Below are 142,052 nucleotides of genomic sequence, written 5' to 3'. Positions count from 1 at the left end.
CAAATGTGTGTTCTTGCACAATTTTTTTCCCCATCACTGAAGTCAGCTCTTATTGCTACACACTCTGGATTTCAATAAACTGGAGCTTTCCAGTGGAAAACACCATTACTGTGGCACTTCTTGAGCAAATATTGGCTCAAACTGCTCAGGTTATTATTGCAAAGTGTACTTCTATCCCAAGCAGGTAACTCTGACCTGGTGCAAAGTAGTATCTCACTGCTTGACCTGACCTAGGCTGTCCACCTGGGGCCAAGACAGTCAAGAGACCCTTGCAGATCCATGTCCTGATGTTCTGGTGATACACCATGGAAGAAGGTGGAGTGACCAGGGTTTCAGACACCTGGGGATGTGTATTACCTCCACCAATCCTCTGGATGGATTATTCTCAACACTTAGATCACTTTAATTTTTTTGATAAGGTATGGACTTATTTGGCATAAAGGGAGCTCATACTGCCACTGTGCCACAAGAAGCATGTCAGATGCTTTGAATTGCCCAGCAACTGGGGAACCACACCATTATAGCCAAAGAACCCAATTTTTTTTAATTTGTGAACCACCTCTGAGAAAACTCTTGCCTTTTTGTAATGCCAATATTTGAAATTAAACCCTTCAATTACTTAGCATTCCAAGGCACTAAGGGGAAAAACACAAAGTTTGGGAGTTGAGAAAACTGTCTATGTGGGGTCAGAAACAGCAGGAGGAAGCCCATCTGAGGAGCAGAGCTCTGGGGATGGTTTTGCCTTGCACCGTGTGCACAAGAATTTAATCCACGATGTAGACACAAACTACCACTTGGGAGATCATCCACTGATGAGCAGTTACGTGAGTTTGTATACCCAAGCTGAAATTTTTCAGAAGTTCCTAATGGCTATGCACTATTTAATATTTAACACATGTTCTTCCTTTCCTTGCAGGTTAGTTGCATTTGGGCTGATGGCACAAGCTGCCTGCTCCCGGTCTAATGCCTGGCTGAATGGTGGACAGGGAGCAGAGTCATGAAGGCCAGCAGCTTGGAGACAGATAAGCCAGCTGACTTTGCCTGCCCTGCAGCTTGGCAGACAGAGAAGAACCAGGGCTTGGTGGAGTTCCTCTTTAGATGCCACATTCCCACAAGGACAGTCTCTTCTCTTCAGCTTGGTGCTTTTTACAGGTGGAAACTGCATGATGGAATGGTGTAATGGAGACGACCCTCTTATCCCATCTGGGAATCCCATTCCCTAGTAGCAGGGCACGGTTGTTCCTCAGCACTTCCAGTCTCATCACCAAGCACCCCCAGACAAGTATCCCCATGTCTTCCCTCCACAGAGGAACCAGGGAGCAGGTTTCTAGACTGAGGGACCACAATGACAGAGAGCCATTGTTCTTTGCTCACGGTGACTCCCACTGCTCCAATCCCCCCAGTTTTGCCTCTGCCTTTCTGGCTCCAGCTCATTTACAGCCTTCAGCAGAGTCAAGATCTTCCTCAAAGCCTTTCCCAAGTTCTCCTCATGACAGCATTTGAGTGCCACAGGTATTAATGAATTATTCATCAGCACTTCCCCTGTTGAATCCGATGGCTTTATTATCTTCACACCTGATGAACTGAGGGATAGAAAAGAGCCAAATTCATTCAAAATTGTCATTAATTTGGGATGCTAGATTTGCAAAGATCTTGAAGTCTGATTTTTCAGGGTTTATATGGGATTTCATATGTTTGAAGCATGAATCCATCTGTTTATAATAAGGAACAGCACAAATCAGGCTCATTATTCAGGAAAGGAGAAATGAGTTGCTCTCTATGAATGTCTTACCTTGTGCCACCTTTCCCTGACAGCAAGGAGTGGAGTGACAGAGGAAGAAAGAAAGCCAGTCTCTTGGGGTGGGCAGCATGAGATCATTCTCCTGCATTTTGCATTTCTCTCATTTAGTCCTTCCTAATATTCACCATGAGCAGTAGCTAGGGCAGCACTGGAGGGGGAAACTCCTCCAGCCTCAACCTTATGTGCATCCCAGGGAATACTCCTCTAGAAAATGGGGAAGTGAGGAAACAGCTTTCAGCAGTAGGATGTGCTGTAGGATGCTTTGTGAACTGAAAACTTTACCATGATACAACCGAGTAACAGCTGCACCAGAAAAATCACCCTCCAGAAGTGCTGTCAAATTGGGCTGCAGGAGCTACAGGAAGGCAGAGCAAGCTCAGCAAACAGAGGTGCTTCTGAGGACAGAGCAGTCCAGATACAGCCAGTCTCTACAGAAAATAGATGGGCCATGGAGTTTGCAAAGATTCATGGCTTTCCACTGGGGCAGTTCTAGTTAGGTTGAGTGGAATTTTACAAACATTGATTCCTGTCTCCAACATGTAGTCTTGCACTTCCCAACCACCCATCTGTCAGAATTTGGCTCAGTGTGGTCAGAGCAGTGGTGTTTGTTTTTTCCCTAATCTTCTCTTCAGAAATGAATGACCCAATTTAGATGAAACATTAAAACAGCCCAAGGCATATTTTCAGCTTTGGAAACCCCAGCTTGCAGAGTTAACATATGGATCAACTTTGGAGCAGGCACAGAGGAATCAAGGTTTTGAAACTAGTGGTTCTAGTGCAGCAATGAGTCTGGATGTAAAGAAAAGACACCAGAGCCAGGCTAGTGAATCAAGCCACAGGATTTCTAGCCCATCTTTTTGTTTTGAGTGCCATCGTGCTGCTTTTGGAAATCACAGCGATGACACAAGACCTGTACTGCACCAGAAGCCTTCACTGGCAGACTGAGGAGATCCCTAAACACTATTCCCTTCCTCCCTCCCTCTCCCAAGGCCAAAGAAAGCTCCAGCTCTCTTGTGCTTCAGCCATGGACTAATTTTTATCTCTTTTCTCTGAAGAGGACTTCAACATGTAAGAGAGACTTTACCATACAGATTCTCCCACTCATCCCTATCTTCAAATTTCATCCCTTACTCCTTATAGAAACCCTTTAATCTGAGTCAGAAAGCAAGCCTTTATCAGAAAGCACCTACTTTCACCAGGCCCACCAGCAGAACTGTGAGGCCCCAGAAAGGCAGCAGCAGCATCATCATCATCATCATCATCATCATCATCATCATCATCATCAGCCCTGGCTCTACCAATCTTAACACTTTAAGCACATTCTGAGGGTCCACACCAAGCTATTTCTTGTTGTAGAGCAGCAAATGTGTGACCAAACCTGTGACTCAGTGATAAACTGGACAACTGGGTGTCAGCTTCAAGGAGGGAAAACTGAGTCTTGCCACCTGCTTCATTGTTTGGGAGGAGGAAAGAGATCTAATCCTGCTGACAAGATTTCTCCATGCTCCTGGAATTATTTCCCTTGGTTTGGAGATTCTCCATCCCACACATTTTTCTTCCACTTCAAACTCCACCAAGACTCACTCCATTTGAATTAATTTTAAAGGCACTTTTTAAAGCCTCTCACAAAGGATTCATAATGTGTTCTAACAGGAACCATTGGAAAAAAAAAAAATAATCCCCTCCTTTATTATCCCAGCTGGAAAATGCTGTTTCAGTGCTCTATAAAACAGTTGTGTATCATGCCCAGAGGGTCTTAGCTGCAATTTAAAGCCCAGGGTGGGTGAAATGTCAGCTACAGTTCAGCCAAGATGGGATCCCTTAGGCTTTGAAATGTGGTCTGCGGCTCCCTTAATGTCACCCTGTCCTCCTAATGGGCATGAAAAGGACACATGGGGCACCAAATGATGAGAAATTAACATCAGAAACTGTGTTCACTCTTCCTCAGTCTGGAATGTCATTACTCCTAAAACATTACAAACTGGCAGACAAGAGAGATATGGGGGCCAGCTCAGTTGGTAGAAGCATGAAAGGACATGGGGAGGACACATATCATTGCCCCATGTATGCTAGAGGCTAATTTCTTAGCAAATCTCATAGATTTTTACAGGTACCAGCTGTTTAAACCAAAAGGATGATGACTGGGATCAATGCCCCTCCCACTCTTCTATTCATAGACCTCAGCCACTCTTCTTCCCAAATAGGATTGTTCCAGAGAAACAATGTGGAGAACACAAAGCACATTGAGGAGAGGTAACTTGCCTGTACCAGCCAAGAGGCAGGCAAGAAAAGCCAGGAGGGATGAGAGCTAAGCTCCTGTCCTCAGCACTAGACTGTGGCCAAATGAGAGCCCAGGTGCTTACTCCCTTGAGTCCAGCTGTGACATTTCTCTGCCTGACACCTTGCCCAGTGCATTGCCTTGGATGTGTGCCTGGCTAATGAGATGACAGGAGACAGACATGAGGAATGTACCTCACATGGCTAATCCTCTACCTTTCAAGTGAACAAAAAGCTCTGTCAACAGCCCTCAAACAAAAAGAAAAAATAAAAGGATGGTTTATATTTAGCTGATGCTGTGGAACCTGCAGGCTGCATGCTAATTAGCTGGGGAAAGTAATGAGCTCAGCCTGAGGCATGGGGAAGAAGAGAAGGTCTAAATACAAACATTTTATCCTAAGTGTTGGGATGGCAGAAAATTATTTCTTCTGGGTTGTTTGTTTGTTTCCTTGTTTTTATGAGAAAAAATAATAAGGGACTTCAATGGATAGTGACAGCCTGGTAAATGTCTGGTCTCCAAAGAGCTGTTCCATTTAACAATTACTGTTCCTGTTCGGGATTGCTGTTGGATACCTAGTTGAGTGGACAGCAGCAAGGCCATGAATTGGTGCTGCTGACTGTGATCATGTGGCACAGGCACAAGGGCAGGCACAAAGCTTCTTAATCCTTTCATTTAGATCACAGCTGTGTGTCACCTCCAGGCAGGAGGAAATCCAGTTTAGCGTCTGGTGTCAACCACAGCAGAAAAGTCATAGTCAGTGCTGTGATAACAATAGATACCATTTCCCATGTTCTTTCCAAGGATTCCTAAGGAAGTGTATACTGGGTAAGGATGATTCTCTGCTTTCATTGGGCTTTTACTATGGATAGAAAAGACACTCCTCCTGAAATGCTGTAGCATTGTGGCACATTCTCCAAGCAACTCTCTCACCTTAGGGAGCTCTGCACCTGAGCAGAAAGCCCACTTATCAGGGAAAAGCAGAGCAGAGCTTTTCCTGGAGTCAGTAGAAGCAGCAAAGAAAATGCCTTTCTGCCCAAGAGCATTTCTATTCCCCCTAACTCAAATACTAATTCAAATAGGTTTGGTCAAGTTAAGGCAGGTCTCTGGTTTGCTGGTTGAGGCTGGTCTGACGGGTCTTTTTGAGTTTGATCTGGTTTGGCCATAGCTTAGATTTTTTGGATTTCACATGGCTTGGTTTAGTTTGATTTGTTTCAGCAGTTCTCAGCAACTCATGATCAAAGGGTTTTTTGCCAGGTTGGCAGGTTCTGCCACATGAAATCCAAAAAACCACAAAATCAAAAAGAAGCTATATTCCAAGCAGACTTAAAATTGTAAGAAGGAAAAACAAAAACCCTTAGGATAAATACAGATCATTGCAACCAGCCAAACTAACAACAGGCACAGCGGCAGCCTTGGAAAACTCAAGCTGATCTGCTAGGAATGACAATAAGATCAGCTACTGCTTTAATCAACAGATTGAACACAGTAGGGGGCCTCTACCAATTTGCTTTAGGCTGACAGCTTCCAGAGACTTTTCCTCAGGGTGCAGTGAAGCCTAACCCCTTTGTTGCCTGGCAGAGGACTATGGACACACCATGAGGGTGCCAATGTAGGATTGTCCACAGCTCAGGGGGAGAAACCCCTTGTGGCAAAGGCTGGGGTGAGACCATGGAGAGCAACACAAAGTGTTGAAAAACCCAGCCTGGTTTGGCCATACAGTGGGCCACATCAGAGTGCAGCAGGGAAGATCACCATGGATCTGTGATCTACCACACACTCAAGTCTTATATCACCAGTCACCCTCTTCAGGATCCTGCCTTATCCCAGGTCTCAACCATTTGGGGTTTTCTTCTGCACCTTTTTCTCACCTGCCACGGAAGCAGGAAGGAGTCTCTCTTCTGGACATTAAGGAGGAAATAAATGGTACAATAATAATGATAATAAAACCAAATGTGCCAAAAAAAGGATACAGTGTGGGGATGCTTAAATGCACCCGTTTAAGGACTCAGCTCTAAAGTTTGTGATGCTGCCTTTTGCACTGTGTGAATGTAGGCCACTCATCTACACACAAGCTTAGGAACTCCTTGGATTGCAGTGACCTTGCTGTCTGTGAGGCAACAGTCCCAACTCAATTTGAGATGTTCTGGCACTTCGTACACTGGACCAAGGCAAAGGGAATTGCAGTCTAATGAGATGCCGGTCCCAACTGGAATGCTGCTCAAGGAGGGAGCGGGCAAAGGAAGCTCTGACAGTAAAAGGCAGACAAATTAATAGGAAGAACAGAAAAGCAAAGTGACAGACCTGTTGCCTCCCCAGACAACAAGGGGGCAAGGAATGGAAATGAGGAATGGAAGGGATGATGAGATCAAGGTTAATGTAGACAGGATGCTGCACTGAACAGATAGCACAGTTAAAACCAGGTGAGCAGCTGGTGCTCTCTAGAAATCTCCATAACTGCTGAAACAAGAGACATTGTGGTGCTGGAGAGGCCACCAGGAACCCCCGGGGAATGGGTTAGAAAACAAGAGCTTCTGTGTGTGGGAAAGTGCAGCCCTGTCACTGGGTACTCTGGGTCACACCCCTGTGGGGCTGGTCATTTTCCCAGACACACAATCTCAGCTGGATGCTCTGCCACAGCTCAGGAGATCTCCACAGGAGACAGTGCTGGGTGAAGGGGCCAGAGGAGAGTGGCCAGTGAGTCCAGCATGCAAGTTCCCTGATTCCATCCAGATGGATGCAGCAGGAGAGGGACTGGGAGCAGGGGCATTGTTCAGGACCTGGGATGATTGTCAGGACAGAGTGTGCAGAGATCACACCACCTGCATAAAGAACAGAGGTCTGGACAGAGAGACCTGCGTGTAGCAAGGGAAAACCATGACTGGGATGAGGATCACACTCACTGAGCACAGCATCCACTCCCTGTTGCCAGCTCTGGCTCCCACACTTCCAAACTCTTCTTCCCCCAGGATCCTGGACCAGCAGGGTTCAGAGGAGCATTTTACACCTTGCAGACCTTGTCTGCAACAATGACTGACTGTGCAGAGCTGTATCCAAGCCACGACTCCCCCTGCAACATTTCTCCTTCCCTCCACACCATCCCTTCCATTTTGCATTTGCTGCCTGGCTCCTTTCCTGCACAAATCATTTTCTTGAGCAAACACAATTTACAGGGATGGCAAGCAGGGGCTATAGAAGGGAAGGCTATTAATGCTCTCTCTGTGTAAAGTGGACTCATTATGGGCTCTCTCCACAGCTGGTCAATATTGCTTCCCCAGAGGCTGAGGGACATTTCATTATTCTTCACATTACTTTGTTCGTCTCCTCCACTTTTGGGGGGTACTTATTGAACACTTTGTATAAGCAGCTTTGGAGCAGAACAGTGCACATGAAGCATGAATGGAAAATACTCTTGACTAACATGGAGTAAGCAAGTGGGGTCTCCCAACATTGTCCCCACCCTGGGGAGCAGCTGCCACAGTCTGCTGCAGGTCGCATCACCATCCTTTTCCCACACTGCTGGAGAAACCAGGCTCTTCCTCCTGCTCTGCCCCAACGCTGAATGTGGAGACGGAGGTGGCGGTGAGGACAGGGCAGCAGAGTCTGTTTCTGGCTTCAGTTCCAAGCCACAGGAAAAGTTTTCTGTCTTCATCACAGACACACCACAAGCCCCAAGATGGGGCTGAACACAAACTCACAGAGCACCTTCTATTCAGATTACAATAAAAAAGTGTTAAACTGCTGCTCGCCATGATTATTTTCCAATTACATTTCAGTTTAGCTCAATTACTTTCCCATTACTGTTCAGTGAATCTTCTTAATTTTTTCTTTTAACTGGCTGCCCCATGTTTTTTCCCTGCTGAGGCCAGCTCTGCTGTCTGATCCCCTGACAGAGCAGCAGACACCAGGTCTCAAGCACCCCATGCATCTTCAGCTTGGCCCTTGATCCTGGGGGGCTGCAATACCACACAGGCTGCCTCTCTGGGGTGGGACCTTCCTTTATTCACCCTTACTTAGGCTCTGGGAGCTTTTTCTTTCCCCCACTCCCGATCCCCCACTCTCCTTTCTCTGGTACTGGATCCAAGGCCCCTGGTGCAGAACTGCCACCTGTCTGGGAGGCTCACAAGACCCAAGGGCTCAGAGCAGCTCTTCCCTTTGCAAGGAAACAACAGAGCTCAGTGGGCATTTTAATCCCTCTTTCTTTTTGTTCAGTAATCCTCATCTCTCCCTCTCCCTGCCTTTGCACAGGCCTGGGAGGCATAGGGATCTTTCTGTTTTGGATACATCCCTATTTAGGAGGTTAATTACAAAAACTGTAATTCTATGGCCCTCCTAATGTTCAATGGAACAAAGGTTAATTGATGTGATTACAGCTCATAAGCTGAACTGCAGTCCTTAGTGGGATGGATGAGTTCAGGCATATGGGCTGCAATTATTCCTCCCTCTTGGCTCATTGGGGTTCTGCTAAACCCATAGTAGGGACCTAATGATACTTAATGGCATGAAGATAAAGCAGTGAATAGTCACATAACTTTCTGAAGTTGAGTGGTCTTAGAGCTGAACTGACTACCACAGGGTGTTTTTTGAGGAATGAACACAGAAGTGCAATAATGACCCTATTGAGTAACACCAGACACCCATCTCACGTGAAAGCCTGCCTCCAAATAGCAGCAGGTGAGGGCAGGGCAAGCATGCCACAGGATTTGCCCAGATTACTCTCCCAACCACCTTTGGTTTCCAGATATACTAAGTCACATGTGTCATTCCTGTCTTTAATAGTCCTGGATTTTTCATCACAGAGTTGTCCACTCACGTTTGGGATGCTCTAGATGCCTGCTGCCAGGCATTTCACAGCTCATCGATGCCCCTGCCTGTTCCTTCCTACCCCAGCCCAGTCCTGTTGCTGGGACAGACAATTGCTCTTTGTTCTCCTTCTCCGTGGTACTCACAATTCCACTCTGCCTCACCAGACTCTTCTAGGCAGGGGCGTCCTAGCCCAGTCAATAATTTTTCACACCCAGGTCACTTGCCACCTTTGGTCATCTTTGCTGCTCTGAGCTGTTTTTAGCTCTGTTACATAAAAGGCATTTGAGTTGGAGAAGCCAGAGCTGTATACCCTACTCAGCACGTGGCAGTAGCATAATGACATTCTCTGCTTTGCTTTATTTTCCTTCCTGTGGCTGGGCTAGCAGGAGCTTCCTCCACCTCTGAACCATCTTATTGAGCTGCCACACAACAGACTCAAAAGTGTGATACCGATGTTGCAGCAGAAACATGACCTGCGGTGCAAGATTTGGATGAAGAGCTTAAAGAAACGTAACAGACCCTCTTAGCACTCAGATTCAAAAAGAAACTCCTACACACAGGTCTTCCAAACCAATTGTGTCCTCACAAACAGCTCTTTCGTTGCAGTCACTTCTCCGTAACAGCCACAAAGCAGGAGAATTAGGGCAAAAGATACCTGACTGGTGGCGAGTTACACCCAGATATAATTCTTACAATGTGTGCAAAGCACACAAACCGATAGCTTTTTCTTGTCCCTTTTCTCTCTGCTATAAAATCCTCTCTGGGCAGAGACTGATCGCAGGAGGGACTCTAAACCTAAAAGGAATAAATATGCAAGGAATAAGAAAGTCTGAGAAACTGCACTTTCTCTCACGGTGAGCACATTTCAGCATTACAATTGCCATCATTCTGGATATACAAATACTGAAACCCCACACAGTATTTCCATGGATTGCTGGAAAGACCATTTCCTCCAACCATGCAGTAGGATTTCAAATATGTTCTCTGAATTTCAATGATGACCATGCAGATGAACAAAATAATGCACATTTTTGATGGCACATTTGGCGAGAATGACATATTAAATTTACAAGAATAAATTCAATTAGTAGAACCATTCATTCTCCAGCATTTAACTTATTTACACTGAATAAACACATCAGACAAGCCACTCTCTAGAGATTGTGTGCAAATGTCTGGCAATGGGAATGTACTCCTTGGTGCGTTTGAGTATAATGGAAGGAAATTAATATATTTTTTAAAAATAATAATTATTTTGCATTTATATCAAATGTTGCATTCAATGATCTCAAAGCACTTAACAGATGGGGAGTGATACAATGCTGCCTTTTTGGAATCTTGAGGATTTGCTTACACAAGATTACATCTATAGCATCCCAGTATTTTACTAGCTGCAGTGCACAAGCTCTGAACACAGATTTCCAGCCATCCTGCAGGCACTCTCTCTCTGCCCAAGCAAAGGCACTCTGTGATCACAGATGCCACAGAAAGAGCAAGCAGTCCCGCACACAGCCCGGCACACACTGGCTCTTCACTAGGGCAGAGCTCTGTGCAAGGGAACTGCTCAGATGGTGCCGGGGAAACAACCAGGCTTCACTGTTAGAGAAAGAACAGTAATACTAAGAAGATCCTGCCAAGCAGTCCTAACAGACGTTGTCCCTAAATCCGGACACCATTTTAACCTCAAAGGGCTTTAGCAGAGAGAGGCAAAATGTCCGATCCAATCTTATTTTCCATTCTTATACACAGACCACTTTTTGTCACTGTCAACAATGACCAACAGGCAAGAGAGCTTCACTGCCAGCCCCTGATAGTCAACAAGGCGATGTGTTGTTGTCGGGACAATGCAGTCATTCTCACCTGTTTCCTAACAGCCTAAAAGAGCCAGGAGCTTGCCAGCCTCTGCTGTCACCTCTAGATTTCTCTTAGGTCTCTCGTCATGTTACACACCTTCCTCTCACCTCTTGGGGAGAACTAGCCTCCTCCAGAGAAGGAGAAACTCCAGCAGATACTCATGCGTCACATAATGGGGTTGAAGGGAGGGGGTTGTGATGCAGCTGGGGCTCTCTGAGCCTCTGTCTTCATTAGGGAATGCAGATGGGAATGCTTGAACTCTTCACAAATGGCTGTCACAGCGTGGCTGAGTGATGCCTGGCGAGGGGGGTCACTCTAACTTGGCAGTGGAGAAGAGCTGTATTATACAGACCAGCTCTTCCCTTCCCGCCCTCCACCACAGGCCTCCGCTTTTCTTCCAACTAATGGCTCCTTCAGCAAGTCCCTTCAATAGGCTGCTTGAAAGGCACAGCTCCGCTGCAGAGGTAGGATGAGATCAAACAGAAAGGAGAGACAGGAAGGAGGATAAGGAAGGCGGGTAGAGATCAGGAAGGAAAGATGGAAGTATGAGAAAGCAGGATGCAGAAGACAGTGAGGGGGAGACAGGAGTGATGGAAGGTTCATTTTCAAGCTGTTAATAGCATGGCCTCGAGCATACCTTCCTAAGTGTGCCCAGAGACACTGGACTCTTCAGGCATAAGCAGAGAGGAAAGCAGAGAAGTGGGGCAGATGAGCAAACTGTAGTCCCAACAGCTGGACAAAGGATGCCTCCCAAAGAAATTCTGATCTTGATCTTGTAAGCGAGATGCTGACCACTCAGTGCTCTGGTTTCCCAAATGAGGACTCCCTTCACTCCTCCCCACCCCAGAAAGCTGTTTCTGCCCTCCCAGCCCTCCAGCAGGAAAGGTGCCATGGGGACTCCACTCCTTTAGGTGCCAGCAGTGTTTGGTGGGGAGGACAGCCAAAGCAGAGCAAATTCATGTTTTTTTCTGTTCTCTGTCTGCAGGTTCATTTGCTCTATCGAGCCTTGGCCATGGTTTAGCAGAGATGCCCAGGGTCACTTTATCTTGCCTGTTTGTTTGGGCAGCCATTCAAGCAGCTAGCAGCAGAAACAACAGGAATTTCTCTTTTGTGCATGAGGGCAAAATTAAATGAGATTTGAACTCGCTGCTGGATCTGCACCAAATGAGCCCCCCGGGGCATAAGCTGTCAGGCAGTGAGGAGGGGCTGCCAGCACAGTGGGAACTTTCCCTGCCAGAGCAGCACAAGCAGCACAGCCAGAACACCCCCACTCCTTTAGATCAGAAGCTGCCAGAACACTGCTTGCACTGCCTGTCATAGAACAGACTGATGGTCTCTGTCCTGCTGCCACCTCCACGAGTGTTGAGAATGAGAGGCATGGGCCGTGCACCTCTGCATGCCTAGGGATACATCTCCAGCCCATTCCAAGGGAACTTGAGTGTCCTCCAAAAAACTCACTGGAATCAGGCCCCTCTCATGACTTCTGCTTTGAGCAAGCTTCAGGACTACGAGGGTCTCCTTGGTTAGCTCCAGGAGGAATGTTCAGCATTGTTCAGCCACAGAGTTTGTCTTGTAAAGATGCTGGTAGTGGCTTCCAGGAGTCCAAGGCTCCCTCCTCTTGGCTGACTGCCCTGGGAAATCCAGGCCCTGGCTGTCCCAGCAAACAACTGATCCCTTACTATGCTGTGCCTTAAAACCTGATGTGAATGAGAGGTACTAGAAATGGATCTGATCTACAGATGTGACTGATGCTCCAGCAGGGTATTCCTGCTCTCTGTGTGTGCTCAAGACTTGCTTTTCTTGGCCCACTATTTTCCCCTGCTACTGCCCCTCCTATCCACAAACGCTTCAGCCAGGCCTGCCTAATACAAGCATGATGATAATGAAAGCTATTCCCATTCTTTAAAGCACTACTTGCACACAGATTTCCTGTTTGAACCATCTCCAGCAGGTGCCACAACTTGCAGCTCCTGCCCTTTTCCAGCCAGACTTGGTCTAGCAGGCAGTTGAGCCTTTCCTCCTGCCTGCTCTTCTGGCTCCAGCTAAGGAGCAGCATGCCAAGACTAACACCCACAATGCCAGGCTACCCATGTGCAGGCGAGGAGGAAAGGCAGGAGAAGCCCTCTACAAGTAGGACTGTTCCCCTAATGTTGTAGCTGGAGCACTTGTGGACATGGGTTTAGCAGTGGACCTGCAAGTGCTGTGCTAATGGTTGGACTTGGTGATCTTAAAGATCATTTCCAAACTAAATGATTCTCTGGTAGTCTGGACAGGCTGCATCAGCTTCTGCTGAAGACACGTGATCCTTAATCCCAGCCTCGTCACAGTCTCACAGCTGTGAGGTTGCTCTGTGGAGCAGCTGGCTGGGAACATCCTCCTCCAGCCTTTCATGCTGGCTGCTGGCAGAGGGGCCTGAGATCTCAATCTCTACGAGTGCTCACACAGGAATCAAAGACTGACCAAGTTGCCAGGTTTGGCTGGAAAAGGAGCGCGGTCTGCCAGCATTATTGCCTGGAGAATCAGTCCCTCGCTTCCCAGGCCCAGAGAAGGAAGGTATGAGCAACACCTGGCTGAGACCTCCCTTACCCATCTCCCCACCTCACAGCACAGTGTCACGACAGTGAGGCAAGCTAAATAGACCAGGGTTTTTCTTTCAGGCACATGCCACATTTCCAGGGCAGGAAGGCTGCAAGCCTCTTAGAAAGGGCTACAGATACATCCTAATGCAAAGCCGCCTAGCTCACCCTCCCTGGGCCCTGAGGATCCCATCCTATTTCCAGGGGCATCTGTGAAGTTTTTTTCGAGAAAGCAGCACTTCGGAGAAGGAGAGAGGCAGAGAGAACTCGTTAGGGGGAAAAAATCAAAGCGGTGTGTATGCTAATGGAGGGATGAGGTGAGGAAAGACGGCATTCCAGAGTGGCAGGAAGGTCCCCTCCCTCCTCCTCCCTCGGGGGTTCATTACAGGCTGGTATTTCCGAAAAGGCACAGCCATCCGATCCGATGTCACCCCGCATATCAACAAATCCCTTCCCACGGGATCCTAGTTAATTTGCTTCCCATCTATTGATCCCTGTGGCAAGTCACCATTAGCGGCAGCTCCGCCTGCCTCTTCCTCCTCGCTCCGCTCCGCGCTGCGGAGGAAAGGGAGCGCCGGGCTCATTACTGGAGAGAGACATTTAGAGGCGACTGGAGATGAAAGGTGCCAAATTGCTCCCTGGGCCCACTCCCCAACAGAAACACCCTCTTTATTTGTAAGGCCGGAAGCATTCCCCTGGTTAGCGAATGCTTTCAGGGTCCCTCTCCCCTGCACTCAGCATATTGATTAGCCTTTGTTCGCTGCTTTATGAACCCGTTCGGTAATGGGCTGGGAGCTTGTAAACTGCATTGGATTTCCTTTTACATCTGCCTGAACGAAGGAACCGCTGAGTCTTTACAAGGGGGAGAGCTACAACCCTGCTGCCGCTGGCAGCACACTTCACTGATGGCTGAGAGTGGGGTCACCCCTTCCCTACATCACATCCCTATCCCGCTCCACCTTAGCTCCTCTTGGTCAGGGAATGCTCTGCTGAGGGAAAATAGGTGATGGACCAAGGAGATTTGGGTGGATCCTGCCCTTGGTGCCTTATCCCACAGCATGGTCTGTCCCAAGCTGCACCAGCCAGGGCTGTGGAGGGGACCAGGGAACACCACGACTTCCTCTCCAGGCAGAGGTGACACCTTTCTGCTTTCCCTGTCTGGTCTTGCTCTCATGACTGCCCATCACTGTTAGCTCTGTGGTGGCTCCCACAGAGCTGTGGGGTGTTCCTCCACCTCTTGCTGACTTGTCTCCATGGCTCTGTGAAGTACCAGCAGCATCTCCACCCTCTGCTCCATCCCTGATACTAGCAGGAAGGAGAAGGCACCAGTCCCCAGTGGGGGGCAGATGGACAAGTTACTTAAGGCAGGCAATTTTCTAAGTAGCCAACAGAAGCAAAGCAGATACTACACAAGTCTAGTGGAAAGTCCCTCCAGTGCCACACACGATGCTACCATAGGCATGGCAGAAAAAGTTTACAGTGCCTTACCACAGGCCATGGCAGATCAGACCCTGGCAGTCGATCCTTTTGCTGCCACTTACGAAAAATGTGATTATTTCCCCACTCTCCAAGCCACTCCCAAGATTTTGCGTGCTAACAGGATTTAGTGAAATGGCAGATGGCTGGCATTCCCCCCAGGAGGAAAAGAGGCTGAGTTGCCTGATATGTATTGCATGTTCAGTTCTATTTGCTCAGCTGTAGATCTGCCTGTCCTGGACTGTACCGGGCCATCCATCCTCTATCAGACACAGCCAGGACACTATTGCTTACGCCTAAAAATTTGATAAAACTGGCTCCAAGCATTATGGTTCAAGATACTCCTTCCATTTTTTATACCCTCCAGACTCAGACTGCAAAACCTCCACTTCCTTTCCTCACCACAGTTTGATTCATGAAGCTGTAAGGTTTCTTTTCAATGTCACTGAAGTGGGTGTTTTAGGGTCATTTTGATTGCAGATTTTCTGATTTGGAAGTGTTGGAGTGTACCTCACAGAGTTCACAGGAGCCTCTGGCACAAGGGAACCTCCCTAGGCCACAGATACATCTCCGTTGTTTGAGCCAAGAGTCATTCTTTCAGGAGAAAGTCAGTGGAAAGCCATTAGAGCCGCTTGAGCTGGCTATTGCAGAGAAACAATTGCTTGTACGGAGCTAATGTATTGCTTTTTCTTGCAACGCTCTGATGCATTGCTATTGCTTGCAGTTCACTAGGAATTTCCAGGGAGCCACAAGCCTAAACTAACATTGCAGATGTGTTTTCGAGGTACACTCTCCTGCTACCTGCATCCCCTTTTCAGAAGGCAGGGATGTAAAAGTAATAGGTTTGATGCAGAGTTCTTGGCACAGTGAAGCAATAATACAACCAGGACTCTCTGGCCTCCACATTGCTAGGAAAGTGGAAATCTGATTTGTACCATTTAAAGTGAAAAATGTTCAGGATTTATAGTACTTTGGGATGTGTCTTGGGTCTCTTGTCTGTGAGACCAGGGAAATATTCCAGGGTGTGGAAGACATGGGAACAGCATCTCTGTTAGCCAGCACAGCCCCACCTCCTTATCTGGAGTCTTTTCTAGTGCAAAGGGCCCCACTTTGGCTGAATTCTGTTTGATCCAAGTATTCACTGGAAATCTTCTGCCTCCCAGGCAGAGACCTTCACCCTCATACATTTTACTCAAATGCTACAGGACACGGCACATGGCAAAGGGCAGAAATCCGACCTGAAGGGACAGGAATATCCACATTCTTTTCCCCACCAGTTGCCATGTACCCAGCACGCACCAAAAGCAGAGCCATTTTATCTGAACATTTCTTCCCAGTTTGCATCCACCTTCATTACTATGGCAAGACACAATTCCAAAGGAGTTTCACAGAACAGAGCCCGTTCTCTGCCTCTTCTGTCTTAAAAATCCTGCTGTGGAAGTAAATGGAGTTGATCTTTTCTCCAAGGTTGCATCTACTTGCTGTTCTCACTGAAGAAGGAAGCTTGCACTATCCTCTGGACCATGTGTACACACTGAGGCAATGCTCACACTCTCAGCTAAGTCCTTGGTTGGCTCTGGGACAGGAAACTGTCCTGGAGAATCCAGAAGCCACAGGTAGCACTGGGGATCTAGTAAAAGGTGTTTCTAGTCTGCCATGAGGTTACCCTTTGGATCAGTACTGACTTGTGCATCAGCTTTAGGGAGAGAGAATGTTTTCCTGAAGTTATAGCACTGATAGCTGACAATCATCCAGGTTTCCCTGGTGTTTGCTGGAAAAAGGGATTCAGTGTCCTCATCAAGGTACAAGTGAGGTGTTGACTTCATAGAATCCTGTGGATTGTCACAAAAGCTGCATGTTTGCAGGAACCCCCCCTCAAATCAATGTCTGACTATTCATACATGGGAAACGGGGTATAACTCACATCACCACTAGAGCAAACACAAGCCAATGCAGAAATCATTCTGTAGCTAAGACAGAAGACTAACAAGAAGTGTTTTACCAGATGACATAGCTGTTCTGGGATTACAGATGGTGCTCAAATGCCATTAATATTCCCAACTCACCCTGAAACCCAAAGAGAAAATCTGATGAAGAAGAAGCTTTGATGATCAGCAGAAAACAAAATTTTGTGGGGGCTTTCTACTAGATCAGCAATGTCCAAAGGGATGTCATGAAGACTGATTCTTCAGAGACAGAAATACAGAGCTGGAGACCTCATGTGAGGATTTTTCATCTTCCCATCTGTAAACATAATGGAGTAGAGAGCTGGAATGCCAATTAATTTAAGGTTGGGATAGAAATTGCCATTCGTGTGTAGCAGAACTAGAGAGAACTCATCCAGGTACCTGTACCAAGAAGTCAGAGAATGGACTTGTATCTCTCTTCAATGAAGTTGCCTCTGTTTTTCTATCTTTCAAAATTTCCAAAAGTCATAGCAACAGCTGACACCTAAATTTTCCTTTTCAGAGCACATGACACAAGGAAGAGGTATGTTTGTGCATACAATCCATGGATAACCCAAAGCTCAAAAGGTACTGAAACACTCCTTAGAGGGGTTTTAGCTGGAAGCCAATTGAGCATTTTTATGCAAGGTTTTATCTCCTGAGACTTTAAAAAACTTCCTGCATTCCCTCAAGAGTAACTCCTGCCCTAGAAGCTGCAGCAAGGTCTCTTGTATAAACCACACCAAAGAAACACTGTAATTTGTCAGTGACTTCCTTTCTGTCTGTAGCCTGTCCTGCTGCAGCACTCCAATCCATCCACTCACACATCTAGTCACATTCAGGCAGCAAAAAGATTAGACAAGTTCAGGGGACCTTCATAGCTGACTGTCTGAGGGAACAAGTTTGTTCTTTATATCCATTTATTTTTCTTCACAAACATGAGGCACAGAGGCACTTCTGGCCACTGCCCTTTCTGCAGCAGCAGCTGACAGCAGCACGTTTCGCCTGAAGCCTGTGACTTTGTCCTTCGTAAGAATGCTTCGGAGTCATCACCATGGGCAAGGCAAAGATCAAAAACAGGTAGGGTGGGGAGGGAGTTACTAGCTCAGCTGCTGTAAACAGTGAAAAGGGGAGAGGAGAGAAATACCTTTTCTTCACTGGAAGTGACCCCATTCCCAGCAGTCCCATCTCAGAAGGCTCTGGCAGCCTGCTAAAGTGCTTTGAGCCTGGCTGTCACTCTGCCCACAACATCACCTTCAAGGGGAAGAGGCTTAGCTCAGGACTCTGCTGTAGTGTCTGGGGAGACAAATCACATGTCCCTGGTCAGACTCGAGCCAAAATTCGGAGTTGCTGGTCCTGAAGTGAAAAGCAGGCAGTACAGAGACTGCCCTTGCATTGCCTTGGAAATGTCACACAAACACTGCCAGCCTCTTGTGGGACTGCTTTCAACCTGGCACGACCTGTGAGTGATGGAAACACAGCAGAACATGGATCCAGAAAGATCTGAGGAGATAAGGGATAGCAGTGGAATAGATGAATAGGATAAAATTAGGGCAGGAATTGGACTGGGGTAACACAGAGGTATCCTGAGTGCTATAAAACGCCAAAAAAAGGGAGACAGCCACATAAAATGTAGTGGCAGTGTAAAAATCAAAGTCTGTCACTAACAGTTCTGATCTTTTTTAATCTATTGATTAAACCAGTGATCCTTTGTAGCTCTAAATGCTACTAATCTGTTCTTCTGGGAATATACTTGGAGATGGGAAGGAGAAAGTTGTACCCTTAGGAATGCTTTTCAAGGTTTTAGTGTTTTTATCATGTTGAAATAGGCTTTTGAGCTTTCTCATATAGGAAAAAAAAAAAAAAAAGAAAAAAATCACAGGAAAGGCAACACTCCACTAATAGTTGAAGAATCAGAGTGCATGAAGGGGAATAGCGCACCCCAAGTTTAGTTAGTACTCAGCTGCCAGGTTCGGGCACTCTGACTGAGCCCTCACTGTCTCTCCCTGTGGAGCGGTCCCACATGGTAAAAAGTAATGAGGAGAGACCCCAAGTCACATAACACACATACAGAGACAGAGAGACAGCCTGGTGAGACAGACTTAAATTATTGCTGCAACTTTAAGGTATCATGCTTTATTGTAGGTAGAACTGCCATTTGTAGGAAGCAGCTGTTATTTCCCATATTACAGCAGCACTTCAGAGCCTGCACTGGAGCGGTGCCTCCCCTCGCTGTGGCACCTTGCTCTTTCTACAGGCCGTACATGGAGTGAGGCTCGGGCAGCAGAGCACCAGAGTCAGGCTGAATTGCTAATCTCACCCAGACAGACAAGATGTAACATCTGCAACAGCAGAGATACCCCCAGAATGATGAGAAGGAAAGAGACTGGAGTCAGTCGGGAATGGAACTGGAACTACTTTCCTCAGAACTGTCTCCATCCAGACATTGGGATCATCCCTGTGGATGTCAGTGTTGCTAGACACCTCCCAATGGCAAACACGCATGTGCATATGTTGTCCAGCATGAGCAGTTCATATTTGTCTCCTTCTTATTCCCTCTGAATCATCCCCCATACGAAAAAAGGATTTTTCTCTCTCTCCCTCCTCTTGTTCTAGTCAAGAATCACCCCAGCTCTCTCCCTCCTTCCCTCATGTTTGGGCCAATTTAGAGTGTTAATTAGTGATTAATTAGCAGCACAAATCCCATTTGAAGCCCGAGACCCCCTGTGATGAATTCCCATGAGGGACCCGACAAATCTTATGTTAATATCTTCCTTTTCTTCATCATGCAATTACTTCTCACTTCATTTGTCTGCAAAGATTGAGCCCACACTCTCAGCTCGGGTGCTGGCATGTGCAGTTCAACTTTATCAATTAATTATTGAATGGCTTAGTTCATGCTGTTAGACTACTTAAAAAGAAAAAAGGAAAAGAAAAATTGAATATCTCCTTAATTATTAAATTTCAACATGTTGGGCATTAGAGCTCTTAGAGGGAATGCTGACACCAACCTTTCCCCTTCTAACACTTTCCACCAGCACTGCTGCAGCTGATGTTTTAATCACAGTGGCCATGCAGAGACCACGATGAGTCCAGTCCCAATCCAAAGACTGATGAAGCCAAGGAAAATATTTTCAGAAGGACTTGAGTCCTTCCGTTGTGCTTTTACACATCAGTGCTTTGGGGATTTACAACCTTTCTGATAAGAAACATTAGGAGCCTAACCAGGGCAGTTGAGACCAAAGATCTTCCTCCATTCAGGGTGTTCCACAGAGGTTCAGGGCACGAGAAACTTATTATCTTTGCCTTTCCTAATAGCATGGTTTGTTGAACTGTAGACATGCTGTTTAGGCTTTTTTTTGTTGATCAAAGTGGTAAGTCCCAGTCTTAGTCTTAATTGTCCATATCCAAAGGGAAACTAAATCTTTCTTCCCTGCTAAGTTGCAAACATGCAGAATTCAATGCCAAACAGACCCCCATTCCTGAACCAGAGACCCCAGGTCCTAGTACCTCTCCCTTGGGTACTTCTGTTCCGAGAGGTGAGCTTTTGGCTTGAAAATTTCTGAGCTTAAAAAGAACAAGGGTTTGAAACAGATGTTTCGCTTTTGCCTGTCAGCTCTGCTCAGCATCCCACTGGGAGCTGTGGGCAGAGGACTGACTCACTCTGCATGAGCATCAAACAGCTGACCCATCTCTCCATGCTCTCCAGCTGACTGCCAGGATGACTGGTAGCTTTAAGTGACGGGATGCCCCAGGAGACTCAGCAATACTACCCTATCCTATAATCTCTTTTCCTGGCTTCCTCCCAGGTCAGCAAAGGAGAAAGCTCTCCTGACAACAAGAGCAGCCTATGTGCCTACTACTGAGCTCACTCTCTGGTTTCACCCCTTCTCTCTGGAAGCCTCAGCAGTAGGAGGAATCTCAGGATTCATGATCACTGCGGTCTTGCATGTCCACCTCCTTTTAGCAAAAGTGATGACCACACGACAGCCTCAAGAGTGGGGCAGCTGCTCACACCTCCTGCTGGCATTTGCTCAGTCTCAGCCCAGCTAGTGGGATTACCATGCTGCATCCATTTTTTATGGGGATTCAGACCATACAAGCTGTTAGGAAGCCTGCCTGGCCCAGCTAAACTCCAGTGAAGGCAGCACTTAAGTTCAGAAGAAGGGACTAACGTCAGGGAAGGACTGTGGGGATACCTCCAGCCTGGTCCTGGCTGGAGGTATCTCCTCAGCCATGCAAACCCCTGCAGTGCAGCCAGCAGCAGAGCCCGGGGGATCCAGCAGCACAGAACTGCAGCCAGCCCTGCACTGCACTTCAGGGTGCCAAAAACAGCTACATCGTTTGAGAACAGAGAGTGAGAAAAGCAGCAGGACTGTGTCTGGAAGGAAAGGTGTAAAAAGGAGCAAAGGCAGCCGAAGCTTCAGAAAAGCCTCCTTCCCTCCCCCCAGTAATGGATTAAAGACTCCAGAGCTGTCTGTCTGCCTGGGAGCAAGGAGCATCTGGTGCATAGGCGCCAGAGACTGCAGGGTCTGTAGTAGCTTCGGCTGCTGTAACTGGGGCTGGCCGAGCTTTTCCTTTCACTGGCTGGAGTCTGGAGCAATAAAAATGCCCCTCTGTTCCCTCCAGCTGACTTGCAAACCACAGCCCAGCACATCAGAGAGAAGTGAGCAATTAAAGAGACAAAGTGGTGAAAAATACATAACAAAAGCCCTACAAATGGGTACTAGGAGCCTGGAGAACAAAGGCAGCGCATGTTAATGACGAACATGATTTGGTTAATTTTTAATAGTCCATAACAGAAGCGATGGATTGGAGAAGCAAGTGGGTGTCAGAGAGGAAACTCTTCCTTTCTTTGCAACACCCTATCCATCGGAGATGACAACTTGCCCCCTCTGTTCCCTCCATGGACTGTCTTCATATCTCTGACCCAAGAGGCTTTCAAGAAATGCACTGCAGGTGAGTTTTTAAGTTTCACAAATGAGCTGCCTGCACCCAGAAATGTAGCCCAAGAGCTCTGAGAAAATCTCAGAGAGAAACCTCGTGATGCTTCAGGAGACTTAAAGACTGCTTGCCAAGGATGAAGTCCTCTGTGCCACGAAGCTTGCATGGGCCCATTGCCCCGCTGTCTCACTGCAGGAGAGGCACCATATGTGCATATGCTGAGATACAGGAGCTAGGGATGTGCATGTTGTCTCCTGGTTGGTCAAGTACATGCCTATCCCTGAGTTTGCATCAGCTCTTCCTTGGTATCCACCAGCACATTACCTGCCATGCATATCCTAAAGTAGCACAGCCCCTTGTTCCCAACTCCTACTTTTCACAGACATCAACAGAATCCCTGCAACATGCTGGTCTGGGAAAGGAGGGACAGAGTGACCCTAAATACATCCAGTGCTTTGCACAAGTCCACAGCTTCTCTCTGTACTTCTCTTCATTCTTTTACCCTTCCCCACTCTGTCACTGCTGTCTTCTCTGTAACAGTTAATGATGCTCCTAACCCTGATTCATAACTTGCAAAACCATTTTTTTGCAATCTAAATCCCCTACATGAAAATTCCAGACAAGCTGAAGCAAACTGAGCTCAGAAATTTTGGGCTGAGTCCCTCAACCCTCTGCTGGGGAGAGGGTGGTAGGGGAGTGTTCTCTAGTGCTGAGCAACATGACCAAGTCTGCCTCTCCATACACACAGTTCACTCTGCTCTACACCACTGCTGAGAGTCCAACACACCCATATCCTCCCTAGCAATACCCTACCCATCATCCCAGCCTCTGCTGCCATATAGGAGAGCAGGGACATGGCAAAATGTGGTTGGGGATGGGCAGCTGGACTGGAAGCATGGACCAGGAGTTGTTTATGGTAGTGGGAGAGTCTCATGCTGAGGAGCCACGAAACTTGGGATCGTCACTGACTCACTCAGGTCAAGCAGGAGTCTAGCATGGTCATCACAGCCAGTTCCTAGGAGAGAGAGTCCCAGAGAGAGCCCATCCCCCTGGCATGAGATCCATGATGGCGTGAACCAGTCACAGGCCACTCACACAGCCTTTTGTGCACCCACAAGAGCTGGGGAAACCCAGAGGAGCTTCAACACGTGTTGATGCACCCACCACACTTGTCCCAGCTCTCACCAGGTACCTAAGATTCCAGCAGCACAAGGTGCATAAAGCAGTGTGGTCATCTCACCTCCACAAAAGGAAAAACTGCTGCTGCAGGTCCCAACTGAGGGGACTGCTTTGGGGACAGGACAGGGACTGGACACATCTTCCCAGAAGCTGCAGCCTGGTGAGATGCTGGGGAAAAGACTGTCAAAAACTAATTTAAAAATGTAGCGCTCTGCTTGATTTGGTGTCTGAACATGTCACTTAACAGCAATTTAGTCATTCCCACCTGCCTTTCGCTGAGGCACTGACACTTTTTTAATAAAAATACGTAGAGGAGCTTCAGGCACTTTATTAAGTGCACAGCAAGGGTGCTGGTACCCATGTCTCTGCCCACGATGCTCCCTGTTAGTGTAATGAGAGCTTTCAGGAGCACAGAAGCCAGCAGAGCCCCTTCCCTGGCTCCAGCTGAACACTCACAACCTGATTTCCCAGAGCACATGCTTGGCCTCCTCTAGAAATCACATCTTCAGCTGGTGCCCAGGGGCGGGCCCTGCCTAGGCAGAAGGCATTCAGCAAACCTGATCTGCCACCAAGCTTATATAATTATTAGACTTTCTAATTGCTTTTCTGGTTTGTTGTTTTGGGGTTTTTTTTTTGTTGTTGTTGTTGGTTTTTTTTTTTGGGTCCCCAAGCCATGTTGCAATGCAGAAGCTGCTGCTTCCATGGTTACAGTCCCAGCCAGCCAATATCCAGCTCCCAGCTACATCCTCCAGAGTGGGCTGAGCCTTGGGAGCCTGTGTGCCATGCTGACCTCTTCCCAGGGGATAGGGCAGCCTGCCCATTGAACCACTTTCCATTGACAACTTCTCTTGCCACCTCTGCATCAGCTCTCTGTATCTGCAGACTTCTGGCTTTGAAACACATCTCTGCTGCACCGAAGCACTGAGCACATCCCACTCCAAGGTGAGCCCCACACCCGAGGAAAGCAGCAGTGGGACTGCTGGCAGCCAGAACAAGCAGGTCTGGCTGATGCTGGGGCTGTCCATCAGGAGACAAACTGCAGCTGACATGCTGTGGATGGCCACTGGTAGGCTGGAGCTGAACAGGCACCTTCCAGGGTTCATTTTGTAGGCTGCTTATCTCTTGCATGTGCATCTCTCTCTTTACTCTTTCTAAGAGGAAAAGCCAGCTAGTGGCTAATGAGGTGTCACTGCACATCAGCTGATGTGATTAAAAGGCTTTTTCTTGATGGGGAAAAATTACTACTCCTTCTCTGTAGTCACCTAGTAGCATGACACAAGCTTTTAGCTGGCTTTTCTGGGGTTCAGGCTCATACTGAATACAAGTAGTGTTCTCCATGTGAAGTCATTCCATTGACAGCCCAAAGCATATCTTGAGTTGGGGCTGCATAATCATCTCCATGCATCTCAACCATCAGTCTGCATAATCATCCTGCATGCATCTCTTCCAACTGCCCTAAAGAGATCTAAACTCAATCCCCTAACCAGACTGGGAGATGTCAATTATCCTGCAAAACCTGACCTGATCCCAAACCAGGAATCTCAAGGAAAGCCCTCTTTCCCCCTCGGTTTCCCAGGCCCATATCTACACAAGCATCCCAGCTAAGTCTGCAACCAACCTCTGGATGCTCTTTGCACTCTTGCAGCTTTGCCCATCCTTTAGCAAATCCCTGCCCTGGTCCTGCATGCCCAATTGTGCCCCACCACCCCAAGGCTGCTAGCTGTAAGGTGCCTGGGACATTTCCCTTGCCCAGGTCAGCACAGGTAAGGGGTTAAACTCAGGACAAGCAGACTGATGTCCCCCTCAGCTGACTCCCACTGCCAGCCGCACCCCTGGGCTCTGGGAGACACCTTTGCTCTGTATGCCAAAGGAGTGGGCAGCTGCCTGAGCCTCCCCTTTTGCAGGGATGGGGAGTAACTATGGTAACTGTCTCCGGCTGCATCCCAGCTCCATGTTTGCCTCTCGTCAATAGTGCTTGTGTTTGTCTTTGATGCTCCATTTGCAGCTTACTCCTTCTTTCTCATGACCAAAGGCAAAAAGTGAGGTCTTGTAACAGCTCCCAGCCTCCTTTCCCAGAGACAGTGTTAACCACAGACAAGCAGATCTCCACAGGTAAAGCATTACCTCACTCAACACCTTCCCTGCTCATCACCTGAGCACCTGAGAGTTCCTTTGGGTCCACAGCAGAGATGGTCAATCACCAAAGCACAAAATTAGTGTTTAAAGCCTGGCAGGAGCCTGGAGGTGCCAGCAGACATCAGCAAATGCCACATGAGAGGCGTGCTGCAAGGGCAGGTGGGGTGGCACTGCTGGCTTGTGCACACACACCAGCCTGGGTCGTTTCCAGGACTACCCAGTAAAGCAATATAATGCCATCCTTAATGCCTGCATAACTTAATCCCTCAGATGTAGAACAGGATGTCTGAGTTTCCTCCTGCATGTTCATCAAAACCTTTGGGGCACAGACACTGCTTGGTCCTGCAGTGCCTGGCACCAGAATTTATGCTCCAGTGTCAGCTGTGACTGCTAAGGTAAAAATTTTCAAAAGCATTTTAATGACTTAGATGTGGAAATCAGATTTGCGTGACACTTCTGAGAATGGATCTTGAGTTCTTGACACTTTTGAAATGTTCCCCACAATAATTTTAGAATGTCTTAACTACCAATTAGTGCTTGATTAACAATGGTAAATAGAAGCCTTGTGTTCTGCTATCTCCCTTGCTGTTTCAGCTGTTAATGACAACTACACCAGGAGCTGCCAGGGGAAACATTTAATATGTGAAGCCATGATTTATTTTCCTTCTGTGCTTTTAAAAAAAGAGGATGACATTTTTTTTCCCTTCTTTGTCTCTGCTTTTTTTCTCCCCTTTGCTTTGTCATGCCAAGCAGCACATCTGACACCAGCTGAAAACATCTGGAATGGTTCTGATAGGAGCAAAGCCAGCTGCCTTTTCATATTTCTCTGGGACTGGGAGATATATATCAGATGTGAGTGTCTCTCCTCACTAATAATATGTTATCTGAATAAATAACTGGCGGTGGCTTAGACCTGGCTGAAGTGTTTGCTCTCTGCCTCTTTTGCAGAATTTGATTTACAATGTCTTCTCTTGCTTCACACTGATTCTTATTTTACTTTAGGGTTTTTTTATTCAATCCTTTCTTTTCTTGTCCTCCTCTCCCTCCCTCCCCTCCTCTCCTTAGGCATTCAATCACAGCTGCCTGCAAGGGGGGATTGCAACCCAGCTTTTCACCTGCTTGCACTGCAAATGGAGGAAATTTGAGAAGCAACCGTATAAATATTTTCTACCTAGTCCCTGCCCAGATCCATCCTGAGGATCAGGGCTTGTCTGGGAGTCATGGTTTGGACCTGAGCCTGCCAGCACAGGGGATGTAGGTTGAGGTCCGGCCGTGCCCAGGCTTGGAGAGATGACCATGGGCATCAGGGCATTAGCACTGCACTCCTTCTGGGAATTGCTTTCCTGTGCCCCCCACATCAAGGGTGCTCCTGCCTATGACAGGAACCCTCTTTGGCGCCCCAGGGCCCCCCAGACACTCAATGTTAATCCCCAAAGGAGTCACTGTCATGCCCACAGCACCCGAAGCACACCTCCCTGTGGGCAGAGCAGAGCTACCCAGCACACAACAAGCAGGAGGCTGGGCTACACAAGCACAGAGAGTCCCAAACGCATTCCCACATGTCCCCAGCCCAGGAAGGTTTCCCATCCCAGCTCCCTTCCTTCTCCCATCAGAGCTATTCAGTCACCTCTGCCTGGACAACCCTGCCAACCTCAAATCATCCCTTCTTCCCACGACCAAAGTAATGCTGTTGTCTCCAGCTGTCAGGAGCAGAGGGCTGTGGTGAATACTTCCTCTCAAGGCATCCAGGGGCTCTGCAAAACTACAGAGGGACCTGACTCCAGCAGGCCATTCCTGGCTGGGCACCTTGGGATGCCAAGGGCATTTCTGGCAGCAGGAGTGATTTCAGGCAAAGAGGAAAGCAAGTTATGTGACAGTGATGAAATGTGAAACCAGCTGCTTTTAAGGCCTTTCATCCATCATCCTTGTGAGTCTATGACAGTGACAAGAGGAAGGGTGGGATGAGAGGAGAACTGAGAAGGAAGCATAGTGAAGGGAGTTGGCTCTGAAGACTTAGATTAAAAATAAACATGTCTCTGCACCTCCATCCACTCCTGTCCGTACAAACAACCCCCTGAGAGTGACACTTCCAGTGTCAGGTCTCTGCAAGGGTCAGTGACAGCAGGGAATGGAGTCTAACACACTGTCCCTTCTACCCCACAGGTCTCCTCCCCTCCTAAGTCACTGCCTGCCCTCACACAGGTGTTCCAAGATCTCCATACAGAATCTCTTCCACTGCAGATACCTCTCCAGACCTTAACCCCAAGGGAGTGGCCCACACCCCAGCAAAACAAATCCCACCACAACGTATCTTAGGAAATAGAGTCCCTTGAGAGCATAGGCTGGGAGCTCTGAGGACCATGGAAGCTCAGGCTGTTCCTCATCACCACCAGAATCTCTGGAAGGAGTGGCTAGATGTACAAGTGGCATCATACTGGGAAAAGAGCTTGTTCCTCTTGCAATGTGTATCTTCACAGAGAAGGGGCATTTGCCTCCAGGACCACTACATTTTTTGTTTGTTGATGGGAAATGTGGGTAGAATCAGATTCTGCTTTTTACTGCAGAGGAGAAAGTGTCTCCCAGCCTAAAAATGCAGCTACTCCCAGCTTCTCCCAGTTCAGATCGGGAGTCCGCTGTGGACAAAAACATCTTCTCCTGAGGATCAGAGCACCAAGGACATCCCACTGCCTAGAGAAAACTACCCTTGGAAGCACCCTGGAGCAGGCAAGGGTGGTGGGACAGACAGCAGTGGGTATGGGTCACTGGCTGAGATCCTATTTGTTGCCCCTTAAAAAGCTTTTGCTGGATTAACAGGGGACTTGAGTGTGGAAATGTATTTCATCATCTGCCAGAAGACAGTGAAAAGCAAAGCAAGAGGCATGTTCCACCTCAGTGAAAGGCTTCAGATGAAAAGCAAACATGGAGTTGTCATGAGACTGCTTGTTTGCATTATTTTGGGCTCAGATATTTGCAAATACAACATGTTCTAAACTGATCATTCTCTATTTTTTCAGACAAATGTGTTAATTTTGCATTCATCTCTGGGAAGTGAGAGGGGGCTGAGAAGGAAGAGCAGCTGAGAGAAGGGACTCTGCTTGCCTGGAAAAGGGTGTCTGGATGCCTGTGACCTTGGGGGATTTACAAGTGACTAATCACCACCATGCCCTCCCCAGAGCCTGCCCCACAGGCACCTCTGAACTCCTCATGGACACTGATGAATTCAGTCCCACAGCCCCCTGGAAATGGGTTACCCTCCCTGTGCTGCTCAAAGGGATGGAGACAATGGAGGAAATCACTTTTCTGAGGACATGCAGTCCATCTGCAGCAGAGCATGCAAAATCTCACTCTGCCCCAGCTCACCTCCCCATGCCCACCAAGCAGGGCCCACCTTCACCACCTCATGGGCTCCAGCAGGCTGTGTCCATGCCAACCAGGGGCAGGCTTCAAGGATAAGGTACAACCAGGGACTTTGGGCTGGCATGCAGAGTTCAACCCTGAGCTACCATGATGGCATGGACATACCCAGAAGTCCAGCCTGTGCTTGAAATGTTCCTCTGTTGAGTGAACCTCCAAATCCACAGCTCCATTGCACCCACTGTTCCATATCCACCTAGCACTGCAAGATTAAAAACAAATGCTTAGCATCCACTTTGTCCTCTCTTAAAGCAGCTGAACCTGGCTATGGGGATCGACACTGGAGGTCTGCATCATGGCATCCTAGGACCTTCAGCCAGAGGATGTACCCACCAACCCCCTCCTAAACAACACAGGTCTCCACAAAAGTTTTGCAACCTTTGCTGCTTTTGCCTGTCTTGCACTTTCCATGTCAGGCAGAAAAGCAGGGACCATGATAAATGCTGTGTTCTGTCCATCTGTAAGCACACCTAAAGCCACCCAATCACTTCAGGAAAAAAATTATAAAGACCCTTGAAGAGGATAAGGCTGAAATGAGGCAGACAATACTGTAACAGCTTATTTTTTAGAGGACATTCACCAGGGAAGCAGTGTCTCAGGGATGTGCTAGAGACCTGATTAGTGCCAAGGACACCAGTGAAGATGCAGCGATTGAAAATCAGTGTGGCAGGAGCAGGAGGACATTTTAGGGGTGGTCTTGAGGAGGAGAAAGAGACAACTGTCAGGGTCACTGTTACCCACTGAAAGATTCTGCTTTGCTTTGACCAAACCAAGCCATGCACAGCTGCAAAAACCAATAAATTACTTCAACTTAGGGGAAGAAAATTGAGAAGTTCAAAGGATCCAATTCAACATTTTCTGATTTAGCTGGTTTAGCTTCTTGAAATAGCCATTTATTTTTACAGATTTCTAATAGCCCATTAGACCTTTTTTTTTAATATCCCTAAGCAGAACATTTGCTTTCAAACTGAGTAATTTACTCAACACAAGATGATTTTTCTGCTTTTCATTTCAGCAGGAAACAGAAAAATAATTAATTTCCCAATGACCCCCAGTTGTGGGCTTGTTTTGTTGGTTTGTTTGGGGTTTTTTTTTTTGTTTTTTTTTTTTTTTTGTTTTGTTTTGTTTTTTTTTTTTAATGCTGCTGTTCCTGTAGCAAGCAAAAGCAGTGCTTATTTGCACAGCTATGGTCAAATGTTACATCCCTGAAAAATCTCAGTAGACCAGGTTGAGAGCCAGAGACTGCACAGCTGCTGGTGGAAGTGGCACACTCTCCCAAGAAACACAGAAGCCCAGGCTGCTCATTGTCAGCTAATTGCGTGACAAACGACAGCAGGCTTTTATTTGCAATTTTGCAATAGAGTGAGTTTTGCAGTGAGGAAAATGCCATCCCCCCCTACAAGAACATCTGTATGGTATCCCACAGGATTCCAGAATCCAGTCAGGGGCCAGGGCAGAGCAGGACGAACATATACTAAAACTTGCTCCTAATCCCTTTCCTTTCCACACAGTTTCAACACAGAGACTTGCTGAACAGAGGCTGTTTTGTCATGCTTAGTAATTAGCTGTGGGCTTTCCTCTTTTGGATTTAGTGGAAACTTTATCATAACCTCTTTCAGCAGAGTCAGGCAGAGTAATTATCTCTTTTGGGAAGAGATTCTTCTTTTTGCTTTTTTCAAGCCCAGCTCCCACTAGCTTTATTTGATGATGCTTGCTCTTGAATTGGAGGATAGAGGGAACAAGCCAAAATCCGGTGGCACTGCTATTCCTCCAGAGGTTTTAGGGAAAACTGTGACCTGATTCCCAGACCCGCAAAGCTTCTTCTGGGACACCTGGCTGTGGTGAGGATGGTCTTACCTGCAAGAGAGAAAGGTGGAGTCTGGGAGACCAAAACTTAGGTAGGGAACTCTGCCAGCAAGTCTGGACACTGGGAAGGAAGTAATGTCTTCCTTGACTGAGTTTTGTGTAAGAGTGACAAGAGGCAAAAATGTATAGTTTTAGAAACAGGCTCTGTTGGGAGATCCAGAGAGGACTGTTATGAGAAGAGCTAAAAAATGTTGCCACCACTAAGTCAAAAGGTAAGAATTTGGGGTGGAGACCTCTGAAGTCATCTAGTCCTGCCTTCTGTAAGTATCTTCAGGACACATATCCCACAGACTCTCCAGGTACCTCTTTCAGTGCTGGGACCACTCTCACAGAGAAGATTTTTTTTCCCTTTATATCTGCTCAAAATTTTCCTGGGAGTTATTTTTATCCCTCATCCTTTGCTGTGTATCTCTGAGAACAACTTGGCATCATATTTGCAACGGCTCTTTACATAGCGGAAGATAGCAAAGAGCTCCAAATCTCCACTCTCCTCACATGCCAGGTGCTCCAGCCCCAAATAGGTCCCTCCTCTCGGCTCGTTCCACTTTGTTGGTATTTCTTCCCAGGGAACCCCAAACTGGACCTGGTACTCCAGATGCTCTCTCCAAGTGCCAGACAGAAGGGACAGATGACAGCATGCTCTCCTTGGGCTTGCAAATACCATCTTCACACTTCCAGGAGCTTTCCATCATGATTATTGCAGGTAGCAATAATCTAATAAGTTGCGAGCCAGCTTTGTCTGCCTGTGTTCTGAGCTTGGCACCAGCCAGCTCTGACCCAGAAGCTGTGTAGACGGTTTATCAAGGCATGACACTTAAATTCCTAAGCCATGCTGAAGAGACAGGCAGGGCAGGTGCAGCTCAGCATCTTGCTAGCAGGGGTTAACAGGAGGGGAGGGCTGACTCACTGTAACCTAGAGGGGAGAACTGAAAGCCTGTGCTCACCTCCATCTGTAAGAAACAGCACAGACACCTCTGTCCTGTGGATGTGCAGCGGGATAAAGATTTTATTCCATCTGACATGAGCCTTTCACTCACTCAGTGGTGGAGATCAAAACATAATGCAAGAGTGGAGTTTCCGACAGGGAAAGTGGATATTTTAATGAATCATTTGAGATGCAGAGCCATGAATATCCAGACACTCTTGAAGATGTTTTAATAAATAACAATGAAGATAACCATTTAAACATTGTGAGCAGGAAATGCATTATTGAACATGCATAACACAGTACAAACTTAGAGTCCTTTCAGGGCCTTCAAAAATCAGCCAGGCAAAATTCAGATGAATGGAAGCAGACAGGCACATTTTTGCTTTAACGTCTGTCTGTGGCTTCCAGAAAACAAGTGCTGTAACTTTGACCTGCACCAACTTTATATATTCGTGCACGTGCTTGCTCATTTCACCCTTCTGCAGGAACTACTTGCCCCTCAGATGGGCAGAGACACAGGAGATGGGCACATGCAGCAGTTCTGTGTCTGTAAGATGGACATCAGCCCAGCTCACCCATCAGCCAGAAGGAAAGGGTGTCAGGACCAAGGAGGAGCACAGGTTGGGAGCTGCCTCTGGGTCCAGCCTCTTTTGGGCCCATATAAACTTTGGCATCTTAACATCCTCTGGTGAGAAATTCCTCATCTTCGAAGGCCCACAGATCTTCACTGCATTGGGTCCACTTGGGGAAAAACAGACTATTTTCACATTTCTTTTGACTCTACCATTCTCTGGGCCTCAGATGGATGATAAAGATCACAGGGACTCATTCTTGAGGTGTTTTCAAAGGGAAGGAAGGGTTGATACCAAAAATGCAGGTGTGTGGGGAGGTTACCATACATCTGCAGGGCAGGCTGACTTTGAAGAATGCCGCTTTGATTGCATGGTCTGCTAGGGTAGGGGTGGGTGCAGTGCATGATGTTCAAAAGAGCCACGGCCAAAAAAGAGAGTTCTGCTGTCCTAACAGCCAGTGCAGCATTTAGAGGAAGAATTCAACTTTTACAAAAAGTGCCAAGGGAGCTGTAATACTATGCAACAGCGATGGCAAATTAGAGCATGATCCTTAGCTTAAAGTCTCAGTCTCAACATCCAAAGATCACTGCAAAGTGTAGAGCAAGAGGATTAGAATTTTGCAGTAACTCCAAGGAAGGGGAAATCCTGAAAGTGGCTTATGGTCTCACTTTTTATCTTTGGGGTGTTTTTTTAATGACTATAAAACACGACCAAAGTGATTTAACTCAACACCTGTCATCAGCCAAAAGCTCAAAACCTTAAAGAAACTGAGCCGGCCACACCATCCCTGAAGATTCTCTTGTTTGTATCTGCTATTACAGAAAAGCCACCTTACCTTACAGCTTTCTGTAGCATTGTGCAGGATTGTAAAATGCTGCTACCTTCTCAAAGCATCTCCTTCAGAAGCTGCTCACAGCAGGGCACAGGAACAACCATTTCAAGTCCATGCACACACACATACCTCAGTGAAGGAAAGACAGGAAGAGCCTCCTGTATGATATTTTCCAGCAAGGTTTATTTCAGCATGCCAAAGAGATCATGGGCAGAAAGCAGAGGACCATGTGCTGCTCAGGGGTTAAGTAAGGGGTCAGTGTCCAACGATCTGAGTGCACAGGGACAGTACAAAGGGCAAGGCAAGCTATAGAGGGCTATGAGGGATGAACAGCTGGGGAGGGCAGGGTTAAGTGACCAAGGAAGGAAGCAATCCAAGATAGATTGGCAGTAGTTTTGCAAGGCACCTTGAAGGAAGTATTCTCTTTCAGCCTAGGCAGGGAACTCTATGGTAAATCTTCCCAGGGCAAAGCCTGGATGTTTCCCTGAGGGGATTTATAGGATTTCCACAACCTCCTGCTTTTAATCACATCATGCTGTTCCCTCCCTAGAGTAGGTGGAGGCAAGAGGGGTGTGTTGCCAAGAAGAAGGAAGAGCAATGGACACTGAAGTTTGGAGGTAAGACAAGTGAGCTTGGGCACCAGCTGTTTGCAGGCCCAGGGGAAAGAAGTGAGGTGGAAAGCCTGTACACTGCTGGGCAGGACCACAGAGGTGGTGTTAAACTCACTGCTGAACTCAGGGTGACAATTTCCTCATGGATAAATGCCTCTGATGTCACAGTTTTGTATCAACACAGCTCTGGTCTGACTACATCTGTCAGCACTAGGTCTCCAAGAGTGGGATCACTAGATGGACAGGAATTTAGGATCAGTTCCTAAATGTTCGCTGTCCTGTTTAATAATGGCAGAGGTGCTGGGGGTTGTAGCCCAGAGAAGCTGGTGACCATTAGGCTTCTCCAGCAAAAGGCACAGTGTGCACAAGGTATAGTATCTGCTTTCCTCGCAAGTTCTATCTGAGGTCTTAGTGTTACCATTCCAGCTTTCATAATGCGTCCATAGGGATTGTGGAACACTTCCTGTGACTCAGCTGGATGCTTTCTTCCTTTACTACAGATAAAGCCTTGTACTCCAGTGGCTGGAGCTAGATGGCTTCCGATCACTTTTCTTCACAGCAGACAATGAGGCCAGACTTCCAAAAATAGAGGTACAAGGTGAAATACCAGGAGCATATCATCCCTCTGAGCTGGAATTCTAGTGGGTGATGAGAGAACCACAAACTGACTTTGCTCTGAACAAACTTTTCCCAGTCCTCTGGACCTCAACTTCCAGGCAAGACTCTGCTGCATTTCTCTGTACTTCTGAGGGCTCACAGCTAAAGGCTCTGCTGTGGACACATCAAGCATGAAACAACTCAACTCCCAACAGATTTCAGATGCTGAGATGCCACAAGATGCTCCGATTCAAAGCACCATGTCTGAGTCACTCGTAACACTGATTCTTTTGAAACAATTTCTCCTTTGCTGAAAGGTTCAGAGCTGCCTGTTTTCAAATTCCACTTGGTGCTCAAACCAGCCTCAGGATCCCTGGTTTCTCATCAGAGTTGCTTGGCCGCACTGAATGCTCCCCTCAGAGGTAAGCGGATTCCCACAGGGGCTGCCCTTGTATTTTAAGCCTAGCCGTGCCCTAGCCTTGCTCTTCACTGAACAGCTGAGGAAGTTTTTATTTAAACTTGGTTTCTACTGCCAGAGGCCCTGCTGTCTGGCTTGACAGAGAATATTCCTCAAGTACCTACTGAAGCAGCAATCTCCAGCATGCTCCCAAAGACTTTAACTTTGCCAATTCTTTTTAGAAGGGGCATGATTTTCCTCTCACTTACACCTGCTTCACAGCAGGGTAACTGCATTAAAAAGACTCCTCTTTTACACCTGCGGAAGGAAAAGAAGAATCAAGGCCATCCTCCACAGGAAGAATGCACATAAAATACTTGCCGCATGGTGTGCTGGAAAAAAAAACAATCCCCCAGCTGCTTCCACCATCTCAGCACAGAAACTCTACTCTCCAATGTTGTTTTTAATAAAAACCTTATAAAAAGGAAACTGCCTTTCCAAGCCATCCCGCACTGACTCAGGAGAACCATTGGGTTGGATCATGACAGTATAAACTGGTTTATTGCCAGAACAAGCAACAGATGCCAGCGGTGTGACACAGAGCGAGGATTTGGCAGTTTGTTCAAACACTCTGACAGCAGCAGGCACTTTAGACTCTGAAAGATAAGAAATTGGCCAGCAAAATGCATTGATGGAGTATGTGGACTGTGCAGTCTGCCCTGCCACCTCCCTGAAATAATGCAGGACTCAGTCCCATGGGAGTGTGCATCTTTTCAGGCTAGCAGGACCACTGCATCCCATACAGCAAATAACTTAGTTTCTGCAAGGAACCTTTGCTTAAAAAGACAGCATCTGTTGTATATTTGTCTGGAAGTTTTCAGAGCTGGAAAATGGTTTATCACCATACTTACAGGTGCAGAGTCTTTTCCAAGACTTGTCTTTTGCAGGTAGCTGATGGCATGATACTGTAATGATTGTTCCTACAGAAACACTACTCAAAGAGGGAGATGCTACTATCAAACAGTGTAATGTGGCATTTCTCTATTAGTGAGAGATGAATGGATGGATTGGTGTAACTGTAGAAGAAGGAAGGTTGGAATGAAAAATAGGTAGGTCAGTAAGCCAGGAGAGAGAGAGAGAGGCATTCATTCCACCATTTTTCTTCTGCCTATTTGCCATGCTGGCTGGCCAGCAACACCTTGGCAGGATCTGTCATCTTCTCACAGCCAGGAACTCACTGACAGGGCCAGGGACAGTGCCACCAGTTCATTAGCTCTTTCTGGTTTGAACCCACGCTTTCTTGCAAGCAGAGACCCTGGCAGGGTTCATAGTTCATGCTTCAAATTCTCCTTGAGAAGCTGAATCCTCTCTGCTTGGGTTAGCCTATAGCTCCTGCAATGCAACAAGGGGAGCCTCCACAAGTTTACAGAGTCTCATAGGAGGCAGAAGGGCTGGGGTGCATCTAGCTGGGGAGCTAGATCATTAGAGGGGAACAAAGACTGCAGGTTCTTAAACTACTGCTCAAAGGGACAATGAAGCTGGGTGGAAAAATGCAATGTCCTACTGGACAAAGCTGTACAGCATGTCCAGGTGCTTGTCTCTTGACAATAAAAGTGGAACCTTAGTTCAAAAGCTTCTCTGCTCTCCTCAAACCTCCCCAGTTTCTACACTCACCTCCACCTAGTGATGTAAGCAATCACTGAAATGTTAGAAGCCCCTGCAGATACTGGATCCAGGTCTTGCTCAGTCCTATGTTCTGCTACTGTCGGCAGACGCTGTTCAGCCCTGTAGCACATCTGCACAATGTTTCCAAGAGAAGCCAGCCTCTTCCTGTGGCTGGGAGCAGTACCTGAAGCTAGACTAGTCTGAATCCAAGCCCACACCCCTCTCCTTGGTACCAGACAATCACTTTCCAAGGCTTTCTGCCCTTCCTAAAAAAATATTCTAGCAGCTCTCTGCAGCAAGCCTCTCACAAGGCCCCTTTCACATCACCTCAAACAGCTCCTCTTCAGAGTAGGGACTGCATTTTTCCCCAGTGTTGCAAGATGCAGAGCAGAAGCAGCCAGGACAACCCTGCCCAGCATACGCAGGTGCTGCCCCATCTCTACCGTGGCCACCCTTGGCACACATGAGAAACCTTCATCCTCTTGCAAGCAGGTTCCTGATCTGTTTCCCAGGCCTTGCTGCAGGGTGAATGGCATAGTCTGGCACAACAGCAATGACAGGCAATTACTGGCTTAAAAAATTACCCCCCAGGTGAGTGGGTTGCCCAGCTGCTGTCAGGCTGATTTCAGGTTAGGCTGGAAATTGTCAGCCAGCTGACAGAGCCCCTGGTTAGTCTCTGCTGCCTGGGAAAGATGTGCCAGTGCTCCCCACGCTGTGCTCCACTCAACTTCTGTTCCCAAACCTGGCATTTGGAGAAGGTTTGGGAGGAAATCAGAAGGGAAATGCATGACACCTTGTCAGCTACACTGGGGAGAGTTATTGGGCAGGGAGAAAAACCTCCCTTCTGACAGCAGCCAGGGCCAGATGGTGATGGGATAGTGCTGGAGAGCCGGAAAGCAGAATAGCCAAGGGCTGGAAGAAAGGAAGAAGGGAGCTACTGCTGTAAGGGGGCAAGGGCAGAAATGGCACAGTGTGATGTAGCCACAGGCAAGGAGAGGGAAGGGGAGACAAACAGCATGGGCAAGGCTGCAGCAGCCACACAGCCAGAGCCCCCTGGCAGCCAGACCCAGGGAAATGGGGACAGAGACATGTTGGCACAAAGCCCCACGGCAGCTCTAAAATGTAGGTGGCAGGGGTGTTGTCAAACACCATGTGAGAGAAAGCACCAGAAGTGCTTTATGAGGCACAAGAGACATTGTGGGAAGGGACTGAAACCACAGATGTGGACAAACGACCCTTGCAGAGCAGAGCTGCCCAGGAGGAAGGTTTGGAGGGCCATGGTGGATTCTGGGGCACCAAGGAATTTTGGGATGGCGATGCTGAGGGCTAGAGCCACAGGCAGGATACATGTCCCACGACATGGAGAGGTGCACCAAGCCTGTTTATCCCCAGTGTTTAGGGTGCCACAGCAGCTGTGGAAGGAGACCATACAAGGACAGGACCATTCTGGCAGCATTGCCCACCGAGTCTGGCCACTGCCCCAGCCCCAGAAGTAGCCACATACTGCATTTGCTGTGCAAGGGTTTCCATTTCAGACACTGTGATTCAACTTTTCTCTCCAGATAAAGTTATTAAGGTAAATTCGATCAAAATGACACATGGATTACAGTGTGTGTTGCAGACTCTAATTCTGTTTACTGTTCTGGGGGAATGGGCAATTATTACAAAAGCCGGGACAGAGTGTTTTTAATAACATTTCTTGTTAAGATTTAATTACAGGAAATTGTATTTTCTTAATCACTGAAAACTCAACTGCCTGGGAAATCTTTTTATATAATTTTGTTTGCAGTTTATTAAATCCTTAGGTTATTCCTTTTCTGAGGCTTTTAGTCACTTACTAAGTGCTTTTTAACATGTAGGAGCAGATTGCTCAGGAGCACAAAGAAACTGAAAGGAGCAGACTCTGGGAGGCAGGGCTGGCCTTTGACAAAGCAGATTTCCACTTACGATTTAGAGGTTCTGTGGTATTCTTTAGTATTTTTTTTAATTTTATATATATATATATATATATATATATATATATATATACTACCACTTTTGGCTGCCAAGATCTGCCTTCCCTGCAGCCTGACTGATGCTGGCACCAGCTGCTCCCCACATCCCTCACTCCCTGGTACACCTCTCTGAAGCAAGGGTATTCTGGGGGACTATCTAAACTGAGGGCAAACTTCTAAAACATGTCAAAGCAGGAAAATGAATGACTGAAGAGAGTGAATGGAGAACCTGAGACACAGGAAAGAGGAAACAAGGGGTGAATGATCAACTGTCTTGAGCACCAGTGCTTCCTGAGCCAAGCTGTCATATTACAGACTGGCCAGGGAGCAGGGTAGGATCACTGTTCCCTGTCCCTGAAGAGTGAAATAGCACCAGAGCATTGTTCCCAAAGAGGAGGTGCCAGATCTTGGTAGCCAGGTCAAAGTACCAGGCTTGGCAGGGCTGCTGAGAACCTGTTCCCCTTCTGGGTGCCAGCACAGGGAGGTGAAGGTGACAACAGGCAATGACCCCAGCTCTAGAGTAGCTAGCTGTGTCACTGTTTCAGTGCTGCGGCTCTTGGTAGAAAGAACTGCCTATCTGAAAGGAGCCAAGCAACTGCTTTGAATAACCAGGGCAGCAGTTCTCCAGGCCAAGAGTTCCCAATGCCCAGGCTCCCAGTGCCCTAGGGTCTGGTTCCAGCCCTTCAAGGAGTACAGAGAAGAGCAAGGCAGCTGAAAGCAGTGAAGGGGCCTATTGTGCTGATCAAAGGTTAGGCTAGCTCCTGATGGCATGCAAAGCAGCCTCTCTTTGTGTGCAGGGCTAATGCTGAAAGGACAGGAGACACCGGGAGAGATGAGCTACTGCTACTCCTGCTAGTGCTGCTGCTACTGCTGCTTGGTGAACAGGGCAAGGATGCTTTCCACCCAGCCACAGCCCTTCAGAAAGCAGCTCGGTCCCATCAGCTCACTGCCTTATCTCTCTCCTGATGCACATGCCAGTGAGAACAGGCTTATCTCGGCATCATACTTTGTCTGGGGCAAGGTATTCAAGCCCCATGAGTGGCATAGCCAGACTGGGATCCTATCTGCTCACCAGGTGCCAGTCAGACAGAGAGCCTACAGGAGTAAGGGAGCTGCAATACCAGAAACTCAGAACAGTTTTGGTCTCACCCTGTCCCCCTTCAAGCTCTGCCTGCAGAGTAAGGACCTCTTGAACAGCCTGTGCCTTGACCCTGGTATTTCATGGCAGCAGATATATCTGATGAGGTCTCTCTTTCCTTGCCAAAGACGAAGCTGAAGGGTGACATCTGAGTCCAGAAAACTGAAAATCCTAAAAGGGATGGGCAATCTACAGCTTGCAAGCTGGATGCAGTCTAAGCTGACCCTTAGATTTGCCAGGATCTAGGGTAAGCCAAGCAGCTTTCAGTGCATCTGCCAAAGGCAGAGATATTTGCTGTCCCTTCTGCTTCCAGAAATAGGGGGAGCATCAGAGGCAAGGGGCTGGTCTGAAGCCAAAAAGAAATGGTGGTTCTTCATGCAGTGCTTTCTTAGGCTGTGGGACTCCTTGCCACAGGATGTTAGGGATGCTCAACATGGATACAAATGGCAGTGGACCAAAGTCAAGGAAGACAAACCTATCAGTGGCTTAATCAAGCAGCTCTGATCAGAGAATCTCTGAATTCAGTTCTCTGGGATCTGAGGGAGTATTTTGGAGAGGCTGCACTGCACACTTGCCTCTTTCTCACACTTATCCCAAGCACATATGACCAGCTGGTGAGATGCCAAGCTGGACAGCCATTTATATGGGTCCTGCACACCTGCACGGCATGTGAACCCATACATATGTAGGGCATGAACACGCTGTTGTGCCTCCTTCCCAGCAGCCATCAGTTCTGCTCTGTTGGTTGCTCCTGCATTCAGTCTCCACAGGAGTCAAACATCCTCACAAGCCTGGGGCAGGCAGAACAAACAAATGCTCCAGGATTTGAGTTGAGCCAGAAGTGTGTTCTGGTTTTGGCTGGGATAGAGATAGTTTTCTTCCTAGTAGCTGGTACAGTGCTGTGCTTTGGATTTGGGATGAGAATAATGTTGATAACACATTGATGTTTTAGATGTTGCTAAGCAGTGTTTACACAGGGTAATGGGCTTTTCAGCTTCTCACCTCACCCCACCAGTAAGGAGATTGGAGGGCACAAGAAGCTGGGAGAGGACACAGCCAGGACAGCAGATCCCCACTGTCCAAAGGATGTTCTATACCTTATGATATCATGTTCAGGATATAAATTAGGAGGAAAACTGGCCAGGGGCCACTGCACAGGTACTGTCTGGATATCAGTCAAGGGGAGGTAAGCAATTGCATTGTGCATCACTTATTTTGTATATTCTAATTATTTTTCCCTTCTTTCCCTGTCCTATTCAACAGCCTGTACTTCAATGCATGAACTTGTCCAATTCTCTTCCCATCCTGCTGAGGGTCTGGGAGTGAGTAAGCAACTGTGTGGTGCTTAGTTGCCAGCTAAGGTCAAACTACAAAAAGTGGCAAGTTTAACAAACCAGCCAGGTTGTGCTCTAGGCAGCCCAGTCTGACAGCCCCATGGTCTCTGCTGTACCCTTCACAACATCCATGACTTACACCATGAGCAGGGAGCAGGGGACTGAGAGAAGGGGAGGTAGAGGGATGCATTTCTTCCATGCCCTGATTGCTGCAGGTGGTACTGCCCACTCCGTGGGCTTTGTAACTATTTGCACTCCCTTCAACATATTGATACTTTCTCTCCAGCAGCCAGGGTTGCCTGTTTTGACCTGCAGGGGTAAGAAAGGATAAGCAGGGCTATCCCCTGCATCCCAGCCTTTACCACATACTTCATTCACTGCTAAGACCTTTGGCTACTACCATTATAGGACAGAGCCATAGCTTTATAACAGCATCCCCATTGCAATTGCCTGATTATTCTGAGTACCACTGGCCTCTGTTCTGGGTTCACAGCTCTGTCCCTACTCCAGGAAAATGACAAGTGACAAGTGACTTGTCAGCTTCCCCAAAACACATATCTTTTATTTCAGGACATAAACATTGAAAAGAAACAACACCTGCAAACAAACATGCCAAAATCTCATGACAAGCCATGTACTGCAGATCAGCCCCAGCGGAACCTGACATGAATATCTCAGTTCTCTGTTCCAGCTCTATGTGTTTCTTCAGTCAGGGCTGTTTCTTTAAACCCATTATCATGATTCTGTGTCTGCTTTTTTAAACCGAAGTAATTTCTCCCATGAGAAATTTCTCCTGTGTTTGCAAATTAGAGACTTGCATTAATAAAACAAGGGTGGACTTACTTGGGAGTGGCATAGAAAAAGGATGCAGAGCTCCACAGCCTCCATTACCCTCCACATTGCTTGCTGCAGGTGGTAGGAGGGGAGGAGAGCTGTGCAGCAGCCTATCTCCTTCTCTAGCTTCAAGCCTGCTGTCCCACTTCCTCCCCTCTTCCCCCAACCCATTGCATCCATCCCATGGGGCTGAGGAGCCCCAGGACATGTGGCAGTGAGGGTAGTGAGTATTTCCAGTCACTCTGTGTGTGCCTGGAACAGATCACATCTCAGGGTAATCATCTTTGAAGGCTCCTTGCTTCTAAGGTCTTGCATCTGTCACAAAGGAGTATTTCCCATCTGCTGGGATTTACTCCAGGTCCCTGGGACACAGCTGATTCCTGCCTACCCATCTTCAGTCAAGAGTAGTCACATCAATCTCTAGAGTGGCTTCAGCTAATATCCCCAGGGCAGCAGGGAGCACATGGGCTTGCACATCAAGAGTTTCAACTGGTAACTCTGCCCATGACATTGCAGAGGCCATGGCAGTCTGAAGTTACACCAGCGATTCCCCCTGCTCCAAGACCTGGTGTTTTGGAGCTAGGGGGTTCTTGTAACCCAAGAGGGTGGGTTCATGCAATGCAGAGAAAGGCCAGGCTCAGAACTGTGGGATGCTCTGGGACACATACTGGGAAATGTGATACCTGCAAACCTTTTGACACCCCAGGACGGAAGGATGACATTAGGAACAGCCATGTTTCCAGACCAGGCCCTACCCACCACTGTATGGCCTGAGGAACCCAGTGGCACAGGCAATGCAATGCAGATCAGCAATGATTTTCAGTAAACTCCACCAGGTTTAGCCACAGGGGCCTTTCAGCACCCATCCCAGTCCATACTAGCTAGCTGGTCCCTCAAGGCTCACTGTCAGTCATCTGAGAACAGCCCCCATACCCTCATCCTCATTTTCTGGAGCCCAGGGAGGAAAGAGAAGGCCCCTCTGAAAGGGCAGCTCCCTCCAGACACTCCGGACTTGTAGGTATCCCTCTGTGGAAAGCTTTGCTGGGAGACTGTAGGCATGCAGCAACATCTACAGAAATTCCGGGTGTACTGCAGGCTCTGGGAGAAGCAGAGCCAGCAGCAACAGGGAGCCAAACCGGCACTCATTAAATATACATCAGCTTTCCACATCACCACCTTCCCATAGCAGACAGAAATGTGAGAGACACATCTCAAGCACTGAGCAGTAATTAGAAAAGGCGAAGCTTGGATTTGTTTCCATATTTTGCGTATCAAAGCTCTGAAGCAAGGGAGGCTTTGGTGCAATGAGTCTTGAAATATTCTCTACAGTCTCCTGAATCCTAAGAAGCAGTAGCTCAGCCTGCTTCCCTAAAAAAGAGAAGCTGATTGGCTCAGCGTGACCAGTCCTTGGCACTGGTTGGTGCTGCACTCTTCCAAGGGAAACAGAAAGAAATCTGAAGGTATCACATATCCCTGAGGAGGTTTCTCCCACTCCAATCAGCCTATATTACATGCTGTGAGAAAAGCAGTTAAGAGATTTGTGAGAGTTGTGAACCCTTAAGGCTCTCTGATCCACGTGTTTTTTCTCATGGTACTGCTGGTAGTTCAGGCTTAAAACACCTGCAGTGCTTGTGGGAGTTACCAAGCTTGGGACATCCCTTGTAGCAATATGGGCTCCATTTATCTAGCATGTAATAGCAGCCTGTTGCCCATGCCAAGGCAGTCTCCCAGCCGAGGCTGGAGTTTACAGTGTAGACAGGGGACAAGCCAGGAGTAGCTTTGGGCTACAGCTCAGTGAGGCACAGACAAATTCTGGACTCAGTCCACTGAAGCATGATTTGCCTGCAAATGAGAAGCTCAGGCACTGCTCCTGTGTTGCTCTAGTGAGCACCAGTGAGCCTCAGGGTACATGGGTGAACTTTTGTTCTTCGTTTAAGCCCCTTCTGAGATAAGCTAGGAGATGCAGCAGCATCATGGGTTGTTGCCACAGTCTTTCTCACCTGGAAAGCTTTTGTGTGCTCCTATGCAGCAGCCAAGGATTCAGACAGCTTCCAGAGAAATGCTGAGTACATGGCCCTGTTGTGCACCCATCTTCTGAGGAGCACCCCAACAGAGTGATACCCCCCTCACCTCCACACTGGGTGCCATGCTGCCTCCACAGGCTTCTTGGAACAGGTCTGTACAAGTTACAGCCCACTGAAGAGGAATCTACAGATTGCTGGAGGGCTGTGCTGGGTGACCTTCTACCTGTCACTGTCACTTGTTTGCATTAGGGTAGCACTTTGAACAAGTCAGTCAGCAACACAGGCAGGAGTGAGCTGTGCAAATTGGAAAGAGTGCGGGGGAAATAAGAGGTAAATAAAGTATTTGCTAGTGGACCCATTATCCTGAATTTTTCTGACTGGGCTGGCACAACAAATGTGGCTGTCAGACTTTGCTCAGGGAACAAAAATTAGCCCAGGAACAAAAGATTTCAGAAGCTCCAGCTTTTTCCAGAAAGCAAACACTGCCAGGCTCTTGAGTTGCTTCCTCTACATTCTTGTGGTGCACAGGAAAGAACGGTAGCTCTCAGCCCCCTCTGCTTCAATCCCAGCTTTGAAAGGGTTCCCAGAGCAAGGCAAGGCTGGGAAAAGCTCTGAGCATTGGCTGCAAAGAGGACTCCATCTTGCAGCATCTCTCAGCAATGTGAGCCTGGCCAGGTGGGACTTTGACCACTGTAAAAAATGCCATTAGTGTCAGGAGCAATGCAAGCCAGATCCTTTCTCATTTTTCAGTTCCTGTGTGTTCCCAGCAGCACTAGAAAGCTGAACCAAAACCCATCTTCTCAGACTCTCTAAGCCTACCTCACCAGCTGACCAGAACATGTACCGCAGCTGGGAAAGCCTGAATGCACACAGCATATTCACAGGAAGGAGAATATCTCTGAGTAATAGTTATGAGTGCTATGGCATCATTACTCCGGGCTGCAGCAGCTTTTGTGGTTGTGTTTCTGTTCAGCTGTGGAGATGCACTGTGACATTACTGTTATCTATGATGAAGGAAGCAGAGAGGCACAGATCCCCAGCATGTCACACATTATGGTCTTGCAGCACAAATATCTTTCTGCTGTTCTTTTACAGCTGAAACTGTCAGTAAAATACACAACATACATTCCAACAGAAAAAAAAGAAGAAATTATCCTTCTCCACTGACAGATCCATCAGTGTTGTGTTATTCCCTATGACTTGCAGTTAAGTCTATGCCACAGCTCCTCCATTAGCCCAAAATAAGATGTTATCACTGACCAGCACCTGAGTGCAGGGCTGGGCACTAGGACACACTCACCACATGCTTGCCTGGATGAAGGCACCTGAATTTCATCTCCCTTCTTTCTGTGTTTAGAAATTTACAGCAATATTCAGTGGGCTGGCCTATAGTTCATGGCAGAGGCAGGGGTGGGTATGTGCAGACCTGTCTGGAATGAGCTTTTCTTGAGAAAACCCTGTCTCCCTAATGCTGTCAGTACTGAGTACTGCAGGCCTGGTGCTCTGGAGGCCCTGCACTGCAAGGCAAACACCAAGGTTCATGTCAGTCATGTGCAGAGGCACAGCAAGCAGAGGGAGGCATATCAGAGACCGTAGCTGGGAGTCAGCTCACAGAGATGTCCCTGACCCTCCTCTCCCCCAGCTTCTGTCACCTGTAAGTGGCACACACCTACAAGCCTTCACCTCTCTTCCTGCCACCCTCGCCCCCTGGCAGGCTAGTGACAACTCCAGCAGGGCAGAGGTGGACACAGAGCCACCCATGAAGGGTGTGAGTCACCATGACCGAGCAGGAAAATTCAAAGTGGGAATGCAAACATTTCCTGATCCAATGTGCAGAATGAGGGCCTTGAGCTCACTGTTCATGCCCTTAAAACTGCTACATTTCTTAGCAGGTGTCCCAGAAATGTGAAACTGCTGAATGGAGTAATTTTCCCAGAGTGCACTGTTGAATATATTTGGAATATTATTGTAAAAGATGACCCTCCAATAACAGGAAATACTGCACAAATCTCTTGCGGAGAGCAGGAAGCATCAGGGAGGCAGCCCAGGCCAATTATAGTGACATATTTGACTTTCCAAAACCCAGGCTTACAACAACCTAGAAAAGCACAGAAGATTGTATTTTAAGTCTGTGATAACTGTACTTTTTCCCAATTTAGGATGCCAACAAGAAGAAGTGAACTTTCAGCAAGGGCTTATAAATTATAATCTTGAAAGTGAAAGAACATATAACACTGGCCTGCTGATACCAAGGGACCCTCTCTGAAGCTTCAGGTTTGGCAAAATATCCTAAAAGGTGGATTTGCCCTTTCTGGCAGTTAAGAAACACAGGCTTGCACTTGCAGTATCTGAGCCAAATCCCTTATTCCCTCTGGCAATCAAATGACCATACTCTCCTTACATGTTGATAAAATCCTTCTTGGATTCCACTGGAGCTTTTTCTCCCCATTACACCAGCTGAGAAACCATTCCAGAACCTCACTGCTTTCTGATGCCCACAAAGCCTTTATTCAGCCCACTCTTATTTGTAAGCAGCCCTTCTGAGAGCAGTAGTCATTCCCACTCTTTGCAGGGAATGCCTTGTTTGAAAGGACTGCCATTTGCCTTTCTTCAGGCTGTATCATTTTCACACAGACTTAGGGAAAAGTTGTTTGGAAGAGTGGCTCTGGTCTGTGTCTAGACAGCTTCTAAACATCTGCAAGAATAGAGACTCCACCACATCTCTGGAAATCTGTGCCACTTCTTGGTCACTCTCACAGCAGAAAAGTGTCTCCTGCAGTTCAAGAACCTCCTGTGTTCCAGCTTGACCCAACTGTCTCTTGTCCTGTCGCCGAGCATCACTGAAAAGAGCCTGGCTCTGCTTTCTTTGCACCTTCCTTTCAGGTACATATGAGAAATAAGTCTTCATTTTTGCCAGCCAATATGATGCAGTAGCACTCCCAGGATCTCTGTCTTCAGGACTCTTTCAAGGACATAGACCCACAGCCAATAGCTGAGCTTTTCAAATGCAGTTCCTCAGACTTTCTGATACTGCAATTAGTAGTAGCAGACTGTAAACTTCTCTAGACTTGAAAGTAATCTGATTTCTTCTGCATGATATTCTGATCCTCCTCTGCCCTGCTGGTTCTCTTATCTTTCCATAAGTATCAAATTCTACCAGAGGACACCACTGTTTCTGTTCCTGAAAACATTAGACCAGTCCTTAGATTCATCCCTAAGAAACACCTCTAGACCCTTAAGCCTGGTCAGTAGACTCTTGTGAAAAACGCTCTGCTGTCATCTCCTCTTGAGCTAGTATTTTACCTTAATTGTCAGCTCTACTGATTTCCAAATACTTCAGTTCCACTGGTTTCTCAGTGGCATCCTATCAAAACTGTATTTGAAGCATAAATAGATCTTTCACATCTCTTTTGTCTAGAAAAACAGCAGTCTTCTCAAAGAAAGTTATCAGACTGCTCTGTCATGATCTGCCAAGGGCAAAACTCGTGTTTCATTGTATGACCTTTTCCATTTACCTCTGCTAATTTGCCCATGCTTCACAAGTGGCTCAAAAGCTTTAAATATTGCTGAGGTCAGACGTGGCCAAGTTCATGCCCAGAGAACACTTATTACCCTTATTAACTAGAGATACTACCTTTGCAAATCTCTAATCAGGTGTTTTTCACAGCTTGAAGGATGTATCAAAGCTCCAGATGCCAGATGCTTGTCATTTGCATGCAAGTCTTTCAGAGTTTGGAAATGTAAATTACTCAAACTGACCACATCCAGAATTTGAAGTCTGCTTCCACCCTGATGTGATCACTGACTGCCTGGTACCTAATGCTCTCTCTCAGCTGTTCATCTAAAGAGGGAGAATAAGCTGATGGTGTAATACAGCTGCTTCAAGCTGAAAAGCAAATTTAGAAGGGCCAGAGTGTGAATGAGATGGCAGCAGCCCCCCAGTGGCTTATGCCCAGAGGGTGCAAGATGCTCAGAGCCTCTTCCAGGTCGCACCAGGGCTGCTTTCCCTACAGGCATCACCTACAGGTTTGGTCTAGGGCTTTTGGGAACTCCAGCACAGAAAGAGATGTTTTATTTTATTCCCTGCATTAAGAAGGTTGTGCAGCTGGCAGATGGGTAACTGTTGTGGTGAAAGGTTGTGCTAGAAATAAAGTAGGTTAGGAGTAGTAGATCAAATTAAGAGAAAAACATGCTAGTAGCTTGGCTGAGGAACAAATGAGGACAGCATGTAGCATCGACAGTTAAAATTAAACACACTGTCCTCATTTGTCCCTTAGCTACCCAGGCAAGTTTCTTACATGTTGCTGCCAGATTATTTTCTATGCACACACAGAAAGCAAGTCCATAAAGTATCTGTGCAATAATCCATCTCTCCAGAAGCTGTGTCATCTTTATATGTCCTCGAGACACTGACTCTCTGTAGGGATTAGGTGGGGATTAGGTGGATGGGTATAAAAGGGGTATCTGGCACTTTGCTGAGAATATCAGAACATGACTTTATTTCACAGCTTTCCACCCCCCCTCTGAACTAGAAATCCTGTTGAGAAAAGAAACAGATTCTGATGCTTGTTCAGTGCCTGAAAAAATGTGTGTTTCTACTGGCATTGATAAGGACTCTCTTTTTTAAGTTTAAGACCTCGCTAATGTGCATTTTCTTAAATCTTTTCCACTCCACATCCAAACCAATTTGACATAATGCAGCAGTATGAAGATGTTCAGATACCATTGTCTGAGTAGATACCCTGAGATTCTCTGAATGCCTTCTGTCATTATATCAATGCCTATGACCACTCATTTTCCAATCTCAAAATCAATCTGAACCCAGCATAAGACTTCAAGTTAACACGTTTCCCACACAGTTGAGCCATTCACTACTCTAGCATAATGACTCTGTGGACTTCTAGCCTCCCTCAGCTGCTCTTCAGGGGGTTCTGTGTCCCATGAGAACACACTGGATGCCACAAGGTGTCTCAAACAGCTCAAGCATCCATCCATATTTCAGCAACCAAATCTTACCTTTGCCTATGCAGCCTACAGAGGCGCATGGCTCACTGTGAGGCACTTTCCTCCAGACTGTGCTGGCTGCCTTTACTCCATTTATTCTGGCTGAAAGGGGATTGCTGAGCCCCTGCTTGGCACTGAACGGTTGGTGTCTTCTCCATCCCACTGATAATCATTAGACAATCCAAGGCGGATCAGCAGGTTGCCTCCTGTGGAACACAGCAGATGATACCACTAAACCATGTTTTCCCCATCACCAGACAGCACTGGACACAGATGTTTGACAGTGCTGATGATCATGGTGTGATTTAGATGTCCTGTTAGTCACCACAGCTTATCTTGTGCCAGCAAGACTGAGTTTATGCTTAGATGTCATCTCAGACACATACACTCAGGTCTCAGACACATATACTGAAGTCCCTAGGAGTGACATTACCAGGAAAGGCTAGGAGAAAAATCAGCCAGAGGTCACCTGAGTCACTGTCTATAAACCACCATCGTATCTGCAATTTCTGACAGCACTTTACAGAAATGGAGAAGGCTGTTGAAAGGCAGATGCATACACACACAAGATCAGTATATTAAAAGGCAAAAGACCCATTTGACAGATAGTGAGCATGAGAAAATGAAAAGCAAATGGGATGCTAAAATATTTTATGCTACATACTCATCACAGAGAAAGGGAGTTGTGTTTTTAATGAGCAAAGATGTATCATTTCACTTACTGAGCCTTCCAACTGATGATAAAAAGACTTGCTTTAGAGCAGCAGGATTAAACAAGGTGCAGATATGAGTTATAAATTGCTATGTACCAAATGTGAACAGATTGCCCTTAAATGTCATTCTTATGTAAATAAATCAATGCTAGTTGAACAGTTCAGCACGGGAGGAGGTGAAAGAAAAAGCAGTGTACCTGCCTCCCCTTATGCCTCATAAAGGATCCAGCTTTACTAAGAGATCTGCTCCAGGCTTTATTCACCTGTGAGGTTATTCACAAGGCCTCAGCATGTGTACCATCCATTTGTAGTGCTGAGGGAAGCTGGACAACAACAGACTCTGCAAAACCTTGATGTAGCCTACGCAAATTTTCTTTAGCCTCCTGCACCTTGGAGGTACCATGGACCACCTCAAGCCCCCAGGAGGAAAGACTTCTGTCTTACCCCACAGGCATTCACAGCACAGCCTTTGCCCTGGCTTAGAACCTAAGCAAGCCCTCCAGCACTTCACATGAGTCAGGCACCAAACCCTGAAGCCTTCAAATCATGAAGGCATTTTCTTCTGTTGGGCACTTCACCACAACTCTTGAGAACTCAGCACTACTGAAGGAAGCAATAAACAAGACAGCAGCAGCCTGAAGACCCAGAAAGTGATGAAAGCAGATTATCCTCTCTTTGCTTCCATTCTCTGAAATGCAGGTCCTGCCTTGGCACCAGCACCCAGCAGTTCTGCTGATGTGGGGAGCTGACATGAGGAAATGCTAGCTCCAAAAGGTTGCAGGGAACCACTGAAGTGACAGCAGAAACTCAGCCTTGAAGAAATGAGATTTGCAACAAGGCAGTTTCCCCCCACAGCCTCTGTGCCCTCTTTGAGGATGTAAAGAGGAGTAAGGAGTGCACACTGGCCACCTGGGGCCTTACGTCTGCTGGGTACTGTACCATCACTGAGGGGCCACAAATGTCAGTCCATGGATCAAAATGGCTGGGAAATCTCTGTTCAAGGCACTGCCAGGAGCAGGAAGCTTACCAGGAGTCAGCTGTAAAAGACTGAGATTGCTAAAGCAAGAAAAGACACTGCAGGGAAAGAAGGTGATCTCTCCTCAGCATCCCTCACAGCACACATTTGGAGGACAGGAGAGTAAGAGGATGAGGCTGGTCCAAGATCACTCTTCTTGAGCAAAATGGAAAAGAGATTGCAAAGGACTGAGAGACCCAGAGAGAGGAGGTGTCAGAACAACCTAATGTGTCCAGAGATCAGGAAGGCACAGAGCCTCAATGCTTTATCCAGGTCTTTAAATGCTTACACTGTTTCATTAAAATAAGCTACTGTACTGAAGGAGGATTAGAGGGCAGTAAAAGCATACCTATCTTTAAAATTGGCAATTGTGATGATCCTGGGAATTACAGACCAATGAGCCTTACTCTGAACTAGGCAAATTAGCTGAAAAGATAATTAAAGCTCAAAGAATAAAACATCTAGATGACAGTGGTGATATAACAGGAAAAAACCAACACTGCTTCAGCAAAAGTATTCATGCCTCACACAACTTCTAGAATGCTTTGTGCATGTCAGCAAAACAGCAGATAAAGGAAAAGTGAAGTGGTTTATTTGGACTGTCAAAAAACCTCCATCTACACTCTTCAAGCTGACTGGCACTATTTGAAAGTGAAGCAGTCAAAAGCAAGATGTAAGCAGCTATTGAAGACCAAAAACAGGTTCAAAGAACTGTTAAAACACAATCAGTGGTCAATCTTGTGAGTGATTTCACAGGTAGCAGCAGCTGTATGGGCAATAGAATTAACAAATGGCCACAGCTCAAGGAGTCTTCAGCATTCTCCTCCTCCCTTTGTGTAGCTCTATTACAAAAGCACCTCTGCCACCTCTTCAAGATCACACAAAAGTGTCTGTGTTCACCTGTCCTGGAGGAAACCATGGAAAGCCAGTCGAGCCTGTGTTATCAGTCTGCCTTTCTTGCATAAATCTTATACTACTCAAAGGACAGGAAAAGGGGGAGTCTCAGATCCTCCCTTCCTGGTGGCATACCATTTCCTGAGCCTCTCAGCTTGTCTCATCCCCCTATAGATTTTCAAACCACACAATTACAGAAAGAGAAGTTGGAAGTCGCATTTGCTAAGCATTTTTAAAGCCCAGATAAAAGGAAACTCAACAACAACAAAGTACAGCAACATGACTTTGAAGCCAACTCATTTTTGAGCTGCCTCTTGCCTTGTGATGTGTTAGGGGGACCACAGCTGGGATGATGCAGGACTCTCAATGACGGACACAAGTGGAGCATAGCAAGCAATACTGACAAGAAAAACCTTTCCTTGCCAGATGTGACACCCCAAAGGGTGTCCACAAGGCAAATGCCCTCTTGCCTGTGTGTTGTCAAGGTCAATACAGCATTTGGGTTCATAAAGAATGAGATACAAAGAACAAAAAGCCTGATAGACTTAGACTAGCTCCGTTGGTGGAGCCTGGTACTAAAAACACCAAGGTTGTTGGTTCAATCTCCATATGGGCTGTTCACTTAAGAGTTGAACTTGATGACCCTCGTGGAACTTGGGATTAGTTTCAACTCAGAAGATTCTGTGATTCTGCTATGCCTGCTCTGCCATTGTGTCCCCCAAGTGTAGCCTAATTTGACTCTGGGATTGAAGCATGGGACACACAAGGGTGAGTCCCATCTTCTGGCTTTGTCTGACAGCTCTGCAAAACGACACAGTAGGAAACAGAGAGCAGAGAGCGTAGCAAAAACGATTAGAAGACAGTAGAGCCCTCTGATGGGGAGAGATGGGGAAATTGACGTGGTGTAATATAGAAAGAAGATGAATGCAAGGGATGGGGAAGATAGGTATAAAATAACCCCTGGACAGGCAGAAGTAAATTATTCCCTCATATAGACTGCCCAGTAATACCAGAACAGAGGACATGCAATTAGAATGAAAGGCAATGAATTTTGAACTGATAAAAAGAAAAACTATTTTTAGACAATGAATACTTAAACTACAAAGTTCACTGCCATGTGATTTTACTGAGGACAGAGGCTTAGCAGCATTCAGAAGAGAAAAAGCCATTGATGTGAATAATGAAAATATTCACTGTTACACTTGACAGAATAAAATCTCTCTGGAAAGGATTTTAACTCCTCCAGGCCCAGTGAGAACCTCTGTTGCTTAATTAGAAGGGGACAGGGGATATGTCTCATTTTAAATTGCAGATGTCCACCATAGTGGCTACCACCTTCTCTACAACTCTCAATGCTAGGAAGAGAGAGAGGACAGAAACCAGTCAGAGGGACACCAGAGATGCTCTCGTATAATTCTAGCAATCTGGTAGAAGGGATTTTAATTGCTTTTCATTTCCATCCCTGCATTGTTCAGCCATCTGCCTGTTCCCAAGGCCAAAGAAGCAGCTTAATATCTCTCTGTAAGAAAGGAGAATTCAACCTGCTTTCTGCATTCTGCCAGATGAGGCTATTGCTTTAGCTCTTGCAAATCTGACCAAAGCATCCCTCCTTGGCAGAAGAGTTGGCTGGTTTTCACCTAATCGTCTTGACATCAGCCATAACTTCAGTATTTTCATAGAAAAGCCAAAGTTATAAAATAATTACGCTTACCTGAAGCTGGAGAGTAAATACTTAGGTGCTAGTGTTTCTTTAAGGGATTTACAGAGGCGACTGGCCTTGTCTCAGTGCCACTTTGCATTTAGTATTTACCCTCACTCAGAAGATCTCAGCTTCACTTACTGCTGGCCACTGAGATCAGCATTGATGGTTCCCCATGAGGCATGTTGCATTATCCCTTCTTTCCAGAAGAAGCAAGTGTGGCAGAGGAATGTGGTTTGCCATCTGTCCCAAGGAGAAAACTTGTAACCAATCTTTTAGGCTTTCATTCTGTGGCCACCTTCCCCTGCCTATGGATGATCATGTTAACTCTTCTCTGTGGACTATCTTCATCCCAAGAATGCAAAAGATTTCATTAAGATTGCCTCAGCAGCCCAACACACCAATGAAGTAGGTGGGTGAAAACCGTCTCCATTTGGACCTGAAAAATTAACATGTGAATTAAGCAGCCTGTGTAAGCACAAAACGCAAATGCTTAAAACATCCCTGCAGGGCCTATGAGGAACAATTAGTGCTCCGTGAGTAGCTAAGAGCATTGCAATACATCAACCAGGCAACTCTCCAGCTGCCTGCTTCCCCTTGCTAGGCCTGTTCAGAGCATGTTGCCAGAGTGAGCCACTGTGCAGAACACAGCTGGGGAAACTCTGCTCTGCTGTGCCTGCAATGAATTAGCTCAGCTCTGCAGGTACAGGCACAGATAAGACATGGCAAGCCCACGTCCAGCTTCTTCTTCTCTCCCTGGAGAAGGCCTGGGGAATGACCTACTGCCACCAGCCTTTGTGTTCAGCCAGGTGGCTCCTATTGGGATTTGGGCTTGATCATCCCAAGCACACCACTGGGAGCTGAACGCATTTCCCTTTTGGGTCAAGGACTCTAAGAGACATCTTGAAACTGGCTCAGCCCCACCAAAGCCCATCTAGCCACCAGGAACCTATCCATTTTTCTCCTGAATGTAAGTATAGTTTAAACATACACAACACCGCATGGGAAGGATTTCCACTGCTTAGCTACATGATGTGTGAAGAACATGTGGTTCCTCTTTTGAACCTCCTAGTTGTCAGCACAGCTTGATGAACTCCTGGATCTTGCATTGGACAAGAGATAAATAAAAAGCTGGTGAGAGGAGAGGCCGTGTTTCAGGCAGTGTTTCCTGCCCTCAAGGGAGGATTGCAGAGGCTGAAGTGGATGCACAAGTCCTAAAAGAAGGCTGGGTGACCTTCTCTCCCCCTATCAGAAAGCCAAGGTGCCTAATCCAGGGCTCTGTGGGTCCAGGTGAGGTACCAGTCAACTTGTCCTTGCAGGTCCAGGTTAGTGGCAGATACTTGCTCATTCTCATGCACCACGCACAACCACACTTCAGTAGCCCTTGCCCCGAGGTATTTTTGAGGGATACACCAAGTCTCATCCCACAGCCACCCCCGGGAATAAATCAAATCTATGTGATACTAGAGGGAAAAATGGGTAAGAATTGAGAGTGGAATGCACAGCAAATAGTAAACAACTATTTGTGATGGAGTGCTCCTAAAATACTGGAAGCGATGCTGAACTTAGCATCAAAGAACAGTACAGTCTATACCAGGCATGAGGAATAGTCTGGCACCTGTGGGGGTTGTGATAAACCCAGGAAACTATTAATCTGTCTAAAGAAAAAGGAAGAAAGAGATAAAAAAGTTCTTCCTGTGGAGGATAAAATGGATTTTTATTACCCATGAAGCAAGGTATCAGGACTGTTTTTGTGAATTACTTTAGGTGATTATATACATGGCTAAGTAGGATGAAGTCAGAAGATGGTTGATCGTCTTCTGGGAAGACATGAATTAAAGGGATTTTAGAAAAAGAATAAAGAACTCCAGATACGGCTCTAATGGATCAGAGGATACAGCGGCCATGCTGTTGCTACGTTAGGGTAAGAGCTGCCTGGGGGAGGCTTTTCAGCAGCAATTAACCCATAGTCAGTCAACCTTTCCAAAACGGTAGCAAAGGCATGGTGTCAGTGAGCTGCTTACAGATTGCGCCTGTCAGACCTTGAAATGCCTCTTCTTCGCCTTCTTTGTAGCCCCCCCACAAAGGCAGCCAGCTGAAACCTCCAGAAAGCCTGTGACTTGTCTGCAGAGATGCTGAGAAAGAACACTGTCTGCTTCTCTCCCTCTGCCTTGCCTTGCAATTGATTTGGCAGTTCTTAAGGTCCCACATCCCAAAGGCTGTTGGATTCTTCAGTGGCCACAGCCAGGCAAGAGACAGCTCGTGGTTTCTGATACCTATACTTTACACTCTAGGATGTGAAATAAGCTTGCCAAACTCATTTCACACAGTAGCTGCCATGCATTCACCAGGCCTTAATAACAATAATTGACAAATATTTTTCTAAGTAGAAAATACACTCTTCCAAGAAAATCTCTTCTCACTTGAATAAAGTAGAGGACAACTAGCCTTTTCCCCAGATGAAAGGTCACCTTTACTGAACTTAGATAAGACTGCAAAAAAGTAAAATAAATAACTTCCCATCTTCCTCCTGTGTTCAAAATCCCACTGCCCTTCATAGCAGGGTTGATGCTATGTCTTGAGCACACCTGAGCAGAATCCCTGGAGAACAGGTTCTGCAGAAGCAGTGCTCATTAAAAGCGCAGGAGGGAAACACCAAGCCTGTCACTGCAGAGGCAAGAAAACCAAGAATAAAATGCTGGGAATATTTCTGCAGGAGACAAAAATCATCCCAGCTGGCAGTGAGGAACAGAGCTTAGTGGAGAGGAGTGGGGGAGTGGACTTCAATGGTTAATGTGTGTGACTGTTTCCACAGCTGGACACAATACAAGGGACCAGCATGAAGTTCTATAGCCTGTTTTATGCAGCCAGGATGAGCTACTGGCTTGCCAGGCCTAAAAATTACTGGCTGTGCCTGTAAAGCTCTGAAAGACCAGTCTCCAGTGTGGCCACAAAAGTCATTGCTTATGACCTATCCACACATCCCTCTCACACTCAAGCTGAAGCACAGGCAGAGTCAAACTCAAGCACACCCAACCCCACCTAAAGAGCAATGCCTGGTCACCTGGAGAGTAAAGTCCTTCTCCCAGAACTCTTCCAAGGCAAAACACTCCTCTTGGTGTCTTTGCTGGGTAGAACAAGGGAAATTTGACTGCTGCTTGTCTCCTGTTGAATGTGCTGCGTTTTGGCCATGTTGGCAAGCCATGATCTTCTGATGTGAAAAGCTTGCACAAACAAACTCTGGAAAGGCATCAGTCACCCAGTGACAGAGGTATCTTCTCTTTCTCACTCCTCTTTTCTTCTTTGACCCTCAGCAGAGAAGCTTCCGAAACATTCTTGTAAGCGTTCAGTTCAGCCTGTCTTTCAACAGACAAGACAGTTTTACTCATTTCTGCTTCCATCTTTCTGCCAGAGCAGGGAAGACAGCTACTGCAGTTCAAGCTGAGAGGCAGATGGCAAGGGTCAGGACCTCCTATGGTCCTGCAAGCTGCTCCTGCAAACCCTGGGACAGCTGTCTCAGGTGATGGCTGCAGATTGCCCTGTGCTGTCTGTCCTGTGTTCCCACATTGGCTGCTCTGAGCAAACAGGGCTGGTTGTTTTACATACACACAGATAGAGACCCACCCCCTCACTGTGTCTCCAATGTAGTTACCTGCCGCTTTGTGCTCTCCTGGGCTCGTGTAGGAAATGCCTTGTCCTTCTTCCTCAGTTTCCCCAGATATAAAACATTAAGTTTTTGCTGTGTTTTCCTAAGGAGTTGCAACCCATTACTAATTAGTGCCTGCAAAATGCTTTCAAGCTCCTCAAAGGGAAAGTGCAAAAGAAGGACTAAATATCATTAACAGCTTTATTTTACACACAGCACAAAATTAATGAGGAGCTGGCTCCTCATGAACTGCAACTACCATCCTGCTGAGTAAATTTTTCTTTCATAGCCGATATTGTGCACATTGTGTTCCTGAAGCACTCCCATATGGAATATTAACCTCTGAACCAAACTGCTATCAGCTCCTGTCAATCAGAGCCATGCACAGCTTTTCCATTCACATCCCTGGAGATGCCCGGGCTGCTGGTGACAGGAGATGGAGACTAGAGGGGGAAAGTCAGGAGATGTTTCAAAGGGGTGAGATGTCTGCTTCCAGGCTCCTAATAAAGGACACAGGAAAGCAGAAATTAGCTAATACTGCTCTCTGAACTAAATTGCTCTGAGGGTTTCTCCAACAAGCTCATCCAGATTGTTTCTCTTCCCACTTTGCCATTGTCGGGGCTTTCAAATGATAGCCTGGGGTCCCTGCTGCTTTCAGGGCAGGCAGCCACTCAGGGACTGTGAGAGAAGTCACAAAAACACTGTTCTTGCTAATTTAAAAGCCAGGTCTCCTGCTGACCATTTTTGAAGTTGGAAGGAGCATTGCCTCAATGCAGTTCATGGAATGGATCTTAGCTGGTGTACCTGCTGCCTTCATATGCCAAACGTATGTCTGCTGGGGAAAAAGCATTTCCCTCGGCAGAGACAAGGACATAGAAGGTCCCAACCAAATCCTAGGCTCCTCCAGGCACCCGGCACTGGGTGTTAGGGACTCCTGCAGCTAGGCTCTGCAGCACCTTCTGTTCCACAGGGATCTTCTGCCCCTGTGGTGGGGAAGCAGAGAGCCAAGGGGTTCACAGCCACTGCTGACCCTGTCCCTCTCTTTCACCCTGACATCAGGTCACTCGCATTCTCCACTATTCCCCACAGTCCCTCAGGACAATCAGGGAAAAGCAGCCAGGCTCAACACAGAGTTGGGGCTGCCAAAAGCTGGATTTTCTATCTCACTGTCTCTTTCTTGCCCACACACTGGGTTATCAGTGGACACAGAGCTTTTGAACAAAGTCATCAGCTGCCAGGGCTGCCCAAAGTCAGGACAGCCTGCACAGGAAAGTGCTGCCTTCAGCATACTCCCATGCAAAGTGTAGGAAATGCATGTGGTAAATTCCAGAAGAAATGGAATCTCTTCCCAGGCTCCTTGTCTCTAGTCCTCTAAAAGCTCTGCTGCTGGCAGACATTCAGAGTCAAAAATGTGAAGCAGAGGAACAGCATAGTTTTTCAGTGAGGGAACTATATGACCTCCATCTTCAAATTTCCTCATATGGGAAGGAACTCATATCACAGAAGCAAAGTGGCAGGAGTGCTCTGGGACCTCACACTTTTATGGAACTTCAACATCTTCAGTCCCAGCACACATCCTTCTTTAAAAGAATTTACATCAATCTTAATACATCAGAAACTGGTGTTACAGGCCAAGATCTCAACATGTTCCAGTAAGATACAGGTCAGTTTATCCATAGAGCCTTCAAAAGAGCATCTGCCAGTGTGAGTGAGGTCAGTAAAGCATGGTGTTAGCTGGGCTGCATGTCTGCCAAGAGAAAGGACTCCCTTCTTGAGTTAAACTGCAGGGATGAACATGTATGGAAAACACCCGAGTCCTTTCTACTTGGGAGCTAAATGTGGCTAAGCCATTTTTGTCAGTCTTAGCAGCAGCTGGCACACAAAACAGCTTTGTCCATCTACTTGTTTCCCCTGTAGATGTCTTGCTCTGTTTCATGACACTTCTTCATCCTCTTCCAAACCCTGACAATACCTCTGAAGCAACATGTTTGATGTCATTTTAAGGACTGGACATTGGAGGCTGGAGCCAAGTAGTTTGGCTAATTTCCTTCTCTTTCCTGGCTGTGAAATCTAGGAACAGTGGAATCATTTTGTAAAGTTATCAAAAAGCATTCAAATCCCACCTGCATGTGCCACACACAGTTCAAATTACAGATTAGAAAGGAAAATGCAAACCTTGTGCTGTGGCCTCTTTCCCCCATGCCCTGGTCTCCCTCCTGCCTGTCAATGCCACATTCACAGCCAAGGCAACAGCTGTGAGACACAACCTGGAGCAGCAAAACCTGCTGTATCTGGCCTCATCTCAATGTGCAATCTGTCCAGGTTCAGAGACATCAGAAGAGCATGAAGATGCCATATTTTTCCTGGGAGAGGAATCAGCCCAACCAGGACAGCTGCTTTATCTCTAATAAGTGAGACTGGAGTATCAGTTTTCCAGCTGCTCTAACTGGAAAAGACAGATGAGCTTTTGGACACTTAAAGATTCTCTCAGGTCTGAGACACAAGCAGATAATGTCAGATGAAGGATGGGATGGAGAAAATGGTGATGATGTTTCACTTCTTTACATTCATCAGATAGACAGTGTGAGAGGAGAAGGTAATAAGGTTATTAGTTGGCTTCACACAACCACAGCCTCTGCTGTGCCCAGAAGGAAAACATCACAGCAAAGGGACGTCCCTTTTCACTCCAACATCCTGATGGTGTAACTGTCACCCATGAAGCAAGGCAGGAACACATCAAACTGTTCCTGAACTATCTCCCAGCTGAGCTAAAATGTCTCTTGGACTATATCCACATCGCTCTGCCAGAGCAACCTCCAGAACCAGCAACAACAAGGATGCTCCTGCATTCCTCCAGCATAGTTTGTAGACAGGATCCCATCCAAACTTCAGGCTCTGTATCACATGTATGCACAGGTTCATCTGGTCTCCTAGGAATTCCCATAATTGAACACACCTTTGACTGGGGTAAAAAATATACTGTCAACCTGGAACAAACGCTGAGAGGCTGGCTGGAATGGGCTCTCAGCAAGGGAGCTGTAAGTATCTCAGCCAAGTGTGGGTTCAATTCCTGTTCCCATAGTCAGAACTGTCCAGGCCCAAGGGAGGGCTACACTGCCCAGCACAGCCCAGAGCTGGTGGCCTGACCTAGCTCCCCACAAGGTACAGGATGACAATTGAAGCTTTGTGTTACAGAAACACAGTCTTTGGGGTTCACCCAGGACTGGTTTATCACAGCAGTGTAAGGGAAAACGCTCAGTTCTCAGCACTGATTTCAGAAAGATGCCCATCTAGGGTGCCCCAGCCTGCAGCCTTGGCTCTTGAAGGGAGCAGCTTGGAGACATTCCTCCATGGGCTGCTTTGATGCTCCTACTTCAGGAGCCTCCAAACGCTGAAGGGGGTACAAAGCATCTCTAGAATGGGGACAGTATTGAATAGCCAGGAAAAGGAAAGAAGCGGGAGCCTGAGCCTCATGGAAACACAGCCGTCTCTTGCTAGCAATTTCACAAGAAGTGTCTTCATGCTGTGCAGGAACCATCCCTGCAGCAATTGACAGGGAGAGTTTCAATCAGAAATAAATCTCCTGTAAGGACTGCGTTGGGGCCAAACAGACAAAGCAACCTGTAATCTACTTTGTATTGCTGAGCAATAATGGGACCAGGTGAGATGGAAAGCAGATAGAAAGAAAGTGAATAAGACTCCAGTCACTAGGGACAGTGGAAACAATCAGAACAGTGACTGCCACAATACAGGATGATGCTGTTTCAACCGGCTCTGCACTAATCAGAGCCCCAGCTCTCTCTCCCCTCCAAATCTGCCTCAAGACATTCAAACAGTAAGCAAATTCCTGACCACAGACTAGATTTAAAATCACCCTGTCTGCAGCTTATCTCAACAAAAAAAGACCAGGAGCTGGTCTAAGTGCATGACTCCACTCAGGTCTTCCTTCAGGTGGCTTGTGCAGAGCTGCTTTCACTCTCCCTGCAGGATTAGCACCCAGAGTACTCACAGCCTGATGGATAATGTGATGTCTGACCATTGCTCTGTGTAGTGCCTAAACCAGAGACACAGCAAGCTGGTCAGGCTGTTGCTGCCAGCTGATGGGGGGGAAATTAAGAGAACATCTGCAGAGAAGAAGAGAAATAAGTGGGTCACTATGCACATCCCACCTCTTCTCACCAGCTGGAAACAGCAAACCTTCTAATCCCCAGGCTTGCACTTTCTGGGCTGGCCTTGGCTCTGCCACTCACTCCTGCGTTCCTGCCAGGATTTGGCTGGCTCTGACTTGTCACCTCCACCAGCTGTTTACACTATAGGGAAGCCTGGAACTGCCTCTCAGCAGGTCAGCCAGGGGCAGCACCACCCAGCCAGCTCCACCCAGGCACGTTCCAGAAGCTGCCTGGCAGACAGACTCTTGCCCTGGAACAAAGCCCAAAGGACACAGCAGCCAATGTGGGGCAGCAAAACCTGATTTTCTCAGGCTGTCAAAGTAGAGGAAGCACTTTTTTGATGATCTCTGCACTAAATGGAAATCTTCTGAAACTGATTTTATTCCCCAGATCCCTACCCCAGTAGGTTCATGGTTCAAAGGGACAACCTGGAGGGAATACAAGCCATGGCTAGGTTGAACAAAGGCTGGAACATATCAACTGAAGTAACATGGGAACAGCTTCTTAGTGCTCAGACGGATTTCTGACCAAAACAGAAGAAACACAGGATAACTTAAGGGCCTGGAGTATCTCATGAAGAGGGCCTGCTCCCCTCACTATGTGCTTTTCATTATTCTTCCCCATCAGGCACTGCACTTCCCATGGGGTCCTCCTGAAGCCAAGGCACTAGCCAGACTGGACGTTCCATCTGCTGTAGAACCTCTGCTCTTCCTAAAGAACTTTGGCAGGTCACAGACACCTCTGTGAAGGGAGCAAAAGGCACTGCAAAATTTCAGAAAGTTTTACATAACTGTGAAACCATTTCTCAGGAAGCTGTATTTGTGCCATCTTTTATATTCCAAGCCTGTCCCTGTTCTCTTATTTTTTTTTCCCTTCAGCAGCAGCAGAAGTGTACTCAGCCTGGTAAATAATGCATACTGCTCTCACTGCTATGCAGACAGACAAAGGCAGGTAGTGTATCAAAGAATAAAATTGTACAGTGAATTGCAGTGTAATAGCTATAATTTAGTGCCCTGTGGGTGATACGGAGATTCAGAAAGTATCAGAGCCCCATGCTCAGTGCTGACTGACAAGGTGACTGGAGATACAGCACAGTGTTTGACCTTTGGATTGTTTCCAGCCTAAGCAGAGCCATAAAAAATTCAGGAGACCATGCTGTCTCCCAGCAAAATTGTTTGTGGGGTGGATAAATAGATGGATTTTGTGTGAACACACACACAGTATATTTATGTGGATGCACAGAGATAATTAAAGAAACACTGATCAAGACCCAGACTAATTATATAACAGAAACGGCTGGGGAAGCTGGGGATGTATCAGGGTTGTTTTTTATTGTCTGCTTGCAAGAACAAGAAGAAGTCTTCATTAGGGCACCAGCTGGATCCCAGCTCAGGAAATCTCAATTGATTTCACATGCAGGCTAGCAGCTAATGATGTGTGCGTGTGTCTGTCTGTCTGATTTCAGCTCTTTGGTCATCTCAGACTTGGGGGCATTCAGATTTCTTGCCAGGTTCCCATTTCTGGAGCATTTGTCTCCACCAATCACCCAGTAAGTCATTTGAGAAAGCAGAAATGATAGCATGAGAAATAATGCTATTTTCAAACTCCCTACTAGCCTCTTGATCAGAGGCAGTGAGCCGCACGTTCCCTTGGAGCTCAGCAAAGACCTGGAAGGATCTAATCACTCTCTTTCTACCTAAACAAGACAAGAGCATACAGGGATGCACAGGGCTGTCACCTCCCATTTGCAGACATTTTCGTGTAGGAGTGAACTCCTTTCTTCTCCCTCTTCAGAGAGCCTGAAGCACCCCCTGTCCTTACAAGCCTCTCTCCCATTACCCCAGGGAAAAACAGAAGCAAAGGGTCAACCCATGTTCTCCCATGAGTACAGAGGCCTGATGACCACCAGGATGAACAAGAGGGGCTTTGAAGCAGGAGGGTGACTGGGAAGGACAGTGCTTAGCATAAATATTAGGCACTTTCTTCACAAAAAACATTTCACTGTCCAGAAAACCACAGGACACATTAGAGGACAAGTCCCTCACTGTCCCTGCAGAAGAGGATGGACTCAGTCTGACTGCACAGCAAGGTGCATGAGCCAGGGAATACATTTATATTGCTGTCCTGTCTCATAACAACTGACAGCTCTGTTAGGATCGGCCACGGCACTTAGCAGCCTCGATGAGACTGCTGCATTAGAGACGATGTGGGAAGAGGTACAGATTTGGTTTCTCCTGCTTCTGTCAGCAAGACTACAGAATCCTTGAACACTTCACTACTCTAACAGCACCTGGAACCTTGTAGGACGAGTTCCCCATGGGCTGGGTAGAGAACATGGTGCTTTTGACAAACAGCAGATGTGATTCAGTTTCCTCTTGCCTTTTACAGCACTGTCATCTGAAACGGAGATCTTAATGCCCCGGGGACAAGAAGATGGGGGAATGCCACACATAAATTGAGTAGGAAAGTCAAGATGGGAACAAAAGAGATTTTACCACCCACCCGTTATCTCCTAACAGACAGGCAAGGAAGTAGAGCAGGTGAGAATGGGGTGACAAGGGCAGGAATGGAGACACTGTGCACCACCTGACTGAGCTAGAAATGAGACACCCAGCACAGGACCACAAAAGCAGTGTGTGAGCTCTGTATCATCAGGCCAATCTTGCCACCCTAAATCTCTGCCGCCTACTTGCCAAGTAAGTACTTTCTGGTTCTCTAGAACCTATTCAAGGGTATAAATTTCCAAGAAAGGGCTCAGGTTCTGAACATAGCTGAGGGACCCCGAGTTAAAAACATTGCTATAAAGCCAAGTCACCTAATTTTGAACTGGCAGGGGAGCCCAGGGGGTTCTCCTCAAGAGACTCTTCAAGAGCCCTCAAGCACATGAGAAGCAAACTTGTCTGGGGAAACTGTGATGGCCACGTTTTCCCTCTCCTAAAACTTGGCAAATGTTAAAAGCAGGGTATGCTGTTCTACTCAGCCATGTACTGATTCAGTTCCCGTGACTTCCCAGGCAACGAGCAGGACCCCAGACTGCCTCTGCATCACGCTGCCCGTCTCTGTGATGGATGCACCTCTGCTGGCTGCAGAATAAACTCAAGCACAGGGTTGTGGCCCCAATAGCACAGCACTTCATAAAGCTGCTTGGGTCTCTCTGTCTGTTCTCAGATATTTATAAGGGATCCATCCCCACAATATATCTGACCACTTCACACTCAAACAGATATTTTTCTCTTGTAACTGCGCTCTTATCCTTGCTCAGTAGATAGAAACCATGCCCACACAATTTCTTAGATCCTCAAGGTGATGCTGTGTGGTTTGGGAGGACAGCAATACTTTCATAAAGCATAAAACACAAATGGCTGGGACAGGCCCAAATGAATGCCTCCAAACTGGTACCTGGCATAAGAACACTTGAGCTGATATGCTGGGCGGAATGGGCAGAAACCAAAGCAGAAGGGAATCTCCAGTTTCAGTGATCCATTTGGGCAAATCTGCACCTCTATTTCCAGGTCTGCAGAGTGGGACACATCCACTGGACCCATGGAACCCTCTTAGATCACGTCCCTAAAACCCATTGCTCCAGTTCTTCTGCTTCCTTCACATGAACACAGCACAATTTGGAGTTCAGCTTCATTCAGCATCAAAGCAAGATCTGTGATTACACTGTGCCTGGCTCCGTGAAACGCAGGACTCCATCTGTTCCCACCACAATTACTGCACTGCATAGACAGACGTGATCTTGCATGAGGCACAACTCGTCAGAGCCCCTCATGTTTGACCGAGTTGTATATGACACGGGCTTTCATCCAAACAGAATCTATTGAGGAGGGCAGGCATTAGCCTGAACTACAGAACTTCTTGGTCCAACTCTGCATTTCACCGATGCCAGTTTTGTCTCCGGTAGGTTGTTTTGATTAATTTCATTTAATTAATTCTATCATCTCAAGCTATTTCCAGAATCTGTGTGAAGCCCATCAAGGTGGAAGCAGAGAACATGATGCACACAAACTGAAGATGCAGTCCATTGGATTCTCAATATTTATCTTCCCAGAGGAAAAAAACACTCCACACTACAGAAGCACCTTTCAGACATCTGAAATCTGACAGTGCTTTTTGTTCCTGTTCTGCTCCCTGGTGGCATTTAATTCTACTATCTTTGCTGGTAGATGCAGACATGTCTGCACTGGAATTTTTGTCCCCTGGTAATCATTGCAAAGAGGCAATTTCATCCCTGCTTATAGAGCTTCAGGGGAAGGCAGGGGATTTATATATTGGTCCCACAAGAAGGAAGTGGGGGAATCATTAAGCTCCAAAACCCAGTTCTAGTTCACAGCACCTCTCAGCCTGTTGTCTGCCTTCTTTGCACTTAGCTTTTGTTTCTCCCAGGAAGTCAACACACAACCTCTGCCCCAGAGAAATCTACTTATTCCAGTATCTTAGGAGTCATCATGTCCCAGGGATTCCCCATTCCTGGCTGCCTTCAGCATCAAGATGTTTCCCTCCATCTCTTCACAGGTGCAAATAAATGGATAGAGGCCAGCTCACCCTGCCTGCTCTCACCTCTCCTTTTCCCTGCAGAGAGGCTTCTCCATTGACACAGCATAGTGATTCCCTTCCTTCTGTGCTGCCAGCTGCCAGCTGCATGTGGTACAGCAGGACTGGGAGGGGAGAGGAGAATTGTATTGGGCTAGAGCTGGACACTCACTATGCTGGGGGACACCTGTTCTCACAAGGTTCCTGGAAGGTCCCCTCTTGTCTCATGGTCCATTGAGACATTGCCTAACAAGCTGGGGAAGGATATGCTTGGGACACAAAGGGATGCTCCCCGTGGTATAGCCAAGCATAAGAGGTCAGGCCCCTGATTCAGTGCTAGCCGAGCTATTTCATTGCTGTGAAGATTGGGTCAGATACTGCCTCACATCAATAAAGTGAGACATCAAGCCTCAGCTTACTCTCAGACTTGTCAGGGGACTGATTCATTTGTCCTTACAAAGCACAGTGAATCTTGCAGATAGAGAATGCAAAAAGAGGTAGGAAGGTAGTAAATCAGGAGTGCCCAGGAACATTGTCCTAGATGCATCCTGTAAACTAGCACCAAATGGCTCACATCCATATTATTAAACTCTCTTCACCTCTGAAACCACGACCTCATTGAACAGCCCATTGGGAATGGTCCTCTGCCTATAACTCCCAAACCATGCCTGGAAATTGTCTGGGACAGTCCTAGGGATCAAATAAAAAATCTGATGATTGAGTTTGCATTCTAGGAACATTTCCTGATGCTGCTTAATTTACTAGTAAAGACTTAATTACTAGTGAAGACTTAATGTCTGTTCTATTAAATTACGCTCAAAGTCAGCAGTGCCCGGATAAAAATCAGCAAGTGTCCCTAAACCTTCCTGAAAACTTTGATTCCTCAGTCATTACCTTCCCATTTCCTCAGTAAATGTGGAAAAAATTATTAAATAATCAATTTGTTATCACTTAAAGATAATCAGGTAATACAAAAAAGCCAGCAGAGATAAAGCCAAAAACAAATCATGTAAACTGTTTAGCTTTCTTTGTCACAGTAACTGAAATAGTAGAGAGAGCAAGGCCAGAAATGCAGGCTATTCTGATGTGTAGTAAGGGTTTTTGAAACAATATTTGTCACAGGTATGCACTCTGAAACTAGTTATCAGTAGTTTGTAACCAGATCAGGAGGACTTACAAAGAACAGATCTATCAACTGGCTTCCTCAGTGACTTTGATAATCAAATAAAGTGTATTTATAAAATGCATAGTCGGCCTTGAGTCTGGAAGATCATGCAAGACAGAAGGCACAATAGGGGAAAAAAAGATTTGGCAAATTGGAGAAATAACTCACATTCAGGCAGCTAAAATTTCACAAAACTGGTGCAAAATAATGAACTGAGAAGGGTAAGAAATTAAATGCACCAGTAATGAGATGGGTAACATCTACCTAGACTTCAGCACTGAGGAAACACTGAGGAGTTATAGGGCTATGAACCAAATATGAATTGCCATTGGGAAAGCATTGCATTAAAAGACAAATTTCCTTCTTGGCTGCATTAGTAGGACACAATGCCTATAAGACAAAGGGGGTAATTTTTTGCTTTCTCAGTACACCCAAGTTAGATAGGATTAGTCTAGGTTTGGACTAGAGAAAGGTAACAAACAGTGTAAGAGGTGCAAAATGCATAGGATTGAAAGAAGAGGACTGAGTCTAACAGGAAGAAAACAGAAGAGGACATATGAAAATGAACCTCAAATACATAAGGTTATTAGAAGATGCTGATCAATTGCTCCCCATGTGTGCTGAGAATAGGTCAACATGCAACATGCTCCATTATGTTACAGAGAGGAGGCAAACCTTCCCTGCTACCAGTCAATGAGCAGTTTAACAGGTGCTGAGGAGGTGGCAGCATTCCTGCTGTGTTAAGCACAGGGGCAGCAAACACCTGCTTGGGTGGCATCAGTGTATCTGATCCTGCCTCTGGGCACATAGGCGCAGCATCTCTTGAATGTTCCTTTAAGGCTGACAGTTGTGTATTTTTAGTTTCTAACACCCTTTGTCACACACTTCGGCTGCAAGGATGCAGTAGGAACAGCATTATCAGGGACACTGAACAGGGTCTCACCAGGACCATATCCAGTCTCATTACTGGATATGTTATTTGGTGTCCCCCTGTACATCATCACATCTTGCACCTTCCTCTTACAGGCTTTCTGTTAGACCATCCCGTTCCAGAGCCTACTAAAAACTATTTCATTCTTTTCCTCCCACCTTTCTGGCAGGAGGTGTGTTCCATAATATGATTGCTCCCAAAGCTAAAAAACTTTTGATTTCCAGCTTAGATATGCATGTTGACAGTAGCAGTTGCTTGATATGGAGTAGTTCAAATTCAGACTCATGTCTGTGAATATTCTAAAACACGGAAACTGGTGTCATTGCACGTGAAAAACTTCCAGATCTGTTCTTCAGGTTTCAAAAAGAAAAATACCATAAATTTGCAGAGGAAGTTTTTCTTTCTTGCATTAGCATGCAGATGACATGAATGACATTATGTAGGAAATGAAGACATAACAGGGATGGATGAAGAAAAGGTGTCAGCTGAGGGGAGAACCGGGAGACACAAGATCAGGTAAAGGAATAATGAGGTTATCAGCTTGATGAATTCAGGAGTGCCAGGAGGAGTAATACACAAACTGAAAACTGCTGCTTGCAATGGTGGGAATGGTTGCTTGCTTGTGAGGGAGGAACCCGTTCCCCTTCTCTGTCTTCCCAAAAGATATAATAACAAAGGTCACAGTCGTCTGCCCACAAAATGGTGAATGTTTGTCTCTCTGTGGAGAAGTGTATGTGAGAATTGACAGTCCCCCCTGAATCAATACTCACCTTTGTGAAGGAGAAAATGCTTTCTGTTGAACTAATGGCTATTTCAACCTATTGTAAATCATAACAGATGGGTTTCTCCAAACCTCTATGCATTTTTAGATTGTATTTACACCCACTAATCAAGTCATCGGTCTAAGAGGGGAAAAAATAACATTCTCCCACTTTTTCATTTTCTCCCTCCCCCTGACACTGTGCTTCCCCAGGGCTGCTGGCTGGGTCCTATTCAGCTTCTTTACTGCCTTTGGACTAGCTGCTTCTGCTTGGAAAGCAGTTATCTCACAGTATCTCAGCCTGGAGGTGGGAGTTCTGGCTCCTTTGGGTTGAGAAGTATAGGCTCTGTTACATCGAGTTAAGTACCACATTGGGAAGCAGAAAAGAGAATAGCTGTCCCTCAATTTCTCCAGACATAAAATGAGAGTGATGCTGTTACCAACACATGCCATGTCACACAGTAAAAATGAAGGAAGAGGGGGGTGTTTGAAAGAAAAATGAAACGCACTAATTAGGTATCGGTATTATCACTGCTTGTGTGACACGCATCTGCACTCCTGCCATTCTAGCAAAATTTCAGTTAGCAGAGGGTATTTAGTCAAAATAAAAATTCAGTCTGTATGTCTAATAAATGTTGCTGCTGCCCAGCCTTCCTTTTTTTGTCAGCAAATAGCACTGCTGGTCTCTGTCATGTAGCAGCCATGTCCTACCCTGAAGATAGATGCATTTCAGTGATGTTGCTTTTTTTTTTTTTTTTTTTTTTTTTAATACAAGATAGCAGTGTTTCATAAAAAGCTTTCTTGGTCAGAACAAGTGTTGTCATGCATATGTAACATCATGATTACCATCTTGCACTGAACTGGCTGGCATGCACAAAGTGCTATCTCCAGGTAGATCACACAGCCGGCTTTTCCTCAGCTGCTTTAGCACAACACTAGCATTTCAATAGGAAGCCCCAAGGACAATCTGAATAAGACAATCAGAGAATCAATTAGGTTGGAAAAGACCTCTGAGTCCAACCTGTGATGAAATACCACTGTAAACTAGACCCTAACACTGTTCCACATCATCTTTTCCTAAACACCTCCAGGGATGTGGAGGTTCATCACCTCCCTGGGCAGCCTGTTCCAATGTTTGACAACCCTTTCAGTGAAGAAATTCGTCCTGATGTCCAAAAAATTTCTCATTTATTCCAACAGGCCGCAAAGCAGTCATTCTGGGTTTGCCTTGTGTTTCCGAGGTTGCCTTCTTCCCGAGTGATCCCCGACCTCCAGCACTACAAAGATACAAAGACCTGGCCGGTCTGGAGCGGCCAGGAACGCACTGGCTCCACCTGTGGGAAGACCAACAGATCACTTTCGGATCTGCCCAGACAGCACCCGAGGGAGCCGCGGTCTCTGAGGAGTGGCGACGCAGGCCCCCAGGCATGACCAAGACGTCCCAGCTCAGCTTCCCAGCCTGCCGGTCCTCCCCCAGCCATCCCTCATGCGCTACCACTAGAGAGGGCAGAGCAGGATGCGGGCAGCACCGGCACAACGCGGGAGGCATCGCTCTGGCCGCCGCCCGCCCTCAGCAGTGTCGGAAGCAAGTCGAAAGGGCGCGCAGGGCCAGGCCCAGAGCCGGGGCCGGCGGCCAGCCGCCGGGGCCGGGGCACAGCACGGCCGCACCGCCCTCCCCAACATGGCGCCCGCCCAGCCCAGCGTGGCCCCGCACCGAGGCGGGAGGGCGCAGGGCGCCCCTGCGCATGCGCGGGCGGGCGGGGCCGGACCATGGGCAGGCGGCGAGCGGGGCCGAGCGTGGCCCGGGAGGTGAGGGGGGCGCGGCGGCTGCTGCGGCCGGGCTGGCGGGGGCTTGGAGCCGCATCCGTGCTCCGCATTGAGCGGCGGCGTGTGGTGCTCTCGCTCCTGCCGAGCCCTTGAGCCAAGTGCCGTAAGGGGCGGTGGGTGTGCGTGCCCGTGGGGTGCTGCGGCGGGCCGTGACCACCAGCCGGTTGTGGGCGTGCGGCGCTGGAAGTCAGCCGTGTGCTGCTGCTTCTTGAGAGGAGCTCGGTGGTAAACCAGCATGTGAGGGGCCTGTAAATTACACCGAGAAGGGGGAAGGGCTGGGTTTTAAGAGTATGCCTCCCTTCTAAAGCTGCATTTTTACTGTTGCGCTTGGGTGTTTTGTCTCTCTCCCTCACTGGAGATGCCGTCTGTGCCATGTGCTTGAGGATGACTGTTCTTGAGCAGGGAGGTTGGAGCAGATGGCCCACTGTGGTCCCTTCAAACCTTGCCCGTTCTGTGATTCTTTGGTCTCCTAGGTGGGAGGAGGGCTGCTGGAAAGCTCTGTTGAAGCTTTGTATTTCTGTTAACAAACTGAGTTGTGGTAGCTAAGGTCTCTCTGAAGCATAACAGCTTTCTGGCTCCTGCACTGAGCATTGCTGTCTGGACTCAAGTCTGTGGGTTTAAATACTGTGGGGACAGAAAATCCTGAATGTTCCTCACAAGTTGCTGATATGGGGCAGAATTCAATCAGTGAATCTCTCTGGTCACCTCTCTGCCCTGAAGTCTTTGCAGATGAGCACATGCACAGCAGACCAAGGTAACCGGAATGGAAGGGTCCGGGAAATGGCAGGGCGTGTCATATATGTGTCATGAGCTAGTAACATAAAGGTGAGTATCACAGAATCCTTAGGGCTGGAGGGGATGTCTGGATATCATCTCATCCAATCCCCTTGCCAGGGCAGGGTCACCAAGAGCAGATCACATGGGAACATGACCCCGTAGATTTTGAATGTCTCCAGAGAGGGAAGTCCCACAGTCTCCCTGAGCAGACTGTTCCAGTGGTCTGCCACCTTCAGTGTAAAAAAGTTTTTCCTCACACTGAGGTGGAACTTCCTGTGTTTTAGTTTATGGGCATTGCTTCTCATCTTGTCACTGGGCACCACTGAAAAGAGTTTGGCACCAACTTCTTCACACCCACCTTTAAGATATTTTTATGTATTGATGAGATCCCCTCTCATCCTGCTGTGTGGAACAGGAGTTCAGTTTATGGTTTTCTGGTGTGTTTCGTTGGTTAGGCTTTCATTAGAGAAACACAATTCTGGGCACTCTAACCCAAATATAACCACCAAAGAGAGTCCAGAGGGGTGTGGTGAATGTCCAAGCTTCCTTTGGTGAGCCTACCAGAGAGAATTGAACAGTGATTTTTTTTTTTTTTTTGGGGGGGGGGAGTAGTTTTGTTTGGTTTTGTGGGGATTGTTGTTGTTGTTTGGTTTTGGGGTTTTTTGTCTGGTTGTGGTTTGAGAGGTGGCAGACAAAAACAGTTGAGGTGGCAGGGTCTACCTTACAAAAAGAGAGGTGGTGAAATGGCTCAGCATGTTAGGGACCTGCTGTTCACAGAATGAAAAGGAACTGAGCTGCCACAGAAAATTCTTCCAAAGTGTTTGAGGACTTGTAGTAGCTTTAGATTAGGTTGGGCGGGGTTAGAGGTTTTCTTGATGGAACACACTAGTTTTGAAAAGACTGTAGAACTACTCTTTTTTTGTGTGTTACAGGTGAAAATCTCTGTGCAAAGACACTACTGCAAGATAAAACTCTTTCCACTTGCAGTGATGAGAACACCACTGAAGAGAGGTTAGGGAGGAAGAAAAAAAATTCCTTTAAGCCAGAGGAAGAAAGGGCTGTGTTTCAGTTTGCATGACAACCAGGATACTTGATGGATAATCTAAAATTATTCTGTTCAGTATTACCTTCTGAACTGTTATGATTGTAAAGAAAACTTTTCAAATTAGTCTTAATATGACATGATGCATGACTAGCTTTGAAAGGCCTCATCTAGGCAGAGTCATGCTTGTTTAACTGAAGTCATGATGCTAAATGAATGCAATTTTCTATATGGACACTTATCAGATTAGTTTACACTTACAAATTGCAGATGTAATTGATATGATCTGGTTTAGATAGATATAAATGGGTCTCCAAAATGTTGTGGTGGTTTAAATTCATGCCACTTCTTTCATATAGCTCTAGTCTTTTGACAGGCAGCCCTATTGACAATGCTGAGCTGCATAGGACTTGCTTGAGGAAACTCATCAGGATAATGAAACTGGTTCATTTTGTACCAAAATAGTGAAAATGGAATTAAACTGAAAAAACTGACACAGATGACCAAAGGTGTGAAGAACTTCTATGCAAGAAACTGCCAAAAGCATTGCAGGTCTTTTTAACCTGGAAAACATGACTGCAGGGGACCCAGTATAGGTCTGTATCCTCTGCATGCTATTTGTAGCTTTAAACTAAGAGTGAGCATACACTGTCAATACAAAGTTAGGATTATCAAATGAAACCAGCAGCTGACAAGCTCAGAACAAACTGGAGGGGTTGGTTCTTCTCATAACCTGCTGTGAAACTTCTTGCGGAAGGATATTGTAACCATTAAAAATATACTTGTGGCTCAGGTAACAACTGGAAAAAAAAATCAGAGGAACAGATTAAGTGCATTAAACTAAAGGCAGTGCCTGAGCAGCAAAATGTCAGGTGTGTGTTTCTAGAAAGTATCGTAACACGTGTTGCTGCTTCTGCCAGGGCAATTGCTGATCAGTGTCCATGAAATAGCATAAAGAACAGGGAAAAGGCTGACACAGTTCATACTCAGTAAAGCAGTTCTTGCAGAAGTTTTCCAAAATCTGGCTCATGTGCTCTGTGGTCACGTCTGTGTGTGGTCCTGTAAGGCCGCTGGTCTGGACTGAGGCAGGATGCACTAGCTAGTGAGATGGTCCCTGCAAGGCTGAAGGAAGAGGTGTAGGTAGGATCCAGCCTTTCCTCCTTTAGCAACAGACAGGGTTGCTCTGCAGGAGTCATCTTAGACTTTGCTGGTGGATCATCCTCTGCTGTGAATAGCTTGTCTGGTAAATATTTCCAAACATGCTGTGGGTGGAATGTCTGTGAAATTATTTTGCAGCGTGCAAAATGATTCCAAGAAAGTGGAGAAAATGGAAGTGTGTCCATGAACAGCAAGTTAGCACTCGAATTTAAACAAAATTTGTCTCTGCTGGACTGATTTTAATAATCCAGCCAAATTTGTGGATGCAGGGACCATTAATTCTTCTGTGAAAGAACAGCTCAAGTGTGCTGGCAGGTGACAAGGCATGTAAAGACTGCTCAGGGAAGAGTTTTTTTCTTTGCCCCTACCTCTTCAGTTGGCTTTGATCTGTTTTATGAGGGTCAGAAGATGAAAACCTCATTACCTAATGCTGTTGGATGTCGACGTGTGTGTGATATGGCTCTTTGCCAATATCTTAATTAGGGAATTCATAAAAGCAGAGGGTGGATGCCAGTTCTTGAAAAGCGCTTTTAGCCTTTCTGCTGGAAAGAAAGCTTTCATTAATTCGTTAGAAAATGTATTAAATGGGATCCAGCTCAATTCTATAAGCAAAGCTGCTTCTTATTCACTTCTGTCTTTGTCTCTGCCTTTATGTGAGCCATTTCGGGCTCCCTGCCCAAGATGATCCCTCAAATGGAATTTGTAATAAGCATGTAAGTCTGCTTGGATTGAAATCCATTCCAGGTCTCTCTGGTTTAAAAGGGTTTCCAAATCATGAGCAAGTGTTGCCAGAATTCAGCAAAAATAGCTGAATGCCTTGTCATACCTGTGGAGCAAAGGAGGCATCTGGTCTTTAATCCCTGTGTGCATCCAAAGCTGCTGGGACTTGAGTTTCTGGAGTGTCGCCTGAGGAGCTTCAGAAGGGCAGCTCTGTGTGCCCAGATTGGCTGCCTGGATGTGAAGTACGTGTTTCACTCCCCCTTTTTAACTGGAACTACTTAAAGATGTTGCTGTGAGTAAAGTCCTGCATCCCTGCTACCATCTGTGTGAACCTGAGGGGCTGTCATGTGGGCTTTCTGCTTGCTGCATTTCAGCTCTGTCCCAGAGGATCCCCTTAAATGAAAGGAGAGCTAAAAGGAGGAAGGGTTCATCTTTGCAATTTAGGACGCACTGTGCTGAGATTGCCACTACAGAGATAAGGCAATGTGAAGTGCAAGGGGGGTTCAGCTAATCGAGCTTAGCTCTTTGTTTTCCTGTGGGTTTCCAGTGTGCCCAGGTATGTACCCCAAGTAACCTCATGTATTATTTAGTAGGAGGGAAAGCTTTCCATCCACAGCAAGCTCAGGTGAGCATCTGCTTCTAGGATTGCTCTCCTGGAGAGCTAGCTGCAGCAGGGAATTATGGCAACTTGTGCTACAGTTTTATAGACTATCTCCCCCGCCCCCCCCCCCCCCCCCCCGGAGTTTCCTCAGCAGCCCAGAGAGTAATCAGTAATTCCCAACTACTCTTGATTTTTCCCTGTGCTTATTTTCTGTTTCTGTCTTACTTTTGTCCTGCAGTGAATAGTTACTTGGATGGCTCAGTTGCTGAGAGACTCCTGGCTTGCAGGAACAGATCGTAAATGCCAAGCAAGGCAATGGCATTGATGTATCAGGATAGTGCGCTGCCCGTAGTTTGGGTCGGTGTCTGAGGCTTCTTACTCAAATGAGCTGCCTTCAGGAGGCAGATAATATTGACTTAATTTATAAGTGGGGAAACTGAGGCACAGTAGATGGATAACATCAGTGAATCCTCACTCTTATCCTTGCTTATAATGCCTAATAACCCAGGCTAGCCAGCAGAAGTTGTGATATTCTGAAAGAAAAGTATTTTGTTCATTCAGCAATCTGTTCCTCCTTCCTTGCTTTTTTTTCTTTTTTTTTTTTTTTTTTTCTTTTTGCTGGTTATTTTTTATCCCTTGTGCCCCCAGCTCAGCATAGCTGATGGTGCAGTTCTGGGGTGTGTGGTTTATTAGCAAATTATTGCTCTCCAGCAGGGGACCCAAACTTGGGTTTTGATTTAAGAGCAGTAAAACCAGTTGAAACTTTAAAGTATTACGTGGAATCTGGAGATTTTTAGTCAGCAGAAAGTAAAAGCACTGACAGAGTTGGGCAGAATATACTCTGATTAAGTTTCATGAAATGAGGGAAGTATGGGCAGAGAATGTACTAGTGAGAGCAACTGCTAGCTGAGCAGGAGGAGCAGGCATGGAGGAGAGGACTGTAGTGCAGTAGCATGGAAAATTTAGTGTTGGGGTTGGCAGCTGACTAAAGCTCTCATTAATTCATTAAGGTATTATTTAGCATTATGTTTAAATGTATTTCCAGAGAAGCCATGGTGCACTGCAATAGTTTAACAGGCTAAGGAGGAGCCAGGTGACACATGCTGAAGCATCTTTTCCTGTGTGGGCACATCAGGGTTTCAAAGAGCTGAGGGAGCAGAAAACAGCCATTTGCAGATGGTAGGAACTGGTGAGGGAGATGGTAATTCTTAAATTTGACTGGACCAATGCCCCACCTCTGATGTACCACACTGCTATTAAATTAACTTGCTGATAAGTGTGGTCAGAGCTGGCCTGGGTGAAGTCCTTTCTTTGCCCTGAAGCAGACTGGGGCAATGCATCATGCTGACTGAGTTGTTAGTGGATGACATGGTGATGAGCAGCTGCAGTTAACATTCTTAACTGGCGCAGCTGGAAATGGAGGACAATTATCCTCATCCAGGCAAACCTAAGCTTTGCCAAACACAGAAGTGGTATGCCCTGAGTTTTGGGATCAGGTGATATGCCTTGGTGCTCCTCTTAGGCTCAGGAAGCTGTGCATGTGCCTCTGGGGAGTCTGGCATCTTGAGCACTATTAGGCAGAGTTTCCTAATAACCCAGGACTTTGAAATTGCTGTCTGATAAATCAAAGATTTATTTGAGCCTTGTTATATGTGTCCCCCTCCCCAGGTCTGCTCTGCTCCTTCCAGACTATTTAAATGACTGGTTAAACTTCTTTTCATGGTCTGCTTTATGTCAAGCCTCTTCTCTCCCATCCTGCTTAGTTATAATGCTTGCTTGCCTTTCCTGAGCAGAAGGTGTGAGATTGTTAATGAGCTCATTAACAGGAGCTGATCAGAACAGAGCTGATCCCAAAGCAGCAGTAATTAGGGATCACTACCTTTGATTTTGTTTCCCTTATTACGGTTTATGAGTGTGTTTGTGCTCTGGACTGCCTCTGAGGCTGGTGTCCAGGCAGCTCATTCCACCTTTACCTGGGACTGTGCTGCCTCTTAGTGTCTGGTGTGTGAAGGCTCCCACCACAGGGAGGCGGTGCTGCCAGCCTTGGCCTTCCCTCGAGAACCAGGTGAAGCAGGAGTGTTGCACCAAGTAGCTCAGAAGAGAGGTCATTGCTACCTCAGTGCATCGAGGCTGTTTTCCTTCAGGCTGGGTTGTTGTGTTCATATTGTCTGATGAGTCCCACTGTTTCCCTGCTGGAAGCAAGCTTGAAAGACAAAGTTTTCCTTGAGATGTCTATGCTGTGGTTGCCAGGCAGAAGAGAGGAATGATTCCCAGAACTGTTGCCCATGGTAGGACTCCCTCCTGGGCAGTCTGTTTGCACAGAAGGAAATCAACCCTCCTGTACTTAGCTGTGGTTACTCCCCTCCACAGGAAGACACAGGGGTGGCTGTTGGGGTACTTGATGAAGAGACACAAGGAGATAACCAGTGTTCTTCTGCATGGAAACATGTTGCTGCCAACACTTGGTACAGGTTGAAGGAGGCAGTGGCAAATGCTCTCTTGAGCATACTGTGCAGGCTCCTGTTGCTGTTGTAGATTTTGTTGAGACTGGAGGTATCCCTTTGTTCCCTCTTCACCCAACCAGACAGCTGAGGGTGCTTTGTAGATTTCTGCCTTCATTCACAATGCTAAATCAAAACCCTGTCCCTTTGGTTTAGGCCAGTCTCTCTCTTTTTATCCTCTAATTGCATAAAGATACCTTAGATGACACCTTTGCTTGTGGATCCACATGCAAAGAAACTAGAACAGGCTGGAACAGGATCAGATCCTAACAAAAGGGTGCTGGCCAGCCACGCAATAGGCAGCGTCAGGGCCTGCTTGGCTGTGTCTGGGATGTGATGTTACAGTTGTCTGGGCTAGAATACAGGCTGATCTGGGAGATGGTGTGCTCTCTGTGCTGTGATCTCTACACAGATCTGTGGTTCTTCCCTTGATCTGGGGAGAAGAGTGGCTGAGCTGTCACTGTCTGAATGGGAACGAATCCTTGTAAGCTGGGAGAAGAAATGATGGTGACTGATGTGGTGTTTTTCAGATTGATGGATTGGAGGAGAAGCTGGCACGCTGCAGACAGAGCATGGAAGAAGTGGACCTGAAGCTGCGCAGGGAGAAGCTCAGCCCCGAAGGAAGGTATTGCTGCCCATCTCCTTACACAGCTGTGTATGTGCACTTCAGCTTAGCTGCCATCCTGCTGTAGGACCGAGCAAGGGCTCCTGAAGGGGAGGGAATGTGTGATTTCCTCATGACAAGACCCCATTCCCACAGCTTGGAGTTTCATTGAGGAACTTGCCTCTGTAAGAAGTGCAGTGATATAGAGAGCCTGACTCCAACCTGTGCCACAACCAGACAAGTAGTGCCTGAAACTTGCCAGTTCATTTGCAGATCTGGCTCCTGGCCTGTTATGAACCTGCTCTGTGAGTCTGGCCAAGATTTTCTGCATGCTGCTGCTCAAGCCTTACCGAAGCCACGTGGGTTCAATCAGAGAGATGTGCAGCAACTGCTGCTGAGGGCCAAACCAGGCTGGGATCCAGCTGCAAAAGCAGCTGAGGGAAAATATCTGTGTCTGTGTTGCTAATGTGTCTGGATGTAGGGATGCATTGATGCACTGGCTTTTCTTGGGAAACCGAAGAGGGACAATTCCCCTGAAACCTGTGGCTGCTGTAGAAGCAGCAACTGTTGCCTTCTGGAGCTGGGACTCAAGCAAGAACTTTGGCCTGGATTTTGTTGCAGATACAGGCAGAACCTGCTGTTTCTCTTGAGTGTGAAGCAAGTGATTTTAGATCTCTCAGCTGATTCTCAAATCTCTCTGCTTGAGGACATTTTTTTCAGTCACTAGCATTCTCTGCTCTGTTCCTAGCAAAAAAAGGCTGGGAAGCTCACTCATAGGCCCAGGGAGTGGTCCTGATGTTTGCTCTACAGTACCATTCTGTAGAACCCCATTAGAAATGATCATAGCAATAGTGACATCTCCATCCCCTGATACTTATCAGGCTGTCATGGGTTTTGACACAGGCTCAGTTTAACTTCTTTGTTAAATTCTCCTTTGCACTGCCCCCTCCTCCTTTAGTGGAGTTTTATATCTCCATCCATATTTAGACAGGGTCCTGTCTCTTCTTGTCCCTCACCTCTTTAGCTCATCTCAACAATCCTTTTCTGGACTAATTTCTCCTTGTTTACTGTCTGTATTCTTTATCTGGTACTTAGGTGGTCAACAATCAAACCTACAGTTGTGATAACTTGACAGGATGGGATAGATGATGGTTTCTGTCTGAAATGTAGGGCCTAGAGCAAAGAATTATGAATTAGGGCTCTTGGGACCTTCTATGCATTTTACATCTTTTATGGAAATAAACAGAACTTCCACTGTCCTATTCCAGACCCTTTGAACAACCGTGGAGGGAAGGTACCGCGATCAAAATTATCGATTCAGCGCACAGCACACAAAGAACAGCTCTGCTTTTCCACTTTGAAGTTCAGTTGTCATGGTTTCTTTGTGTCTCATTCTCAAAGCTGCTTCTCTTGACTCTCTTCACAAGGCAAATTTCTAAGTAGCAGCTCAGTCATGTTGGTAAATCTGTCTTCTCGCTTCCTCTTGGCTGCTTCCACCTTGCCTTTCCCCAGTTTTCTTTAAGAGCCCTTTCCTCTCCTGCTGCTCCTGACGTAGCTTGCTTTCTTGCACTCCCTTACACTTAACTAGCTGTACACATAGATTTGCATCTTTTTCCTCCCACAGGTTGTCCTTGCTGTGCCCCAAGGGGAACAACAAACTCTGTTACACTTGCTGCCTTCTCTGAACCAGGAGATAATTTGTTAGTGTATGTTTATTTATGCACAGTCTGAAAGGACTAACCATGCCATAATGAAAACACTACTGCTTTCAGGAATTCTATTTTGGGCTTATATTTTGAACTGTATATTAATCATCTTGTGCAGTTTAAGACAAGGGCTGGGTTTGCCTGACTTAGACTTTATTGTTATTATGAGTCTTCAATCTGTGATGGGTAGTTTAACTCATTAGTACTGGGCTTGGATTCAGCTTGTTTCCTTGAGTTCACCAATTTCTGCAAATTGGATGCCTCTGACAAAGGGATCCCAGCTTCAGATGGTGAGAAGAATTACTGTTCCAGCACTAAGCCCGATGTGGTGGAGGGCTCCAGAGAGCGTATAAGGACCCTGCCCCATCCCACAGCTGTGTCAGAACTTCCTGCCTCACCTAGGGGGAACTGGAGTAGGGGACTGACCCAAGAGCCCTTTCTAGCTGTTTGCCTACACTGCTCTCCTGAAAGGAGAGAGAGGAAGCAATTTGGGGGAAGGAAAAAATAATTTAAAATGCTGCATCTTGCACAACTGGGTATTTCTAAACTGTCACCCTTCCAGCAGGGAGGGGTGAGGGGCTCATCCTTTGAGCAGATATCCCCAGCAGTGGGGACAGTCTCTCTTCCATAATGTAAGCAAAGAAATAGACTGTGTTGTGCCTTGCAGGTAATGAACTTCTCTTCTCATTACAGAAAGTCACTGGAGAGAGAGCGAAACTTACTAATGACCAAAGCTGACAACTATGGTAAGAGCTTCATTAAAAATGGTCCCTCTGGGCAGGATGGGATCAGTACTGCAGCTTAGCTTTGTCTTCAAGCTTCTGCCACCTCTGACTTCTGCCTTTGAATTTAGCTTCAACCAAAGGGAGCTAGACTAATGGAAATGTAGTCAGCATATTATAATAGGAGTCTGCATCCTCCTACTTGAGCTGTACTTCCATAGGGGAAAAAAATAAGCATCAGCTAATGAAGGGGAGAAAATGTCCCTTCCACATACCCCAAATTACCAGTCTTTGGATAATCATAGCTAACAGATTGGCTCAAGCAGCTTTTAACATCCCTCCCCACAACCTTTTTTTTTTTTTTCCCCTAGTAGAGGCTTGCTAGGCAAGAAGATAAGTGCTATCAGGAGTGTAGCAAAATATACCTTCCTTGGGGAAGGTTCTTACTGCATCAATTTATGAGGCCACTCAGCACAAGAGCATAGTGATTCACACTGAGGTACTGCCTGCACTTCTAGAGAGCCAGGGTCTTTTCCTTGGTGCAAGTTCTGCTGTAGACAGAATGAAAGTATCTCAGAGATACCACACTTCACAGCACTTCCATTCCACTAGAGGTGCTGCTTTGCACATCTTCAGGCTCCTGGTATTGGTCAGTGTGTTACCTGCTTGCCAGTACTCTGCAGCTGTGCAAGTAGCAGAGCTTACACAAGGGAAAGGGGCACAAGTATTCTTTGAGGTCTAGAGAGCTGAAAGCTGGGGTATAGCCAGCAAATTTGTAATTATAACTTATGTTAAAGGACTATTTCCAGAAGACTAACAGTTACTTTAAACAGACTGAAAGCTGTTCCCTAAGGCCCTACAACTAGAGACAGCAGAAGACTGAAAATTGCTGCCACCCTTTTAGCAGCCAGCAGTCAGCCATCCCTGCTGGCATCAGCAGAGCAGTCTGACAGCAGCTCAGACAGCAGCAACAGCCTCACCTAATGGTGACATCACTGCTATGGCCTCTGATTAAGTATTTTGTTATTCCAGTTCATGGCAGTTGAGGCCATGAACTGCAGCTGCTGACAATGGCATTGTCAGCATCAGTTTAAGCTGGCACTGCTGTGCATGAGGTTATGTGACCCCCATCACCTCCTTTGTGGCCTTGCAGACTCAAGGAGATCGCTCTGTGGTTGCATGAGAATGCTTGTATTAGGTGAAGAATGGGGCAGAAAGAACAGCTAAAAGTCTCTTTTGAGACAGACACCACTTGGGGAACTGCTGGAGGCTGCTTGTGCAAACTGTAGAGGCAGAAACCTGTGCAGTTTCTGCAGATGAACTAGGCAACAAAAGCAGTCTGTCTCTGGAGACAGTCCACACCCAACCTTGGCCTGCCAAACACTTGGTGCAGTTTGGCCATGCAGTGTGTAAGGCTGGAGGCCTCACTGCTTGCCTATACCAGCCAGCAAAGTTTTGTGGAACAGAATGAGCAAGAGTGGGGTTCTCATCTTTGGTAAAGGGAACCAAACAGAAATGGAGATTGGCAAGACTCCATACTTGAAGTAGCCACTGTCTTCCTCTCTGCATCTGTGATTCTTAGGTTTCTTTACTTCACCTATCTCTAAAAAGCTTCAGACCCCAACAGAATAAGAGTGTCCAGGTTCAGACCTTTTTCCACACTGATCGTGGTGAGTTATAAGGAAACAAGATTCTGCAACATTCAAAGGTTGCCACAGTTGTATTTAAATTTTAGCACTAGAAAGAGCTGCCAGGCTGTTACATCTAGAAGACAGTAGAAATACCTCTCTGCCTTCCTGTCTCCTTCATTCTCCTAGGGAACAAGCAATTATTCTAATGATACAGTCTGTCCTTAGTAGAGGCCTACAGCGATGTCATTTGCCAACAGGAACTGGTCTGCCACTGAAGTATTCCCAAGCACAGCTACCACAAGTGTCAGGCTGAGAGCAAATGAAAGGGTTCCTGCTAGCTTGGGTAGTTGCTTCCCATTCAGCACATCCTATAACTAGCAGCTTTGCATACCGCTCCCAAAATTTTTGCCTGTGGCCAAGGTAGCTTTGTGCTTCGAAGAGAGTTTTGGAAGGTGTAAGCTGCAACATGAAGAACCTTCACAGGCAAGTCTTTTGTTTGTTTCCCAGAGAAAGAACTGAGTGTGCTTCGTAAGGAAAACCGCAAGAATGCTGCCCTTGCTGTGGCCATGGCATTGCTGATTGCTCTTATTTACGCCTGCTGGACGATGTGATTGCACTCAAGAATTCTCCCTGCTGAACAAATGACTCCTGCAAGGAGCTCTTCCTCTTCTCACCCTTGTGCCTCCCCCAAGGGTAAGGATCAGCATTACAAATTACTGTTCTTGTTTATTGTCTCCAAGCCGTGTTGTAGGTAAGATTTTTCTCTGCAAATTGAGGACAGGAGACAAACCAGAAGTCACAGCACACTTGTGCTTAGAAACCAGGTCAAGCAGAGCTCAAGGTGGTGCCATCTTAGCCCAAACACAGTCAGGACCACCCAGCCTGATCCAGGAAGGCAATACATTCTCCCTTCTGGAGAGGACCTTTGTGATTGTAGACAGGTGCTTTCTGCCCAGCTGGAATACACACCTTGGGTCCTGTGACAGTCATAAACTGAAGGGACCAAGCTCTTGATTCAAGGGGTAATTTGTAGATATTGTGATTTTATATATTCTCAGAGCTGAGCTAAAGATGCTTCCTCCTCCACCCTGACTTCCAGGACCAAAAGAATCCTACCTCCACAAAAGCAGATGGGATGTAGGTATCTGCAAGCAGGTACCATCCACATTGAGATCTGGGTGCTTGGGCTGTGAGATGATCTGCGTTACCTCTCCACTGCATCAGAGCTTGGTAGCCATTTTGTGCCTTTGAGAGTGTTTGCAGAAGACAATTTACTATCAACTCTTAGAGATGAAAGTGCTTCTGTAGAGCTTTAAATAAAATAATTGGACCTTTTAATTTCCTGGTTTGTTTATTTGGTTGTTGGGGGTTTTTTGCCTGTGCTGTCCTGTTTCTCAGCCACTGCTTTATTTTCATCCTACTATCTCCCTACTGGCACACACTGCACCATGGTAGGCCTAGACTAGGTTAGGCACTTAAACCCCCTGGTCAACAGTAGGTTACTAGTCTGTTGTGGCCTGGAATGTACTTCCTTTGAGTGGAACAGGAGCCTACCCATGCTGCAGGAGTGCCAGAGACTTTCCCCTGTAATGCCCTCCTATTCCAATGCTCTACTAAGCTTGCCACAAAAACCTTTAAAAGGGACTGCCTTGAAAATTTTACTCTTCTGGCATTTCTCTGTTACCACACTTAAGAGACACTGCTGGCCCAAATTTCGTGGGAAGCAAAGGAAAGCAGCACTGCTGTGAACTAAAGGGGCTGTATTGGTAATAGAACATGAACACATAGAAGTCAAAGCAAAATGAAACAAAGCCTAATAACAATACATTGTGCAATTAACATACATAAACACTCCCTTCAGCAAGACCTTCCTCACCCACCCTTCCCAACATACTCCCTCAGCTGGGAAGCAAGAAGCTTGGTGTCTCATGCTTGCCTTCTTGAAGGGAGATGCGGAATCAAGGTTCAGGGCATCAAAAATAAAAATAAAAGCAAATTAAAATGAGGAATTGGAGACAACTGAGTAAACAAAGTATCCATTCATAAAAGCTAGCCTGTAGACTGACCACTTTTCTTTGTACCCTCCTAGGCCTACACTGATCCTAGTTTATTTTTACTTCCTCATCACTCTCCTGTCTGCCAGCCCATAGGAGTCAAAGCTCTGAGCTGAGGACACAGTACTCCACAAAGGAGCCTGGCAGAGGGAGCAGCATGTTCCTGGCACTGGGACAGCCTCAAGGCAGTCCACAGAGGTCCTCAGAACTCAAACTGCTGGTTGGTTTAAAAAGCCAACTGTACACAGGCTTGGACATCAGAGGTTGAGGTACTTTATTGCCCACTGGGAGAGATTCCTCCCCATCTCTCATGGAAGTGCCTTTGCCAAGGTAAAGCTACCAGTGACACACCTCTTGTTTAGGGGGAAGAGCCACCATTTCTTTCATACATGTTTCACCAATGTTTGAGAGCAGAGAGGGTCTGTAGATCAGCCAAGAGGATGCATTAACAGCCTGCAGTCCTTCAACTGCTTCAACAGACCTGTGTTTAAGTCAAAATGTCTATGTTTTGCTGCGCAGGCTTTGAATTGTTCATTCATATGGATGTGGAGAAAAAGATACAGTCTAAACAACTGCTACAGATTCTAGAACTATAGCTTTCCTTAAGGCACAATTCAGACAAACCCCTAAATCACTTTTCTCCCTACTGCCAGTCTTTGTTTAAAAACAAGCCAAGAACAAACAAAACAAAACAAAAATCAAACAAACAAAACAAAAATTTTAAAAGGGACTATCTTGCTGCTTGTACAAAAGCATTCGGCTATGTGTTATCTTTTGATTTATGTGGAAGACTTGGCCAAGTGCCATGGAAGCCAGAAGTGAAGGTAAAACATGCAACAGAAGCCAACTTTGAGCCTGGCACAGAAGAGCATGGAGAAGTCTTGACACAAATGCCATACTGAGTTTCCTGGCTCTGTGCCTTCACCTCAGATGCAGTTCCAGAGCCAAATGTAAACCTTCCAGTGGGCACAGTCAGGGGATAGGATTGCTTCTGATTAACCTACATGGTTAAAAGTCAAGGTATCTTTCTACTGAAGCCCTGGGTCTTTGTAACTAAGTTAGACATTCCCATCATTTCTTCCAAAGACTTCAGCATCCTAGCTTTTCTGTGTCTTCCCTCCCACATCTACTTTCCTCCCTGAAGGTTTAAGTAATAATGTAGAGTACCAAGAATGAAAGCACGTTGGTCTCAGAAGTACTATGAAGCACATACACCAACCATGGTATGTTTTCTCAAATTAGCCCCAGGCTGCTGGCTTCGCATCAGTCACTAACCTGGAGAGGGGAAATCCTTGTCACAGCAGCTTGCAGGGGTGTGAGCACATCAGATCTGTGCCAGGAACTGTACTCATCACCTGCATTGGCCTTTGTCCAACAGGGAGCCATAACATAAGAACTGCCAGTGGCTAGCTGAGTGCCTTGACAAACAGAAGTGTTGGAGACACCGACAAGAATATTTAACTTTTGCCCATAGCTCACCAAAGACTTAACACCCTCCACTGGATAGTGTAGCCTTTGACAAGGCCAAGGAGACAGCTACCACGAGCAATGCAGGGCTGCTTCAATGTGCTGCTGCCCATCAAAACATCTCTGCTCCTTCCCACACTGCAAGAGAAGCAGAAGCCTGGGGAGTTCTGGCACACACAGAGCTCCACAAACCTTGCTGAATGTTTGAATAGGAGCAAAGAAAGCTGCCAGCCCCTTGGCCTCATGCATGTCAGGACAAAAGGACATTAGGCCTTGGCTCCAGGAGTCACCTTGGGTACTCTGGCACCAGGTGCTACCTGGGCTGTACTCTTATATACACTACCAGGGTAAAGCCTCATCCTGTGCCTTCTGCACACCACCCTCTGGTTCAATAATCTCCAGGAAATCAGCTCTGGAGAATACCGGGATAGAAGTAGTGGAGCCTTCCCAGTCCCATCAGTCCCTGAAGAATCCAAGTTGGGCTCAGCCCCTCCCTGCACCCTCAAGAGAGCAGGGTTAGGGGTAGTGTGCTTGGATGAAAGAGAGGACAGTCTCCTTTGATAGCTTCTCTGGATCTTGTCTTTTCTGAGAGTCATGCACTTTGACACCTTCCCCCCATTCCCAGAAGAGGCGGCTGTAATGGCAGACACTGTGGGCAGAGAGGAGAGCAAGATTAGTTTGGCAGAGAAGGGAAAGGAAAACACTTCCATCCCAGTGAGAGACTGCTGCCCTTGCTATGGGAGCCCCACAGAGTTACTCAGAACAGGTGCCTTAGAAAAGACCAGTGCATTCATTCATTCACCTTACAAACTCTACAGCCCTCAAAGTACAGCAACAGCCAAGCCTAACAGATTTCCATGGAAACAAACTTGTTAATTCTAGCTTCACTCAAGTTCAGTTCAGTATTTGCTGGAATAAGTCAGGTCACTAGGGAAAAGCCCTGCCTCCCCCCAAGTTTCTCAGAGGATGAAACTGTCATTGCAGGCAATGGAAAGACCTTAATGAAAAATTTAGAAAGTCTGCCAGGAGCAGCAACCTAATCCCTCACCACATACCTACTATAATCGGTAACAGCTGTCCTATGAAGCTTTGCAAACAAACAGCACCTCCCACTGCACAAAAGCAGCTAGGATCATTCCCTCCTTCCCCTCACGGGAAATAACTGAGCACTGCTTGGCGGCTGAGAGTTCTGGTCCTACAGTGCCATCTCCCACTCCATCCATCAAGCACAGCCCTCCCTCACTGCATCAACACAGTCCCAGCCATAATGAAATCAGAGCTGCTAATTACTGCCAACACAGCAGCCTTTAGTTTTGTACAATTACTGACACTTAATATTCATAGCTTATTTAGTGCTTCTGTTCTAACAAAGCAGTACTAGCACAGCAACAAGAGCACATGCCAGTGGCTAATTATAGACATATTAGTACTCACTAACCACAACACATCCCTTCTGGAGTCCCACACAAACACTTCCTCTACCACCTCAGCCATTCCTGTAGGCTCATGCTGGCCTATTTCAGAGTACATAGGCAGAACTAACCCCATCCTGACACACTGGGGGAAAAAACATCATGTCCCTCTCCTTTTAAGCCTGTTCTGCCATTTACCACATGAAGAAAGGCTTCAGGATGCTTGAAAGCACTGCTCTAGGACAGGTAAGGAGGCTCAAAGTGAGAAAATCAGGAGTGCTATTTCATATCAAGCTCTCACTCAGAGGCACAGTCCTGGGTAATGGTGGTAGTGCAGAACATCTCTACCCAGGAGCCCTGAGGCATCACTCAGGATTTGCTGTACAGGCATAATGCCCTCAGACTAGTAACTCAATAGATACAGATGGTTTTCAGCAGCCACTATGCTAATGACTGTCCAATGACAAGCTCCTCCATCCTTTTCCAGGGAGCCACTGTTTTTCTCTCTCACTCTCTTTTAAAAAAGTTTCAAGCTTCCCACAGGTTATTCCAGAGCCTGGGCTAAATGAACTGAGATTTTCTTTTAAATCAGCAACTTCCAACCAAACATGTTAAATACAGAGATGCAACAAACTACAGTTGCTGGGCTTAATTTCTACTTCCCCGTGTGCAGGAGGTTCAGTAACTTGTAGTCTGCTGCAGACAGCAGAACAAAGTTGTGAGAGGTTTGTTATTCATAGCCATTAATTGCAAAATCCATGATTCCACATCAGCAGTTTCCTGAAAGCCTGAGAAGGTGCCGGCTCCTGCAGCACACCCTGCTGGTGACCAGCTGAGCTTGCACTGCAAACGACCGCAAGGACACAGCACCGCAGAGTTCCCTTCCAAACACCCAGGCACACACAAACAGATACCCATCCATAGCCTCAGCTCTGGCTCATACTCACTGAAAGGGTGCAATGGCTTCAAGAGGGAGGTTGTATGTTGCTATATTGGTCATTTTGTTGAAGAAGAATTTCTTCTTGAAGTTTTTGCTGTATGCCATTGTCCAGGGATCTAGCAAAAGGGTTACAGGGATCAGGTAGAATATAAAAGGGAGGAAAAACATCACAGAAGAAATGCACATACAATGCAAGTAAGGAGGAGGAATCTATAGGAATAATTGTGATCCTTCCATTAGTCCTTTTTCCTTCCTTCCCCCAAAACAACCTGCTTCCCAAGCTGTTCTCTATTCACTAAGAAAAATCCCTTCTCCCTGCATTTAGAAGTTGACATTTGAAACAGGGTATTTCTATGTCCTATTACACTGGAAAACAACTTGATGAAAAATTATCATCTCATTAAAAAAGAAGGTAATCGGTCATGTAAATAAATGAAATTACCTACACAATGGCTAATCAACCCACAACAGAAAACCCTATATAAACACCCTAAACCTCACCCAAATCCAAGCCACCCTCATTACATGCAAACACTTAATCTCTAGCCATTGGAATACTGCCATTAATTTTTTACCAAGTTACAAGCCTGGTCAATACTTTTTACTTGGAGAGAAAAAGAAAAGTTGAGAGGGAGTGGGGACTCTCTCTCCCTACCGTTCATAGTCCGCACGATGTAGAGTCCTGTGGGCACAAAATGCCGGTCATCTCGGCCAGTGTAGGACAGCCGGGGCATTCCCCCTGAGCTCTTGATGACTTTCATCTCTAACCTAAACGTTGAGAGAAGCAGTGATAGAGAGTGGTTCTTCCTTTACCATGCTTGTACACATCCCATACCACCTGCACCCCTTCTCCAGAGTGTCACAGTGAGAACTGACAGCACTGCACAGGACAGGATCAAATCACATCCTGAAGAATTGGGGGTTTTTTGCCTTCCCACACAGGACAAGAGAAACCAGTCTAGATCAGGCTGTAAATTGAGTGCTGTGGTGAAAAATCTGTGATGAGCTACCATAATTAACCCAAATGGGGTTCCTATTTCAAGTGTGAATTCTTGACCTTTCATGCCACTGAGAAGTCACTGATAGTTCTGCACCCAAACTCAGGCACTGTAGCTACTCCAACTGTTATGAAGTGCATTGGCCACATCTACAGCATTAGAATGCAGCAGAAGGATGCTCTGAGTGAGCCGCACATCAGGAAGAGCAGCCACCACAAGCTCTAACAGCTCTTTCTCCATGACTCCACTAGCACAGATCAGAACATCCCTCCCATTCCTGTGCACCAGTGACTGATAACCTGAGTGGGCCCTGATGCTTCATTTGCACCAATCGCTTACCTCACAAAAATCTTGTCCATTTCTTCCAATCTGTATACTTCCTTCACTCTGGGAAGAAAGGACAAAAACATTATTTCAAAAAAGTTTAAACTGTGCTCTTTTTCCTGCCCAGCTACAGGGAGCAGCCAAATAGTTGATTTTATACAGCATGAGGTAGTCAGGCACAACTGAGGTTAACCCTTCTCTATCTTTTGCTTCAGTGCCTAGTTTTTCCTGCCTTGAGAAAACCTGACACCTGCATGCTCATGGCTGGATTGCTGTAAGCAGCAGGTAAATATCCTTGCTGCTAAGGAAGCGGTGCATTTTTACCTCAGGTTGACTATACAGAAAAGGAAAAACAGTGCAAGTCAGGTGCTTTTGTTTTCCCATCAGATAAATTGACCAAGGTCAGTCCCAGGCAGGTTCTGGCCTCTGCATGCTGGCCTCACAATGAAATTAAACAACCTTATCTTCACCATTATTATCCTCCGAGATGCAACCTAATTGTTAGTTTCCCTGAGGTAAAAAGAGGGGTTTTTTTTTAAATCAGTAAAGATTATTTTGAGTCCTCATTCTGTCATTACATCAAACTGGTTTTGTTGTTTTGAGACACAGAAAAACCATCAGTAAGTTAAAAAAGCACTGCCTCTGATTGGACACCCCAGCATTTCTCACATACTGCTACAAGCATCAGGCTTCAAAGAGCACAGCAGGAACACTTTAACACCTTTCCACAAAACCAGCAAATGACCCCTCTACAATCCAATTCCCCAGCTCTCCTTCTCACTTTACCTTCAGCCTTCATCAGCATTTTGGGCTCCTCCAAATTATTACAACTGTTTATCATTAGATGGAGATTCCACTCGTTACCTTTCATTAAGCCATCAAGGAAAAGAGCCTCTTTCCCTTCCTCCACATTTTTTCATGATATTGCTGCAATTCAGCTTGCGACTGAGAAGCTGTTTTGTCCATAATACGTATCTGATGCCTTCACAGGGGTGCTCTTATGCTACACTGCAGTAGAATTAATGAAATGGAAGGCCAGGAGACAACCAAAGCTGAAGCCCTTTGTCAGGAACTTTCCTGGAGGTTGTAACTAAAGCCTTGTCCTCATGGATGCTGGTCAGTCCTACATTTACTAACAGTCAGCATCACTGCACTGCTGCTGACCCTTCAGGGCAGACAAGGACAGAATTCTTCACATGTTTGTCATGTGAAAAGAGGGCACAACTTCTCCATTAACAATATTTACCTTAAATATATTAAAAGCTTTAAATCTCCTTCCAAAGAACATAACAGAATGATGAATTTCAGTCTGAAACTTCACTCCCCTTCAGATCCTCCAACACCCTGACACCAAAGCCACGTTGGTGAGGGAAGGAGGCATCACTCACCGGATGGGGTTCATGTCTGGCCGGCTGGGTTTGGAAACAGCTTTGACAAACTTCTCTGCCAGCCGAATCCTGAATGAACATGGAAAGAGAACCCAGCAATTTAAGGAGGCCTTTGGCACAGCAGGTAGAGAAGTTTCAACAAAGCAATTAGACAGCTCAGGACATGAAGACTGCCTCCACTGCTAGCCAAATGGGTCCAGCAAGACTTCTTTTCACCTCACCCTCCCAATTCAGTGCCCAGTGATACTCCCTATTATCCATTAGGAACGAGTGTCCATAGCTTACTCTGTAAGTCCACATGCTGTTGAACACTGATATATTTATCAGGCTAGCAGGACTAGCAGAGACATTATGTCCTTGAGGAATGGAACAGAGGGGCTTGTTCCTTCTCTCTCAGTTCATTTATATTCCCAGAACAGTCAGTTTACCCCAGCTGTGCCTGGCTCACCCTACACTAAGAAAGAAGCTAGAGCTGCCCTCATACACAGACAAGATAGAATTGGAAAAGCCTATGCGTACTTCAGTTCCGAGCAGCTTCATTCGCAGTTCTTCTTTAGAGCAGTGTTTCAGCTTAATGCACTTGTCTCCCTGTGCTCAGGATTCTGCTTTCTGTCTAAACACTATTTCCCAGCCACTCCTACATATGTAGGAAAAAGCTTCTCCAGATCCTACATACCTCTGGTTGAAATGCTGCATTCGAACATCATTGCCATTGAGAACCAAGACATCAAGGATGTGGATAGCACTGATTTTTCGCTGGGCTTTCCCCTAAGAAGAGCAATACAGGGATTTATTATTCAGACTATTGATATTTCAGCTTTGTTTTTAGCCTGTTTTTTAACAGGACATCTCTTCTAGCAAGAAGGCACCTTTCCAGATATTAGAAGCACATAAATTCCCTGCTGCCCATTATACAGGAACATGGCATCCTCCAAGAATTGGTGCACCTCAAATACTCAGTTCTGTCTTAGGGAAGGGAGAGAAGGTGTGACCATGGCTGCCATCACTAGCTATCTGTGCCTTATCAGGTATCACAAAGCCCAGCACACTGCAGTACCCTCATCTGAGGTGCAAGAGGACAGGGAAACTCCCAGGCAGCTGGGATTTTTCACCTTACACTGCAAATATACCACGAGGGTCTTCTCCCCATAGCCTGCAGTCACTACTGAGCTGTTATGTACCCAGAGAGCCACACGCACATGAAGTCATGGTGGCAATGTCATGTGCAGCTCCACTTAGAAAAGCAACCCATCAGGTCCAGAGTGTTGAAAGCTCATATTTCTAGCACTGGACAGAAAGAAGGAACTTAATCCAAAATAGTTACTCTAAAGATCATATACAAAAAAAACCCCCCTTGGACCCAGCACAGATGGAACATTTATTCTGTAGTGTCTTACAGAGATTAGGTGAAACTGCTCTTTGTATTTGCAGCAACATGGTAAGAGAGAGAGTAGGCTCCTACCTCTCCTTTCAGCTCATGAACAATCTCCACAGAGAGAAGAGTATCTCGTGGCAGCTCAGTTTTCAAATCCAGCTTTGTCCAGCGGTCTGACTGGCGACCACCCCAGGTGTAGATCTGTGATTTCTGTACACAGAGACAGAATCAGATTCAGTCAAGGCTGCCTGAGGGTAGGGGTGGAGAAAAGACCTCTAACTGCAGAACAACCCTCAGAGAATCTTTTTGTCCTAGGCTGTCACAGGCAGTTTCTTTGTCATAGGTTTTAAGGAAGAACCTTAACCTCTACAGCAAAGGAACAAAAACACCGTTTCTAATCTACCAGTGACTGTTCACACCCACACAAAGAACCAGAAATAGAACACCTTTAAAAGGACAGTGAAGATTATTAGAGACATTAGCAGGAGTGCAGGTCTCTGTGTAGGCTGAGATTACAGAAACAGGGTTAATTAGTGTGAAAAGCAGTGACATCAGGAGAAAGAAACATAAATAACTAGCAGTCTCTGGTACTGCTGATGAGGATTCTTTTAGGCCCTTAGGGACAGGAAAGGATGGGATGAAACTGCAAGGCAGAATAGTAGCATTAAAATGAATAAGCAAAACTCCCAGACTGTTCTTTGCACTTACCCCTAACCCCAAGAGGAACTTCTGCTCACTTCCAGACACCATACACCGGTAATCTAACACTTGGCGAATTTTCTCCAGTGTGCTGGAATTCAGAGGAGTGGGTTTGTAACTGAAGGTATCAATGTCTGTGCCCTAAAGAGCAAAGCATGGAAAAAGCAAGATAGATACAACACATCAACAGGCAGGTAAACACAACTTCTACATGAAACAATAATCCAGGACTAGTTTCTTTGTCTCTTAATTCCAATATGAAAAAAGTTATATTTTTATGAAAGGACTCTAGGCAAGGTCTCACCTGAATCAGCTCAAAGAACTTGGACTTGGGATCTGAAGACGAAGGAGCAACACGAGCCTGATCAGGAATCTGGAAACAAATCCAAACAATTGATAGTGAGTGTTATTCTTTGGCACATTCAAAGGAACATTCCTGGTTTCGATATATGACAGAACATCCTGCCTCTGAAATTCCTGCTCTTGGGATTCAAGATGAAGAAGAGATGTGGTAAATAAAATGTCTCACGTTTTGCAATTTTAATGTAGGCATACCACATCTCACAGAAACCAACTGGCAACTCCAGAAAGATTTAGTCTAAACCTTTGATGTCATGCATGTTTTGATGAAATGCTCTTTCACCAAAGACACACCATCAGCCTGTGAAACTAACTGCCATATCTATGACCCCACTGTAAGTCAAAAGCTCAGGACACAGAAACTGCAGACTCATAAAATAAGAGAGCTCTGCTGCTTGAGATCTAGGTGCTGAGTTCACTCTGTGTACAATGAAATATTCTCAGCTGCAAAGAAGCCTGCTCAGTGAAGCCATACACAATAAATCAGGGACATCCTGTTTGATTGCATAACAGCTGGAAATACTTTCTGACTTTCCCACAAGACAAGATACTAAACCTCTGTCTAGAAAGTCCTGTCTTTACTGCAGCTCCACTCTTGTTTCACTGCAGCCAGGACACCTTCACAATCTGCCCGCTTGACACCTTACTTACCCCCCATAGCTGGAGACACTCCTTTCGGATTTCAGCCTGCCGTGGCTCAACCAGCGTGCTAAAGAAAGACAGCAGACTGTTAAGGTGGTGAAACCTCCTCGATCTTACAGCATTATATATCCCAGCCTTATAAAATTTGGAACTTTCAGCATCTGGCTTGGGAACAACAAACATGAACTGCTCCACACAGGATTGTGTAAAAAAGGATGCTGCCTTTTCTCCCCACCCTCCAGTTCCTGTGTTTAACTTTTGTTTCACGCTCTGCACTATCAGCCATCACTTCATTCCATGAAAGTACCGCTGGGTATAAATATTTTCAGTAAGTTATGGACTCGTACAAACCTAGGCTAATCTCCAAGAGCTGGGTACACAGCTCTACTTAAGAATAACAGTGAAGACCTGCTGAAGGCCATACAAAAAACAGTGTCAAGGTAGAATCAGCTCTAAGACAATTTCTAACTACCATATTTACTCAACTTTCTACCACTTATTATGTCTGAATAACACCTGAACAGAGAAGCCATGGCAGGTAAACACTGCAATGGCTTTAGTTTTATGCAAGAAATTAACATCAAGCTTTAGGTAATTCTAGGTCTGTAACACAGATGTTTTGAATTGCCCCTGGAAAAATGAACAACTATGAACCACACTCAACTTGGACGGTTACTGCTGAATTGAACATACCCAATACAAGTCACTTTTCTGCTTATATTCCTGCTAAAAAGCAAGCTAACTTATGGTAACTGGAAATCATGCAATGCACGAAAACCTTCTCAACAAAGGTGACAACAGGTCATCAATTTTCAGGACTCCTCCAGCCACCCACATGTCTCTGCAGATAACTCAGGTAGAGACACAAACGGAGCTACCTAAAAGCACTTTTCACTTTTGTGGCTCCAAAGGCCAAGACAAGTACCAGCTCAAATCAACAATTTGTTAAACAAGGGCAAAACAATTCATTAATAATAGGTTAATTCAGTCTTCACCAAAAGCCAAAGGAATATACTCACGTGTCTTGAACAAAGGCACGAATTTTGGCTAGTGCCTTTATCTGAACTTTGCAGTGGCTAAAAGAGAAGAAAAAAGTTTTAGTCAGGGAGCAAATTAATCACCACCAACACTGTCCAAAGCAAGAAAGTGCTGGGACAACAGGGGGAAGCCAGTCTGATTCACAGAGCAATGAGGTTTCTTAGCCAACATGATTCAAACTGACAGGAAGATCACTGGAACAAATAAGTTAGTACTTCCCTTTCTCTTCTACACTGAACTCAGAGGTCAAACAGTCACTTACAGTAATACAGCATTTCTGTCTGCACAGTCCCCCTGCTCTGCTCAGCCTCTCAGGGAACAACAGCAGAGCAGTGTGGCAGCATCAACACTGTACTTCCACGAGCACAGGAAGTTATACCTGAAAGCCATGCTAAATTAATCTGCCTACAGCCAGCAGCCCTCATCACCCGTAGTAACTCACTTTTCATTGGATTGGACAATGTAATTGTAGAAATCCTGGTTGTCTTTGAGCACGTTCAGTGGGACGACAAGATTCACATCCACGTCTGAATTGCGCAGCTGGTTGAGTCTGATGTTCACTGAGAAGAGGTAAGCCCGCACATCCTCAATCCCTGCCTTCAGGCCTTTGCACACCACGTACCTGCACAGCAAGGCAGAGAGATCAGGTGGGCTCAGTTCTTTCATACAGCCAACTTTTCTGCCACACTCCCATTAGAAGGACAGTTTCCCAAATCCCAGGAACTCTTTCCTCCTGCATATCCTTAAGAAGATGTAAACTCACCTATCACTGAATCATCATACATTTCTAAGCTCTGGAAAGACAGGGAAATGCACCCCTATGTAAACACCCCAGAGATCTCTCTCAAGTAGTAAATCAATTCTGCTAAACTTGACAGGTACAATGAAAACACAGATAATATCACAGAATCATAGAACCATTTGGGTTGGAAGGGATCCTAAAGATCATCCAGTACCTTCAAGTACTGGAAGGCCCCAGTTAGGTCACCCCTAAGCCTTCTCTTTTCCAAGCTGAACAATCCCAATTCTCAGCCTCTCCTCATAGGAAATGTGTTCCATCGTTGAAATCATGTTGGTGTTCCTCCTCTGGACTTGCTCCAACAGGTTCATGTCCTTCCTGTGCTGGGGACTGAAGAGCTGGATGGGGTCTCACCAGAGCAGAGTAGCAGAGCACAGTCCCCTCCCTCATCCTGCTGGCCACGCTGCTTTGGATGCAGCCCAGGATACAACTGGCTTCCTGGGCTGTGAGCACACAGTGCCAGCTCATGTCCAACCTCTCATATATCCTCTGGCTTCACTGAAACCTTAGCTGTTCCATGCAAAACAAGATTTGTTACATATTCAGTTCCACAGCTTCCTTCCCATGAGGGCAATTTGGCAAATATCATCTTCACCTTGCCCGTAATTTGCCAAGCATCTAAAATGTTTCCTCCTTAATGACAGCTGCTAATTGAGGCAGGTTACAAAGCTTTCACTAGGTTTACCCAAATCCATCTATCACTGTATTTAGAAGATTGTTGTCTTTAGTAGACCCTCATCTTCAAGCATCTCACCTCTCCGAGTTAGCAGGGCGGCTTGTCACAGGTTTAAAGATGCAAATTCTCTCAAAGCAGCAATACAGCAGATAAACAAGACCCACACTGAATGGAGTAAACAGGTCAAAGGTTTTGCAGACAAAATGTCCTCCTGGAAAAAAAAAAGGAAGTACACCAATGCCAGCAGACTATAAGGAAACAAGGAGATACTGAGCACCTCAATCCTTCTGCAGAACTTGTAACAGTGTTTTTGTGCAAATAAAAAGCAACCAGAACACAGTTATGAAGTGGGCCAGCATGGCTCCATGAAATATCTTCCCTATGTCTCTGCAGTAAAGAGAGAAAAGTATTCCCTTGGCAAGAATCCAATCTGTATGTAGGCTGTATCACAAGCACACGTTCTATCTCCTCCCCATCCTTTCCTTCCAGGCCCAGACTGTGCCCTAAGGCCTGGCAGCATGCAGTCCCAAAGCCTCTGGGGAAGAGGAACCCTGATATATGCAACAAGGAACCTCAAACTAGAGGAGAAGACTAATGGATGTTACCTAAACACAACAAATTGCCATCTAGAGAGCAAAGAGTCTGTGTTGCCCCTCTCCTTCAAACAAGATTCCCAATTTCCCCAAGCAAAAAGCAGGCATTTTTACAGAACTATAATCTACCCACGTAGGAAAGACTTAAAGAAGGCTGCCCCTTTTATCATATCACATTTGACGCTACTCCTTAGGAGATCATTGCCTCAGGTTCTTCTAAACATGGGGCACAAGATGAAAACTATAATTTTGTTACCAATTGTCTTCTGTATCAGTGCCAAAGGCTAACTAAACTCAGTGGAAGACAGGAGCCATCAGAATCAGACAGTGTAAGGTCTATCATTTACCAACAATGAAGTGCAGCTAAGACAGAGTAAAGCATCATTTGTTCTTATCACACAGATGGCAGATTTAAAGGAGAAAAGCCTCCAGAAGCTAGAGGAAAGAAAGAGCTAGTGGATAAAGAGCATTCTGTTTCAATCAGCTGGGATATTGAGGAATTTGGTCCAGCTAGTGCCATAAAACTCAGACAGACTGTACAGTTACCACACTGCATGACCTTACCCCAACATAACTACAACAAATAACCCAACGAATTAATTAATTAAATTAATGCATTTTAGCTCATGCTTTTAATTAAAAGCAAAATAGACATAGATTAGCTTATTCTTCTGACCAGATCTCATAGCTTTGTGACAACCATCTCAGGATTTATGCCTACACATTCAACTCTGTGCAAGTCACAGCAGAGCAGACTCCAAGGCATTAAAAAATTGTACAGCAACATTCCCCAGTGCCACCCACACCTTAGAGAAGGAGAAGATTAATGGGCAAAACATACCTGTTCGGACGATGGACAGTGCTGTAAGGAATTGGCAAAGCATGAGTTGTTTGCTTAGGATTTCTTGCAGATTCTCCTGACCCTCCACTGAGAAACCCTGCAAAGTGCATAGCATATGATTAGTATCTCCACAAATCTGTTAGAAAAGCAAAGGATTCTGAGGAACTAAATCATGGAATAACGATCATTTCTGTTTCTTTAAGGTAAAAGAATCAATACCAGGAATTTTAATGGCAAGGCTTGTAGAATTTCCCGTTGTAGCTACAGACACATGTCAAACACCCTATTGTAGGCAGACCAAGGTGTCAGTTGTGTCAGGTGTTTTTTTTAGTGCAGGAAGAAAAAGAAATTAACCTACCCCATCAGCCATTAGGAAATGCACTCCCTTGTGATCAGTATTGTCCAAAACAAAATTCTGGAAAGCAGTAATGTTCTCTGATCGAGTGATGTCTCCGTCTCCATCAATCCCACCCTCTCCTAAGGAAAAAAAAGGAGACAATCAATAACATATTTGCAAGTGCAAACAAAAGATCAGTATGTGCAATGATCTATTGTATTCAATCAACATTTAGTCAGAAATTACAAAGACCTTGATAGGTGAATAAACATTAACAAAATCCCTTGTTCACCATCAAAGATGCTTTTTAATTCAGAAAAAATATTCAGATTGAGTGGTCAAGCTGAAACAAGACCATACAATAATCATGCTCAAATGATGAGTTGTACATTAGCCTCAGCAAAAGATAAATGAATACTATATGACAACATAATATTCTCATCCAAGCAGGAATGGCACAGAGCTGAACCTACAGAATATGTAAGATTCAACCTCATGGCACAGCTCACCTGTTAAAAACATGTTATTACAGACAAGGCAAAATTCTTTATATTGTGCATGTCTAACCTTCTACTAAGAAGTCAAATCATTCCAAAGAATCATAACAGTCTATTTTCAAACACAGTGTAATTTGAGCTTTAAAAAAGCAGCACCCCAAAAGACTGTGAACAAGTTTATAAAGGGAGTAGGGTTTCTGCACAAACACTCTTACAGTTTTCACCTATGGCTCTTTTAAAAGAGAGCTACATTGTCCCCCAGCTGGTGTTTTAGACAGCTGACCTATGGTGTACTCTAGAACTCACCAGCTGTGCCTTAAGGAAGCCTGAACTTCTATTCGGTATTAGTTCCTGTAAATCTTCCACAACTACAGATTCTATTACCTCAGCTGGAGGACTGGAAAGCAGAAGAGATCAGGATGCACGACACAGTTTTGATAACTAAACTCCTCACCAACCATCCTGTCAATAAGTGAAGTGACAATGGAATTTGTTACCATTCTTCACAACAGAAATATTATGGCAGGCTACTTCCTTCCCATCAATGGAAGAGAGGCTGTACACACCTCACTAGACCTTATAGCATAACAGAAAGGGATCAAGGTAATTAATCAAAATCATTGGGCTGTTAATTTCTCCAGGTATCTCCTGCTCTCTGTAATACCAGTTTGCCGTCAACCATGAAGATCCAAACACTACAACCATTACAGCAAGGTGTTTATCTGCCTTGCTGCTCTTGCCATGAACCCTCACTTTAACTAAGATCTAATCCTTAAGTGCTACTAACCATTCTCTTAAGAGCTCATCAGCTGTCAAGAGTGGCAGCCAACAAGAGTCAGTGGTGGAGAGAAAAAAAAAAAAAACAAACACAAAGACACAACAACACAAAAGCAAACCCTCTGCTCTACAAGACAGTCATCTTCCAGTTTCTTTTATATAGCCTGAAATAACAAGCCTGAATACTAGCAATCATTGCATTTCCCCTCCTGGTTCTAAAGGCAGATAGAGGGCTCAAACATCATCAAGATTAGCAAATTTCAGTGCATGAGATGAGATACAGCAATTGTCTGTGTACACCAGTTTAGTCTGTCCCAAAGCAAGGTAAAACATTAACATAACAAACCTCCTTGGATTAAGCAGCTGATTTAGTCACAGTGATTCAGATACAGCCTCTAGCCCAAATTTGTTTTATTTATCTTTACTAAGAGCCCACAATCAATTACCAGAGCACAGTTGGGAAGGTCTGATATAGAAACATTCTGACAGTCAGGCAAATGAGGTTTCTATCTCTGGCTCTGCTAATAGATCTTTCTTCGGGCACACTGGGAGGCTGGAGGAACTCTCTCATGTGGATAGACTGAGAACACTGAGACTGTTTAGCCTAGAGAAGAAAAGGTTCTAGCGAGTGTAGGCACCCTTCAGTACCTAAAGTGGGCTACAGGAAAGATGGGAAGGGACTTTTTATCAAGGAGTATAGTGACAGAAAAATGCCTAATAGCTTTAAACTGAAAGAGGGTATGTTTAAAATAGACATTAACAAGAAATTCTTTACTCAGAGTGATGAGTCACTGGGACATATTGCCCAGACAAGTTGTGGATGCCCAATCTCTGTTCATGGACAGCTTTGAGCAATCTGGTCTTGTGGAAGCTGTCCCTGTTCACAGCAGGGGGTTGGCACTAGATGACTTTTAAGGTTCCTTCCAATCCACGCAATTCTATGATAAATCATCTCATTCACCATGTTTCAGGCTGAGATCAATGTGAGAAAAACACTGCCAAGCAATCTTTAAGCACTCTGGATTGTTCAGATAAGCAAAGTACTCATGTATCAACTGCTACAATGAAACATATTCCCAGGCCAGACTGGTAATAAACGCAAATTACTTGTCAGAAAAATGACTTGATAGGCAAGCTCACCAATCTCACCCCTTTCCTCCAATGACAGTCCCCTTCTACCTTGCAAAATGGTTCCCTAGGCTTCTCCTAGATCCCCTTGCTGGTATCAATAACAGCCCTGTCACTAATACAGAGGCTGCAGCATAAGCAAAAACATCAGGTAACATCATGATGAGTGCACTACATACCATAATAAGGTTCAAAGAGCTCACTGGAAGCAGAATAGAAGTCCTCCAGTTTAAAATCGTTTGGTCCTTTCAAGGTCATGCCAAATCCTTTTGCATGCCACTTCCTCCTCCACAAGACATATTCAGAGAAGCCTCCAGGACCAGCACACACATCAGCGAAGTAGAGCAGCTCTGCATCACACTCCTTTATCAAAGGCACCTGCAAAAGGAAACTGAGGAAATTCTACTGGCCCCTAACAGCTCCCATCAGACAAACCACATACACCATAAACCACCCTGCTCAGAGGAATCTTCCACAGACCTGTTTTCCCAGCTAATGTCCTAAAGATTCTCCTTTCTTCACACCTTCCAATTCCCTAAGAAAGCACTGCTGTTTGAAAGTCAGAGGCACTCACCCCTTGGTAGTCCTTAGGGTTTGTAAACATGTAGTCAAAGACGTGGTCCATATTTGCCATCTTCATTGCTGCCCTGTGAACATATAAATAGGGCTTTGTTAAGTTTCAGCCTTGGCTCCCACAGCTGAAAATGGACATACATGGGAAAAGGACAACACTACCAGACACTCTACACACCTGTTCAGAAAGAAAGCTCCACGAATCATCTCATAGGGGTTAGACCTTGTTCGGGCTCGACGCATTTCTTCTCCATCCAGCTCATCAAATACACTCTGCACAAACAGAAACAAAGTTCAGCTGGACCTGGCACAGGGCTGGAGGGATAGGTGGGCATCAGCCTTTCCTATCTTCTTGCCTATCTCTCCTTATACAGCAAACTCCATGAAGGATTTGGTTCATCAATACAAAATGTTTTTCTGTCTCATAATTTCTCTGTTTGTTCTTCTAGGCCACCTCAGCTCTTAAGCAAATTTGATAACACTGACACATTCTGCACTGATAGCTCCAGAGCCTCATAATCTGGTTAGCCACCTCAAAAGCAGTCCCAGTCTAAAGTATTTATTTCACGTATCTACGCACACATTTTACTGCAGTATACAAAGGCATGATACAATCTATGAGAGCAGACTGAACAAGCAAAAAAAGAAGGGGCGCTTATTTCCTTAGCTGATTCAAGCCGTCAGCCTTTCAGTTGGACTAAGGGTGGGTAACTGCTTTCTATCATCTCGGTGCTGGACGGTAGGAGCTGAGTTAATTTGTTTCTTAGTAGCCAGTATTGAGATACATTTTGGATTTGTGATGGAAACAGTGTTGACAACATGGAGATATTTTTGTAACTTCTGAGCAGCATTTGAACAGCAGTAAGACCTTTTCTGCTTCTCATACCACCCTGCCAGCAAGTAGGCTGGGAGTGCACTCTGGTGGAGTTCAAAGGGGACATAGCTGGGATAGGTGACCCCAAGTGTCCAGACAGATATTCCATACCATACCCCATCATGCTCAGTATATAAAGCTGGGGAAAAAAGGAGGAAGCCAAGAACATTCAAAGTTAAGGTTTTTGTCTTCCCAAGTAACCCTTGCACTTGATGGAGCCCTGTTCTCCTGGAGACAGACAGCTGAACACCTGCTTGCCCATGGTAAGTAGTGAATTAATTCTTTGTTTTGTTTTCCTTTCATTGAGTGGCTTTAGTTTTCCTTAATTAATTGCCTTTATCTCAACCTACAACTTCTTCACTTTTCCCCTTCCCATGCTCTCCCCAATCCTGCTGATGGGGGAGTGGGTGAGCAGCTGCAGGGGGCTTAGTTGCCACCTGGAGTTAAGCCAAGACAACCTCTTAGAAGGCTGAGGTTCACAACAGGCTGCTGAACAGATAGCAAAAAACAGGATGCTAGGTCATTCCAGTGACATCAAGGTAAAAGAGGACATTCTGAGCTCTTGTCAATTACCTAACAACTCAATCCTCTTTGTTTATTTCACTTGCCTCCCCAAAATTTCAGTTCCTTTCTAAAAAGGGGGCTCACCTTGCACTGCAGGACATTACGTAAGAGCTCTTCATTACAGAACTCTGTTTCATCTTCAATCATCAGCTTCCTCTGCAACAGGACAAGAGCACAGAGAGCAATTAGGAAGCATGATACTGTCATTTCAGAATGCAACACGTACCAAAAAATGGATGAAGGCTGCCAATCATATACTAGGCTGTATCAGCAAAAGCAGCATAATTAGGCTGAGGCATTTTCTCTCATTAGGCATCTTGAGACCACATACGAAATACTGTATCCAGTTTAGCACTCCTCAGTACAAGAACAGACATACTGGAACAAAAGCAGCAAAAGGGCCACCAAAATGAGGGAGTGAAAAAGCACCTGGTGTATGAGAAAAAGCTGAGAACGGTTTGTTCAGAATGCAGAAAGGGAGATCCTATTGCTGTACCTAACAATGGGACAAGTCCCTAACAGGAGATAGAAAAGATTGACCTAGGCTTCTAGAGATGGACAGTGACATGACAAGAAATAATTGGACAATAGCCACGTAAAAAAATGCCAATTATGTAAAGCCATATGTAAATTTTCTCTTGTCAACTGGGTTGTCAAACACTGAACAGATGCCCAAACAGGCTATAAAAGTTTCCATCCTTGAGAATACTCAAAACTCCATTAAACAAGGCTTTGAGCAACCTGATCAGATCTAGCTGGATCTCCTTTAAGCAGGAAGCTAAACTAGCAACCTCAAGAGGTTGTTCACAGTCTATGCCATTCTACAGCTATTTGACATGGCAACTGTCCCGGACTGAGTACTCCTGCTTTGTCTTAGGCTGCTAAGTGCCAAGATATAAAAAATTACCTTCCCCACAGTCATCCATTCCTTCAGCTCCTGGGCATCTGGGATCTCCGTGGTACACTCAGGGCACCAGTCCACCTTCTCATAGGCACTAGGCTGCAAACACAAAGTCATGGGAAAAGCCAAAGATGTTTTTACTAGAAAAATATAAAAACTAATTGCTCCCCAAAAGTTTGCCTCACAATGCTAGCATAAGGGGTTATGCCATGACTTCAGTGCCAACTGTAGAGTTTTTCTTCCTGGACTAAAACATGAGTTATTTACTTTTAAAATTAAAAACAAGCCAAAACACCTCCACCACAAAAAAACCCTCACCATATTCCCCTTTATCAGAGTCTGATAATAAAGGCAAAACAGAAGTCTAGTACTCAAAGTACAGTTTAGAGACACTGGAAAAGAGACAGCTGCCAAGAAAAAACCACACTTGCTTTACACATTCTTTCTCCCAGTTTTTGCGGAACACAGCAAGAGAAATGGGACTTAAACCAGAAAGTACTTACCTCTGGCTCATCCTGCCAGTCAATATTGAGCTCCCCATCAAATCCTTTGAGGGTCAGGCCAAAGCCTCTCCTTCCCTTCTGATTGGAGGCCTCAACAATATCCTTCCTGCCTTGGCCGTATTTCCCCAGACCTTCTCCTTCCCGGAAGCCCATCTTGGCCTATAAAGGGAGCAAAGGGACCACTCTGAGGCAGGTGGACTTGAGTTTATGTACTACTGGTAAGGTCTGTAGTGGGGAAGAGAGTGGTGAGGAAAATGGCACATCACTCTGAAGTGACTTGGAAGCACTGACTGAGCATTTTTAATCTCAATTGTAAATTTCAGGACTTTCGAGTGAGTTCACTTCACTGAGGCAGGATACAAAAAAACTAGATCTGAAGAATGATGTTTGAGATGACAGCAAATTACAAAAGGTTCAGCAATGCAGGAACAGCCTACTCAGAGGGAAAAGTAGTGAGGAGCCTGGAGCCATTCATCACAGGCTTCAGTAAGCATGGATGGTTCATAAAAAAAAGATGTTGGTATAGGAAAAAATTCATGTTGTGATGATATTCTTTGTTGTGAACATGCATTCATATGCATTTCAAGTATCAGTTAAAACTTCACATAAAACTCAGAGGAGGAATGTGAGACACCGCTCCTGAAACACGTACACATCTCTTAGGTTAAAAGAATTATGTTCATTACCTGCTAGTTTTTCAGGCTTTTCTCTCAGTAAATTTTAGCAGTAAGAGAACAATAACAAAAAGCAGGGATAGAGTCAATTTCATGTATGTATAAGACAGTAAAGAAATAAAAGAGAGAGAACCCTGCTACAAAGAGGATCAGAGTCAAAGTACATTTTATAATGAACTGGTCTTTTCACTTTGCTCTCATCACTTCTTAATAGTTTGCTCCAAAACTATTTTGACCTACCATAAGCTTTTGGGAGACACTGTTATACATGGAGTAGCGAGATGAAGTACCCTCCACGAGAGAGTCTTGTTTGAACTCATTGCTGAAGGCCGCTCTTTTTTCATCACTCTCACTGTCAGACCCACTGGTGCTACTGGAAGACTCTGAAAATAAACAAAAAATGAGAATGAAAATAAAAATAAAATGGAAGAAAGACATCTCAGTAATCACATTAGAATACAGTGAAACTCCTTAAATCCTCCAAACACACAGAGGACACTTCAGTATCTCAAATGTGTTATGGGAAGCATGCAGGTGTAATATAACACACCTTGTGCAACCAACACTTGGTTATCTTCCCTGTTGCCTCAGGGACACACACAACCTTTCTGACCCCATAGATTACAGGCCCCACAAAGGGCTGGGCAAACCCCATCACACCAGCAGAGCAGCCACAGCATGACCACAGCAGTACTGTGGTGTGCCTGACCTTTGCAATGATGCTGAGGAACTGAGAAGGCCCACAGGGATTCTCTCCCAAGAACAGTCACAATTACACCTTGATGAAACATACTGAATTTTCCTCCATATCCTACCTAAGTACAAGTGTAAATCCATCCCTAACTTAGCCAAAAACTCACATTAAGTACACAGGCTCAGGCCTGTACACAGGTTCTACCAAATGCCCAGCACTGCAGAAAGAAGAGAAAGTTAAATTTATTATACTTCAGCTTGACCCCCATTATCCAGATAAATAGCAAGGATCCCCAAGTTCACTACAGCAAGTGAGAGAGTTTTTCACCTCTAGAGTTTACTGATACATACAAATTCAAGTAAAAGATAAGCTCAGAAGACACCAATCTTTTCTGAAGTACCTTGAGAGAGGTTTGAGGAAGAATTTAATCAAGTTAATGGTTCAGTCAAGGTACTAAGTATCAGCACACACAGCAAGCACTCAAAATAAACCCTTCTCACCAGAAACTGATGCACCAGAACCTTCATGGGCACCAAATAATGAAGCTCTGTCTGTGCCCAGTTCCACCTTGGGATCTAGTTGGTAAGAACCTGTATGAGCTGTATAGTCCCCACTGATGCTCTCCAGCTGTGAGATGCCCAAACCTACTCACTCCAGGCAGGATGTAACTGGGATCTGTGCAGGAATCATGCTAGTCTCCTTTGTCTCAGCCTGCTCTGTACTAGCCGGCCCTACAATCCAACATCTCCTTCTGGTTTTCCTGGGATAATATCACTATGAGGATGAAGCAGTGGCACAAGTTTCTTACTACAGCTAATTCATAGGGACTACAGGAACAGCAATCCACAGCAAGCACAGCCATGCTCCGTGTTGGCCCTCTGCCTCCTGAGCTCCCTTGTTTGCCAAGTGCTAGAAATCATTTTGTGCTGCTTTGCACAACTAGGGGAAGTTGAACAACAAAAGTTGCCCTGACAATAAAACAGAAGATTGCTAGCAGAGTTGATCTTTTTCTGTTCATCTCTTAAGAAGGAATAATTTAGCTCCACAGAAGTGTTAAAAAACCCCAAAAGATATTAGAATATTTAAAAAGAAGAATTGAACTTTTCTTACATTTGTCTAATTTAAGAAAAAACAGACTATTTCTCTCTCAAGTCACAGATCTCTGTATTTTCCTGTTCTGGAAAACTGAGCATCAGTGAAGTAACAGGAAACAACTGAAAAATCAGCAAAAAAAGGCCATTATAAGAAAGTGAAGTAAAAATGAAAGACACCACAGTAAAATATACAACTGCAGTTAAAATCCTTTCAATGTGTCCTCAGTGCTTTTTCCTGAGCAATCAGTTTTTAAGATTCAGGACTTGAGTCCACACATAAATACTACACTAGAGTTTTATAATATCAACATTTCAGGCTTCCAGCTCCAGACAAGGAAGCCTATGATTCAACCTGTGTTTAAAACATTCTATAACCATCTTGATTTTCAAGCATGTATCACACAAGATATATTTCTGTTTCTTTCACAGTGCTTTTAGCTAAGAACACATTCACAAAGAATTTTTGCTTTAGGGTCAGTTACTGCTTTCTGCTGCTTCGGTCCACAGCTTCAGTTAACTTTTCTACCTGCTTTTGAGCTGTGTCTTATTTTCTAGAGACTCATGAAGTGCCTTAAACACAATTATCCACTGCATAAATTTCAATGGAGTCCCTTTACAGCTCTTCTTGTTTTTAAGATCTGCTAAGCCATGCTCAGCTGAGATTAAATCTCAAATCACTTCTTTCCTCAACCTCCTTTCTTTCATTAGAAACCACAATGGGTGTAATAGGCTACTAAACAATTAACTCTATCCAAATTATTGTCCTTGAACAGTATAAATTTGTTTGTTAAACATTAAGGCCTACAGCCTATTTTGACTCATGTATGAACTCAATTATCAGAAGAGGGGGGGGAAAATGAAAAAAAACATTGGTTTGAATTTTTTAGCTCAGCCCTGAGCGCACAGGGCATTCCCTACCCCAGCTGTCACACTCTGCACCTCTGGCCTCCTCACTTACCTTGGGCCTTATCAGTCAGGTACACACACTATAGCCTGCAACTGGAGCTGCTCCCAAACCAACCCACTCATCTTCCACACACACACCCTTCCATTTTCACAAGGGAAGGCTTCTTTATGCATTCAGGCACTTGAACACTTCGTGACCATGAGAAATCCTACGACTCTGACATAGCAGGCATGACAGTGAGGCAAGCTGAAGTACCATCTTGGGAGAGTTTAAAGTGTCCCACAACAGTGATACCAATTGTGTAGGTCATGCCTCATCTGTGGTATATCCCAACTCTGGGAGAGAAAGCACACTCCAAGAAAAAGTCATTAGCTAACTCTGAAATAGATCTTCTTTCTGAAAAGAAACACCCGTGAGCTCTCACAACTCTGTTCTCCCCTGGAAAAATCACACTGAGCCAGCATAAGAGATGGTCCTACAAAGCAGAAGTCCCAACCAACAGCCCCTTTTCATCTCAATTTCTCCCACCTGCAGAAATGCAATAAGACTACTGATTTCTTTTTTCCTTTCTAAACAAAATTATGATTATGATGCTTTTTTGTGGTGTAACACTCACAATGCCTCAGTACTGAGAGTTTCCAAACCAGAAATAACTGCTGAGACTGAAAAGATCAATATGACAAGAATGTTTGGATGCTTAGGATCATGCACATGTCATCTACCTCAAACACAGTTTTCTACATCTGAATTCATACAATTCCCATATGAAAAGGTTTACATAAGATTTTAAAAAGCCTAAATGAATTCACACCAATCCAAGGTTGTGAAAAGAAATAATGCAGCTTTTTTTTTTTATCCTAAAGAGAGAGCATACCCTTGAAATTCACGCCATCAATTAGTACTTAGATGTAGGTTCAATTCCTGGTTATTATTTCTGTCCCCTGCAGCAGCACATTCCAGATCTCCAGCCTTACCTTGAGTAGTATGATTACTAAATTGATTTTCATCATCTGAAGTAGAACTGAGGGTTAATCCCAAGTCTTCGATCCTCTTCTTCTGCTTATTTTGGGGGCTGCTAAATTCGGGTTCTGTCCTTCTCTTCATGTTTTCCTGAAATGCTAAAAGAAGATGATCACACTTGGCAAACATCAAGCAAGTTAGCTTTCTGTAATGCACAGCAGCATGGTGGCATAGATCATGTTAAGCTATTCAGTATCAGGCTTCTGAACCTAAATGTCTTTAGGTAAAAGTCTTCGCTTCTTTTGAAGCCACCTTTTTAAACAACTAGCCTAATTAAACAGGAAACTGATATGGAAATTTCCCTCGAACTGATGAACGTCAAATCACTTCTACAACCTACTTATCCCCAAATGCAAGTAGATTAAGTCAACCCAGACACAGGCACTTAAATAACTTAAATATATGGCAGTACATTACTACTGCTGAATCAAAGATTCATTTTATCCAAACACACTGAAAAAAAAGTCAGATCAATCTAATGGAGAATATGCAAAGTGGAACCAATTTCTCACGAGACTCCAAATGAGTCTGACCTCACCTCTGCAAATCTTATTTAATAAAGGAGCTTTTCTGCATTACTTTTATAACAGAACATTATTAAATATGTTTGCTCAAGTTGTGTGTGCAGGTTTGTTTTTCACCAGGAATCACTGGCAAGATATCTAGCTTCTGGATGTGCATAAACCCAGAGAAAGGTCTAATGCTTAAGATGAAGTTAATAGAAGCCAGTCTGGAGGGCTTGCAGAAGACAAGAAGCACGGAAAGGAAAAGCAGGTAAAATACTCAGCACACCAGCTAAAACATCCCTGCTACTGAAAAAAAAAAAATTAAACAGAACTTTGATTAGTGTTTATTATTCTATTTAGGATTATTGGACTATAAAAGATGCCCCAGGTCACCAATTCAAACCTTTAGCTATCAAACTTATTTCCACAAACACATACAAGACAGCTTAAGGCCAAATCCTTTCTTTATCCCAAAACTCTGACCACAAAATGATCCCACAACTTCCTTGTGCCATGGCAAAATCTTCTCCTTCCACCAGCAAGTCTGGTAGAGACAATTCACCTTTATCTGCTCTTGCTTCAGTTGAGGGTTTTGGGTTTTTTTCCCTTGTTTATCTCTAACAAACCAGCCATTTCATATTTGTTCCGAGAGAGCCAAATGAGAGACCAACACCCTCTCAGCTCACCCCTGCCAACTCCCTATTGGGATCCTCACCCTACAGACCCCACTAAGGGTCCCTCGGCGCACCTACCTTCCTGACAAATTTCAAGCCATAGAAAATTAGGCACAAATTAGGGACAACCAATCCCTCAGGAGTCCCGCAGCTGCGAGGGAAAGCCTCTCCACATCCCCATCCATGCCCCACAGCCCCCTTGCACTGCACTGCCGGCCTCTCACAGAATCACTTGGGTTGGAAAAGACCTCTGAGGTCATCGCGTCCAACCCGTGACCGGACATCATCATGGGGACTAGACCATGGCACTGAATGGCAGGTCCAGTCTTTTCTTGATGTCCAAACACCCTTTCTGGAGGGGAATTCCTCCAGCTGTCCAATCTAAACTTCTGGTGCAGCCTGAGGCTGTGTCCTCTTGTTCTGGTTTCCGGGGAGAAGGGGCCATCCCCACCTAGTTACCCCCTCCTTTCATGTGGTTGTAGGGAGCGATAAGGTCTCCCCTGAGCCTTCTCTTCTCCAGGCTTAACACCCCCACCTCCCTCAGCCCATCGCCACAGTACATACCCTACAGACCCTCCACCAGCTTCGCTTCCTCTCTGCCTCTTCCTTCACCTTCTCTGCCTCTCCCCCGTGTCGCACCGCCCGCCGCGCAGCCCCGGTCCCAGAGGCCGAGTGAGACCCCCCCGCAGGCGGCGGGGAGACGGGGGGAGCCGCCGGCGGCCGCGCCCCGCGCTGACCCGCACACGGCCGGGGTCGGCGGACAGCGCCGTGCCGGAGCGGGCGGCACTCACGGCGAAAGCGGGGCAGGCGGGTGGCCGCGGCCGGCTCCCAAGGGCTCCGGCTCCGAAGGGTCCGGGTCGCAAGGGCTGGGGCTCTCAGGGCGCGGCGAGAGGAGGCGGGGAGGAGCGGAGGACGCGAGGCCGCCACCGCCGCTTTCGTTTCCCCGCTCGGACGCGGCGTCGGCCCCGCCCCCGGCCCGCCCCTCGCGCGGGGCCTCCCGGCCGCCGGCGCGCGCCTGTGACGCAGCGCCCGCGCGCGCCGGTTCCCGCAGGCGGGTCGCGGGCAGCCCCGGCCCGCGCTGAAAACGCCGGAATTCTCCGTAAAACGCTACACGGACGTAACAATTTGTAAATATGTGCATGTAGAAATGCTTAGCAATCGTGTAGCGTAGCGGAAGGTGGGAGTCGTTAGGCTGGACAAGAGGAAGCTCAGGGGAGAACCTTATGGCTCTCTACAGCTCCCGAAAGGAGGATGTAGCCAGGCGGGGATCAGCCTCTTCTCCCCAGAAACCAGTGCCAGGACAACAGGGCACAGCCCCAGGCTGCGACAGGAGAGGTTCAGGTTGGACATCAGAAAGGGTGATTCGACACTGGAATGTGCCACCCGAGGAGGTGGTGGAGTCACCATCCCTGGAGGTGTTCAAGGAAAGACTGGATGAGGCAGTCAGTGACACGGTCTAATTCCCATGGTAAGTGTTCAGTCATGGGTTGGACTCGATGGACCTCAGAGGACTTTTCCAACCTGATCCTCGGAGCTGTCTTGTGCCTTACATCAAGCTCAAAACCTGGGGACATCCAGCTCAGCACACAGGCCTGAATGCTTAGTCTCACAAAACCAAAGCAAACATTGGTAGTATCAAGAGACAGGAGGATCCTACTCGGGAAGTGTAGCTCATGGTCATGAAGTTGCTACAAACTATGTGTGTAAAGAGGTTGAGTTATGGCAGGAGAGGAGGATGAGGAGGAGGAAGTAAAACACTGACTAGTCAGAGCATACCTTTGGAAAAGAAAACCTGCGCTTCACTTGGGGGAAGGGGGCCTCAGCTGAATTACTGAGTTGCCTGTTACATGTTCTGCAATTAAATTTGACAGTTGTTGTTTAGGCGGGTAGCAGGATCCTTACCTGGAATGGGAAAACCAATTCAAACAATGATTACTGGAAAAGCTACCCATAGTAAATGACAAAGGGGTCATAATGCAGCTTTTGGTGCTCAATAATGCTGAAACCAGTCTGACTCACCAGTCCTGAAGTTAAACATCCTGATAGTGAGATGAAAATGTGGTAGACCTGGTAGAATACCCAGAACAAAAAAGTGATACTACTGATAATTTATCTAAAGTTGCTGAGCTGACACAGCTGGCCTGGAGATCTATGATTGACAGTTAATAACTTCATACTGTAAAAGCCCAGTGCCAAATTTTAAGGGCAGAGTCTTCTGACATACCCTCTCTTAAAGTATATGGTGGTGACTTCTCCCTTGACTGGGGATTGTGCTCAAGGTTACTCCTCATGGCTGAGCAAAAGAAATTAGTCCACAGTCATTGGTATGGGTGAATAACATTATCTCTACTTAACTGGGTTTTTTCCTAGCTTTAATACAATTGCTTTAAAACAACAGCTTCAATATTGCATCACAGTGCACTATAAGAGCTGTTCTACCTTTTATACTGTGTAGTTAATACTTCTGATTAAGATCTTTTTGTCCAATCATTATCATAATAAATCAGACATATTTATATATCTGGTTTGCCATCCTTAAATCCTCCAGGACAAAGTTGTATAAAGGTACATTTACACCTATATAATCCTTTACACATAAAGCACTGACAGTCTGGGGCTAAGACTGGATCCAGCCATATCCAGGCTCCTCTCTGAGAAGGATTTTAGAAAGCAAGGGTGTCCTGTCTGCACCTTGTGACTCAATGGGAGGGCTTAGCTGACAAACTTTGTCTGAAGCTCCCACTCTGCCTGTGACAGGCTCACCACACAAGTGGTGTATTTTTCTTGCACAAGATTGTCAGATTGGTCTTGGACTCCACAGATCAGTATGAGTTAAACATCCCTCTGTGATGGTCTCCTTTCACTAGCACCCCTTCCCAACTCTTCCACTGATGCTGACAATGTATTGCTCTGAAAGTGTTTGATTGTCACACTTCCTGACAGCTGTCTTCCAAGGGAAAACAGCAAGTCTTGAACTTGCCCTGCATCATCTGTGACCAGCTCAGTTGTAACCCACCATCTGGAAATGCCTGATGCCATCCCAAGACAGGTAACAGTTGAGGGCATAACATCTCCAACAGCACGTCCAAGTAGACAACCAAGTAGAGGAAAGGATCCAGACCTTACAGCAAAGGAGAGCACACTGCAGATATACAAGTCTGCTTTTGTCAGTGAAAAGCTTTTGTAAGTGGACAGTGTTTATAATTAACCTCTCTCTGTGGATGTTTACACACTGTGCACCTACCAGTAAGAGCGAAAATAAACTGGAACACACCACTTAGACATTCTTAGTGTTCTAGTGAAAAGAGGACACACTCAGAAATTACCACTGTGTTACCAGGGGAAGCATTATTGCATCAACACCAACATAATAAAATAAATATGTATTTTGCAAAATGAAATGAGGAAAAAAAGCACAGCAGTATGGAAGAGATACAGAGTAGAAGAATCTGCAGTCCTACGTAACCAGAGTGTTTTCCTTCTACTCTTCATCGAAAATGCCTGTTCCACATCAGCCTATTTCATGAGCATTTCGAGGAATGCTCTTCTCTTGCCCATTCTAGAAAGCATCTATTCACAAAAGAAACCCTCAAGAGTACAGAAAATGAACATTAAAAGAGAAAGAAGAATACAGAAGATGAATGTCTCCTTCACAAAATAAACCTTACACTAAGGTTTTAAGCAAGCTGCCAGGCCCACAGGTCAGGCCTCCCCTGTTTAGATCTTACCAACCAAATTTGTCAGAATACACTACTTCCTTTGGGACATCATTCATGCATCTTTTTAATGAGATCTTTCTTGGTGGAAGAAGTAAGAGGTATGATTGTAGCTATTAAATTAGCATTAGGGTAGTCACAGTCTTGAAGGATTTGGTTGTCTTTTATCAGTTTCTGAATACAAAAGTCTTTCAAATAACTTTAAAGCAGTCACACTGTGTACAGCAATCAAAACATGAAGCAAAATCATTAAATGAGCTAGTCTGTTTTCTCAAAAAAGTCTAAAGACAACTAGAAGATATTCATCTCAGTGGCTGCACCAAAGAAGACTAAAGCAGAAATGGATTTATACTTTCATTCTTAAACAAAATAAACATACAAATGAGAAGGTATATACAAAGAGCCAAAGAAATACTACAGATGAGAAGGATTTCCCCATCCTGTTCTCACAGTGTAAGAGTCCTTTCCATGTAACAGCTAAGTCAAAAGCGTAAGTCACTAGAAAATGGATCTCAATAGACAAATACATGATTGGATGAGACAAGACTTGATCAGTCTCTTATGAACGAGTGATCTGCTGTGAGGGTAGTACAATCCACAGCTCAACACTTATGTCTTGTAAACAATAAAAGTGCTTCATTCTGTACCTTGTGGTTGCCTACAGATGCTGCTTTCCTACCCTGCCAACAGACATTTCAATAATTTTGAGAGTGGCACACCTGAAGAGGCAGAGATTCCTCTCTTGCTGCTGATTATACGTTTTTGAAGTCATTGCTAAAAATTTCTGGACGTTTTGCTTCCCAGTTCTAAAAGCCTTTATGCAAAAGCCTGAAGAGGGAACAAACCAAAGACACTACATTGAAAGAACACTAGCTAAAGACTTCTGGAAGATTTAATCTCCTCCATCCTTATCTAACAGAAAATGGACTCCATAAACAGAGCAAGCCAATGACCAGTAGCTAGCTTACAATGCACTTGTGCAGCCAACAATGTCTGTATCCCACCCTTTATTACCTTTCATGCCAAAGGCCTGATATGACTCTAGTTGCCATATGAAATTCAAGAGGAAAACCCACATTGGCACGTTTTCCTGATACCCCTATCTCCTGCCTGCTGGTGGGGAAAGCCAAGTTCTCGAAAGGCTTGGGACATTCCCTCGGCTGCCTGGAATAAGGGATGCTGATGCAAACATGTAATTCACTAAGGAATGAGCAGTGATGCAATACAAACGATTTCATTACACCGAGCAGGTCACAAGCTAAGGTGGAACTTTAGGGTTTGTATGTCAATTAGCCAGCATAATGGCAGTCTGTTCTCTCACAAACCAAATTTTGTTTTAGAGATCAAGCTTCTGTGCATTCATTTGGAAAACAAGATCCTTCTTCCAAATGCTGCTAGTTTACAGCTCCAACCTCTTCACAGGTCCTTCCTGGTGCCCAGTCCACTTCTCCAGCAGCAGTCAACCAAACACCATTCGGTTGGTTCTGGGCAGCACAGGGACAATGAGTCTGCAGTAACAACGTTCAGGTTACATAGTGGCTGTCACTATAGGAAGAATCCTCCTCAGAGTCCTCACTGTCACAACTGCTCATTGACAAGATGGAGTAGGTGGAAGAAGGGACACCGTTGTCATTGTCTCTGGCTGGTTTCACCATCACATTCTGTTTCTCTGCATTCAAAACACAGATAAAAGAGTTAGATGTGACCACTGCACCCACAAGAGCTAAATTACTACTTGTCTTTGAAACTATATTTTAGCTTCTCACTCTCAGTTTGCAATAGGTCTTTCAAACTGCAGGACATAGGCCTTTTTCTTTTCAGCTTTCAGCATAAAAGAACAAAAGTATGGGAGTTATTTGTTTGCTTGTTTTCTTAAGTGTTCTAAAGTGTTCTATATGCCTTTTCCTATTAAGGTAACACAGATGAGGAGAAGACATGCTTCACCCCTTCACAGGCACACAACTGGCTATGGAAGTGGCTAACTATCTCAGCATCTTGCCAGGTAAGAAAAGAAAGCATGTGGTAAGGGGCTCTCAAACAAGTAGCAATTGTTCAGGACATTTATGGCCTCATCAAAACCTTCATCTATTTAAGACTGCAAGCTGTCCTAGTGCTGGGGCTACTAAGACTCTTAGAAAAGCTTCTTGGAAAGCCCTGACAGCTTCTCAAGTGCCACTTGAAACATTCTTTTTTCAACAGGTATATTTCTTAGGAATTAATTTTAAATAGACAAATGGTTATCTTCGTTTCAATCAAAATGTTACCATCACTGCACAAAGAGGCACAGAAACCATTTCATCTTCCAGCTGAAGCATGTCACGGTAAATTTACATGATTTCCTGCTGGTAATTTCTGAGGGTAGGCTGTGAACTCATTTGCTTTTTATGCAAACAGGGATGAAGACCACTGGTTTAGCACACAATGGGCTCCAGTGAAGGCAGCACTTCAGTTAGTGCCCATTAGCTACCTGACGAGACACTTGAGGAGCGCTGTGGCACTCTGCAATGCATGCACTGTGCAAGGGCTGCCTCAGCTCCGCAAAGGTAAAAGCAATTCTTGTTGCTGAGCCGGGCAGCCTCTCAGCAATGCAGCATTTCCTGAGGGAATCAGACTGAAAGACTTACAGAGGTTATCATTTCAGGCTTGAACTATCACTGCTTAGTGATGTCATTCTAAGTCACCATGGAACATCTGAAAGGTTTCAAAAGCGTCTTTCTTTTGGTAAAAGGCTTGCTACATTGCAAAACTGAGGATCATGCACTCATCTCTACGAAGGGAAAGCAAGACAATAATTTAAGAGAACACAGCAATAGAAATTTAAGGGGTAGCAGGAACAGACATCTACATTTCAGCACCTAGATACCAGTGTCAAGTGCTCTAGAAAGAAATTTAGAAGAAGGAAGCAGACTAGGAATAACCCATACTAGAGATTTTATTAAAGCAATCTCCATCATGCACAGTATTTTAGCAACAACCAGGCAAGATGTTTTGCCTGTAAGCCACAGCAGCTTTAATTCCACAAAAATAAACACGTCAGAGCAACTGGCAGTTCAGCCATACATTTACATGACATACCAGTGTCTCTTTCAGAGATTTCCTACATAAATCTAGCACACAGAAAAGAATTCAGAGCTTCTTGTCAGGTCTGCTGAGTTTTTGTAATTACATACTCCACAGTTTATTCAAAAGTGTCTGGTAAATTTTTCAAGGACCATTCTATATATTAAGCTTAATTTAGCATGGTTAAATTGTTTCACCAGACCGTGGAATTCATACTGATGTTGTTTTCCAAATTTTGAACTAATTTAATTTTACTCTGCAGTAAAGCTAGTTAGTCAAGAGATCTCATTATTATTTTTTATTGTTTCTGCAACATTCCCGGAGCATCCTTCTTGGTATACAGGTGCCAAAGAAAGTTGTACATGACAGATGGAATAAGAGATTGTGCTCATCATGCCACATCCACCCACCTCTCACCTTTCCGCTCTCTGATAAGGCTCAGGCGATGCTGTTTCATTTCCATATCCAGTTTTTCTACCATCCTGTTAATGCAGTTATCCAGCACCAGAGAGCGTGTCTTTGATTTGATCTCCTGCCTGCAGATAGGGCACTCCACTTTCCTTTTCATCCACTCATTGATGCAGTAGGAGCAGAAGCTGTGCGCGCAATTCAGAGTGACCGCCTGTGGAATTCAGCACAGGGACACTGGTCACAGCATGCTCGCACAGCCACTGTCAAGCACAAACATACTGAATCCAGGGAAATATTAGATGAATATTTTGTATAGGGAAAGGGACTGGAGAGCCCAAAACCTTCAGGGCCTTTGCAGGAGTCACACACAAACTCCACCCCCCCCATGCCAGAGGTCAGGCCAGCTTTACAAGTCAGTTAATGGAGTCACTGTAAGTCATAGCAAGTCAGAAACAGACAAAATTCATAAATTTCATTACCAGTTACCCTAATTTGAAAAGGATAAATTACGGAAAAAAACCTCAGATACTGCAAAATAGCATCTTAATATACTGAGAAACCAGAAATTAAAATTTCAGCTTGCTCTTAAGCCATTATAACGAGGTTAACACATCAGGTTTCCCATAGTAATATGTAATAAAATAATGTAATGAAACTGACCTTCTAGCAAAACACGAACAAAAATAATGGCCTACATGACAAGCATAGCCTATTACTTGCAGAATCAAATGGAAACAGGCCAATTTCTTGAAGAAAGAGTTCATCTGAGCAATATAAACATCCCAGAACTTGATGGAATACTGTACCTCCCTTCCTTTACTAACCTCTCCATATATCTAAATCTCAAACAGTCCAACTCTAGTCAGCTTAAAGCAAGGTCAACTATAAAATAATTCTTCCCTAAGCAGCTGTCAGCAGCAACTGAGAGCACCAGTTCAAAAACCTACACAAGTACTCCAAACTTATGTGCGTTTTAGGATTAAGCACTCATGTCTATTCAGATAGAGACATTAAAGCTGAATTTGCTGTCAAGCAAAGAAGAGTCAGGGCAGACAGAACAGATTTCTGGATCAACTCTTTCCCATAAGAAGTCACAGTGGGTCTGCTGGGACTGTTAAACAAGTGAAGTAAGGAGAAGGGCTCAAATATTGCGGTACTAGAACTGTGGAAAGGTTCTCAACTCTCTTTTATACTGGCAAAGCCATACAGGTTTAAACATACCTCAATAAAGTGCTCAGAACAGATTGTGCACTGCAACTCATTCTCCAACACATCATTCATCTGATTCAACACCTCTTCTTTTTGGGCTCTCACCTTTTCCTTCTCCTCCTAGTGGAAAAGTACATGTGGTTGTGTGTCAACAAAGAACAAGGGTTTTCTCAATTGGCAGGAAGTTTGTGTGCAGGGAAAGAAAATCATACTCTAAATCTCCACACGTCAAGTGGAGTGGGTATCTATCATATACCCCAACCTGTAACCTCTTTCCTCTTGGTAGTCTCAGCAGTATTAAGAATATTCCCACTCACTAGAGAGAACTTGGAAGGAAGAACAGCAGCCATTACCAAAATTCCCTTCGGTCTAAAGGAATTACCAGCTGATCAATCTTTTCAGAATCTTTTTCAATTTGTTCCTGGCAAGAGTTTGGCTTTAATCAATTTTTTTTTGTGTGTCTGATATAAAAACACCCAATCATAATAACACCTCAAATGTTAAAAAACTGAAGAAATAAAGTTTAAATTTACTTGCATTTTTGTTTGCTTTTTAAGAGTCAAATTAGGCCAGCTAGGCTAGGTACCTGCTCTATCTTCTAAAAATAACACAAAAATTCTTCTAATTGAAGCTATAGTTGAAACAGCAACAAATTTCCAAAGATGACATTAAAAAAACAAAGCAAACTGTCAGTGGTGGATAATGTGATCATTTCCAAAAGTAAGACACAGGAGAGGATCGCCTTAATTATTTTCCACTCATCACTTTGTGTCAAGGGCAGGAAGAACTGTGGCTTATCTCATTCATTATTCAAATTCCATGTTGCTTCAGTCCTACACTTCCTTACAGAACAATGCAGTTTTACTTGAATGCGCTTTAACTGAAAATGAAGCACCTCACTTTTCAAACATTTTTGGTTTGTCAGTGGATTTTTTCCCTGTTATTTCTGGTTTGATTTTTTGTTTGTATTTTAAAGAAAGGGTGCAATGGGCCCATTTCTCTTCCACAATGCACTGTTCAGGTGCTTTGGCTTTCTTTATGATCAAGAAGGATCTAGCAACAACTGTTCAACACTAATTTATGAAAAGGGCAAGGTGCCTCCTCCCCCAGCGCTGGATACCTGTACAGAGTCAGCTGCCACCTCAAAACACAGATATTTTGCACCACAGGAGGCCAGGCAAAGCCAAGACAAATGTTAATAGACCATTTCCTCTGTTGCAGCACCTCATGTTTCACTTATGAATAAAACTAGGAATGCAGTTATTCCTTACCTTGGTTTCTTCCAGTTCTTTATTCTTGGCTCGAATTATCTCCTCAAAATCTTTTCTATTACGATTCAGTTCTTCCATCAAAGCACGATGCTGTAACAATAACATTCCAGAAGTCATAAGAGTACCATTATAAGCTATCCCATTAAAGATACATGGTCATAAGGTTCAGCATACTCATTTCTCCTATTCTCCTCCTAGAAGAGCAACACATGTGAGTTGAGGTGTTAAGGCAGTTTACCCTTAACTTAAAATTGGAATGCACTGCCAGTTATTTATGACCTTCCCAGTGCCATCACATTTTGCATTCCCTCTTCCAGGTTACTCTTGCCTCAGTTAGGTTTTACAATCACTTAAGGCAAAGTTCTTGTCTTCTACCAAGAGGCCACAGAACTTGGAAAGATTTAAATATCCAATTTACACAGTTAGACCCAACCTAGACTCATAATCACTTGCCTCTTGCAGAACCTGGGCCAGCTGCTCCTTCAGATTCGCTTCCCCTTGTTGACACTTTTCCCCCTGGGTGGGGTAAGAAGTGGGAGAAAAAAAAAAAAAAAAAAAAAGACTTGAAGAATATGAGACAGAAAATTACTACTCTGCACACACTCTTTAGAGGATATGCTTAAAGAAACAACACTGATTTTCAACAAATGGCGAGATGTTCCACTCTAGGATTACATGTGTACAACAGAAATTAGAGCTGTCATTTACTGTGAAGAGTTAAAATGGATGTATCATTTACAGTTCCATATTTGGAATACCTCCACATTATTCTAGCTCAAAAGACACCAGCATATTCATAGAAGCAAACAGATCAGCAACAGCTTAAAAGCTGCAACTCTGAGCATATTCAAAGAGGTCAGAGATACCTAAAGTTCCAGGTAAACATCCCACTGTTTCTAAGGACACAACTCCAAACTTTCTGTACTTCTGATACTGGTATCTTGCCTATAGCAGCCGACTTTCGGAAGTAATTAATAAATTATTAGATTCACTCCAAGAAGTGATGGATCCTCACCTTCTTTAAACCAAATTTTGACCAGTCTCAACTGTTCTAACATATTTCAGTCTGTTACCAAAAAAAGCAACTTGTCACATTTACTTACTCTTTTAAGTGACTTACAGATTGCAAGGAAGTATTTCTTGAAAGTAGGAAAAGAATCTCCTTCTCTCCAGGGAGTAAGACATGCAATATTTCATTAATTGTAAAGACAGTGCACTTGCCATGCAAACTGAGCATCATTTCAGTCACATACTGAGAGAAATTCACACTTAAAACTGATTGCTTTTCAACCTGTCCTCTGTATAAGCACAAGAGATCAGGCAAAGACTTTCATTTTTTTATTTAAAAACATGCTTCCTTATGAACTGAAATGCTTTATTTTGCACCCTTTCCTGCATTCCCCATGCAGTCAAATCTCTTCTGTATCTGCACTTTCTTCTGGAAAGTGCACTGTGTTATCTATTTATGTTACTGTACAGTTCAAGAGCTATTTTTGATCAATGCCTTATACAAGGCATTCCATAAAAGTGAAGACACAGGCCAAAATTATTGCCACCATTATACCTCTAGCCTCTGCTGCTCTTTACAGAATGTCCTCTCCAGCTCTTCCACTTGCTGCTGCTGATGCTCTTGTTCCATGCAGAGTTGGTTCTGCAACTCCTCCAACTCCTGTTCCATTACCAGAATCTCCTTCTGATCACACTTCCTGCGCTTCTGCTTCACATTTAGAACTGCAGTTTGCTTCTCCTGCACTTTGACCTTTAATTTCATTGTATCTACCAGAGATTTCCTCAGCATTTTCAAGCCAGTCCATGATTCTGCAAGACCGGAGCCTTTCTGGTCCGTCTGGGGGACAGTCACAGCTTTCTTGGAGTGAACAGGGCTACCATGCACTGGACCACTGTCCCCCTCACTGGGTCCAGGAGAAGGCAGTTTGACATCCCACTTCTCTGTCAGCCGTTTGGCCTCTTCTGCCTGCGCCCATGATTTATCTAAAGGTTCACTGTCACAGGACATTCTGTCTCTTTTGCATCTGGAGTTTGAAGGGCCTTCTGATCCAGATGTCTCCAATTCCTCCAAACTAAATTTACGTTTAGTTCTTGAACTCTTAGCTTTCCCCAGGTCACTTCTTTGGGCTAAAAAGGGTCTAATTTTCTCCCATTCGTCTTTAATTACTTCATACTCGTATTCAGCAGTCTCTCTGTTTTCCAAAGGCACTCCCAACTGGATACGGTCTCCTTCAGCAATAGGATAGACTTTTGATGGATCCAGGCGCTGTTTGTTAAGCCAGACTCCATTGAGACTCTGCCAATAAACACAGAATCACCAAAATTTAATATGTAGTTACAGAGCCCTCTGAAAATTATTTCTGGCAACTGTATATAAACACAGCCAACCTCTTCCATGCTTCAATCAGAACAAAAGCCACCTCTTTAAATAAACCTTGTAATATCCAGTTTATTGGCTCAGTGTTGCATTTATTACCGTTACTGCACTGTATTATTTACTGCACATTATTCTTGCATTACAGGTTTTATGTACAAGCACCAAGAACAACATTTTGACATACGTGTTTGTGCAGAAGGAAAACAATGAACTCTGAGGGGAAAAACCTGCACAAAAGCTTCAGAAATAAGAACTAACTAATAAAAAAACTCCACAATAGACCATTGTCAGGAATATACTACAGTAATTATTCTTGATAATTAATGTTACCTGAAATTCCAGAAAAAGCAATAGTAAAGAAAAAGAAGCATTGGTTATACTCCTTGAAGAAAACGAAGTTTTCCATAAATACAAGGAGACTATAGTGAAGGAAGAAAATGCTTTTCTAGAGATAATGTTCAAAGCACAAAAAAAGCTTCAAAATTAGCTCAAGAAATAGTTTCAAAAACAGCAAAACTGGTCTGTGCTCATGATGAACTACAGAAACACTAGGAACTGACACAGCTCAATGAGATCCAATGAAACAAGCTGACCAACTGGTCAGCAGTGAAAATAGACAGAAATAGTTAATAGTTAATTGTTAATCTAATAGTTAATCTATGGTAGATGTTTCCTATCATGCAGTAACATTAAGTTTTCAACTTTATACATGTACTACAAGAGGATTTTGTTTAAGAACAGCATAATTTCAATAGTAGCCACTCCATTCCTTTCTGACTAATCTGCTGTCAACCCAAACATCCTTCAAATCTGCATGATGTGTTGAGCACTTGTTCTACCAGTGCTGTTTCAAAGCAATTTACTGTTTTCAGACTGAATGAGAAAGTGGAGAGATCATGATATAAAAAACAGATTACTGAAGTCAAAGTGAGACCCAGGTGAGGAGTCTGACATCAACATTTTATCCTAATCAGCTGAGAAGAACTTTCAGGAGAAACTCATTTGAACACAACATGAAGCACGGTTTTTCTAACACAAGATTCTTGTGGAAGTTGATTATAATTAAAGCAATTGAGTCACTACAATAAGGAGTTGCACTTTATCTTTTCATCAGCACTACAAGAATGTTATCCTTTTGAAAGGATAAGATCCTGTGTCAAAACTCATATAGGATATTTTTTAACAAAGCGGCACCAAACAGCTTCATAGACTGCAAAGTGTCCTTGGCAAGGCCACACTGGTCTGAAAAATGCTAAACCAAGAAGTGGATCTACATATAGAAAGTAATAAAGTTTGCATCCCAACTGCAGCAGACTTAAGTTTCCTGCTGGAACTGCACCAACAGGAAAGACACATTCCCATGGACTGTCTATCACACTTATACTCTACCATAGCCCATACATTGCTAGATCCAAAACAATGGTATCCATTCAATGAATCTCAGAGGACAAGATCTTCAATTGGTCTCTGTACCTTGTTATCCTTGACAGTCCACTGCCCTTCTGCATTCTGCTGGAAGACACAGTGCTTACGAGAGATCATCAAGGGGCAGGTTTTTGACACCAGCTGGTATGTGATATCTAATCCTCGGCCTATAGTCACCTAAAAATAAAATGGTTTAGTTACTGTAATCAGTAATGACACGGTAAATTCAGTTTAGGTCATTTCAATTTAAGTACAGCAAAACTCTAGATCAACATCTTATGGTTATTTCCAAGAAGTCTGGCATAATATGATTTTTTTTTCATTTAAATTTAAGAGCAGGTAGAAAATGCAAGCTTACAAAGTTTGAGGCATTATCTTTCTCTCCCACTGAGGAAAATCTGATTTCTCTGAGGCACATTACAACCTTGGTTTCATGAAAATTTTCCTCAGCAGCAAAGCTGCTCAAAGCCACTCACAAACCATCTGTGTCCCACCTCAGTCATTACCTAACCAAACACTATTTCTTCAAACCAGCACTCTTGGGTGTGGGTCTCAAGATTACTTCTTACTCTCTTCCTTTGCTAGTTCCATCTGTTCAACCATTTGTGAACAGGAAAGATACAGGAAAAAATAGCCCAGAAAACTGCCATCAAAAAAAGTGCACACTCAACATTGCCCTAAATACACAATACTTTTGTAAATCACACTATTGATCTTAAGGCTCAGAATCTAAGCTACATGCAGCTCATAACCAGCAGAAAAAGTGATCTAAATAACTGGATTAGACTCTAATAGTATCTTCTGGAAGAAGGGACGTAATTTAATTGTACTATTGCACAGTATCTTATTAAACCTCATCTAATTTCATACTGCCATTTAAAGTACATCCCTGCTCTCCCACCCTCTGCTGCCTCCTCTGCACACTTCTCTTAATTCCTCTGTGCTCTGCATTACCTGAGCAGTTCTCACCTTGAGTTTAGAGCAAGAACTCACTTTCATGTCACAACCAAAGGCAGGGAAGCAAATGAAGATGACAAAAGCGAACTTAACCACGATAGTGCCTACCTCTTAAATGTTCCATATAGTGTTCTGTCAGCATGGATTGCGTACGTAAAACATATAGAGACTCAAATGGATAAAGACTCCTCTCTTCACAAGGATTCAAACATAAAATCAGCTTTGCATTTGTCCCAGTGGTGGCATCCTCGGGGCCCAGTCACACACATCTGCAGGACCTCACACACCAGTATGAGTGAGAGCAAGCAGGGCCAGTCACAAAACTCGCCCTTGATCAAGCTCATTGGGCAAACAGGGGTCCAAGATGTTACCAGTTGCCTGCTGGAGCTCAGTGCTGCTCACAGCATACTGGGAAGTCACAGCACATCCCCACACCTCAGCAGTGTCCTTTGGCATCAAAGTGGTCACAGCACCAAGCCTGACAGGGTTCAGAAAATGTTTGGACAACACTCTCAGACATGTGGTGTGATTCTTAGGGCTGTCCTATGCAGAGTCAGGAGTTGGGCTCAATGATCCTTGCGGGTGCCTACCAACCCAGGATATTCTGTGATTATGATCTAAATCTCCAGCGAAAGCAGTTTGTGCTCTGTGGCCTGGCACACCTACAGCACCAGAATGCCATCAGCCTCCCTGCTGCCTATGACAGCCACTGTGCAGGCAATAAGAGCACTAACATCCCAAACTGGATTCTCGGCACAATTATCAGTGCCCTGGCTGCAAGCTGTGTTACCTCCAGTCCTTCACCAAGGAGATCTGCACATCTCAGGGCTTCAAATCCATGATGGGAGAGTAACAAAAACATGCATTTGGATGGGTGCCTTTTGCAGCGTGTGAGCACAAGACCTTGGCCACAGCATCACCCATACCACCTAACTACTTGCCTGATTTTGACCACCAGAACAGCAATCCTTTTACACTGCCCAAACCTCATCACACATCTTTCCCTGCTGGATTTTAGGAAGGAGTATCAGGGCCCATTTTCCAATTAAAAAATACGATCACTGAGAAACCGGCTATTCCCGTACCGCACCAAAACATAAGCAAAACAATTTAAACGTGACCTCGTTTACAGCTGAATACCTTATGCCTTACCTACTATTAACCTACTATTAGCCAAAGCATCGCCTTGTTAATTAGGCTACGGACTCCCTTCGTCCTCACTTACGTTACCGTCACACGAACTCTATCTAAATACAACACAAGAATTGAAAGACACAAACAACGAAGGCTGGGTCAAGGCGACTCCAGCGCCTGGGTCCGCCCTCGGGCGGTGCCGGGGCACAACGGCGCCCGCCCGCTGGGGCGGCCCGGCGGGGAGGCCGGGCGGGCGGCCCCTCCGAACGGCCACGAACGGCGGCTCCTCCTTAAGCGGGACGAGGCGGTGCTTCTTCCTCCTGGGAAGCGCTGTAAGAAACGAGAGACACCCCCCCAAACAGCGCCCCGAGAGCCGTGCCCACCCGCCCGCTCCGAGGGGCCGGAGCCCAGCGCGGCTCACCTGCGTGCCCGCCTCCAGCAGGAGCCAGTCGCAGCTGGCCCCAACCCGGCGGAGGCACCAGGCCAGGCACGGCACTCCGCGCACCGCCATGGCGCCCGCCGGGCGGGAGCGATCGCTGCGGCGGGGGCGGCGCTCGGACAGGACGGGACGGGGAGGGACAGGGCGGGGCGGCCGCCCCCGACCGTGCCCGGGCCGTGCCCGGAGCCCGCGCCTGCGCCGCACGGGGACGATGGCGCTGCGCTCTCCCACCGTCCCGCCGCGCTCCTCCGTGTCCCGCCTCCCCCTCGCACCGCCCCTTCCGGGCGCTGCCGTCCGCCGTGGGGCACCATGGCTGCGGCCGGCCGGCTGCGGCCGCGGCTGCTGCTGGCGGTGCCGTGGCGCTGGCGCTGCAGCCCCCGCCGCGGCGGTGCCGCCTGCCCGTCGGCGGGGCAGATCCGCGGCGCCTTCCTGCGCTTCTTCGAGGAGCGCCACGGCCACCGCCGCCTGCCCTCGGCCCCCGTACGGCCCCGCGGCGACCCGCGCCTCCTCTTCGTCAACGCGGGCATGAACCAGGTGCTCTCCCCGCTCCCGCACCTCCCCTCCTCCGGCTCGCCGGCGCTTCCCCGTCTCCAGAGGAGCGCGGCCCGGCTTGGGGTGTCCCCTGTCAAGGAGATCTCCGGCGTTGCTCTGGGCTGCCCGCGCCTCTCGTAGTGCCGTAGTGTTGTGGGAGTCTCCCTCGCTGTCTGAACACAATCCTGTGCCTTGTGTTGTAGCACCAACGTGCTTAAGCGGGGAGGCTGGGCCAGATGACCCACTGTGGTCCCTTTCAGCCTGACCCATTCTGTGTTTCAGGAGCCTGAGGCGCAGCTCCCTGCGCTGGGTGGCATCTGTCCACAGCGGGTGTCTTTCATTTCCAGTTCAAGCCCATTTTCCTGGGCACGGTGCACCCCCGGAGCGAGCTGGCCCAGCACCGGCGGGTGGTGAACAGCCAGAAGTGTGTGCGTGCAGGAGGGAAGCACAACGATCTGGAGGATGTGGGCCGAGATACTTACCATCACACGTTCTTCGAGATGCTGGGGAACTGGTCCTTTGGGGATTACTTTAAGGTGAGGTGACAGGAGTGAACCCTTTTTAGGGGAAAACATGGCTTTTCTTTCAGAGCTGTGCTGGAGTGCCATAGGACTGTGTGCAGAAGGCGTTTTGGTAAGATCCAGATTCATTCCTGGGAGGTTTGTGGCCTGCAACAGAGGTGGTCAGCTCATGGGCTCTGTCTCTGAATGTGTCCTGCAGACTCACAAAGCACTCAGCCTGTCAAAGCTGTGACCAACACATAAAAATCAAAGTTTTCTCTGAGAATACCAGTGTTGACCACTTTATATGGTGAAAAGAGGTTACCAGTTTATTTGATGCATATTACTAGAAAGTTTGAAAACAGAAGAATAAAGCATGCTAGGTTTTTTAGGTAGTGAATACATTTTTTTTCTTTGGAAAGAAAAAAAATCCATGTAGTTCTGCCAGTAAGCACATAGATGCACACCATGCTGAAGCTTTCACAACATTTTAGGAATGTCAGTTTTCCACTGGCAGCAGTGAGCTGTCTCACTCTCCTAACCTTCATCCTGCTCTTTGCAATACACCTGAAAATTAGAAAGGGAGATGAACAGCTGAAGTTAACTTCTTTGTTGTTTGACTCCCATTCTAAAGACCCTTCCTGAATTACTGTGCTTGATTTATGTTCCCTACCTGCTCAGGAGGAGGCATGTGGCATGGCCTGGGAGCTCTTGACAGAGGTCTATCAGATCCCCAGAGATCGTCTCTACGTCACCTATTTTGGTGGAGACCCCTCGCTGGGGCTGAGCGCAGATGAGGAGTGCAGGGATGTGTGGCTCCGCCTGGGGTAAGTGTGTTAGAGAAGAGCTTCTGAGCAGCAGGTGCTGACATTTCACTTTCCACAGTTTTGCATTTGCTCTCTAGTTGATGAGCTGTAGGGGCCAGAGATTATGTTTTAAACCCATTTTGTTTCTGGTTTCTTTGGGCTGTTGAAAGTCAGCTGGGCTCTGAGCACACTGGGTCTCTTGAACTTTTGGTTCATTCTCAGATAGTATCCGTGGGGGTGGGTATGTGCCTAAAACTGGCTGACCTGGGTGAAATGTGTACAGGATCTCCAATCCTTTGCTTCCTCTCCATCATGAGAGTACATTCTCCTCTGAAAGGGAGTAATAGCTGTTTCAGTGAGAGGGTGCAGCCAGTGCAGAGAGCACTGCTGTGCTTTGGGAGCTTGTTCCAGGCTATATGTAGGCTCTGAACCCAAGGCAGCCAGCTCTGTGTTCAGGTTTGCCTCTGCTCCAAAGAGCAAGGTGCTCCACTGACCCAGTAGGGAGCCTGTCTTGGCCAGGCTGTGTTTGCCAGTCATTATAGGCTGAGGCTAGGGTCCTGTCTGGTTTGACCCACCTAATCTTGCTAAGGAGAGTAATTCTGGGTGAACAGAAGCAGAGGAATTCTGGTGTGGTTGCTTATTGAGTCTGTGGTAGGAAGAAAGGATTCCTTTCTTCCAGCTTTCTCTGTGATCGAGGTATTGTGTAGTTTGTGTGTATGCCTCAGCACTGCCACCTCTGTTGTTTGCCTTTCCAGGGTTCCTGCCAGTCACGTGCTTCCTTTCCCACTGAAGGATAACTTCTGGGAGATGGGGGACACAGGTCCCTGCGGTCCCTGCACAGAGATCCACTATGACCACGTGGGTGGTGGCAGAAATGCTGCAGCACTGGTGAACCAGGGCAGCCCCGACGTAGTGGAGATCTGGAACTTGGTCTTCATGCAGTACAGCAGGTACCAAGCATCTCTTCTAAACTCCAGCGCCTTTCCCCCCAGCCTGATTCCAAAGTCATGTGTCTATTCTCAGAATTATCACTGTGTTCAAGAAGGTGGCAATACCAGGAGCAAGAGAGAAGCTATGGAGATTTGTCCAGCATGGCTCTTGGTTCTCTTTCCTTTATTTCCCTGTCCTCTTGAACCTTCACTGCCTAGTCCCCCTTAATGCTGAATTCCAGAGATCTCTTGAGGTCTGCAGCAGCCTGGAGGAGGAGGAGAAGGCCTTTGGCCCTGTTAGGGAAGGCCTTTTTCCTTACACTGCATCCTATCCTGACTATGTGATGGTCAGATCCTGGCTGCCTGACAGGCTGCTGTCACTCTTGTCCCTGAGTTTCCTTATGCTGGATCACCAACTGTTTCCATCCCCTGTCACTTTCCCATTCTCTTTGATTCACCTGTTCCTTATTTTTGCCCATGAACTGATCCTTGCTTCTCTTTTGCCTTTTATTTTTCCTGCCTGGCTGACAGAGAGGTGGAGGGGAATCTCCTTCCCTTACCACAGCATCATGTGGATACAGGAATGGGTCTGGAAAGGCTGGTGACAGTTCTGCAGAACAAACGGTCCAACTATGACACAGATCTCTTCACTCCCATCTTGGATGCCATTCACAAGGTGATGGGGCTTCTGCTCAGGGTCACAGCTCAACAAAAGCTCCTTGAACACAGACTGCTTGCTGGGTAGCATAGTACAGCCTTCTCTGAATGTTCCTGAGCAGTATCTTGAGACAGGAGGTTATGTCCTGCCAGGTCCAATGCAGTGTTCTAGAAAAAGGGGAGAATTCCAGGCTGGAAATCCGCTGGAATGTCAGCACTGCTGATGCATTTTTCCTTCAAAGTGTCTTAAATTTCTCAGTGCCAAGGCATTGGCTGAGCTGTGTTAGGTACAGAAGTCTTGGTCTGTAGTGCTGTGGAAGTACTTAATGGGTACATCTTAGGTGCACAAGGTTCAGAGGTAGTAGAAAAACATTATGTCAGGCGTGGCTGGCTGCCTCTTACATAGAAACAACTTCTACAGCCATTACTTTCTGCTGATTTGTCTCCCTACTTTCTCTTTCAGGGCTGCAGGGCACCGAGATACCAAGGTTTGGTCGGGGATGCTGATGTTGGGCGTGTGAACATGGCCTACCGCGTGGTGGCAGATCACGTGCGCACCCTGTGCATCTGCATCAGCGATGGCATCTACCCAGGCTTCTCTGGAGCAGAGTAAGGACATAAGGAAATGCCATGGGGTGGAGGAAGTTAGGTCTACAAAGGAATATGAACAGCCAGGGAAGAGGTTCTGGTGTGGGCCCCAGACAGGGAGTGCATGAGCTTTTGGGGAGGCAGGAAGGTGAGAGCCAGGAACTGCAGACTTCCCCTTGAATGGGTGTAGAATGCTGGGAGCAGCTGGCCTGTGTTGATGAACCAGACCAGAGGAGCTGGGGAATGTTGGATGTGGGAGCTGGGCAGGGATGCTCACAAGGCTGCCTGAGAAATCCTGCCCTGTTTTCAGACTGGTGCTGCGTCGGATCCTGCGCAGGGCCGTACGCTTTTGCTCTGAAGTTCTACAGGCTCCACCTGGGCTCCTGGCCTCCCTGGTGCCTACTGTAGTGGAAGTGCTGGTGAGTAAAACTGCTGTCTTGGGGTAGAAAGGTCATCACACATGTCCTATTTAGCCCTATGTCCCTTTTCTGGACATTGTCAGAAGTCAGTCTTGGATGTGAAGGAGCTCCAGGAAAACCTGATGCTATGCATTCCAGCATTAAAACCTCTTGTCCCCATATGACTTGTGATGGGACGGAGGGGGCTTAGTGTCATCAATGGTACAGTCAGGACAAGCATGTGTAAGTGTATGCCAGTAACCTCTATAATGTTTGCGGCACGCTGCAAGATCCCCTGAGGAAGATGCTGAGGATGTTTTCACTAACCGAGGCTCACTTCCACAGGGAGATGCTTATCCAGAGCTGACAAAGAATGCCAACCAGGTGAGCAATTTGGAATCCCCTGTCTCATTATCCTCGTGAGGCACTGCTCTCAGGGCCAGAAATCAGCCTGCCCTTGGGACTTAGCTGGAGGAGTTCGTGTAGCCTCTCCGTAACCATGTTCTCGTGGGTGGGCTGAGATGTGCTGAGCACAAGAAGTATCTGTGGCAGATTTCCATGTGGTAGCTCCACTAGGTCCTTACCAGGGACTGCATGTCCTGTGTAAAGGCAGCTGTTGCTCTAAAAAAGCTACAGTAGCTTTTTTGGTTGAGTGCAAGTACAGCCTGTCCTCGCCCGGGTACCCTTTGTCAAAGTGGAATGATGATTTAAGGCCAAGCTCCCAACTTGCTTCCCCTGACAGCAACTTCTTTGGCTGTTCCAGACATACAGTTGTAATTGGGTCACAGATATGAATGCCCAATAGGGAACATTTGTCAGCCTAAAGCTTTCCCCACGTGGATGGTCAATATTTCCTTGCGAGGAATGGTGACAGGAGGCACAATGACTGGCACTGTTCAATAATGCATCAGAGCCATGTTGTGATGGATATATGCAGAACAAAAAGGCTGGTTGATATGCTTTGAGCTGACTGAGCAGGGCTGAGCTGAGCTGGGGAACTCCCTGAAATGTTGTGACTAATCCTTCTTCTGATCCTTGGGCAGATCAATGATATCATCAATGAGAATGAGGCCGCATTTCTGTCCTCCCTGGAGCGTGGGAGGCGCATCATCGAGCGGACAGTGCAGCAGATGGAGCCCTCCACAAATTTCCCAGGTAAGTGTCCTTCTTCTGACAAGCTGCACTTAGAGACAGTTTGCTCCAGGTCCTCACAAGCATTGCAGTCAAAACTGGTGGATGTTTGCCTTCCCTGCCTTTTCTGTGACTGTCTAGCCCCAGACAGAGGAGCAGATATTCCTTTCTCCAGATTGCAGTTGTTTTCTAGTACTTCATCCTCACAACAAAGTAGGCACCAGGCAAGTTAGAAACATTCCCTTGCTGTTTTATTGACTGATCAACAAGCTGAGAGGAGTAACACAGGACCCAACCAGTGCAGCTGCCTGTCTAGGTGTGCTGCACTGAATTTTAGTAGGGATGGGACTGTGGAGCATTATTAATACTCAGTCCCATGCAAGAAGAACTCCATGGCTTCTCTTCCCCATTAACTTTACAGTTGCACACAATACAGATGGATCCAGTTACCAGAGCACACACTAGATTGGTCCCATGCAGACAAATATTGAAATGCCTTGCTTTCTGTGTTCACACAGAGTTCTTGTCCTTTTTGTCTTACAGCTGAAGTAGCCTGGTCTCTCTATGGGAGTTTGGGATTCCCTCTGGATCTGATTGATTTGATGCTTGAAGAGAAGGGAATCAGTTTGGATTCAGCTGCTTTTAATGAACTTGCTCTGGAAGATGCAAAGGTAAGAGGGAGACCTGCCTTGTCGGAATAATTCAAAGCCTTTCCTGTCTCCTGTGAAGATGGAAGCAGGATCCCTTTCACTGCCAAGGCTCTTCAGAGCACCACAGGACGACATGCCTTCTCCCAGAAGGGGGAGTGAGTCTGAAATAGCAGTGTTGTCACAATCCCCTTGTTTCTGAATGTGGAACTGAAGTATTGGTTGCTGATTTTTCTTCGGGTATTTTATGATGCTGACTGTTGCTGGAGTGAAGGTTATAAAATATTTATATAGGTTTAGACAGTCCTCTGTTAGTTATGTAGTCTAATTTCTCACACAAAGTATAACCAGCTTAGACAGCTCAAGCAGCAAATTATTTATCAAGAGTTTACAAAATTCTCCTTGATCTGAGAATGCTGAAATACTTGCACTGCCCCACTACCACTCCGCAGAGCAGTAATTTTGAGCAGTTTGAGGCCTTGCTCTCCTGAGCTTTAATGGCCTGGAAGCTTCACAGCTACACAGCAAGCTGTGCCAGGAGGGATGTGTTAACAACTGGTATGGCCTGGCTCAAGGCTAGCACAGTTTATTCAGTACTTGTGAGGTTTGAAGGGATGGGGTTAGTTAGCAGCAGCCTACATCAGCCTGGCTCTGAACAAGCCTTTTCCATGAAGGTGGCAGAAGTCATCCCTAGCCTTATAGCTCCAGTTACTTGTTTGCTTTCCCCAGGGATCTCCCTTCTAACTGTGCCTTTGCTCCGCTGCAGCGGAAGGCTGGTGGCCCACAGGCAGGACAGCCAGGGAGCACAAACACCCAGCTGGATGTGCACTCTCTGGCTTGGCTGCAGAGCAGCAGCGTGCCTGCTACCGATGACTCTCCGAAGTACTCCTACGCACTGGGGCAGCACGGGCAGTACGGTGAGTGCCTGGCCCACCTGCAAAGCAAGCCCTACTGGAGTCCCTCACATGGCTGCTTTTGCTGCCTAACCCCATGCATGCACAACGTGTACTTCGTGGTCCAAACCTGTCCAGCTAGCTGCCACATCTTTTCCCTACCCCTGCACCTCATCCCAAACTGGGTGCTTTTCTTAGTGCTGTTATCTCCCTAGAGAGGCTCTGGGCTGGTAACAAGGCTGAGCTCTGGGTTGGCACCACGGGGTGCAGTGGTGAAACAGGGACTGTTGATCTCTTCTAGAGATAAGTCTGTCTCCAACAATTAGGCTTCTGGGTGTGTGTGCTCGGGAGAAAGGAGGATAATTACACAGAGGTTTTAGGTATTGTGTGAAACCGTGCCCTTGCTGTTTCGTGGCAGACCACTAGGTGCCAGCGCAGGCTTTTTGTCATGTAGGGTAACTGAGGTTGCTGATGCTCTATGGAAGGCATGAAGATAAGCCACAGGGAGCAAGAGGTGATGTGGCTGTCACAGACAATTAGAGATGGCTGTGTACAACCAACTCCCTTTTACCCAGTGTGCTGATGGCAGCCCACGCTAAGCAGAAAGTGTGGCAATTCAAGCTATATACACTTCAGCTAGAGCACAACAGAGGAAAAAAGCCTAGCAGTGACATTGGCTTAAATCTCTAAGCTAGAACTGTCCCACCCTCTCAGCTTCTGAAGCATGAAATAATTTGAGTTGAAGGGGATCTCTGCATGTCCAGTTTCTTGTTAAAAGTAACATCAGTTTCACAGTTGAATCACATTGCTCAGAGCCTTGTCCATTTAAGTTTCCAGTACCTTCAGGGACAAAAATCTCACAGCCTGTCTGTTCCCTGCTCTTTATCACTCTTAGTGTGTAAAGGTTCTTTTCTTTACGTACAGCCAGAATTTCCTGTACTCTAGATGTAGTTTCCCAAATGCTAAATAGGGATGAATAACCTATTTCTTTGACCTGCTGGCTATGTTTGTGTTCATACAGCTCAGCGGGCAGGCAGCCTTTCTTGCTGTAAGGACACCCTGCTGGTTTGTGTTCAGCTTGCTCCCGAGAACCTAAGATTTCCATCACTTCATTTCTGTAGACTGCTCAGATGCCTTCAAAACAGTCCAGTTCTTCACTGTATCAGCCAGTCTCTGCCAATTAAGTGGGATATGGGTGCATCCCATTTTGTCATGGATAGTCATTAATGAAGATGTTAAGTGATGTTGTCCCTTATATCAGCCACCAAGTAGCTCTACTGGTAGCTGAATATCAGTTGAACATGGAGGTACTGAGCAATTCTTGGTGGGGCACTCTGTCCAGCCCGTTACACACCCACCTTATGGTCCACTTGTCCATAGTGCACAAGTTTGGGTTCAAGGAGCCAACTGGAGAGCACATTAGAAGCTTGCTGCATCCAGGAAGGTGACATCTCTGCTGTCCCCTATCCACAACGTCTTCAGAAAAGTCAGTCAGGTTTGCCAAGCTTGCAGTGTAGCAAGATGCAGATGTGTCTGTGCCACATTTTCTTCTACCAGGCTCATGTGGAGCCAGATTGGGTGTCCCTGCCTGCTTAGCTGCTGCTCAGCGGTTCTGTCATTAGGTAAGTGAGGGGTGACTTAGTTCCAGTCCTTTGTCCTGTGCCAGTAGCTGTTCTACCAAGGCAAAGTGCCAGCTTTCAGTATAGCCCGGATGCTGGCAGGGCTGGCACGGGGCAGTGATTCCTCCTTTCCTGTTGCAATCTGACAGGCTGTATGCACTAACTGCTGCTGTCTTCTTCCCCCTGACAGAGTTCAGTCCATGCCAGGCCACTGTCCTGATGCTGTACAGAGATCAGTCTCTCCATAAGGAGGTTGGGGCAGGGCAACGCTGTGGTGTCATCTTGGACAGGACTAACTTCTATGCAGAGCAGGGTGGGCAAGACTCTGACCAAGGCTACATGATACGTGTAGGACAGCAGGTAAGGCCCTTTGCTGCCTAACCCAAGGCTGCCATGGGTTCTGAGGCCAGGCAGAATTCCCCAAGTGATGGGTTGTTCTACTGTGTTAATTTGCAAGCTGCTGACTCTTGACAGTTCCCTTGGCTTATCATCAGAGTTGGTGGGGTAAGGCAGAATCAGCAGTAACTTCACAAGGGCATTCTTGCTGCTCTGGTTGTGTCTCACAGCCCTTTGCAATTTCATCTTGCTGAGGAAGATGAAAGTCTTCTCAGGTCTTCCTTCAATGTGCTGTGTTCTTGCCAGCTGGGGTTGTAATGGAGAGAGGGCAATCATTGATCAGAGAGTCTGTGAACTGAGTAACTTCTCTCTGGTCAGTCCTGGACAGCTGCAGGTGCTGCCCAACCTGAGACCCAATGCAAAAACTCTTATTCCTCCCAAGAGCATCAGGGAGGACCTCCACTTCTGCAGCATGTTCCTTCAGCCTTGCCAAAGGGAGAGCTTTGACCCTGTCCTGGGAAGTTACACAGGGTGTGGCCTTTTCTCCTTTCCCCATTTCCAGCTCCTGATAATCACCCGTGGGCCTTTTTAGCCTTGCAGAATGTTACAGTGCCTTGCTCAGCACTTCTCCCCAAGCTAAAGTGGTGGTCCAGTTTTGTTGCCATTCCAGTGAGGCAGAAATGGTACCTTGGATGCCAAAACAGGTGCCTTGGGAGATGCTGTTGGTTTTCTCATGGATGAGCATACTTGTTAAGAAAATCTGTCAGCATGGATGGTGTTACTGCCCCTCCACTGCAAGCTGGCAGCCTCAGCATACTGTGTAGTGAGTGGCTGGGTACAGGTAAGGTCTGAGACACTTTGGCTATGTTTGCAGTAACCTTCTCTCTGCTTTTCCCACCCCATCCCTGTCTTTTAGGGATTGGTGGGAATTTCCCAGTCAGGTCAAGCAGGTGTATGGCACAGGTATTTGGATCTTCCCTGTGTCCTAACTCATTTTTCTGTCTCTTTGCTCAGGATGTACTCTTCCCTGTAGAGTCAGTTCACCTCTGTGGTGGCTACGTGGTCCATGAGGTCACTGCTGTGGAAACCCTGCGTGCTGGCGACCGAGTGCAGCTCTTTGTGGATGAGGTGATAACTGAGTCCTCTTAACCTTTTCCTTGGGATGTCCTGAGTAACCCGGGCACAGCAGATCTTCGTCCCTTGTATTCTTGAGGCTGTTCTTCATCAGAGTGTGCAGTGGGAAGGAGATACCACAAACTGACTCTGTAATCTTTGTGAGCCATTATTCTGTCCAAAAGTATCCAGCCTACTCTTTACTGTTTTACAAAGATGATCCCACGGAAAAAGGAGTTAGATCTGCCCTGTCACATAACTCATTAGACAGCTGTACTACCCATTGTTTATCATCTTCTCCTGTTGCCTCACATGCAGCCTTTTCCTTATCTCTTCATGCCATCCCCTGCTCCCCTGAGCTGTGGAGGAGCAGCACTCCCTGCTAACTGGTGTGTGCTTTCAGGCACAGCGCCTGGCCTGCATGACAAACCACACTGCCACCCACCTGCTGAACTTCGCGCTCCGACGTGTCCTGGGTGACAGCACCGAACAGCGGGGCTCCCATGTGACAGCAGAGCAGCTGCGCTTTGACTTTGATACCAAGGTGACCCTGAAATCCAGTTTCCTACCTCTCAGCAGTACCAACATTCCAGTAGGGCTCTTCTCTCCAGGGATTTTTCCCCTCTCCTCATAATCACTCCTTTAGAGACAAGTCACATTTTATCTGAATAATGAAGCTTGGTCCTCTGGATGTGACTGTGTCCATTTTGCATTGGCCTCACCCTGAGCAAGGCTTGCTGAGGGGATGAATGGGGGTCAGAAGGGAAAGGACTTAGCAAGGCCAGTGGTCATGGGACTGACACAAAATAGTGTAAAGGAGTCTTTGAGAAATGGTGCTTGGCTGTGGCACATATCTCATGTCTGAACTGGACATTCAGGTGAGGGTATTTGTGAAGCTTTGGGTCAGGCTGAGTGCTGGCCCTGGTAACCTGTCACTCATTCCAGTATCTGTTTTGAAGACTAGCTGATGCTCTTGCATCAAAAATCCTTCTCTCTCATGGGAGGAGAAGGTGGGAGGGCCATGATGTTCACAGTTCCCTTTTACAAGCAGAGAAGATGATATGCAGGGGAAGAGTGGTGTGCCCAAGCTGAGTCATCTGGTGGCTGTGCCCCAGTTCTCCCTCCTTCATTCTGTGTCTCTCAAGAGGCTTCTCCTAAATGTGGCTGATTTGCTTCCTCAGGGCCATGTGACTGTGGAGCAGCTGCAGCAAGTGGAGCAAGTGGTCCAGGATCTGATCCAAAAAAACGAGGAGGTGCATATGGCTGAAGTCCCCCTCACACTGGCAAGAAGAGTTCAAGGACTCCGTGCAGTGGATGAGGTATGACATGATGGCAGCACACATCTTCATGAGCCTTCTCCTGCAGGAATCATCTGGGACACGAGATGTTGACACAACATGTTTCTGCAAGGGAATTGTCTCCCAAAACTCAGAAGGGAAAATAGGACAGAGATGAGATCTCAGGACACTGTTGTAAAACATGGAGACTGGTGATGCACAGGCTTTGTTTAAGCCTGTGGACCAAAAGCCTGTCGTGTCACCAGTTGTTTCTCCCCATTGGTGGCTGATTGTGGGGCAGTAGTGCCACTCTGACTCAGGGGCTGCTCTAGAATAGGGGAAAAATGAGGCGGACTCCTGAAGCCATATAGTTAGTCTGAAAGTGCCCCTGAACAACCATGTTGTTAGCTGCTGATCCCTGTCTCCTCTGTCAGGGGTATCCAGATCCGGTGAGGATAGTGTCCCTGGGGGTCCCTGTGGAGAATGTGCTGACCTGTGACTCTGAGGCTGCAATGCAGACCTCTGTGGAGCTCTGCTGTGGGACGTAAGTGACTTTTACTTGCAGCCAGAGGGCATGTTTGTGGGCACTGGTGGCTGAGGTAGAAACATCACTACAAGCTCACCTCCCTGTCCCTGTGAAACTAAGTTTCCTCACTGGAAAAATATTGTGAGGACAGTATGGGCTAGTTACAAAGCTTTGGAAGTTCCAGGGTGAGGAAACTTTAATGAAATGCACAGCATTTCAACTACTTCATAGTCTGAAACCAACCTGGAAGCCAGAGAGCTGCAGCAGAGTATGGGAAAGGTGTGTGTGACCTGCCACACCAGGGTTGTAGGGTTGTGGTGCTTTGCCTTTGGGGTTGCAGAAGGGCTGAGGACCCTGCTGGAGACTCCAATTCAGCTGTGAGAACTTGAGACTGCTCTGATTATTTTAATTAATTATCTTCATCCTCTTCTGCTTCTAGCAATAATGAGAGTAGAAGAAAAGTTAATTGATCTTAGGACAGTCCTGACACACAAAAAAAAAAAAAAAAAAAAAGGAACAAACTGGCCTTAGAGCAGATAGAGCTGAAAATGAACAATTTTGTAGCCATGAGATCATCCTGTGGGAGTAGAGGGACAAGAAAATGCATGGGAGAAGAGATGATCAGTTCTTATGAAGATGTCTGGAATGATTACTTGTGGTAACAGAACCCGAGACACCGTAGTTTTCATATCCAGCGTTGAATAAACAAGAAGGAAAAGGGAGGTTGTCAGTGTACTGAGACTGCACAACTATCCTTTGTCTGGAGTCTACTGGCCAGGCAGTGACCTGGCCTAACAAGAGAGTGGTGGAGTAGCAGCTGAGTAGAAGAGAAAAATGCCAATTCATCTCTGCTGAAAGAGAGCAAAGGAGGACAGAACTTGGCTACACCATTTGACTGGAGCCTGCTGGGCAGGTAGCACAGAGGTTCCTCTGAAGTAGCCTCAACTCTGCTGTCTCTTGCCTGCCAGGGTACCATCAGGATTTTAGGGATAGGAAAGGATTGAAGGTACTGGGATTAGGATAAGGAAAGGGCTGCTGTACTTCAGAATTTTTGAAAAAGAAAGCAGGATTCCTGACTTCTCTTCACAAAGAGCAACCTGCTTTCTTTCCTGTTCTCTGCTGACATTTTAGGCATCTTCTCCAAACAGGATCTGTGGAAGATCTGGCCATCATCAGCGAGCGTCAGCTTGTCAGAGGGATTAGCCGAGTCATTGCAGTGACAAGGGGACGAGCCAAAGAGGTAAGAAAGAGGAAACTGAGATTTCTGCCATGTCAAGGCAGTGCCAGAAGGACCAAACTTAGTAGGTTCCTCATAGACAATTCGCTCCCCACTGCTTTGGTTGGAGCCTCCCTGCTGTGCCTCATCTGGCTCCCTGCTGTGCCTCATCTGGCTTCCTGCTTCAGCCTTGGACTCAGCTCTGCTACTGTATCTCACTATTCACTTCCTTTCCCTCCCATCCTGGTTCCCTGTCTCTTGACCTTCATTTCTCCCTTCAGACCCCCTTTTCCAAGATAAAGACTTGCACAAAATATCAGGAAGCCTCTGGTCTATAAATTTCGATCCCCTAGTAAGTATTTTAAGGTGTAATTCTTTGTGCATTGATTTCGCCTCCTGCCTATCACAGCTGGATTTGCACTTCGTGATTACAGGGTTTTGGGCTCAGTCTTAGAGCCCTTTTGCTTCCTTTCTTTAGTCTTTTTTCTGCTAAACCATGATTCTGGTCTGGCTGGTTCTGTATAAAAACTAAGCAACCTACTATTGTGTTCGTGAGATCACTCTGTCCTTTGAGTATTTGGAAGTGTCAGGTGCCCCATATGCCTTCCCTCTTCCTTTAAGGCTGCTGTCAGAGGAGAGTGACTCATAGTCACTGGAATTGTAAAGACTAAAGGCAAAGCCCACCCCTGCAAATCTGTTCCTTTTTGGCTGGCCATCCCCTGTGCATCTGTGTCCCAAAGAGGCTTTTCTTCATGCAGAAGAACAAAAAGCTGCAGGGCACATCTGCATGCTTTGCTGGAAGTGCTGACCTGGAGAGCCCCCGAGAGGAGCTCTGTGCAAGTGTTAATGAGACAAGGGAGGCTGAAGGCATGAGAAAATTACTTGAAACAAGGGTTGTGTATCCTAGCTAGGCAGAGCAGTCCTCTGTTGTCATGGGCTAAAGTCTTGCAGGACCATGCTGGGCACAGAGATCTGGCAGGAAGAAAATACTCCAAACCATAAGGACTGGCACAGGTTAAAAAAAGCTTTTAATAGCTTTTTAAAAAAATTATTAATAGTAGCATTGTTGGTGAAAACAATAAGAAATATATCAGGATAGGTAACTCAGGAAATATTCTTGAACAGTTGATGAGGTTTCTTTTAGTGTGTTTCTCTTGTTTCTTCAGTCAGCAGTTTCAAGATTGCATTTGCTAATGGAAAAAGATATCTAAGATGCTCCACAGTGCTCCCCAGTTTTTCCTCAATGCAATCCTGATGATTTTGGTGCAAATTTTTGAGGAAACATGAATTTTCACCATAAATACCACATGAAGCTCAACAGCTTGGTCTGCCTGAGTGTGACCATCTAGTGTTGGTTGCAAGTCTAGAGAGGAATGTTGTGTTTCAGAGTTTTGCAGGAACAGTCATTCCTAAACCATCTGTAGGTGTCTTCTTACAGGATTCTGAGCACCATTTCGTGTTCATGACCCTGCTGTCTCCCTGCTTTTTCCATCCCTGGGCTGTTTCTGTTGCTGCATTTGAAGCATGCATTCCTTCCATCTCTGCAGGCCCGGGAAGTAGGCCAGTGCTTGGCTATGGAAGTGGACTCTGTGTCCCTACGAATGAAGCAGAGGATCACCTCTATTCCTGAGATGCAGAACCTCTCCAAAGAAGTGGGCCAGTTGACCAAAGTAAGGATTACACTTCTGTACAGAAAGAGCCCAGCATGGGCACATGAGACACATGACTTTTTCCCTGTCAGGTTCACATCTTACCATGGTCAACAGCAAGGGCAAGTTGCTACCTGCTGTTGTCTCTTTGTTCGTAAGGATTTTTGCCAGTGTCCAGGTGGCTGTGTTGCAGATGGCCAGCTGAAAAGAGAAAGCTGCACAGCACAGTGACTGGCTGCCCTGATCACATGGGTTAAAGCACGGTCTGGGAAGAGGCCATGCTCCAGCCTGACCTCCCAGGGAACTAACACTTTATGTCTAGGGGTACAGTTTAATGTTCTTACAGAGCAGATTGTCTTGCAGGTGGTGTCCAGCACTGCAATGCCCCAGTGGCAAAGAAAAGAACTACAGACCATCCTGAAGGCACTACAGAGAACAGCCAACACAGCTATCAAGAAACTGGAGCTGCAGCAGGTATTGATGCAGGAGCACACTGACTTGCAGCCAGCTGATAGCACACACCAGTGGACCTGGTGTCTCTGTCACACTTCACAGCCACTCAGTCACTACGGTCTCAGAAGGCAGAAGAAAGCTTGTACAGTGATGTGCAGTGCAACACAAGCCCTGTGTTGGGTTGATTTCACCGGCCAGTGTTTATGGGGCCATTGTTTAAAATGCAGAGAATGACTGGCTGGACTTCCAGGACCTGCAGAATTTCCATGTGTCCCTGCCTGTGAGAACAGAGAGTCCCATACTAGCACTTTTGGCCAACACCAGTAGGCATTGGGCATCGCCTCCTTGTTTATTCATGGAGGAGATGAGATGGTCCTCACAGTGGGCTTAACAAAACAGTCAGACAATGTTAGGACAGATTCTTTCTTCCTGCTACATGGATATTGCTATGCTTCCCACATGTGTTTATGTTCTGCCAATTTGCATTAAAAGCAGATTAGAAATACTTACTGGTAACTTGGAGATCTCAGGAAGAACTATCCCTTTTTTAAAGTAGGAGGACCTTGCCACAGAAGCCTTCCTGAGACTGTATAGGTCCAGGAGAGAGGCTGGGGACTGAATGAATCACTCTCTATTCCCCTTCTCACAGGGGTTCATCTCTGCTTGCATTTAGGGAAGGAGGGGAAGGATGGCTGTTCAGGTCTCCACATGGAGATTTCAGTCTGCTAGTCTTACTTTGACTTCTGCTATCAAACATCTCCCATCTGTCCCACAGAGCAGCACTTGCATTCCCTTTGTGTAAATATTACATGGATATATCCCCATCCAGCCCACCCTGTGCCACCAATAGCCCTTCAAAGTGCTGTGTTTTTCTCCCTCCAGGCTGAGAAGGCAGCACAAATCTTGCTAGCAAAATACTGCAACCAGCCTGTCATCATTGATACTGTCCCAGCTGATTCCCTCTCCGTGAGTAATCCACATTCTTTGTTGGCCAAGGGGTGCCTCAGGTGCTGCAAACAGCAAGAGGGAGTGGCTGGGCATATTTTCTGCTGGACGCTGGTCTCCTTTGCTCTTGCTTGACCTCTCTTCTCCCTGCCTCTCCTAGATCCTAATGAAAGTAGTGAACCAGCTGTGTGACAAGTCTCCTGGCACATCAGTCTTGCTGCTCAGCCCTCAGGCTTCGGGTGAGGTGCTCTGTGCCTGTCAGGTATCCAAGGTAAGCAGAACCCTGACAGAGACAAGGGGAATCTGCCTGCCAAGGGGGACTCCTACTGCTCAGCAGGTCCTGCTTGAGGCTTTTCCTGGGGTTTTGCCCAGTGTTGGTGGTTAATCACACAGGGGCAGGACCTGAGATGACTGTACTGGGACCAGATGTTCTTCCAGCCTCTGCTGGGCACAGTATCCCTGGATCCTCCAGGCTGTGTTTGCCCAGTGTTAACATGTAAGCTCAGCCTTTGTGGTCCTCACAGGCATGACTGCCTCAGGCTGGGTGAGAAGAGGATGCTGTTACCTTTCTTTATTCTTAGACTGCAGGCTGCCCCACAGTACAAATAACCTGCCTGTGTCTCTTCCCCAGAACTGCCTGCCCTCGTTCTCTGCTGCTGACTGGGCCATGGCTGTCTGTACAGAGATGGAAGGGAAGGCAGGAGGCTCTCCCATCGTAGCCAAGGGCAGTGGAAGTGCCAAAGGCATGCAGGGAGCCCTGACTACTGCACGGGAGTTCGCTCAGAGCAAACTGTGATGCTTTAGTGCCAGGACAGCTGTAGGCACCCAGCTGGACACTTGATACCAGGCATATACTCTGCCCATCTGAAAGGATTAGCAGCTGAACATTGCTGGAACCACTGCCTTGGAGCACTTGACTTGTGACCATCCAAGATCAGCAGAGACCCCACTGACAGAATGATGCTGCCTGTTCACAGCACGAGCGTATGGGGATGGAGCCTTGGAAAGCAACAGTGGCAACAGCAGATCCTGCTTCTCATGGAACAATGCAAATCTTGCCACAAGACCAGCATAGAGATTTTGTGAGAACATGGGGAGTTGGCACTGTTACCTTAAAGCCATTAAAGGGTAGAGAGTATCCAATCACCCGATGGTTCTTGTTAGCCGCACCATTTTTTTTTCTCCTGCTCTGGCAGAGGGGTTCGTTTTGCCCCTGCAGCTCCAGAAGTCAGTATGTACACTTGTCTCAGCAGTTCCTTCCTACTGCAGAACTCAGGACACTCCTCTGATTAAAATGCTACTCTAATTTAGAAATTAGAGAAATCCCACCTTGTTTGTGGGTGCAGGCTTGTTAGGCTATGCAATGTGTAGTGCTGAAGCAAGTCCTCAGCACTGAGGAAACAAAATTGTCCCCCTCTCCACCTCTTTGCTTTGGATGAATGTTCTTATCTCTGTTTCTTCCTGCCACTCCCTTGCAATTC

General features: G+C 46.0%; 4 protein-coding genes and 1 long non-coding RNA gene across 9 annotated transcripts; 3 read left to right on the top strand and 2 right to left on the bottom strand.

Moving 5' to 3' along the window:
• The first annotated feature begins 69,465 nt into the window (after nt 1–69,465).
• Nucleotides 69,466–82,358, top strand: CCDC167 (coiled-coil domain containing 167). Of its 3 annotated transcripts, none has more exons than XR_010719966.1 (5): nt 69,466–69,540; nt 76,888–76,982; nt 79,361–79,413; nt 81,528–81,713; nt 82,120–82,358. XR_010719966.1 is itself a non-coding variant. In XM_066178422.1 (4 exons), the coding sequence occupies exons 1-4, from the start codon at nt 69,502–69,504 to the stop codon at nt 81,629–81,631; spliced, it is 291 nt and encodes a 96-aa protein (XP_066034519.1). In that variant the 5' UTR covers nt 69,466–69,501; the 3' UTR covers nt 81,632–82,358. The 3 variants fall into 3 exon arrangements, 1 of the variants encoding a protein (XP_066034519.1); XR_010719965.1 differs by having other exon boundaries at nt 82,079–82,358; XM_066178422.1 differs by having other exon boundaries at nt 81,528–82,358.
• A 407-nt stretch (nt 82,359–82,765) lies between these two features.
• On the bottom strand, nt 82,766–109,281 carry CMTR1 (cap methyltransferase 1). Of its 2 annotated transcripts, none has more exons than XM_066178420.1 (24): nt 108,914–109,281; nt 107,124–107,267; nt 103,695–103,837; nt 102,781–102,939; nt 102,284–102,376; nt 101,461–101,532; nt 100,117–100,211; nt 99,940–100,012; nt 99,545–99,743; nt 96,985–97,103; nt 96,627–96,723; nt 95,271–95,403; nt 94,160–94,339; nt 93,699–93,755; nt 92,689–92,746; nt 91,982–92,050; nt 91,687–91,818; nt 91,066–91,188; nt 90,280–90,371; nt 89,604–89,672; nt 88,231–88,278; nt 87,549–87,661; nt 86,901–87,009; nt 82,766–85,190 (listed from the first exon to the last, which is right to left on the bottom strand). In XM_066178420.1, the coding sequence occupies exons 2-24, from the start codon at nt 107,251–107,253 to the stop codon at nt 85,058–85,060; spliced, it is 2,496 nt and encodes an 831-aa protein (XP_066034517.1). In that variant the 5' UTR covers nt 107,254–107,267; nt 108,914–109,281; the 3' UTR covers nt 82,766–85,057. The 2 variants fall into 2 exon arrangements, with proteins under 2 accessions (XP_066034517.1, XP_066034518.1); XM_066178421.1 differs by lacking the exon at nt 108,914–109,281 and adding an exon at nt 108,391–108,401.
• A 160-nt stretch (nt 109,282–109,441) lies between these two features.
• Nucleotides 109,442–121,469, top strand: LOC136286629 (uncharacterized). The gene is made up of 3 exons (XR_010719964.1): nt 109,442–109,817; nt 113,979–114,067; nt 120,548–121,469. It is a non-coding gene; the product is annotated as an uncharacterized lncRNA (long non-coding RNA).
• RNF8 (ring finger protein 8) lies at nt 111,512–124,451 on the bottom strand. 2 transcript variants are annotated; one of them, XM_066178417.1, is made up of 8 exons: nt 124,340–124,451; nt 121,876–122,004; nt 119,581–120,321; nt 118,470–118,532; nt 118,017–118,106; nt 116,758–116,865; nt 115,543–115,747; nt 111,512–113,734 (listed from the first exon to the last, which is right to left on the bottom strand). In XM_066178417.1, the coding sequence occupies exons 1-8, from the start codon at nt 124,427–124,429 to the stop codon at nt 113,589–113,591; spliced, it is 1,572 nt and encodes a 523-aa protein (XP_066034514.1). In that variant the 5' UTR covers nt 124,430–124,451; the 3' UTR covers nt 111,512–113,588. The 2 variants fall into 2 exon arrangements, with proteins under 2 accessions (XP_066034514.1, XP_066034515.1); XM_066178418.1 differs by having other exon boundaries at nt 113,594–113,734; nt 115,536–115,747.
• A 215-nt stretch (nt 124,452–124,666) lies between these two features.
• AARS2 (alanyl-tRNA synthetase 2, mitochondrial) lies at nt 124,667–141,717 on the top strand. Its single transcript, XM_066178416.1, has 22 exons — nt 124,667–124,891; nt 125,236–125,424; nt 126,070–126,215; nt 126,950–127,144; nt 127,655–127,799; nt 128,244–128,389; nt 128,679–128,787; nt 129,112–129,150; nt 129,810–129,921; nt 130,441–130,568; nt 131,311–131,461; nt 133,247–133,416; nt 134,407–134,520; nt 134,909–135,049; nt 135,687–135,824; nt 136,217–136,326; nt 137,440–137,548; nt 139,072–139,194; nt 139,537–139,647; nt 140,509–140,592; nt 140,732–140,842; nt 141,203–141,717. Exons 1-22 carry the CDS (start codon nt 124,667–124,669, stop codon nt 141,365–141,367), a joined length of 2,961 nt encoding a protein of 986 aa, XP_066034513.1. The 3' UTR covers nt 141,368–141,717.
• The last annotated feature ends 335 nt before the right edge of the window (nt 141,718–142,052 follow it).

This window comes from Chamaea fasciata, unplaced genomic scaffold (assembly GCF_029207755.1).
Source record: "Chamaea fasciata isolate MVZ Bird 193981 ecotype frontalis unplaced genomic scaffold, bChaFas1.0.hap1 SCAF_3, whole genome shotgun sequence".
Taxonomy (NCBI): domain Eukaryota; kingdom Metazoa; phylum Chordata; class Aves; order Passeriformes; family Sylviidae; genus Chamaea; species Chamaea fasciata.
The sequence above is the reverse complement of the archived record's forward strand: the minus strand, read 5'-3'. Positions and strand labels throughout refer to the sequence as shown.

Coding starts and splice junctions, on each gene's coding strand:
- AARS2 (XM_066178416.1), top strand. CDS start 124,667: ATGGCTGCGGCCGGCCGGCTGCGGCCGCGGCTGCTGCTGGCGGTGCCG. Junction 133,417..134,406: donor TGATACGTGTAGGACAGCAG/GTAAGGCCCTTT, acceptor CTCTTTGCTCAG/GATGTACTCTTCCCTGTAGA. Junction 139,195..139,536: donor AAGTGGGCCAGTTGACCAAA/GTAAGGATTACA, acceptor ATTGTCTTGCAG/GTGGTGTCCAGCACTGCAAT.
- CMTR1 (XM_066178420.1), bottom strand. CDS start 107,253: ATGAAGAGAAGGACAGAACCCGAATTTAGCAGCCCCCAAAATAAGCAG. Junction 101,533..102,283: donor AATGGATGACTGTGGGGAAG/GTAATTTTTTAT, acceptor GTCCTGTTGCAG/AGGAAGCTGATGATTGAAGA. Junction 94,340..95,270: donor CGCCCTGCTAACTCGGAGAG/GTGAGATGCTTG, acceptor CTTGCTGTGCAG/GTACGTGGTGTGCAAAGGCC.
- CCDC167 (XM_066178422.1), top strand. CDS start 69,502: ATGGGCAGGCGGCGAGCGGGGCCGAGCGTGGCCCGGGAG. Junction 69,541..76,887: donor GGCCGAGCGTGGCCCGGGAG/GTGAGGGGGGCG, acceptor GGTGTTTTTCAG/ATTGATGGATTGGAGGAGAA. Junction 79,414..81,527: donor GACCAAAGCTGACAACTATG/GTAAGAGCTTCA, acceptor TTTGTTTCCCAG/AGAAAGAACTGAGTGTGCTT.
- RNF8 (XM_066178417.1), bottom strand. CDS start 124,429: ATGGCGGTGCGCGGAGTGCCGTGCCTGGCCTGGTGCCTCCGCCGGGTT. Junction 118,107..118,469: donor TGGCCCAGGTTCTGCAAGAG/GCAAGTGATTAT, acceptor TTATTGTTACAG/CATCGTGCTTTGATGGAAGA. Junction 113,735..115,542: donor CCTTATCAGAGAGCGGAAAG/GTGAGAGGTGGG, acceptor TTTTGAATGCAG/AGAAACAGAATGTGATGGTG.